Consider the following 144,179-nt stretch of genomic DNA (forward strand, 5'->3'; position numbering starts at 1 on the left):
TCAAAATGGGGCTAAAGTGTGCATTTCCTGGATCCCCGAATGCCGGCTCTACGTCATATTCTCGTGCATGCTTCGTCTTTAGTATCTTTTATGGGTCTTGTGAATTCAAATTACATTGCTGCCAATGGAGGCCTTTCTGAGCCATCAGATTTCAACAAAAATATCTTAATTTGTGTTCCGAAGATGAACAAAGGTCTCACGGGTGTCAAACGACATGAGGATAAGTAATTAATGACAGAATTTTCATTTTTGGGTGAACTAACCCTTAAAGGTTTGGACTATACAGCACTGTTTCATATAGGAACACATTGCAGTACTGAGTGTGTGTAAAAGCTTAACCTTATTTGACACCTACTTCCACATCTTCTGATTGATTGAAAAGAGAGATGTTGGGAGCGTAGCTCCTCTGTGATTGCGATGCATCTTTGTGCTATTAAATTTTGACTTGCTCCTCACACTAAGCTATCGCATGAATTCACAAGACTTGGAATGTAGCACACAGGTCATACAGGCTTGGATATGAGGGTGAGTAAATGATGAAAGAATATTCATTCAAGGTTTAATAATTTCTTTAAATCTGCCTGCCTTCCTTTCCTTCTATTATAGATGGTTTGTCTTTTCATGCACGGGATAAGGTTGATAAGGGATAGTGTCAAGGCAAGATTCAAGACTTGCTGTGAGGCCAAATCTGGCATGACAATCTCATGCCAGAAAGCTTGCACTTGAAACTAGAGCTACTATAATTTCCTAAGAGAGTTTTAAAAGTTTTAGTATATTTTGCATTTCTTTTTGGTTCTCCCTACTAAAGTGCCACATTGCAACACTTTGCTTTGCTTTGTCAGTTTTTATCCCTTTAGGCTTCTCTGTTGAACTCATTGAAATCCATTACCCGTAAGTGACGTTTATCTTTTTCTCCCTCTCTGAGTGGATGTGCTTTTACTGGATTTTAGCATATATAAAACATGATAATCTCATTATACTGTCACACATTAAATCAAACTGAAATATTTCCCTGCTTCATGTGAAAAGAGAAGCCAAAAGTATGTTGCTTAACATCATCTAAAAGCTAATCCTTCAATTTTATGATGAATTTCTCTTTTAACTGTCCCTTTTTCCCAAGAAACAGCACCGATCCAAGTTGGCCCAAATTTAAATAATAAAAAAAAACAGTCTCTTCCTCACACAGAGCTTATATGGCCTCAGGAGACTTAAAATATACATATTTGTAATTATAATACAAAATGTATGTAACTGTTGTGTTGATTTTTTATATTTTGGAGCTTGACGGGCCCAGACCTCATTCCATTTCATTATATTGAAATTAATTCACATTTTGTGTTCCATGGAAAAAATGTGAGGGTGAGTAAATTATGATAACATTTTTGAATAGACTGTCCCTTCAAGAATTGTGTGATCTGAATTGAGCCAGCAAGATATAGGCCTATCTGATTCTATTTATTTATCATTTAAAATCCGAAAATTTTGTGGATGATCAAGTGATATGCAGCGTGCATTGCATTGCTCACGGTTTCATCGTAAACCCTGGTGCTTGCATCAGCATTTACCATTTTAGAGGTCATGGTTAAATAGACAATAATCCTGAACAGTCTTTCCACATGGCTAACCTCTAACCAGAAGAGGTGTGGCCCAAAGAACATATAAATTACATTAACCACAGAACCACCTTCAATTGTCCGGCCATAAATCAGGGGGTCACGTATGCGTGTGCCACCAGCTGTGCATCTCTGCATGTGCATGTTTTATATGTGATTTAATGCTGGAGGTTCATAAATTAAATTGTAATACAAGGACATGCGCCTGTGAGTCTCACATTCCCCTACAGATCAACTTCTTTCATTTCATTTATGACGTGGATGCGTAATAAGATTCCTTATTTAGTGGTCCTTTGCCCTGATGTGTGAAGGTCTGACTGATTACTATATTGATCAGTGGGCGGAACATTCAATTGCTTGAACAATGAATCTATTGATTGAATAATTGATTCCAATAAAGACCATATAGATGTTGGACAGACAAGATTATCTAAACAGCCAGATACGTTAGATCAGTGATTCCCAACCAGGGTGCTGCGTCCATGTAAAAATCCTTCAAACCTTTTTAAATGGCTAAAATGCGTATATAAGCATTTATCATATACTACCAATCTCTGATGTCTCCAGTAATAACAAAAACACACACACACAAATGGATAGTAAAATTGCAAATCATAAGAAAGGTTGGTCTGAATTTCGCTGCAGGATTGCTGGGGTGCGCATCATTTTCATTCCCACGCTCACATCCAAAGCATGCACATAAAGCTGCCTCTCATTCAGTTTGCGAGTGCCAAATGTGTTTAAATGGCTAAATACACCGAAAAATAACGTCACAATGTCCGTCTTGGGGGGGGGGGGGGGGGGAAATCCAACTCTCTCCATTGACTTTGTATTGAATGAAGCGGCCTCCTTGTCATTTCTGTCTTATAGCAAAAAATAGAACAATGTCTAAAAGCTGCTATGTGACAGGGTGTACAGCAAACAAGCTAAAGAAACACAGAAGTAAGTTTTTATAAGCTGTCAACCCAAAAAAATTAGCGTTTAAGGAGAAAAAAGTGGATACAGGCAATAAAACGTGAAGCATTAGCAGGAAGAATGGGTACATTTTGGGATCCTGACACTCAGTGTGTCTCAGTATGCCTACGTGTGCAGTAAACATTTTGTCACTGTTAAGTCAAATATCCAAATGTCAGTTTTATATATTATATTTCCTGTCACTGATTACGTTCCCTTCCAGTGGGCGTAGTTCTCAGTGTAATATAACATGTCGCGCTCTGTCTCAATTGCTTGTATCCACTTGTGTGTCCTTAAACGCTCGTTTTTTTTGGGTCAACAGCTTATAAAAACTTCTAGGTTTTTGGTCCAGTGTTTTTAAGCTTGTTTGCTTGTTTTCCCCCCCGGTGGGCGTGGTCTTCAGATTATGACGCTTGTCGCTCTGTCTGGATCAAGGGGGTAATCCAGAACCCGGAAACCGTACCTTCCATAGGGGCAGCCATTGCTAACCAAGCCATCACCTGCTGTTAGCATTCCATTGACTCCCATTCATTTTGGCGTCACTTTGACAGCAAAACACTTTACATCTGAGGCGTTTAAAGACTCCATTTGACCAGTGTTTATTTCTAAAGAAACACGGTAATGTATAAAAGGCACCATTACCTTGTATCTGACACTATCGCCCCGTAGAAGCTGTTTTTGTAAAAAAATAGGCTAACGATTGCGTCATAACCACACGACTCTGTCGCACAGTAGAGAAATTACCTTATAGACAGGAGGAGAAGCTTGCAGGCAATCTTTTACTGTCTATGAGGCAATGGGGGGGACGTGGAGGCATAAAGTCTGATAAAGTCAAGGGAGAAGCATGGGGAGAAGCCCATAGAGAGCCAAAAGCAACGGGACAAAATATTTCAACGATGTGATTCAGATTTCACTTTGCACAACTTCTAGAGGACTTACAACTGTCAGACAGGTTGCTCACGTCACATCTACATCGTCAAGCTCAGTCTTAGACTGCGCAGTACGCTCAGCCACCAGGAAGTGAGTGCTTCTAATTGACTTCACTTTTTCCCATTGAAGTCTATGGGGTCGCCGTATCCATTTCTTTTACTGTCTATGGTCTGGATACGTGCATCTGGTCTTGAGTGAAAGCAGCTTAATAAACGTGCTGCTCTCTATGTTGTTACTGTTAATCAAACAACAAAAGACAAAGAGAAAATCCTGTGCTGCTCTTGACTGATTAACTTTAGTAACTTTAATTGATTAGTCTGTATTTCATTTTTACGCACCCGAAGTCTGTCATGTAAAACAAGAGCTTATTGATGCAGTTCAGTCTGCCTGCTATTCTATCTGTTAATGTTACTCCTGATTGGAGGCTTCCGTAATTATTGAAAATTTTCAAAGGGTGCCATGACTGAAAAAACGCTGCGTTAGATGAACAGCGGGTTTAGTTTAGGCATTTATGATACTTCAATCAAACTAGAGCAAGTTGAAGGCATTCCTCTGGAACTCAAGACTGTGAGACTGTATGTAATTATATTTTCAAATGTCTAAATAAATTTAAATAATTACAGCATTCACCATTGAGTATCTCCCGAGGATGGAAGGGTGTAATCAACTAATTACTTTCAAGCATTTAAACTAATTTATTTTTCTTCTTGCTCCCACAGGTGACCTCATAAAGATTAAAAAAAAAAAAAAGAATTTACATGAAATGTAAGTAGGCCAATTAGATATTGTTATGGAACCTGCAGCACTCATAAATAAACCCGTTACACTATCAACAGTCTCACATGTCCAGACGTATCACTTCAGAACACTGTTCTGTATATCCCAAATATCCTTCTCTTTTACTCCTTCTATCTTTCAGACACAGCAAGTTCGAGCTGACATGAGGTATCAAAACAATTAGTATCGCTCAGCTGCGGGCAGATGCTGCATTCAGAGAGATTCGGTGGCGAGATCGGCTTTGACATCAAAAGCGTGAGTCTAGCGCTTCCTCTCGACATGAGCACCGTTCCACTGACTCACATAATTGCACACTGACATCAATTAGACCTTAATGAGGGCACCCAGATTAGATCCAAACAGAGAAAATATGAAATGTGACCTTTCATGGACTGATAACACATTTGCCTTTTGCTGATAGAAATAGATTGGACACTAGCCCAATTTGAGTTTTGTGGCCATAATATTTACAGCATAGAAAATAAGAGGCAATTTGGACTCCTTCAGCTAAAACGCTGTCAGCAGCTGTCAGGGTACCGCCCCAGTGACAATTCCCATAATGCAATAACTTTTTCTTGATTCTTTGATTGGACTACCTAGCCTGGATGCCAGCCGAACTTAGCCCACGCCCACAACTGTGAGGTCGGGAAGTTCGGTCTGGACTTGATCCGTTGTGGAGCAACAATGCCCGAACAGGAGCTCTTCGGACCAATTAAATTGTCAGGGCGGGCTTTATATGTTGATGGACAGATGATAAACAGTACGTCATCAAAGAGCGTTTGGGTTGAATTCGTTCTAATCCTAAACGGAGAACTCGTTCGTATATGCATTCACCTTTACTATTTCTCTCAAAAATGATGATCGTGTTGGTAAGTACTCCGTGTATCCTTAAATTCTTTTTTACAACACCAGCAAAAATCGTTCACACTCATCTTCTTCTACTTCTTCAGCATGCGTGCAGTTGAGTTCTGTTGACAACTATGCATCGCTCCATTGCTCTGATTGGTTGTAGGTCTATCCAATTGAGTGCAGAGGCATTTTCTTTCCATGGTTCGTAGTATGACAACGTCAGGCTATGGACTACCAAGAGTTTGAATTAGTAAAATGAATGACAAATGCAATAAGATGGACATAACTCACCGAATTAGCATATAATGTAATATGGACATGTGACAATAACATAGCAACTGAAATCTTTGTATGCCTCATACAATTTTACATGCTATTGTAATACATTCTACTAGAAAGTAAGATACCGTGTATACTGCACAGTATGCTAGTATTCCATTCTGAACATAGCCTAAGTTTTCATTGATGAAACTAAGAAGTCTAATTGATAGACCGCTTCCTGCTCCGAGGGTGTTTTGTTCCCTCATCAGGATCCAATAGCAGGAACTGCATGTTTATGATAGAAACACTTGCCCCAGAGCAGAATACAGCTCCCATGAGGCCACACAATGACATCACTGCTCAGAGTTATTGGCTGCGTCTGAAATTGCATTCTTCCCAACAAAAACAGTATGTGACAAAAGAAGTATGTCCGAATCGATCTACTACTTCCGGCGAGATTCTGAAGTGTGCATACGATGGACACTTTACTATCCCATGAGGCCACTGGAGAGGATTTATGAATAGCAGTGAAGCGACGTAACTGACGCTGGTAGGTCACATGATAATGACAACGTGGCAAATTTAGTAGGGGAGAGCGGGGCACAACCTAACGCTTTTTGACTTTCTCAATTTGTGTAAATCCACTTGGGGTTCAGAGTCTTTATTGTTTCCCACATTAATTGCACACATGTCTAGTACAATTATGTGGTTTTGTTTCATTAATACAGTGCATACTTTTTTCTTGATTTACCCCGAAAGAATGGAAGTGAAATGTGACAACATGCCCCATAGGTGGGGTACATTGTAACAAGTGGTGGGGCACAATGTAACATGACCAAATAACAGCTTAAAATGTTACCTGATATAATCAAAAATATGTACAAAACAACCTAAAATATTTTGTAAACAAAATTTAAACTGGGATTTAAACCGCGACTCGTGTCTTCTGCTGGTTAGATCAGCATTAAAGAACGATCTCAACTGTTAAATAACAGATATAAGATTAAAATAATATCGGATTTGTCTTATTTTAAATAAACACAAAAAACAGAGAAGAAAACAAAACTTAAGTAAGAAATTTCCTTTTGCTATGGTTAAATACATGTTCAGTAATATCTTCCAGAGATTTTTTAATTATGGCGCTATTTTTTCTCTAAATAATGTTGATATGGCAACTGGTAAATACACAAAGTTTCGTCATTCTGGCATGTGTGGAAAGGGTTAAAACATGCGTGTTACAACTAACCCCGCGTTAGGTTGTGCCCCGCGCTCCCCTACCTCCAATTACATTCATATTACACATATTCATACTAGAACATCATTTTTTAGCGGCCTTGAAGTCATTATTCATTCCGAATTTCGGACACAGCCATTGTTTCAGAAAACCAGTTTGGAATTAGTTCATTCAACCCAAGATGGGTAGTTTATTACCCCTTTTCCACCAGAATGAACCGGGTGCTAGTTCAGAGCCAGTGCTAGTCCCAGTTCATAGTTGGTTCGACTGAGGAGCCTTCTAAAAACCGTTTGCTTTTCCACATGCTGAGAGCCACAACAGAGCCAGGTCTTACGTCACTGTATACGTCTCATCTTTCTCAGCAACACTAGCGAGGCAACGGGAAACACAAACACACCAGGCTTGATATCAAAATACAGCATGAGTGAATCAAAAGCATAAGCAGTCATATGCTCTCGTTGGACTCGTTGTCATACGGCGATCAGTCTGCAAAGCACCGCTGCGAACAAGCCTTCCATCAACAATGCAAATGTTGCGTTACTATTGATCCACATGGCTTTACGATCCTACATCGGCATCAAAACACAACGGAAACACAGCGAATCCAACGCATTCATGCAGTTCGCCGTAATTTGTATAGACGAAGATTTGAGCAGCAGGTGTTAGCTCCATTAGCTGCTATTTAAAAAATGGCGGTCACAAGTTTGTGTTCGTCTTGTTGGTCACAGTAACCCCGCTCCAGCACCTGGCGTAATCGGTTCTTACCTTCTAGCCCAGCCAGCAATGTTTTGGTGCTACTTAAGAACCACTTTTCCTGGCTCGGAGCTGGTGCTTTGGGTGTGGAAACACAAAGAACCGATTTGAAACTAGGCTCTGGCTCCGAACTAGCACCAGCACTGACTTGGTGGAAAAGGGGTATATGTGTTCATTAAAACCTGCCCTGGGTGTGTTCATGCCGTAAGCTGCAATGTTATCCTTAAAAATATCCCTAAAATTTAACTTTTCAAAAAAGCTCATACAATTTTAGGTTTACAGTTTGCTCCAAATGAGTTGCTAAACCTGTTTTATCGAAGTAAATGGCTTATTTATAGTGTCTGAACATTAAACTAAGATAGAAGGAAGCATTATTTATACCTGCAAATACTTACTTAAAGTGATTGTTCAACCACAAATGACAATCATTTACTTAAGTTCATGTCATTACAAACTTGTACGGCTTACTTTCGTCTGGTAAACACTGGGGTCCAATCTATATAGGACCCTATTGACTTTCATAAAAATAAAAAAAAATGTAAACCTCAAAAATGTTAAACGTTTTACTAAAGGTAAAACTTTTTACAAGGAAAAAAAATGGAATGCCTCCTTACTACAATGCTTACTACTTCTCAAACCTCCAGAAAGACTGTCCCTTTAATAAAATTGTACTGCAATCTGCTTTAGATGTTCTTGCCAAACACCAGAATATCCACATGCAATTCAGTCTGTCCTAAAATTACCTATAACATTAAGTGTACATGAATATTTAAATTAAGTAGCCAATTTTGTAATTACTTTGTAGCTACTTAAGGTGACTTAAGTCAGATCTTTTCAAACCCACACAGGTGTAGTTCATCACATTTAACTATGAAGATGGTTCGCTAACATTTCACAATCATAAAATATATATCTTGAAGTCAACTTTTAATCATTTAAATCCTAGCAAATAAATTTTTCCTAGTTTATTTATTTGTTTTGCTTGAAAAGTGTATTTGTGCTCTCTTTCTTTGCATAAACGGAGTGTCTATTTATAAGTGCAAATAGCGTGCCTTGTTGGCAAGTGCTATTCGCACTAGCACTGCCTAACAATGCCTGTTGGGGAAAACAACATTAAAAACATAATGGGTCAACATTTTCAGTGTTGCGTTGTCTGTAAAGCATAAGGCTTAAAGATCGAAGTTTTGACGCGATCAACCCGGGTTCGAATCCGCCTTTTGCCGAGCTCGCTTTTCTCTCTTTTCCTATCACATATCACACCGGAACGGCATTTACTTTCAATAAAAATTAAGAAAATGTTCTACAAATGGAAATAAAGTGACTAACAAAATGTTTAATAATAACAAAAGCATTTATTGGGTAGGGTTAGGGATAGGTCTAGGGAGGGTTTTTATTGATTTTAATAAATATAATAATTTACACTCTATGTTATTAACAATACTGAGGGGCAAATAGTATGTATCGGTCAAAATAAAGTATAAATAGCATCTATTATTTACACATATTGCAAAGAACTGCTACTTTTACATGGTGTAAATAGAATATATCACTATTTTCACTTAGTATGCCATTTCAATTATCGCAAAGAAAATATGTTATTTTCACTGAGTGTAAATAGAATCTAGTTGCAATTTACACTTGGTGTAAAATAAATGCCACTTGCTTTGATATGTTGCGGTGACATTCAGATATTTTTATGTGTGGCCACTGCACACCTCAAAACCAGACTTGATCCAATTGAGAGGTAGTTCAATTCAAAGAGGAGATATCCTGGGTGTGTTTGTGTGTATGAAACAGGGGATGATATTGCAGAAACATCTTCCCTCAGGCTGTGTAAATTACCACACACACATTGTGTTGCTGGCCGGCAGGTGTGTCACCAGGGACAGACTGACATGTTGTGACACTCTAAAAGGCACAGACTCCTGGGAGAAAGCAATAACACACACACCAGACACACACACACGACTGTCAAGGGTGGCATAAATGAATAAACATTCTGTTGTTAATAGTGACAGACTCTTTAATTCTAATTGTGGGTTTGGACACACAAAATCACACATACTAGAGAGCCTCTCATAAACACCAATACAGTCTTTTCTACACATTTTACAACAGTAACTTTAACTTACTATCACAACAAGAACAACGTACAGTTTTTAAAAATAGAGAGAGTGAAACAGATACAAGTATAGCCTACAGTTTGTATGTGTTTTAATGGCATAGTTGGCTGTCAATGGCTGCATCCAAAAACCTAGACTCGTTGCCTCGCTGCCTTATCAGACAATGGCTTGTAAGGCAGCGTTTGTGCATGAAGGCACCTCACAAAGCTAATTTCGGACAGACTTCTTAGGCAGTGTAACAGTTTAATTATCTACAGCAAAATAGAGAGAGCTTTGGTGAGAATTAAATAAATATTTAATGAATATTTCTTGCTAGAAATGACATCAGAAGTGGAAAATGTTGGTAAAAAACTTACATTTACACACAAACTGACCAGCAAACGCAACTTTCGGGACGCCATCTTTTTTTTTCAGCTCAACTGTCACAGAATGGAAAGCACAGGATTATGGGATATCAAAGGCAGCGAAGGATACAAATATGCTGCCTTCAAAAATCGATCCGATGAAGGTTTCTCAGGAGACCGGAAGTGAAGCTAACATTAGATTCGGACGTGCCTTGGTGCCTTCCTGCCTTGAAATGTGTCCTACGAAGGCAGCATTTTCCAGGTTTCGGACGCAGCCATTCTATTTCTTGAATATTTGATATTGTTGATTGCACATGCAACTAGATTTGCATTTCCTGAAAGAAAAGATCAGTGCTTGCAAGCTGGTAAAAAAAGGTGTTAGTTTTAGTTTTAATAATAGTTATAGTTATGAACCTACATAAACAGAGAAAGAAAGAGAGAAATGGAGTGTAATATTCAAAAAAATAGACCAAATCACAATTCACTATGAAAATAAAAGTCGGAAGGAGGACTAATCAATTCAGTATGCAAATATTGTGATTATCACTGTTGCATTTCGAATGCTTTTGAATAATTTTTCAATCAAGTACAAAACTGTAACAGTATTACTGTATTTTTTATCTAATAAATGCAGCTTGTTTGAGCATAAGCAACTTCTTTCAAACTCAACATAACCCCCAAACTTGTGAAAGGTAGCGTAGGCCTATATATCAGTATGCCCTTGTTTATATTGTACTTGAGAAAATAAGGTGGACATAAATATTTGAAACATGTTTGTGTGGATATAATTATCTAGTTACACGCCTTAACACCCCCTTTTCCAGCTCACCCACAGCTTTCCATGTAAGAAACATTAATTAGTGCGTTTGGAAGTAAACAAAGAGAGAGGTAAACAATCCACCGTAACTAATGACGGAGTGGCCGTGAGTTAAAGAGCAACATGTTCAGATTGGACACAGCAGAAGCAGCCGCAGGAGACGGCTAATGGCTTTTAAATGACTGACAGATGACAGTGTGTGCGCTTTCCTAATTGAATAGAGAAGGCCATCGGATCCAAAAATAACCTCCATGAATTCATCTCTCCTTTGTGTGTTCTTCATTAAAAATGTGAAGAACGAAAGGGTGATAAAAACAGGACTAATCTGCAAAGCAACCTAATAAATAAATATTGACCCATGAACAACTGGTTAGATCTACACACACCCCACCCCCATCCCCCTATATGACTCTCCACCAAAAAGATGGTTCACATGCAGTGAATGGAGGATTGTTTTTGACTTTCTCATTTCACTTGCAGCACAGTAATATAAATGTACACATACAGTATGTCCATAAGCCGATTCTGACTGAACTTTGTATGCTACAATGAGAAATCTTAAAGTTATAGTTCAACCAAAAATGACCAAATCATGACCAACTTACTTTCGTCTGATGAACACTGGGGTCCAAATTATATTGGAGGACCCCATTGACTTTCATTATATGGGAAAAAAAGACCTTTCTCCACAGATGAAAGTATCAAAATTATAATTTTTCTAAGGGTAAAACTTTTTACAGTGGAGGAAAATACTGAATGCCTCCTTACATTGCTAGCAAGAATAGCACAAGAAAAAGTCCAATGTACTAGATGAAACGCTACAGCTGTGTTAGGGAGACATAAACACATTAACAAACATGAAGCCCAGAACACCTTGACCTCACAAACAGCGGAATAATCGAGACTTCTCTGAATCTTCCATCTGAGAAATGCCTTTCAGTTACAGCTGAGGTTATAAAAAAGGGGAGTAAAATATGAATGCTGAATGTGGCTAATAAATAGATTGGAACAGGGTCTGCCAAATCAACGCAGTCTGGCTGAACACAGACACGGAACGAGGAAAAAGTAATTTACAACAACAAGGTCAGCTAACATTATACAAGATTCATAAATATGCAAAATCCAATAAAAGCCTTTTCATTTGAGATTCATTTATATGTTAAACAGAGGTTTTGGCATGGTAACTGAATTCAGCTGAAATGTGCAAACACAGTACCCACTTCTGCTCTTTAACTTTTTGGGAGTCTTATTAGTAGACCTGACTATATTCACAATATTACTTGCATCAGGAGATCCGAATATAATTTATGAATTCAAGTCTAATTTTCATAAACCATGTATTTGTCCACTGGATTTCTGAAAAAGAAACATTATATGTTGCTTGAGTAATTGACACCAAGGTTCATAAAAAATAACTTTGTAAAGATAAATATGCATGTTTATCCTTTTGATCTTTCATTTAAATGAGCAAAAACCTTTCAATGAAGTAAAATAATTGAAAGTGGGGGAAACGCAACTTCAAAACACATTGGCCATGAGTATTTTACTTTTATGAGTAAAATATCTCTGAAGTCTATTTCTATTTTTTAGCACACCAGGTTGTCTGTCTACGAACATGAAATTTCACAAGAGTAAATATGAGGAAACACATAGGCCAAATGTCCTTAATCATTTATCACAATGAGAAAAACCAAAGAATATAGTTCTGATGTGCAACAAACGATTGTTGAGCTTCACAAAATAGAAAGTAGCTTTAAGAAAATTTGCTAATGCATTGAAAATCCCCATTTCCACCTTCAGGATAATAATTAAGAAGTTACAATCAACTAAAGAAGTTAGCCTACAAATCTGCCTGGAAGAGGACGTGTGTCTAACACCAATGTGTTTAGGAGAAAAGCATTTATTTCATAATGTGATACAGAGACAAAATCCCAATCAACAATTATTTAGAAATGTAACATTTTCCAATAATAATGAAAATATATTTGTTTGTTTGGCTGTGACAGCAATTAACATTTATTTGTAACACTTTATTTTACAGTGTCCTCGTTACATGTTACATGTACTTACTATAGCAACAGTATTGATCCATAATTACATGCAACTAGCCCTTAACCAAACCCTAATCCTACCATAACGCTATAGTAAGTACATGTAGTTACTAAAAATTACCCAGTACTTAATGTATTTATATTTATACACTGTAACAATCAATGACTCCTTAAAATAAAGTGTAACCACTAACAAAAATGAACATGCCTTGCAGAACTCAAGCTGCATGAACTCGATGAAATAATAGGGGAAAAACATGGATCATGTTTTCCAGTAGGAATTAAGCATGATTCAAGGAGCATCTTGCGCTTCAATAGAGGCAACAGCATCTGACCCTTTATAACCAGTAAATGTTTACATTTGACTAGTTACCCAGAAATAGTGCAAAAGCTCAAATATCTCATAACATTCATTTTCTTTCGTTTTCCAAAAAGTTTTATTTTTAAGATTTTGAAAGCCATAACTTCCAGTTCATGAACCTTTAAACACACCCCAATTTAGACACACCCTCTGCTCTGAGCTGCAGATACCCATACTTGACTCCACAGTGCTGCACCTGTAATGTGACTTGACAGCAGCACTGCCGTTTTCTCTCTGGCTGCGCATCTACGCACCACAGAATTTATCTCCCGCATCGTCTCATCCGCAGCTGCACCAAAGCACATCCCCGGAGACTCTGTTCCCAATTCAATTACATGGTCACATATAAGAGGTCAATTCAAACATTTTTTGGAAACGGTCACTGCAAAACCAACCTGCTGTTCTAGACAAAATAAACACAGTGAAATGTAATATAACAGCAGGATTGCTGTTTATGAAGTTCGTCTTTTCATTCATATTCATCTTTGGGTTTGAGTTGAGTTATTCATAAACACACACGCTTACGTTTTTACACTCAGCTTTTTATTACTGTAAAAGATCTAACAAACTTGAAAAAAAGCATCCTTTTTCCATTTATGGATAAACAAACTGAAGTGAATAATATCCACTGAGGCAGAGATCAGAGAAAGGAAAGCATTCACACTCTAAACAAACATATCTCATCAAAACCCATTTAATATCACGTCAAGGCAGTCAGTCGCAAGAAAAACGCTTGTTTTTCAAAATGCAAACCCTGCTAAATACTGTTGGGGGAAAAAAAAGAAGAGCCATGGAAAAAGACGCAAAAGCAAGAAGATGCAGACATGTCTCTGTAGCTTTGAGCAAAACGGAGTATGCCGCTTTCAGTCGTTCAAAAGTCAAGCTTGTCAAAAAAGCCTCAGAGCCCTTCGGTTTGGGGTTTTCTTTTGAGTAAAACCATCCTACAGGTCTACAGGCAACAACACTTAATAGTAATAATAGGAAAAATAGGAAGTCTCTGAATGTGGCAAGACCACAAACATACTGAAAAAAGTAACAGTGCGAGTGTCTTTGCAAATGTGTGATACTCTTGTTTACAACCGTGATACTGCGGTATAATTGGCACCAGAGAATTTTTGTATGTGAATATGGCAGAGGGTTGAATAAAAAGAACAGTGAAAGGGTATAACACTACATCTCTCAGCTCTGGCACGCCGCACAACACCGTTTGAGATAAAGTGTGCAAAGGAGACGAATCGAAACTGGATCCTGTGAAAAACGGGGCACAAGCGAGATACAGAAAGAAGGAATGTTATGCAGACAGACATGATCTCAGAAGTACATGTCTTGGAAGAGATTCTGGCCCATCTCAATGTACGCCTCTTTCTCTTGAGCGCTCATCTGTTCCACCAGGTCGGGTCTCTGGCTCACTTCCCTGTAAGGGAAGGGTCTTCCCCCTACCATAACCACAGGGTCATCCCCGACCTCCTCAAACTCGTCGTCCTCATCCTCGTCCTCATCCATTTGTTTACCTGGCCGCAGAGCTGTAGCGTTGTGCACCATGTGGGTTGGAGCCTGGGGCAAAGACTCCTCATCCGATTCGCTGGTATCGCTGTCAGAGTCGCTGGCGTTAGCCACTGGAGCGGCCGGTCTGGGGACGATGGCACCTCCTGGACCGGCTCCGCTCCTCTTCTCATGAATGAGGAGAGCCTGCATCACCTCCTCATTCTCATCCTGTGCGGCTCCTCTTCCAGCCATGACCTCCTGGGTAACTATAGGGTCCTCGTCAGCTGTTGTGTAAAAAATAAAATTAATTAAATAAATAAATAAATAAATTCAGATGCAATCTTTTTTTTTTTTACTTTCCACTTTTTTTAACCCTAAATGTGCTAATCTTTCTAAATCCAAGTCCTTTCTGAAGCCATACTATGGCTTTGAGTAAGAGACAGGCCATAATTTCAGTTGTTTTTTGATGACAATCTTTCTTTCAAATCCTATAGTTCTCAAACTCCACTCACACTTCCAAACCCATTAATGATTAAAGGTCCCATGGCATGGATTTTTTATTTTATTTTATAATGTATTCTGAGGTGTACTTGTATTGTTAGTATGATTTTTACATCATAAAATGTCATAATTTAGAAATAAAAGGCATTTTTTCAATACTGACGTTTGCCCTGTGGCTGAATGCCCAGTTTCAAGGGGCGTGTCTGCTGTGAGACTTCAGTAAAAATGCCCACTGTTGTGATTGGCTGACATCTTTACATTTGAAATGAGTATTAGATCTTGTAGCGGAGGCATGGTTTAACGAGGTCTATGAGGAACGAGCCTGCCAGAGAGACAAATGGACCTGAGTTCACTTCTCATTAGTACTCTTAGCACATCTCAGTTCAGTGAACTGTTGTAGTTACTAGGATATACTTTAAGGTTATTCGTTTATTTCTAGTCGGAGGGACTGTCACTCATGTCATAAAGTTAGTAACTTTAGTAAATGATGGATCAGCGCTGACTCGAGACGCGAAACGTTTAGAACGATTCAGTCCGATTTGGTGAACTGGTTCGACTGGTTCACTAAAAAAAAACGGTTCGAAAGAACGATTCGTTCGCGAACCGGACATCACTAGTGGACCAGACACGGAGCGATTGCTAACAAAGTTATATTGTAACTACTGAGTTGTGGGAGTGAAGTTTATTTTGTTTGTATCTGAGAGTCCCAGTCACACCGAGCCGTCTTCCTCCTTATTCTACCAACTTTGTAACACATGTAATGTACCATTACAGCTGTCGAGATGAACGAGTTACAAGTAAGTGTTGATTATAGCATTATTTTTAGATTTTTTCTTCTGCTTAATCTCGTGCCGCGTATGGCGCCTCCGCTGTGGGGCGAGATGCAGTACTGGGGGTCGGTGATGTTGAAGACCGACCGGTCAGTGCAGCCCGAGCTTCGGCGTGCGTGAGGTTTATCTCTAAAGACGTGGCTCTGCCGATGTTGAGCAGAAACTCACAACTGTATGCACATTTTAGAACAGATAGACGCAACGAGGACAGACAAAAACACTGACTCACAAGATAGAAAACACGAAAACACCGTTCTGTGTGGGGAGAGAGAGAAGCCGCAGCGTGTGCACAAATAATAAAGTTCTGTGTGAACTTGAATAATTAGCTACACATCAGAAATCACTGATCACAGATCAGAAGGAACTGAAAAAACTTCTGTTTCATTTGTACATCCAAACACTGAGAAACTGCCAGCATTCACTCGTTCACAAGCCATGATCTCTTGAGGACAAACAAATATGGCGCTCGCATGGGCGTGCCAAATTCTCTGGGCGGAGGAAAGGGAGGTAACCGTTCCTTTTATGATGTCATAACAGGAAAATTCAAGATCAGCTCGTCTGGGCTGTCATTTTCTCAAAGGCAGAGAAAGACAGCCAGAACTCGGTTTACACCGATCAAAATTTCTAGCCACTTGGGGACCATATTCAGGCTAAGGGAACTCATATTAATGTTGAAAAACCTCATAAAATGGAAATTTAATGCCATGGGACCTTTACAAATTTGAGAATCATTGAAGTTTACATTGGGTTTCTTTTCTGCCTTCTTTAATGGTGTTGAATATGCAAACTAAAAGTTTTGGACCATATCAAGATTTGAACGGGTGGAAGTCAAGACTTTAAATGTGAATATTTCTCACACAATGTTATTTTATGGCTATTGAAAACTTGACAGTTGCCGCGCAGCAAAAGCTTGAGGCTGTCTACACTGGACGTGACAAAGCGGACTGTTGCAAATCTATTTGCTCTTCATGTCAGAAGTAGCGCAAGCTCTTGGGAGTACATCAGAAATAGAATGGGGCATTAGTTTACTGTCAGTAATTTGTCACGTTCATTGAGCCAGCATCACTGATTATAATGGGTTGTATTTGCTTTTGTCATGTGGCGTTGCAGCACTTGTAGTCTGGACATATTGTAACTATTTCTGGTACTTTTCTGTCCTTTTTGTAGCTTGGCAGTAGCGGTCTGCACTCCCACAAGATTACTGCAGGAACTGTGGGACGCTACACAACAGAGTGTTGCCCAAGATGGTTTTAATGTACAGAATGTTATTTGTGTTTTTTGTTTGAGCAAAAAAAAAGAAGCACAGAGTTGTTGTTGTTTTTTTATTATACATGGCAGCAAGGAAAAGCACCTTCTTTTTGCATTGTCTGTGTGGGGGAAGTGGAAAAATAGACAGAATCTTATGGGCGTCTTATGGGAAAATCCATGCAGACCTATACCTGTGGGCTTTTGCAAGTGGGAACAGGAAAAAGTTGCAGATGGAAAAGGGACAACATTTATTTTTTGCAGAAGTGGGGCAGAATCTTGTGGGAGTGGGACTAAAAAAAATCTATCCCGAGCAGACCCCTATTTGGCAGTCATTGTATTAAAAAAGCAGCTTGGCTATTCAGCTATATATTTCTTGTTGTGTTCCACGTAAAATCAAAGATGTTTGTAGTGACAATAGTGTGAAATAGGGCTGTCACGATATCAGATTTTTCACACCACGGTTATTGTGGCCAAAAAAATTCACGATATCGATATATCGCGATATCTATAGAAACCTTGGGGAGAAAGTTATCAAATTAATTGGTAACACTTTACAATAAGGTTGTATTAGTTGACATTAGTTAATGCATTAGTTAACGAACTAACCATGAACAACCGCTGTTCAGCATTAGTTAATCTTCTTTGTTAATGTTAGTTAATATAGAGCTGTTCATGGTTTGTTCATGTTAGTTCACAGTGCATTTTAGCAAGATTTTAATAATGCATTATTAAATGTTGAAATTAACATTAACAAAGATTAATAAGTGCAGTTCATTATTAGTACATGTTAACTAATGTAGCTAATGTTAATTAAGGAACCTTATTGTAAAGTGTTACCAATACATTTTTACTTTGTTTATTTAGTTTTATTTTTTACCCAACAAACATAATTGGATAATGATAAACAGGGTAATACTCTGTTACTGATAAATTGTCTTTGAAGCTCCCTATGAAATAACAAGAGAGAAAATACTGTCAAGTTCAACAGTATGATGATGAATAAATATTAACATAAATGATATTGGCCATGACTAGATTGCAAAGACAAATACAAGAATAGACATTTTTCATTAATTAAAAGAAACTATGAGACCGCGACCGTCGACTGGCTCTGACTGGTGACTCTGACCGCCGCGTTACTTTAGCGCAGCTGCAAGAGTTAGGCCAGGGGTAGGCAAGTTCGGTCCTAGAGAGCCGCTGTCCTGCAGAGTTTGACTCCAACCCTGAAAAACCCTCACCTGCCTGTAGCTTTAGTAATCCTGAAGACACTGATGAGCTGGTTCAGGTGTGTTTAATTAGGGTTGGAGCTAAACTCTGCAGGACAGCGGCTCTCTAGGACTAAACTTGCCTACCCCTGAGTTAGGCTATGGCCTTTTTACACCTGCTCACTTCAATCGTTTGCTCTGATCATATATCAATCATATTGTGAAGAGATCAGAGTAAATGTATTCCGAAATTCTTTCGAGGCGGATTTAAATCCGATCACTCAGATGATCCACCGCTCCCACCACGCGCTGCGCGCAGGGCACCGAGTGCTGAGGGGGCACTACAAGACGATGCAAGAAAAGACGCAAAGTGAAACTGAAAGTAGCCCAAGGCTCAGAATCAGATGCTCAAAAACACAATAGTCTCCATTAAAACGAATGAGACTAAATGCTCTTACCAGTGCTTAGGTCGCTTGTTCTCCTATTACGGCCTTTGATCTTGAAATGAGCCGATAAATGAAATACAACTCATATCTGTTGCTTTCGTTGTCGTGAACTGAATTTGCATAGCCTATAGAATGGAAATTGAAGATTGGATTTATATTCATTTTGCAGAGAGGTATAAGGTAAGACAATGTATGTTTTTATTTTTATAGTTTAGATTGTGTAGCCAGTTTCGTTTGCAGGCGCCGTTGCGTGCGAGTCTACCTCAGCTTGTCAAAAATGCGTTTTTACTGTGGTGGTGATAGTAAACATTTAAACTTACATTGTGATATGCTTGTTTTATATATATGGATTTTATTATAGGCAAGACAAGTTGAGAGGATAAATTGATCAAACATGCGGTTAACTCACTGTCGGCCGCTGGCCGCTTGGTCATTAGGAAAAAAACTAAAACTTTAATTTAACTAACGAAAATTGCCCCAAACATTTTTTCTAAGTTAACTTAATAAAGAAACGAAACGAAATATAACAAATTTGACATTACAAACAAAGCTGAACTATTTTTATGGCTGCAACAGTGTGTAGGCTAATAGAGAGGGAGGAAAAAACACGGCTATAGTCAGACTCGGGACACCGGAGTATTTACGTGTCATGTTATAATACCAGTCCTGTTCATTTTCAATATTGTGGTTATCGCCAATACCGGTATATTGCCACACCCTAAATTAACACGATGTCGATATTTCGTGCTTTGAATATCACTGTTATCGTCAATACCGGTATATTGCGACACCCCTAGTGTGAAATATCCTTTTCAACCAAATAAAGTCCTCACCCTTATACCTAGTTTGACACTGCATTCAGACCAATGAGTATGAACAATAAATAAGAAGGCAAATCATGAAATACATCAAAACAGTGTTAATATGCAGCCATGACCACAAAGAATGCTTTCATATTGATATAATATTGATATAACAATATAGTTGATGTGACTCACTTTGCTTCAGAGCTTCTGTGTCACTGTACGCCCCCTGTACCGTGCTTTCTGTCAGCCATACGGGCCTCTCTTTGGGGGCTTTGCCCTCAGGGATCTGACCAGGCTGAGACTCCTGGTCTTCCATGCTGATGACCACATTCTGTGTGTAGAGGTCATATGACGAGCCTTTGGTTTTCCATATTTCTCGACCAGCTGCCCCTGCTGCTGCTGCGGACTGGGCGGCCCGTTCCCGACTGTGAAAAATAGCAGAGGTAGATTACTAAAGAGTTATGTTCATATAACATAAACCTGACTAATATTGGGCATCCTTTATCCACTAAAAGTAGAAAAAAATTAAGTCTCTCTATTCAGTTAAAAATAAATGGTCTATTTTGGGATAATGAACTGCCTGAGTGTACAATATCTCTTATGAATGATATTTTACTATTATTTACATATTATAGCTTAAAAGCATCAAATTAGCATAATACTTCAGTAATTTTTTGTGGTGTGTATGCCTAATATTTCTTTTTTTTTTTTGTCGTCATTTTAGTACTTATTTCATCAAGTTCTAATTTTCATTCAATTCATCAAATATTGATATTTCATTTCAGCTTTATTAAAAAAAAAACCATTAAAATAAATTACTTTGCATAGTTTTAGTTAACTATATCAAAAGCCTGTATATAACTGAAGTCTGAGCTGACCTCTGTTTCAGTGCTGGGATTTCTGAGGGTTCGGGCTCCAGAAGGTCATGGGACAAGTTGATGTCCTCCGTCTCTCGTAGCAATACATAGATGGGTTCAATCTGCTCATTAAATCGTGCCACCAGAGTGCGGGCGTCTTTCTTTGGCACAGCCGATTCGTCTTCCTCTACTTCTGTTTGACAGAAGGTACAGCGGAATGTTCCTGTGTTTGAAAGGAGAAGATCTTCAATACAAAATATCAAGTGTTGAAACGGTAACAGTGCTCATCCTCCCTGAGCCTTAACCACTACACCACATCGACCCCATCCACAATGTTTTGGTGCCTCTGGGTCACTCGGTTTGGAAGTAGGAGCCCAGAAAATCTTTGCCTGTCAAGGGGCTCCATATCTCCAGTTCCTTGTTAGCCAGGGGCTCCAAATTCTGGGATCCCATGTACCCTTTCCCACAGACATGGTGCCAATTGCAGAGCTGGAGCCAGCGCCCAATATGGCCCCCATCCTCTGGCGTTTCCAGTTCTGGACCAGAAAATGAGCCTCTGTCTTTCAAACCTGCTGGTCTCAAACCACTCATGTCAGTGGCCAGGGGGGTGAGAAGGTGTCGTCACCATACCAAGTTTTTAAACCAACAACAAATCAGTCTGGCTAAATAAGATCACTCCCATTTTAATTGACTAGCTGTAATTGGTCAATGCTGCACATTGAGTCAAAAATACAATTAATTACTTTACAAATACAATATTGTTCAAAAGTTCGGGGTTGTTAAGATTTTATTTTTATTTTTTTGATGTTTGAAAGCAGTCTCTTATGTCACCAAAGCTGAATTTATTTATTTGAGAAAAACAGAAAAAAACAGTGAGCTAACACTATTTCATTGGTCCACTTTAGACATTCTACTAACTATAAGTAACTTTACAACTACCAGTCAGAGTATTAGTAGAATGTCTGCTTAATATCTACTAACTATTTTGATGGTCCCCCACTAGACATTCTACTAACAATAATTAACTTTGCAAGTGCATTTCAACTTATTCTACTAACCCTAACCCAACAGTCAACTAATACTCTGTATTGAGTAGAGACCATGGCTGCATATAAAACAGCTTCGCTAGTGAATCTCAACATTATATTTCCCAGCAACGAGGGGGTAACATCACTATTTTAGAGAAATTAAACACAGCTTTGTTGTTAATAGAGAGAGACGCTGAACAGATGCACAAATCTCTCTCTCTCTCTCTCTCTCTTGATAATTAATTCAAATAAATGTCCTTCCGGTAAAATATTGCGCTTCAAAATACAATAGCAGCTTTAAATTGTCAAGGCTGGGAAATGACCATGGACCATTATGAGCGGAATAATACACAGCTAGCTGTGCATTAAATTATTTTGTATATTCAAGTAACAGGTTGTGGCCAAGGCCTAATTATTACAGTTACAACTCAACTCCATTCCATCTAGAGGATGGAGCCAAAACCACTGCCGACCATCTAAAATTATTGAAACAGGAAAGAGAAAAAACAATCACAGACACAAGGACAAACATTCACAAGCACACACTTAGCCCTAACATTCACTAGCGGTTCCACAGCAAGTGAAGCTGGTCTGGTTTGCCATCTGCTGCTGAAGTTATTTACAGCCTTCTGACAAGAACACACACAGCAGGGCCCTGTGTATGAGTGTGTGGTGTACACCAGCTACTAGCTGAATATAAAATACACGCCTTAAATATTTTACATATGTGTGTACTTAGCATTTAATGGTCAGTCACAGATGGTGCTGATATTGTGACCTACCTTTAATTGTAGCTTTTTATCTAGAATGTCATTCTACTCATGTACATGTTTTGATATCAAAAACACACACCAGCAGTATGTTTTTTTACGCTGAAATAATCTCATGTTGTTGTGCTGAGTGCATGACGGCTTCCGAGTTTCTGGCCTTGAGGGGAATCAAACGAGTAAACGATTCGCCGCAATTTCCATTTTAAAAGCTTTGCTGGAAAGTTGACAACAAATTCTGTGAAAGCGCTGCTGAAAAACAATCACCTCCAGCTAGGCCTTTTTACTACAGATGTCTTCTCTGCCAATGCAGGAGTGGAGGGCGAAAAAAGAAAACAATTTGACAAGCACAAAGAGAGAGAGAGAGGGGCTGTAAAAAGAAAATAAAAAAAAACATTCAGGTGAAGGGAAGATAAAAAAAAGTCTTCATCACATTTGACACAGCTCCAGAAGAAATATCGACAAGCCCTGTGCGCAGGGAACATTTTACCGCAGCCCTCCTGGTCACACACACACTGTCCTCACACACACATAGAAAAAGCACAAGCGATAAAAAATGCTGAGATAACAGGCTGCATTTTAAAAGGCCTAAATAAAGCAATATCAAGACGCATTTATAAAAACATACAAACATCATGTAGTGAAGAAATAAAGGGCTTAAAACAGCAGATGTATTCGGGGCCATTCACACGATTTGCACAAGATTGACGCGTTTGACCATTGCGCTCGCTTTTTCAGTGTCTTGCACATAAAGGGATTCTAAAAACGCAGTGCACAAGTTAACAGAAGTTCAACTTTTAAGGTGAGTTCACACTAGTTCGGTTCACTTTGTTCGCTTGGTTTGGACGAAAAAAAATAAAAAAATAATAATAATAATTATATATATATATATATATTGTTTTAGTCTTGGTCCGCTTAGCATTCACAATGGCATTTTAACACTCGAACTTAAAGGCATAGGGATATGTTGACAATCTGATATATTTCGCGACAGAACATCCAAAACAATGCTGGGCTAAATGCGCTTTTTGTATGTGCGTACTGCGTAGCCTCCATATGATGGTATTTTGACCAGCTGAGAACTCGTGAAGAGCTTAAAAAATTTGTAAAGGAGTCAAAATAGCAGGCAACACACAAACAAAGATCTGCTGTGAGGAGATGCTGTTCTGATGCTTGTACACCGAACATCGTGACTATGGTAAAAAAAAACAGGTATGCTTGAGCATGCTGTCCTTTGGTCCAAGTTGGGTTCATATTTCATTCGAATCGCACCAGAGCTTGTTTGGAAGCGGGCCGAAACCATCTTTTCAGTGGTCTTGGTCCTCTTGTTTGGTGTGCACCAGGGTTCGAATGGCAGCGTTCACACTTAGTCAAATGAACCGCACTAACAGAGCAATCGCACAAGGGTTTGTTTTAATCAAACCAAACAGTAGGGATGCACAATATATCGGTATCGGCCGTGCTGTTAATTTTACATTTTTAAAAGCTTCCTTTTAATTAAATGAAAGCTCCGGAAACGACTTGTTTCGGATTTTGTCATATTATGATATAATGGTGCGACCAAAAACCACCTCTGCAGAATAAGATCAACCTACTTTCTATATAATCACATCGTTGGCCCCGCCAAAAACTCCTGTTATAATCAATGAAGCTAGCTATCTACAGTGCACAATGAATCTCTTATTCACATCGTGTTTGCACTGTTAGTTATGATGAAAGCATTTTAAATTGAGGAAGACCACTGACCCACAGCTGCACATAAAGGGAATTTATAGTTAAATAATAGTATACAAAATACTAGTATATCAAATAAAAGGTATCTGTTTTTCTTTCCACATGTCATTGGAGGCTCCCCAGTCAAAATAAATCTGTAGATCAAATCCAAAGCTCTGGACACAATTTAGTAATATGGCATATGCACACACTCTGGTTGTCATCTTTGTTTTCAGGCAAAGTGTGCATCAGCGGCACATACACACATTGTAGCAGTGATCTAAAGGAACATGGCGCAGCGCTGTTAGTGTGCAGGCATACATTAAGGCTTCTGTCAGAGAGAAGTGGGCTGGTTCTTTGTGTTGATAGTTTTTGTATTATCTATGAGAAATGAATAGGTCTGGTTTAAATTACATAGCACTCTTGCCAGTGATTCAGAGCTCTTTTGAAAGCAGGACAGTGCTTTGTTCAGTTGTCTACCCCAAAGAACAAAAGGACTTTTGTGATCAGCCCTTAAAAGATGAATACAGCATCATTTCAGCATTTGAGGGAGGATAAAGTTTTTTTTATGAGTCTGTGCAACTGTGACAAATGTACCACATTGATTCCAATTACAGCAGAGCTAAAGCAATAAAAATAATTACAATAAAAACTGATTTTTTTCTTCTTTGAAGGACTGCATATAGATGACTGTATACAGTGGTGGAAAGAGTACTGAAAAAGCATACTCCAGTAAAAGTACTGTTACTTGTCAAAAAATGTAGTGCAAGTAGAGTAAAAGTACCTGTCCTAAATACTACTCAAAGTAGGAGTAAAAAGTAGCCCTTTTAAAAGTACTCAAGAGTAGTGAGTAGTGAGTAGTATGCTATGAATGTTATTCAAACCTTATACCCTGCAAATTAAAACTGTAGCTTACTCTTTTATGGATGATTCTCAGTAAGAACAAAAAAAAACATGAGATCAACAGTTTTTTAATATTTCTCCAAGTTTTATTTTTGACTGCTAGCACTAAAAATACAGCCATGTAATATTTGAGAAAGCAACCAATAATCTGGTAACATTCATCTTGCGGTTAATTAAAAAAGGTTGCAAAGCGTTGTACATTAACAATTTTATGTTAAAAAAGCAGTTCTTTCTTTTCAAGACGCATTCATTGTACTGCTTTAATTTCAATGGATGTTTTCTCTGTTAAAAGAATAGGCTACACTTCAGAAATCAGAATCAAGTAACTCACAATTTTCACCACTGATTATTTTTGCTTGTAATTAAAAACATAAACCTGATTTAAATATAAATCTGATGTTTTATGAAAGTTATTTGCTATATACATGGACTACAATTTTAAAAATCGCCATGAGAACACGTTACATTAAAATATGCACTTGTAATGAGTGTAAAATCAACATTATAATTTTCACTCAAAATGTTTTCTTTATTATTAAAAACTCTGATTCTCTTATTTTGAATATATTTTTTGATTTTCATTGGATTGTCTTTTGATTTAATTATGCTGGTATGTATATTTTTGGAGTTTTATATATGATTTGTAATGAAGTGTATCGCCCCTTTAAGAAACACTTAACTTTGGACGCGTTCTCTCCTCGCTTAGTTGATAAACTACGCTGAGATGAGGATGTATGTTGGCTCACGGAGCAATTTCACGATTTAAGTCATCATACAGTAACCAGCAACAACGCATGGAGACAGGACTTATTATTCGCCTTGGCCAATCACGTTGACAGGACAAAAATAAACATAATGTAGCGACTGCAGGTTTAGGGAAAATAGCGAAGTAAAAGTACCGATACAGCACTTAAAATGTATTCAAGTAAAAGTAAAAGTAGTACACTGTTTTTAAACTACTTAAAGCTACACTGTGTGATATTTTCCCCCATCTAGCGGTGAAAAGGTATATCACCATCCAGTGAATATTAGTTTCTGTTCCTCTCAATTCCGATTTCGTTTTAACTACGGTGGCCGATTTAGTTCAAGATTAACATGGCTTACAGTTCGACCTCGTCCACATTCGACACGGTGCCATCGAGTGTTAAAATGCTAAAGGCGAAGTTTTAATTTACGGGTATGTCCCTCTTTGGCTAATGTACTTTCAAGATGGAGGGGCAACATGGCGAACCCCTCACCCGTATGTATTTTCAATGGCATATTATAAACTTACGAGAATACTTTATTACTTGAAAGAAGTAAATATACATTAATGAGCACATATATTTTTGAAAGAACTAAGTGTTTTAGCTAAGAATAAACAAAAAAAAGTTACACAGTGTAGCTTTAATAAAGTACAATTCCTGAGAAAAACTACTCAATTACAGTAACGAGAGTATTTGTAATTTGTTACTTTACACCACTGACTGTATATGGAGAAATGTTCTGGATCAATACAAGTTAAGCTCTAAAGACAGCACCTAAACCCCATTCAGAAAGGATTGGTTTTCAGGACAGAACAAATGATCATCAGCAATTCGCACTGGGTAAGCAACATCTGTAGTAAATGCCCAGATGGGCGTATCTATAGCATTTACACAAAGCCTTCGGAAATGACTGACCAATCACAAAACTTAAGTATTACCCATGCATGTCCCATTCAAAAGTTTGCACTTGATATGATTTTTTAAAAGATTTTTTTTTTAAACAAGGCTGCATTTTTCTATATCAGTTTTGTGCAATATTATTAAAATTTAAACCATTATATTTGAATATATTTTAAGATGTGATTTAGTCCTGTGATGGTAAAGCTGAATTTTCAGTGTCACATGATCCTTTAGAAATCATTCCGATATGCCACATTCACGTAAATCTTAAGATAAATTCTAAGAAGTTCATAAAAATGTTCCTAAGTGCAATTCTTGAAAAATTCTGAAGTTCTCAAATATTTTCATAAGAACATAACTTTTTTCTTAAGAAAGACTTGTTGAATGAAAAACACCTCAAAGCTTGTCTTGTTGCGCTGCCTTCAGATTGCCATCGTTATCATAAGCGCGCAGACTATTTTCGTCATGACTGGCTTGACAGGAGTTAATCACTCAAGTTTTAATGCGCCGTGTCAAGTTAAAATAGTAATTTTAAAAGAGCCTGTCTCAAGATGCAGCAGCGGATATTCCCATTAATTTGCGCTCCATCTAGAATGAATGCGCCCTGTATCTGTGCACTGCCTTGCAAGTTCTAGCTTGAGTGAACGCATCATGTATACGCACAAATTATCGATCAGTGTCACTTCAGGGCACTCGTCCACATATGGTATTAGTAGTAGGCGAATAATATGCATTATTTACTTATAGCTAGTGTTATGTTGTAATGCTCAATATTTGAAACAACCTAATAAATTCATTAAACTTATTACATTTGTAATAGGTTATCCCAACTTTATTAACTTTAAGAAGTTATTTACGAAAATTGTTAAGAATATTCTTTTTGAGAATATTAATTATTAAGTTTTATATTCTAGTTTTTGGGAATACAAAATATTATTATCTTTTTTTCTTAAGTTAGAAAATAAGAAAACATTGGCAGTTATGAAGAATAGTATTCTTAAGATCGTTTTGTGACTCAGGTCCCTGATTTGGTGTTTAAAAAACAACCCTCTTATCAATGCTGAAACATATGCTGCTTAAAATTTTTGTAAAAAAACATTATTTTTTTCAGGATTATTTGATGAACATAATTGTAAAAAAAAAAAAAAAAAAAAAACGCATTTATTTAAAATCAAAGTGTCCCTTTTACTCATTTCAATGCATCTTTGCTGAATAAAAGAATGTTAAAGCTGCACTATGTAAAAATTTTCAGTAAAATATCCAAAAACCACTAGGCCAGTGTAATATATTTTGTTCTATTGAGTACTTACAATATCCCAAATTTTTCCAACTATTTGTAAATGGTGAGAAAATTGCTATTTCAACCAAGGAACCGGGACGTGTGAGGGAGTCGCCTGTCGATGACATATCTGCGTTACCCTCGGTTTCCGGTTTTATTTTGCAGAAACGCTTTACTCTTACTCCAGTGTGCAACAAGTGTCATAGCAGCCACAGAGCAAATGCACAGAGTAACGTCATAACATAATTTTCAACACACTCAGATGTATCTAATATGATAAACACAGCTGCGTTACCTCATACTCATGCCCAGAAAAGCGGAAGTGGTGCCGGCGACTGTGTCATAATAAAAGTCCCACTGCTCGATGAAGGCGCGTGTTGCCTTCATCTTATTAACAATCGCTCCAGCGGCCTTTCTCAGCTCCACAACACTCGGTCCTGCTCTGCTTCATACTACAGTAACGTTAATAATCACATCCATGAACATGAGTCCTATCCCGATTCTTTTCCACCGGCTGTGAGGTGGAGACACATGTTCCAAGGTTCTGCGCTCAAACGTGGCGTCATCAATCTACGCCTTTGTTTTGAATAGGTCGACCTCTAGCGGACGGAAAAGTCACACAGTGCACCTTTAACAACTTCAAATTAAATTATGCGATTTTGTAGTTTCAATAATTCTAAATAAACTAAATAATCTGTATTAGGTTCAAATTGTATAACATGCATTTTTAAATAAAGTGCTCACTGAAAAAGATCTCCATGTTGTGAAGTGCATCTTTTAATTTCCTGGTCTCCTTCCATTGACCAACATACACTTCAGAACTAAAGAAACAATATTTAAATGACTTCCAGGCTGGACATGAGAGGATCCACCTGCTTTGTGCTTTTACTGATTATTGATAGCATGAAATAGATGCCAAACATAATACTAATCAGAAATTGAAATATCCATATCGTTTAACCTCTAATCTGAAAATTGGGTGGTTACAGCGAAGCCCTGCTACATGCACACGTGCGACTCAGAAGGAAGACAGACTACAGGGAGATAACAGAAATGAGAGCGAGTGAAGACATGCCGAGATAGGATCATCGAGTGACTTATTAATGTGCAAGACTGACCCTGTCAGATTTCCTTATCTCCCCTAACACCTCACCAATCAAAGAGATTTTCATAGATCAATTTGTTTTGCTCAACGAGGGGGGACCTGGATGCACTTGACCAATCAGATCAATACACTCTCGTGTTCTAAGACGCAACTAAGCCACCTAAGCATAAAAAAGCAGCAGCGCAGGGTGAACAGCCATTCCAAAACATCCACATTTAAGCCCACTCGGAGGAGAAACAATACTGTGTATCATGAAACTCATGTTTATAAAATCCTTTCAGGTATACTTGTCCAGGAGAGAACATGGGAAACAAGTATGTGTATAATGGCAAGGTCTACACAGGGTAAGGTGCTATCATTTGGCCGTTCCGTTCTTCTGCTCTATCCTCGCCAATCCTCCTGATGTGTATTCTAGCAACAGCTTTGCCTCCCTGACTGCCAGTTTGCTTTCAGCAGAGGTGAGGGTGAACACGTGCCATGCGGTCTTTACCTGCCTTTCTATTCCTCTAACACTCATCACTTACCTCTGGCACTGCTCTCAGCCCTCCAACTCTCTCTCTCTTATTCCTGTAATCTGTGTTTCCCCTAGAATTTTTTCCAGCAGCGGTGCTGTTACCAAGCCGCGCGTCAGGGGGTCCGGGGGCATGCACCTCCGGAATAAAAAAAAAAAAAAAAACCTTAAACCATGATTTCTGGCAAGTTTTGTGGATAGAAATAGACATTTTGAACATTAAAATCCAAATTAAGCTTTTTATTAGTTTAAAAAGTGACTAGCTTATAGCCTATTTTACTTCAATAACCTGCAGGGATGTGCAAAAAGGGGCAAGGGCTCAAATGTAAGAAAGGGGCAATATATAAAAATAAAAAAGTATTTGGATACTATTTTATGTTTTTGCAAAAAGTCTCATGCTTATCAAGCCTGCATTTATTTAATCAAAAATACCACAAAAAAACATATTGTGAAATTGTATTACATGATGTTGTTTTTTTTACCTTTTTATTAATCAAATTTTATATTATATATATATATATATATATATATATATATATATATATATATATATATATATATATATATATATATATGATTAATAAAAAGGTAAAAAAAAAAAAAAGTAAGGCCATCACATATCATACAAGAGCTGCAAGTAATTTTCTCTTTGCTTTTTGTTGTTTGATTCACATTGGCTCAATCGTCACCAGGTTTATTAGATGCTGCCCCTTTAAGACGCAGATCTAATATCATTCTCCCATTAATTTCTCCCAACTATTTACGCCCATTTAAGCTAAACTGTGTTTAAGTGAATACTCTCCAAGCCTGTCATTTTGAGATATAGGCTATTTTTTGTGTATTTGATGGTTTAGTCGCGCAAACAAAGCACGTGTGCAAATCGGTCCGTTTCGCAGCGTACGTACACACACACACACACACACACACACACACCCGCCTTGAACTTGGAAATAGCGTCTATTGCGCGGATTATTGTGCTTTTCATTTTCATCAAACACGTTCTGCAATTTAGCCAAAGTGGAGAGTGCATTTGACAACAATCACAGATTGTGCTGAATCTGACGTTAAATGCATGTTTGTTGGGGAGAAATGACAGCGCGCGCTGAAGGGAAGGAAGTTGTGCTAGACGATGCGCGAGCATAGTTTATAATAGTTTTACCTCATATCTTCTTTTTATAATACTTGGAAGCGAAAATAAAATAAGATTAATATCACAGCCCAGTGATATTGTGTAGGTGTAAGCAAACTACATTTTTGTTTAGTTCTCTGGCCATCGTCAATCTCTCTCTCTTGTACAGTGTGTAAGTGAATGTGATATTACTGATCATGTGAAGATTTTGCAGTGGCGCTGAAAGCGCCGCCGCTGTGAATACATTGTAGGGGAAACGCTGCTGTTCTTTCCTCTCATGTGTCCATCACTCTCTGAAACGCATGCTTCCTATACAGGAGCTCCTCCTGTCTATCGGGTACAAGACACTTTTCATATCCCCCATGCAATGACATATATACAGTACAAATGCAGGTAGAGCTCGCACATGAAAGGAATGATGAGAGAGACAGAAGAGAAATATAAATTTCATAGTTAAAGGAATATTAAGGGTAAAATGTTCTTTGTACATCATCTGTATGGCTGCCACTAACGACTATTTTTATATCGATTAATCTATCGAATAATTTATTGATTAATCAATTAATCTATCGACTAATTTATCACAATCATTTTCAACAATTTTACTTAAAAACATTTAATTTAACTTGCAAAGTTGGCCTTCAGTAGTGTACTATAAAAAAGTATTAATGTAAACAAGTCCTTGAAACAGTAAAAAACAGTAAAAGTAATTGAATAATATGACAGAACTTACTATTCATTGTTTTAGGTTTAAAAAAACAACTAAACTCCCTTGGCCAGCATGTTCCTGCCCTGCTTCACGCAGAATATTAGGTCCGGCCCTTTAAGAGCTGCACGGACCAAATTCATTGTAACACCCGATTTCTCATTCAACTCTGTATACGTACGTCCACTAAAAGACAAATCCGACTGCGTTTACCCAATTACTCGCCAGGACGTGCACTTTTACTTTTTTTTTTTTCTTTACCATTCAAACCCAATAATCCGCGATACTGGCGTCGCGATCTGTCTGAGGCGTGTGCGAGGTCTGTCCGGCAGCGCGCGCGAGCACGTCCCGGCCGCGCCGCACTTTTCTGCTTCCATTGTTTTGTGAACAGTGGAAGCAGATCTCACACACGTCCTCACTCCTGCTGTCACACATCGACGCACATTAAGAAATACTGCTCTTATTAGAGTGCTGTCAAAGTACCGGTACTAATACAATGTCATATCGTACCCAACTTACCGAGTCGACTAAAAACATTGACATCGACTAATTAACAGCGTCGACGCAGTCGATACAAATCGCGACAGGCCTAATAGCAAGCAGAGTAGTGGCCAACCAATACATGTACTCATTTATTTGGGAATCAGATGAAACATTTTGCTTTGTATGGTTGACACTGAAAATTATCAGCTCATAGAAATCATTGGTTCAGGAGTCAAACTGTACTGGTTGCACAGTATGGTTTTGATTCACTGAAAAAATTAACTCAAGAGTAATTCATTTAGGAATCACCGTTTGTCAAAATTGGACTACACTGATCGGGCTGAAGATTCAGTAATTGCGCTGAATAATACTGAAGGAAACAGTGTTCCGTTTGTTCAATTCCTCGGGACTCCTATTCGTGGCACAAAATACGTAATAATTAAAAATATAGAATAATTTTAGTGCACGTTAAACTGAAAATGACCAGCTAATAAAGTAAACCTAGTTACTTCTGCTTGACAACTGCGTGTGGACTGCGGATACCAGAAAAATACATTTTAACAACCACATAATGCTGGGGATACGTTGCAACATAACCACATAAACCAGAAATTTCTACATATACAAAAAGCAGTCTCTTAAAAGACAATTTACAGCTTTAACTCCTATTACACACATTTTATTACTTAAGAATTGCTTGAATATTTCTTAATAATTGCTGCAGATTTCTGTTAAAGCCCTCTGGTTTTCTTGTCTGCCAGGCTTCCATTGTAAGCCCATTATTACATTTCCTGTTTGTTTATATACACTGAGGTTTAAAATTAACCCAGAATATTCCTTTAATTGATGAAACCACAATTTTTCATTGGGACTAAGTATTCTGAGTCAACTCCCTACAGACACTGCTCAAAAATCTCTTTTCATGGTTTTTAATGGTTTTATAAATGTACACACACGCACGCACACACTTCATGTGCATTAAAAAAAGATGCATTTGAAGAGCATGAAGGCAAGTCCCTGTATGTCAGATGTTATTGAAACCCTGCTGACGAGTCTTTAGTGTTCAGTGGTGTTGAGTCTGTTCAGTGCTTCAGAATCTCTTCTCATATATTTCCCTTCTGAACACAAAGACGGGTTTTATCGATTATACTCAAGACTGCTGGAATGGACCTCAATAAACACACACACACACCAAACGCAGACTTTGGTTTTGCTGGGTTCAGTCCATAATAAAAGCTTAAACAGGGACGACTAGCAGTGCACTTAGCTTCCCAAATACTCCATCTCTGAAACCATTATAACACAAGTCACGTCAAGAGCAGTACTTGTGTGTGTGTACTTCACTAAGTACATAAATCAGCAGCTGTTGAAGTCAGAATTGTAAAACACTAGGCACAGAAGCAGAAAGGCATGATGATGATGTCAATGCGGTGTGCTAATCCTCGCAGCCGCCTCTACGAGATTACAGCCTGTTTATTTTTAAACCTATGAAAATAGTCTCATTTTCTTTTCTGTCTGTTATTACTGTCTACGAACTGATGCAATTCAGCATCAGTCTCCAAGTGAGATTCATTCAAGTGTGTTGAATGCATTATAACTTTTGACCTCTGCTGCCATCATGTGTCTGCATACAGTTCTGCCACAGTGTGGATCGAGCGTCTTAACTGAATTAAGCATGTATTAAAGCTGCTGTCCGTAACTTTTTTTGTGTTCAAGATTTACAAAAATGATATAATGAGAATGTACAACATGAATCCATTTTCTAAACCGTGCTTTTGTCTTACCCTGAATCATTATGGTACACTTATAATAAGTGTTTATATTGGGGCTATTTCAGGCCAGACTGGTAGGAACCGCTGGAGGAGACGAGCACAGTCCCTGCGTGACTCGCCAGTCGCCATAGACATAAACAGAGACACAAAATGTTCTTCCGCAAGACGTATGCAGTTCTGTTTATTAACCGCTAGAGCGCAAAAAGTTACAGACTGCAGCTTTAAGGGAATAATACCACGTAAGTGGGCAAAAAGATATCAGAGATCAAACACAGACCTATATTAGAAACATCATTTCAATTCCTAATGTACGTGGGTTTAGAGTCTCTTACACAAACCCACACATTTGAGATTAGCTAGGTATTAAGATATTCAAGAAGGATTCTTCTTACAAAACCACACTTAAAATGTGCAATTAAAACACCCATTATAAGCTAATAATAATCTTTATTGTCTACATGAAAACTCAAGTGAGCGCAAGTAATACACATCTTGATTGGAGAGCATTTGTTGTTGTTGTTGTTGTTGTTGTACAATAATGACTTTTACACTAACTCCACATTGCTCACTTTCCCATCACCTACAACAACATACAATATTTTTTTCTCCATGAAAATTATAAATAAATAAATTGCTGTTTGGATTTAAATAGGCAAATGCTTAAGAGTCTATGCTTAGAACATTATTGCAGTGATTATTATGTTTCTAGCATGTTATTTGTTTGGCAAGATAAATGTTACTATTTCCATCAAGAGGTGGATACATTTTTGGTCAAGATCTTGTATTGACAATGCAAAAGTCAAGCACTCTGGAAAGTCCAGCATATCCGAAAGACTTTCAATGAATTTAAAGTCTGGACTCAGAGGTGCCAATTCTTGTGTGAGTGTGACAATGATTATTCATGCTCCCTCCCAGCCATTCTTTCACAATTTGAGCCTGATGAATCTTGTCATCCTGGAATATGGCCAAGATGTGTCTTTGGGAACAGGTTGCCAAAAATAACATGCTAGAAACAGAAACAGCAAACTTTTAAGCAGTTGCCTATTTAAATCCAAACAGTGACTTTTTTTGACTGGGCAGTGTGTGTTGTGTGTGTTGTGTGTGTGTGTGTGTGTGTGTGTGTTGTGTGTTGTGTGTTGTGTGTTGTGTGTTGTGTGTTGTGTGTTGTGTGTTGTGTGTGTGTGTGTGTGTGTGTGTGTGTGTGTGTGTGTGTGTGTGTGTGTGTGTGTGTGTGTGTGTATATATGCTCACCAAGGCTGCATTTATTTGATCAAAAATGCAGTTTGTTTGTTAGTTTTTAACACCATGCCAGCTTTTGTGGCTATTTTATTTGCGAGAAAAAATGTAAGATAAAACTATAACAGGTTTTTAAAATGTATTTTTGCTAAAAACTATAACTTATTTTGGTTCAGCTTTGTTAGAAATGTCTTCAGAAGAGTTAACTGAATACAAATTTCTCACAGGGTTAACACCAACACAATCTAATAAAACATGCTTAAATGATTAAGATTTTTGACAGAACATGTTGGTGGATCTTCTAGTATTAAAAACTTGTGTCGTCCTGGAATAGCCTATTCTACAACAGGTATCACAATCTGGTCCCATCAGTTTGAGATTTGATAGAAACCCACAGAAATGGGTCCCCGCGAGGGGGGGGGGGGCAGTATCAAGATGCATGTTGACTAAATTCATGCATTAAAGAGAAAACAGTGTCTTCACTTTTATCTTTTTACACATACATTTCCCACATATAATTGAATGAGGAAAGGAAAAACAAAAGAATAAAAAAGCATGTTGACTACTTGAACATACATTTTGTTCTCCTTTCTTTCTGGCCAGCAAATTTCTCAGTGTCATCTCAGTAGTGTCATGACGTTTGCATTTTTCAGTCAGATATTTGAGGTCTCTTACCCCTGTTCTTGTCAACAAAACTTCAGTACCGACCATTTGAAATAAAAGACAGGGAAAGCATTGCTGGAAAGGGCATCGCTAACAACACATCCAGCCAGCCACCTACGTTTCTCATAACAAGCGCGTGAAGCTCAGAGTGCAGCTTCATCCTCTGTCACGGGCCTGCTGCTGGATTTGTAAATCGCGTTGGTCCAGTTCGGGATCCTTTATCATTTTTTTTCTTCCAACGAACGCCTTGTGAAAGAATTTGGTTTAACTGCTGCCATCTCTACGAAAGTGATCATCCTCCTAACAAGGTTTTGGCGGAGTCGGAGTGACGTTGCCCGCGCACTTTCGCTTTAGTGGCCAAGAGTGTAAAGTTGAATGACAGGTGACGAGAACCAATCAGATTGGACAAAATAACACGCATCCAATTCTGATTCGCCAGGGATGCAGCGACCTGCGTCCGGAGGAGGATCTTTAAGAAATCAAATAGAGACCAGCTTCAGGTCACATGCTGCCCGTATATTTTTGGACTCAGATAGACATCCATTTGTCCGGCGTCCCTCGCCCATGAAACCGCATGAAACATATTGAAGAACATATAAAATAGTTAACCCATCAAAGCCAGTTTTTATTAAATGCTGAGGCTCTTACTAACAGCCAGCACATCGTATGAGTAAACTATTTTATTTTTATTTCACTTTTATATCATTTTTGTATACATGTATATTTCTGGAATTTTGATGCGGGCGGCGCCCCAGCGCCCTCTATTGACCAGCCGCCACTGATTAAGTGCAAACAATAACCATAATCAAAGTACTCAATATTCAAAGTGCAAATAGAGACCAAATTTATCTTCAAGCATGATACAGAGCTAAGAGATGGTTACAACGGGATAGCTTTTATATTGGGAGATATTCGCGTGCCTCAAGGAGCCGCTTTCAAACAGCGATAACGTATTGAAATTGTGTTTGAATGTGCGCTCGCGTTTACTTTCACATTGAATTTCACGATCGAGCGTACTCTGGGAATAGGGAGTGGTGGTGCTGAATGTGCATTTTAAAATATAAACTCACCACGGTCGAGTCCACAAACATGTAGCACACACTCGTACAATGCGAGCGCTTCACTAACACACTCATAACACGCTCAATTTCTTCTCGTCACGTGATCAGTGCTGCGCGCAAGACTCAAACAGCTCGTGTTGGGTGAGCTGATGGAATTGAAGCGACTGTTATCCGCCTGAATTAAATCGTTTTTATTTATATAAAAAGCAAAACTAGAGTGGATGCGTAATGTAAACGTAGTGTAGGCCTATTCTATTCTAACTTCACCCTCACACTCATGACATTATGACATGAGACAGCTTTTCACCTCGATGAGAAACGAGATCTCATCACACCCCAACTCTTTTGCATCAAAAATGCTGTAAAAATGCTAATATTGTGAAATATTAGAATTTCAAATATAAATTTGAAAATCTATTTATTAATTTGGTGGCAAAGCTGAATTTTCAGCTGAATAAAAGCCTTCTGAAGCGAATCGATGTTTTTTTTAAAGAAAAATATCTGTATTTAACACGTTATAAAGTAAAATATCTAGCTTCCAGCGGACTGCCTTCCGTATTAAACTTACGAAGAAAGTGTAGCGCCTCTCTTAGTTCAAAATGCTTACATTACGTCTGATGACGCTGTTGCGCCAGTTACACTTTTTCCGTAAGTTCACTACAGAAGGCAGTCCACTGGAAGCTAGATTTTTTCTTTATAACATGTTAAAGGTCCCATGGCATGAAATTTTCATTTTATGAGGTATTTCAACATTAATATGAGTTCCCCTAGCCTGAATATTGTCCCCAAGTGGATAGAAATGTTGATCGGTGTAAACCCGAGTTCTGGCTGTCTCTCTCTGCCTTTGAGAAAATGACAGGCCAGACTAGCCAATCCTGAAGCCTCCTGGTTTGACGTCCAAGCAGGAACGGTTTCCTCCCTTTCCCCCGCCCAGAGAATCTGGCACGCCCATGCAAACACTCGAGATCATTAACGTTACTTGTGAACGAGTGAACTGGCAGTTTCTCAGTGTTTGGATGTACAAATGAAAACAGAAGTCTTTCTTCAGTTCCTTCTGATCTGTGATCATTGATTTCTGATGTGTAGCTAATTATTTATTATTCGTGCACACGCTGCGGCTTCTCTCTCTCCCGACAGAACGGTGTTTTCGTGTTTTCTATCTTGTGAGTCAGTGTTTTGTACGTCCTCGTCGCGTCTATCTGTTCTAAAATGTGCATACAGTCTTTTCTGTTTAACATCAGCAGTAACATCTTTAGAGATAAACCTCACACACGCCGAAGCTCGGCCTTCAACATCCCCGACCCCCAGTACTGCATCTGGCCCACAGCGGAGGCACCAAACGCGGCGTGAGATTAAGCAGAAGGGGGGTAAGCGTGAGGGTATCTGGGCTAGCCAGCTTTCCCCACAATAAACTGGATTACATTCGATTACTGCTGTTGTGTCTTTGTTTGCGCTGTGTAAGTTACTCAATGCGCATCACTGACGCTATTCATACGATTGGAACATATCTAGAAATAATGCTTTAATCAAACTTACTAACTCGTTCATCTCGCTGTAATGGTACATTGCATGTGTTACAAAGTTGGTAGAATAATGATGAAGAGGACTCGGTGTGACTGGGACTCGTGTTTATTCAGAACTCTCAGATACAAACACAATAAACTCGCGCTGACAGACAACGCTCTCATAACTCAGTAGTTACTATAAATAACTTTGTTAGCAATCGCTCCGTCTCCGTGATGTCCTGTTCGCGAACGAATCATTCTTTTGAATCGGTTCTTTTTAGTGAACCGAACCAGTTCACCAAATCGGACTGAATCGTTCTAAACGGTTCGCGTCTTGAGTCAGCGCTGATCCATAATTTACTAACTTTCTGACATGAGTGACAGCCCCTCTGACTAGAAATAAACTAATAACCTGAAGTATATTCTAGTAACTACAACAGTTCACCCTGAACTGAGACATGCTGAGAGAACTGATGTGAAGTGAACACAGGTCCATCTGTCTCTGGCAGACTCGTGCCTGCTCGTGCCTCGTTAAACCACGCCCCCTCCGCTCATTTAAAATGCAAAGATGTCAGCCAATCACAACAGTGGGCGTTTTTCCTGAAGTCTCACAGCAGACACGCCTCTTGGAGCAGGGCAGTCAGCCACAGGGCAAACAGCAGTATAGAAAAAATGCCTTTTATTTCTACATTATGACATTTTATGATGTAAAAATCATACTAACAATATAAGTACACCTCAGGAAACACTATAAAATAATAGAAAAATGCCATGCCATGGGACCTTTAAATATGGATATTTTTCCTATACAAACCCATCGATTCACTTCAGAAGGCCTTTATTAACCCCCCGGAGCCGTGTTGATTACTTATATAATGGATGGATGCACTTTTTTGAGCTTCAAATTTTGGGCTGCCATTCAATGCCATTATAAAGCTTGGAAGAGCCAGGACATTTTACATTTTTTTTTATATAACTCAGATTGTATTCGTCTGAAAGAAGAATGTCATATACACCTATGATGGCTTGAGGGCGAGTACATCATGGGATAATTTTCATTTTTGGGTGAACTATCCCTTTAATATCTTTGTGGAAACCATTACATTTTTTAGGGGATTTTGTGATGAATAGAAGACTGTTAAAATAACAGCAGTTATTTAAAACATAAATCTCTTAAAAAACATTAAAAATGTCTTTACTGGCACTTTTGATGGCTCTAACATAATTTGTCCTTAAATAAAAAACATTAATTTCTTTAAAAAATGTATCGTACTGAACCCAAACTTTAGAATGGTACTAATATATGCAAAAAAAGTAACACAGTTCTGCCTACTAATATAACTATCTTTTCCTATACCGTATAGCTATGTACCATCATAAACTCCCACCATAATGTCAAATTAATTAAGTCTTCTCATCACTGAAGGACAGCTTCGGCATGCATGTTTACAACATTCAAGCAACAGGAAAAGCAGAAATAAATACAATAGTTCTGCTAATTTCCCACTTCCCAACTCTGTCCCACAGTTTCCCTCTTATACTCACCAGTCATGGGGTCAAACAGCTGATTGGCCTCAAGGTCAGTGAACGTGTTCGTGCAGCAGGGGCAGCGGAAGGAGGCTCTGTTGGTTGAGTCCCGTTCATCCGTCTCAATGCGTCTGCGCATGTGGTCCAGCTTGTACTTCACCACATTAACCAGCAGCCGGTAGTTAATGAAGTAGTAATTGTGCCTCGTTGTCTTGCCGTCAGGCGCCGTCTCCACGCGCATACGGCATTTGACAAACTTGTCTGCCTTGAGAGTGTTCAAAACTGAGCGCAGCTGCTTGCGGTCGAACTTGAGGAGCTCCAGCATGTCCTCTTCCCGTACACAAGGATGTCTGATCAGCACGTCCAGCGCAAGAGCGTGCTCAATGCCGTAGAAACCCCGGACAACTTGCTTCGCCAGACGTTTAAGAGAGGCAGGGACCTCTGTGAGAAGCTCTGGCTCAGTCATGATGGAGGGGAGGGAATGATGGAGAGACAGCAAAAGCAGGAGAGGTGGAGGTATTTCAAGACAAAGAATGCGTACTTAGGAATAACGGGAGTGGATTATCATAGGAAGGGTCAGCTCTGCTGGTATGCGAGACAGTGATCAGGTGGATGCCAGGTGGAGGAAGGTCTGTTGAAAGTGGAAGAACAGGGAAAAAAAGAGAGATCAGCTATACACATATGATGCAAAAAGTGTATAATTGCATCCAAATGTCAACAGTCTTATTGTTAGAGAAAATGGTTGCAAAAACTGACACTTTACAGATATTAACTTGCCCAGCCACAAATCTGATAAATAGCTTCTAGCCTAGATATTTTTTTAATTATTTGTCAGAAAAAAAATATTAATGCTTACTTTTTATTTTCATGTAACCTCAAGACAGCTATGAATTCATAAGCACATTTTATTCTGTAACAATTACATCATTAATGCAATAAATTACTGATTTATTAATACGGTAATATTCAAGTCTGGGAGACCGTTCGTTTGTTGCTGGTCCAACATGCCATGCTGCACCAAGATGATCGTCTGACTAACAATACAGAAAGCCAAAAACCATAAATTACCAGTTTGGCCAAGCTAGAAACCATTAAAACAATCAGAAGCTGGTTTTAGCTGCGTTTTCATATAACAACAGTGAATCATGTTAAAAGATAGCTTATATACAAATGTAAGGGAGCTCATTTTAAGATTCAAATCTTTACCCAGTTTCAGCCACTGTAACTTAGTTTAAGAAAGAAGAGACAGTTATTATTTGTTAGTCACAGATTTAACGTTATCTACAAGTGCATAATAAGTGAATGTATAAAATAAATACTGAATCTAACTAAAACAATCTGACAGTGTAAGTTAGCTCACTAACTTACAGTTTAATATTAGAATATCGGGACTCAGCATATGGAGATATGCCATTATATTTATACCTACAGTAAAACAAATAACATAAAAAGCTGAACGACAGTGAAAAAACCTGCTCAAACCTTACATTTTCCTCCTGTTTAGAACAGAACAAGTTTGTTTAGTTTAACATCATGCTAACGGTCAACGGAAATGACGCAGGGGATGTTGCTGAAAAGTCCAGAGACAAAAATATTTTATAACAATTGCATAAAATGTTATTATTATGTATTAATTATTGAAATAATTTAATGTGTTAAATATGTCAAGTAAATGTTGAAATTTGATCTTGAAAAATATTTTCATAAATACATTGAAATAAAAAACAAGAACAGATATGTGTTAAATACGTCTCAGTAACGTTACCACTGTTTAGTATACCGACCAGGGGAATGCATGCAAACTATACAGGTTTATATATTTGACTTGAAATTATTTTGCATTATGTGAGGTTACATTTGAAACACTTTTGTTACGCGCACCCCCTTCCGCTGTGGAGCTTCCTTGTTGTTTCCACGGTGAGACTTCCACGTGTGTTCAGAGAGATGCCAATACACAGCAAAAGAGACCAAGGAAAAGATTCTGCTGTGAGTTTGCCGGTGTTTATATTTCGCTGGGTTTCATTTAAACATGATCAGCTCAGATCCGTGAACTTTAAAGGTCAAATATGGCAATGAAAATGTTATACCACTAACAAAAAATGCCAATAAAATGGCATGTCATGTTTTTTGGTCATGTAACGTTACTATAGTGCCTTGAAGTATGTAATAAAAAAAATAAATAAAAGACTTTTATGAACTTAAAGATATATATTATCACCCAAAAAGGACAATCCTGTCATTATTGCTCCAAACTCCCATGACTTCATTCTATTTTCTTTATTCAATTTATTCTATGACTTTATTCTCAGGTGCAGGGGACCAATGACAGCAGTGTGGTCAGTAAGGTGTCAGCAGCGGCACAGGGCTACTTCCACGATGACTTCCTCAAGCATTTTGTGTGCAAGGTGTCAAGAAGAGCTCCACTGATTAATAGGTAAATGTTTAGGAGACAGTTATTGCTCTTTCAGTGATAATATTCTCATACAATAGATGTGTTCTTTTCCAGAGGTTATTATGTGCGCTGGAAAGCAGTGGATCATTGTATGAAACAGTTTTTCCATGCTACAAAATCCTGCTCGAGGAGACAGGTGGGATGAAATATCTTTGTTTTGTGTGTATGTGTACCTGTGGAAAAAAGAATGCCTTGATCATATCATTCTCTTAATCTCAGATTCTGTCACTAGGAGCAGGGTTTGACTCCCTTTTTTTCCGGCTGCATGCCGAGGGTTCCCTTGGAGGTGTCACGGTTTTTGAGGTTGACTTTCCAGAAGTTGCCCGACGCAAGGCTGACTTGATCAATAGCAATGCTTGTCTGAAGGATGCATTGCCAGATTGGGAGACTGTCTCAAATCAGCAGACTAGTAGGACATTCACTGTATTCATAACAAAACATACAACCACTTGCATATAAACTGTGTTATCATAGAGATATGAGCAAATCTTCCAAGTGAACTTCTGCAACTCAAGTTTAGTTAGGACTTGTTTCTTGCCCATGTGTAGATGATGTGTTCATCAGAAGTGGTCATTATAATCTGATTGGTGTGGATGTGAGGAAGGAGCAGAAGGTGGAGGCAGCTCTAAGCGGAGCTGGGCTGCAGTGGGACGCTCCCACACTCGTCTTGTCAGAGGTGGTGCTGACTTATATGGAAACACAATGGTGAGGATGTGAATTCAACGTAGTGCAACAATTCCGTAGATGCAGGTTCGAGTCCCAACTGCAACATGTCCTGATCTCAATGCTTTTCTGTCTCTCTAATAGTTTCCTTATATTTTTTTTGTAATCTACCTGTTTAAAAAAAAAGGCCATATTAACTTTTGCGCAAACTGGTTGGCGCATTTTTAACTTGCAGTTGTCTTTATTTTGGTGATTTTCTATAGGTCAGATGCTGTGATTGGCTGGACTGCCAAACTTCTCCCACAGTCTATGTTTGTGATGTATGAACAGATCCACCCAGATGACCCATTTGGCAGGGTCATGCAGAACCACTTCCTGAAGCTCAACTCTACCATACATGCTCTCAAACAATATCCAAACGCTGTTGCTCAGACACAGAGATTCAAACAGAAGGTATACCTCAAATTAATGTTCCATGCCGATTTATTTATTTATGTATTTTAATATCTAGCCATGTAATAAGCAGGATAATATCACCAGTTATTATTTAGCATAAACATCTTCAGAGTGAGTAAGACCTGACCTGAAGTATCAGGTGTATTTTATGATAATGACTGGCTCACTGTATATAATAACTTTATAGATATTTTTAAATACATTTTGTAAACAAAAATGAAATTATTTTAATTAGCTTTTGTTTATTTTAAAGGTTGTATTGGTTGAAGAGATACAAAGAAAGATAGATCCTACATACACTACTGTTAAAAAAGATAGGTGTCAGTGTTTTTTTAAAATTAATAATTCAATTAATATTTTTATTCAGCAAAGATGCGCTAAATTGATCAAAAATAAAATTAAATAAATGTTTTAATATATAAACAAATCTATTTTAAATAGTAAACACATTTTTAATATTCTAAAACAATTATATTTCCAAATAAATGCTGTTTAAATCTTTCCATTCATCAAGGAATTCCCCAGAAATATTAATAATAATAAGAAATGTTTCTAGAGCAGCAAATCTGCATATTAGAATAATTTCTGAGGCATCGTTTGACACTGAATACTGGAGTAATGGCTGCTGAAAATTCAGCTTTTCTATCAGATGAATAAGTTACTTTTTTATTAGAGATATTTATTTATTAAGATATTTTAAATTAAATTGTAATCACAATATTGCTGTTTTTAGTGTATTTTTGATCAAATAAATGCAGCCTTGGTGAGCATAAAAGACTTCAATAACAATTTATTTTACAGTGTCCTTGTTACATGCTACATGTAGTTACTATAGTAATAACAGTAAATTATGCATAATTACATGCAACTAACCCTAAAACACAGCCTAATCCTAACCATAACTCTATAGTAAGTATGTTGTTAATATTACTCAGTACTTAAATGTATAAATACACTGTAACAAGGACACCTTTATTTCAAAAACATGAAAAAATCTGACCAACTTTTAAACAGTAGTGTGGGTATATCACACTTGATTTTCAGTAAGACAAGTAACTGATCTTTATTCGCCACAGGGCTGGGAAAAATGTGTTTGTCTGGATATGAACCAGTTCTACTTTGACCTTCTTCCTGAAGATGAGAGGCAGAGAGTCGAGGGACTGGAGCCTTTTGATGAGTTTGAGGTGAGGAAACGGACCCATTTCCAGCAAAGACTTTTGAATGATCCCAATATGACCACTGAATCTGATCAAATGCCTAATCCCAGACCTGTGTTTATCTTCATAATATCAGGAATGGCACCAGAAATGTTCTCATTACTTCATCCTTTCAGCCTCCAACGGCTCTGTAACTGACCAAGCCCTTCTAATGCTACCGAAGTGTAAGTATTGGTGAGATATTATTATTATTATTTGTATCACTAGGGGAGGTGTTGTGAAGCAGAGATGCATGTGTTCTTTTCACTTTTAGTGCCCTCCATCCCAAACATGACTCCTCAATGGGCTGAGCGTCCTCCTCTGGTCATTCAGCCCATGTGTGGGTCTCCGTGTATAGAAGCTGTCGGTATGGCCTCTGCCGTACTGGCCCCTGGAAACATCCTTCTCACCGGAGGCTATGGGAGAAGCGGAAGAGACACCGTAGCAAGGGTTCTGATCAAAGAGCAGAGTGGCTGGAAATGTGCCTGTGTGGAGGCTCATGGAGACAGAGGTGAGTGCTAATGGTTTTCTTAAACAAACTGTTTGTTTTGCAGATTAGTAAACAACTCATTTTGTCAGGTCAAGTCAATTTTATTTGTATAGTGCTTTTCATAAACACATTGTGTTTCAAAGTAGCTTTACAGAAATTCACAATGTTAATGTTTATAATACCTTATTGGACAGATATAGCAGTTTATAGCTGGGGAACAGGATGGTTTACATATGGTGATGATGATACAAACAATCAAACAGTTGATATTAGCTTTGCTATATAGTATGTATCGCTTTATGTGAGTGCACTGTATTTATGCGGATAGCACTGGACATATTTATAGTAGTTTCTAGTTGCTTTTATTAATACATTGTGAGGTTTATTAATACATATGGAAATCTGTAAGGTTCGAAAAGCATGTTCAATTTATAACAGTCTGGTGTAGTATGTATGTATGTATGTACGCATATCTTTGTTTCATATTTCCTCTCCTTAGTGGTGAGTCTTTATCAGACGTTGACTTCTATCCCTGGTGGTGGAGTGGTCCTCTTTGGCGGCAGAACTTCTCCACTCAATCCAACAGGCAGCATTGTGTGGGTGACCTTTGACCTCAGTGATCAGCAAAGTGCTGTACAGCTGTCATTTAAGAACATGGTTTGTACCGGCACTGGTCCAAAGCCACGATGGAGACACACATCGAACTTAATATGCTATAATGGTGAGTTTATTTAGTTTTTCATTTGCATTGTAAGGAGCAAAAAATTAACTTCTTATTATCGTATCATTCCAGATAAGACATTTCTATTCGTGTTTGGAGGACGTACAGAGAAGGATCCGGTTCTAGGTGACGCACATTTCCTGTGTTTGGAGGACAAGCACTGGACTGAGGCATGTATTAATGAAAACATACATACAATTGGACGATGAGTCTGGTGTTCACAATACACTAAGCAAAACAATAAATAACACAATTGGGTGAAATTGTACATTTGTAATTGTAATATTAGCAGTACTTTGTAGTGTTGAAAATTGTCAACACTTTATTCCATTCATTACATTTTTTACTGAGCAGTGCATACAGGGATTGCCCCATCTGTGAAAGGGTACTGGTGTTTTTATGTTTGAATGTTAAATGTTTGAATTACGATAAAGGTATGAATTATGTTGTTTATTCTGTTCTCACCATGAAAATAGCCTTGTTGCTGACATGGCATAAAGAAAGAAAGAAATAATAATCTAATTTATTAATCTTAATTTAAGTCTTATGCTCACTAAGTATACATTTATTTGATCAAAAATACAGTAAAACCAGTTATTATCCAGTAATTCCTCACCTCAGTAATTAACCAGTAATTCTATTTTAATATTTTTTTCAGCAGCCTTAACTCATCTTCAATGTCACACATCCTTCAAATTATTCTTATATACATAAAATATGCTGAATTTGTGATCAAGAAACATTTCTTATTATTATCAATGTTTAACCGTTGTGCTGCTTAAAATTCTGTTGGAAACCATGATCATTTTTGTCATGATTCTTTGACGAATAAGAAGAACAAAATTGCTGTCCAAAAGATAATTTATTTGAAGCAGAAATCTTTTGAAACATTACAGATGTCTTTACTGTCACCTTTGTCCAGTTTAATGCATCTTTGCTGAAAATTATTAATTTCTTTCTTTAAAAAAAACTTACCTCAAAACTTTGAATGGTAGTGTAAATTCCCTGCCTATATTTTAGCTAAGTTATCTTGTAATAGCAGCAGCATAATATTCCTGCCTATGTTTTGAAATAGCCTTCACGTCTGCAGGGTGATTGTTAGAGAATCTTTTGTGTGTTTCAATTAGATTACAGTTGTTGGGACCGCACCGGAAGCCCGTCATTCCCATTCAGCTTGTCCCTATGGAGGGGGGCTTGTAATGTTTGGAGGTTTAGGGAAAGGAGGAAGACCTCTTGGTGATGCTTTTTACCTGAGACCCACATCATCAGGTTTCTGCTGGGAGACAAAGAATTTACATCCACCTCCAGTGCCCAGGTTCTTTCTTTTTTTCTTTCTTTCTTTCTTTCAATATATAATTATTCTTATGCATTCCTAGGAAGACCAAATTCACTCCCAGATTTTTTTTTAATGTTTAAAATGTACTTCCCAAAGTTCTGTAATGGATATGGCAATGTTAATGTATTTGTTCTTGGTGAAATAGATCTGCTACACTGCTGCAGAGCAAGTAAAAAGACTTGCTACTGCCAATACATTTACAGACATTGCTGTGAGCATGTAAGACATGCCGCTTCTGCAGCACATGTAACATACATGAAATAACCCCCGTAACAGATTTATAGAGGTGGAGCTGTGGAAGGTGGAGGGTTTTTGAAATCACACTGCTAATAGCAACACTACCGGTGTTTGTTTGAAAGTTGAGCCGCAGCTCATTGGCCGCTGATGCAATAGCAACCAATCAGCTGTGCTATGTAGATGACGATGCGATCGCTACCGAATGAGTTAAGGATCAGTCTGCGCCATCTAGTGTTTCATACCAGAACTTGGTATTTATTTGTAGCAAACTCAATTAGTGCTTTTTTTTGTTGCTGTCCAGACTAAGACACCTTTTTGGGGTTTGAGAAATGTAAAGAATGTGTCATAAGAATGATATATGCCACTTCTCTGATCGAAATCACAGTCTTGGCCTCTACTTTCAGATATTCCCACTCAGCACATGTAATTAATGAGAAGTTGGTTGTAGTTGGTGGAGTTTGGCTTCAGGCTGATGGAGTACCAGGAGTTGCTGTAATAGATCTGAACACTGGGGGTTGTGTGGAGATCCAGCTGGAAACCGTAAGTTACTCTCTCTCTAGCGGTGGTTAATGGCTTATAATAAAATGGACAATTTGGGCTCTAAAATGTAATTGGATGAGCCACTCAATAGGCATAATAAAACAGATATTTTCGACTAAATTCTGATTGTTCTCTACTGATTGAACACATATGCACAAATTTTGTTATAATGCAGGATGTTGCTATGTTATCCACACCAATAGACAATAGCATTGTTTATTCTAAGATTGAGCTGCAGTTGTGTTCGCATGTTTTCAAGCTGGATGAATTTTGATTGGCTGTTGAATGATTTTATCATTCATCAGCTGGAAGGAAAATGCTCTGAAAGTGATCTCAACCATATTGTTGCTCTGTGTCATCATCTTTATAATTGTTGTGTGGACTTTTTACGATTCACGATTTTTAAATCTTTATGGTTATCAGGCCTTTAGACTTATGAACTATATTACTTGATGAATGAATTGTTTGATTAATTCATATGAATAAATTAAATTAAAAATAAACTGCTGTCATTGCGGTTTTATAAAGGGTCTCCGTGGTCATGGAAAACCTGGAAATAATAGGGAATTTTAAATGTGTGATTTCCAGGCCTAGAAAAGTCAAGGAGATCATTCAATTCTTAAAGTCAGAAAATATGTCTGGATTTTTACTTGTATGTAAGCCACCTGAAGACATAAATATTGTATTGTTGTAATTCCTGTAGCTGACTAATTAATTTAAAAGTAATTTTAATGATCCCCAGTTTTCCTTTTTTTTTAAATAAACTAATACACATTGGGAAACCCATAGTTTTAAAATGCATAGCGATTTTCATTAACCTCCATAAATATATGTCATGATTTATCAATGTTTCTTGTTTTATATTTCAGTCGTCTGTGCCTTGGCCTCTTATGCTGCATTCATTCTGCTCGGAGCTGCTGGACTCGGAGGGGACTGAGATTGTGCTCATTGGTGGAGGAGGAAACTGTTTCTCATTTGGAACTCACCTCAATCTCCACCCTGTAACTCTGGATCTAAGACCAATACTTTACTATTCAAAATAGTCAGAACACAATTAGTGGGTCTCCAGCCAAACTTTATTTTAGCCGGAACCGATTTGTGTCACAGCCAAATAGCCGAAGTATTGTGACATAGGAACATCACTCCGTGAAGCGACGGAAAGACTGTATGGTGGGACAGACTGCACCCCAGTCCACTGGTTTGCGGTAGTTGCCCTTCTCCAGGAAGTACTGGTGGCCACGATAGTTGGGATGCTCGTAGAAGATCCAGTAACCGTCCAGAACTTTGCAGGAATTGACCTCTCTCAGACGGAACCTCTCCACCACAGATGGACAGTCTTCAATGGACTCTATGGCCTGGCCAGTGAAGTCGGGCTTGTCGTACAGCTGAACCTTGTACTGCATTCCACTCGTCTGCATGGGTTAGGTGGGTTTGGGAATATTTGTGTACAAGGGTTGGGGTTAGGATAAATTACACCAGTTTTGTGAATGTCAATAAACAACATATAAAACTTGAAGACCTTCATAAGCAGGTTTTGTAGATGAACGTACATTTTATTTTGTTTGCCTAATCTGACCTTTCTTTAGTATCCACTGATTTGCTATGGAGAATTTAATATATATATATTCAAATATTTTATAGTGTTTATGCCTATGAGATATTCATACAGGCCTTCGTGGCAGAAACTGTTCTGCTATTTTATGGATTCAGCTTTTTTATATGGAGTTGTGTTGGAGAAGATGGCCTGTAATGTCAAAACAAACTAAATTAAAGACAATTATATTGACCTGAAATGTAATTTAGTCCTGTGTGTGGTCCATTGATTAAAACAAGCCTAACGTTTGCTTACGTTACACATACAAGTGTGGTCTTTTAACAAAAATGTAATCAAATACAGCAGGCCATTGGGAAATTGATCTATTGGCAAAAGCCTTGTGGCCTAATTAGATAACAGGACGTAGCAGTCAGAAAAGGTCTATCTATGTATGACCTTCCACTACTCGTAGCCACTGTCCCATGGCTTTATTGTGCTTTAACCCAGTAAATTGAAATAAATTCTAACACAGCATTGTGAAACGGCTTGATTATCATGCCCAGTTTAAAAACAGCATCATATCTGTCCCACTCTGTATAAACGCTTTAAGTATTTGAAAAAGCTTAATGTCAGTAATGCACACTGCTGGATGCAGTATTAGTTGAACTTACAAAGCGGATAATCTTGCAGGAACTGAGACAGTCATTGAGGCCCACCCAGCCCAGGTACTCAGGATACTCCCCCCTGGTTAGCAGATACCGGTTACCCGTGTAGTTGGGCCGCTCGTAAACCACCCAGGCACCGCTATCCACACGAATAGAGTTGCAGCGACTAAGGTAGGTATGGAAGTCGGAGCAGTCGCTGTCACACTCGTAACGGCGGCCCTGAAAGTTCTTGTCTTCAAAAAACACAATCTGAGAGACATTAAGATGATGTTGAAGGGTATTGTTGTACTTGAACAGCCAACCTTGCATCCTTTAAAAATGGTTATGTTTATGTTTTTGGCCATGTTCATACTGGTTTTGGCTGGTTGCCTAACATGCAGGCCCGGTTTCACAAACAGGGTTTAGGGTAGGATTAGGCATTAGTTAAATTTGGACTTATAAGGAACTTTTATGAACATGTGCTAGAAAAAAAACAATAGCACTGACATATTTTAAGATATATCAGTACAAGTTTCTTTCAGTTAAAACAACTCAAACATGCATTTTAGTCTAGGACTAGCTAAAGCCTTGTCTGTGGCAATGTACACCCAATATTACATCTTGTTTACCCAATTTCTGGTATCCACTGATGTGCTCTGGAGAATATTCAAGATATCTATATTAAAATATGTTATAGTATTGATCAGCTGGTCTACCTTGCAACAAGTTTAACCAACTAATAATCTGGTGTGCCAGCAACAAACCAATATTACCCATCTAAAACCACCAACAATCATCTTAGAATTTAACTAATTCAAAATGGTCTGTAATTAAAGAAAATGAAAGCTGTTATAAAAAACTTTACTAAAGAATAAAACAATTTAAAAAATGTAGGCAGTTTCATAAACGTAACCTAGTTAAACCTAACTGACTGCAAACCAAGACAAGGGGATTTCCTATCAAAATAGTTTTAAAAGTCAGTGTCATCATTTAGGCATCACATTCAAGTAGAAAAAATTACACATTTGAATTCCTGATGATGTCATGAGGTATTAACAATATAGCAGCATCACTATTTGCTAGGTACTTTTATTAATGAATATATAATATATATTTTGTGAATGTAGAAATTTAATGGAACTATCATATCCTTATATAGCATATCCATAAATGTGCTGCACAACTTAAAATCTGCCATTAAGGCTGAGAATTTTTTTTAATAAATGCACAAAAAAGGTGACATTCTAAATAAATAAATATTATTTAATTATGCTATATTTCAGCCTCTTTTCCATTAAATTCAAGTGATTTCCTACTCACCCTGCCCATCTTGAATATTGTTTTAACGCTTGTCGGGGAAGTCGTCTGAAGTCCAGAGTGAATGTTTATGGGGCTGTTTAAATATGCAGCTCCCAACGTCAAAATGAGGTGGAGGGGAGGGCCAGATATTCACTTTGTCATGAAAATGAGATCCAAAAATCGAGTCAGTGATTCTAGCACTATTCAGGGTTTTTTCCAGAAAAGCAAATGGGGATTAAAGGATAATGACTAGCCTGGCACGGGTATTCATTCACCCTGGAACACCACTGCATCCCACAACTGGACCAACCTGAACCACAACAAATGCAGCACACTGGCCAGCACCTGATGCCAAGAGCACTGCCAAATAAAGAGCCCAGACTCATTGGATTTTCATGCCATGCTGAATGGCACCCATTACCCTGGCTCAGCTCTTTTCAACAGCACAGCCACCACAACTAACTAAACTAAATCTGGAGTGGTTTGCATCTAGACTCATGAACACGCAGTGATCATTTAGGTTTTAAATGACAAATCTACAGTGAAATATTGTTTTAATAAATTAACCTATGGTAAACACACACTGTATCAGAATATGCACACTTCCCTACAACAAAATAACCAACAAGCATTATGTGTGATGAGTAAAATGTATAAATACTCAGTATTCATGATAAAGTTGTGAACACCACCCAGTTGTATTTGGTAAGATTCTGAAGTGTGCAGCCATTTATAATGTAACGCAGAGAGTAATACGGAGTCATCAAACTCAAAACATTTTGAGCACTGTGATCAGCTCTTTTGAAATGTAAATGCCATAAATACTAAAACCGTTGTTACATTGTGCTTGCTTAAAGGGATAGTTAACCCAAAAAACGAAATTTGTATGTTTATCTGCTTACCTCCAGGGCATCCAAGATGTAGGTGTCTTTGTTTCTGCGAGAAACCGAACAGTATTTATGTTGGTTTTTTTACCTCTTATCAGACGAATGTCATCTAGTATTCCCAGCGCCATAACCATAACTTCCGGCGAATAAGGTCAAAATATTGCCGCGCCTCATTCGACCGATCCGCACAGGCACTGATGAGGAATCTATGTATATATCTATGATTGCGTCGGTATTTTGCATGTATTTTGACCTTAATCGCCAGAAGTGATGGCGCAGGGCCGGCTGATGCAGAGCCATAGAAAAAAATGAAATACATTTTTAAATATGGATATTTTTCTTACACAAACGCATCGATTTGCTTCAGAAGGCCTTTATTAAAGGATTAGTTCACTTTTAAATAAACTTTTGCTGATAATTTACTCACCCCCATGTCATCCAATATGTCCATGTCTTTCTTTCTGCAGTCGAAAAGAAATTAAGGTTTTGGATGAAAACAGTCCAGGGTTTTTCTCCATATAATGGACTGGGACCCAAACGGTTCAAGGTCCAAATGACAGTTTCAGTGCAGCTTCAAAGGGCTTTAAATGATACCAGACGATGAATAAGGGTATTGAATAACGATGAATAAGGGTCTTATCTAGCGAAACGATCAGTTTCTGCGAGAAACCGAGCAGTATTTATGCTATTATTTTACCTCTTAACAGAGGAACGCGATAGTCTCTGAGCTCCACCATTACTTCCGGAGAGTAAGGTCAAATTAGATCGTGGTTATAGATATATCGATAGTAGATGCCTCATTCTACTGATCTGTGCAGTCGCTAATGAGGCATATACGTATACATCTATGACCACGGTCAAATTTGACCTTACTTGCCGGAAGAAATGGCGGAGCTCAGAGACGATCGCGTTCCTCAATGCTAGATTTGTTTGTTTAATTATGGCACAAAATTCATTCCATACCGAAGGCCCGTGTGGTCCATTCAAACAGACTAGCTACTGTACCTGAAATTGCTCAATATGTTAATGCTGGTTCTGATAGAAAGGTTTCAGGGGGGACTTGAACTCGGGTCGCCCGAATTCGCTATATGTCAGCGTGCCTACAAGGCTATCGGCACGAGACAGCCAGCATCAGTTTTATAAATATTAGATTAGAACCTCCAAGTGTAAGAAACTTTAGGGGCTCCAACAGAACAGAATCCAATGGCTACAATCCAGCTGTTGGAATCCGTTACCCCACCCCCATGTTGAGAGATGTGGATGTAATGGCTTAAAAGATGCTGATATTATAATTTATGTGTATGGAGCTTAACCAGCATCAGTTTGATAATTAGAACCTCCATATGCAAGAAACATGGGGGGAACAGAATTCTATATATATTCTATATATATATATATATATATATATATATATATATATATATATATATATATATATATATATATATATATATATATATATATATATATATATATATATATATATATATATATATATAATACTAAAATAGCACTGCTGCATAGAGAATGTACTTTATCAATGCTTGTTACAATTCGGAACTATTAAAGAACTTGACTGCACACTACCATAATTGGAGGAAATATGAAAAATAATGATTTAACAAATTTCACAAATATTTCATTCAGAAAGCCAAAGCCAAAAGTCTACTGGAGTCTACTGTTCAGCTGAAACTGAATATAAAAATAGGGCTTTTTTTATTAAACACCCAAACCATTTCATCTTTGATAAACTGACTTACCAGTACAAATAAAATGCTCAAACAAACATTTAAAATGTTCACGTATGACATGAATACCTCCAAGAGACATTTTAAGTGACAGTGTTGTTGTAATCTGTATTGCGAACATACAGTAATAGTGCAATTACAGGCATTGTGAACATACATACAGCAAAAGAGAAAAATACACATTCATACTGGCCGTGAGATTTCAGGAGACAATAACTCTTCAGTGAATGTATGTGTTACACCATGTACCAGTTGAGCATATGACGTATTTGTCAATAATTACAGTACACAACGATTCTCATTCCCTGTTCCCTCTAAATTCATACAAGGACAGTATTCGTTCCCTTTTCCGATTTAAATTAAATAACGACTCTTATGGTGACATTTTATACATATCAAGCTCTGGAATAACTGGCGTCTTATAACGGAAAGTAACATAATGCTTAAACTATCAGACGCCTGCAGCAATAATACACACTACAGCCACTCTACAAACTAATCCAGCATAGATTTCTCTAGACTTCAACAGTATGACAGGACACAATGTCCTTTTCAAATACAGCATTGTTTCTATACATGGATTGTTTTTGACAGCCTTCGAAGAGCACTAATTTTTGAGAAACAGTTTTTGGAAAGAGAGGGTTTTGATTGTTAAGCTGTTCTCTTAGCAAACTGTTGGCGCTTGTCCCATTCCTTGTTCAGGTGGTTGATCTTTCAGTACATTTAGTCCAAAGTTGGAAGTGTGGCTTGAAGGCCAGTGGTCCACAGAGGTGGAGGGGGTGAGGGCAGCAGGGAGGAGACTGTCAAGCTCTTGTCTTTGTCCAGTCTCGAGCAACCACTCATGAAACTTCTGCTCCACTAAGGCCTGAAACTGCCGCCTCTGAACCCTTTAAAACAACAAAGACACATTACATCACTACTGAATGTCTCAAAAGAACAAACTTATTGCCCAGGTTATTGGAGTTGCATTACAATTTCATGTCCGATTTAAAAATGCGAATAATGCTTGGACTTATCTTGAACTATCATTAATCTTTGTAAAAAATATTTAAAAAATCATTAATAACTAATATATACAGTGAGGAAAATAAGTATTTGAACACCCTGCTATTTTGCAAGTTCTCCCACTTATAAATCATGGAGGGGTCTGAAATGGTAATAGTAGGTAGGTGCATGTCCACTGTGAGAGACATAATCTAAAAAAAAAAAGTCCAGAAATCACAATGTATGATTTTTTTACTATTTATTTGTACGATACAGCTGCAAATAAGTATTTGAACACCTGTCTATCAGCCAGAATTCTGACCCTCAAAGACCTGTTAGTCTGCCTTTAAAATGTCCACCTCCACTCCATTTATTATCCTAAATTAGATGCACCTGTTTGAGGTTGTTAGCTGCATAAAGACAACTGTCCCACCCCATACAATCAGTAAGAATCCAACTACTAACATGGCCAAGACCAAAGAGCTGTCCAAAGACACTAGAGACAAAATTGTACACCTCCACAAGGCTGGAACGGGCTACGGGGAAATTGCCAAGCAGCTTGGTGAAAAAAGGTCCACTGTTGGAGCAATCATTAGAAAATGGAAGAAGCTAAACATGACTGTCAATCTCCCTCGGACTGGGGCTCCATGCAAGATCTCACCTCGTGGGCTCTCAAAATCAGCCCAGAACTACACGGGAGGAGCTGGTCAATGACTTGAAAAGAGCTGGGACCACCATTTCCAAGGTTACTGTTGGTAATACACTAAGACGTCATGGTTTGAAATCATGCATGGCACGGAAGGTTCCCCTGCTTAAACCAGCACATGTCCAGGCCCGTCTTAAGTTTGCCAATGACCATTTGGATGATCCAGAGGAGTCATGGGAGAAAGTCATGTGGTCAGATGAGACAAAAATATAACTTTTTGGTCATAATTCCACTAAACGTGTTTGGAGGAAGAAGAATGATGAGTACCATCCCAAGAACACCATCCCTACTGTGAAGCATGGGGGTGGTAGCATCATGCTTTGGGGGTGTTTTTCTGCACATGGGACAGGGCGACAGTACCGTATTAAGGAGAGGATGACCGGGGCCATGTATTGCGAGATTTTGGGGAACAACCTCCTTCTCTCAGTTAGAGCATTGAAGATGGGTCAAGGCTGGGTCTTCCAACATGACAATGACCCGAAGCACACAGCCAGGATAACCAAGGAGTGGCTCTGTAAGAAGCATATCACGGTTCTGGCGTGGCCTAGCCAGTCTCCAGACCTAAATCCAATAGAGAATCTTTGGAGGGAGCTCAAACTCCGTGTTTCTCAGCGACAGGCCAGAAACCTGACTGATCTAGAGAAGATCTGTGTGTCCTGCAGTGTGTGCAAACCTGGTGAAAAACTACAGGAAACATTTGACCTCTGTAACTGCAAACAAAGGCTACTGTACCAAATATTAACATTGGTTTTCTCAGGTGTTCAAATACTTATTTGCAGCTGTATCATACAAATAAATATTTAAAAAATCATACATTGTGATTTCTGGATTTTTTTTTTAGATTATGTCTCTCACAGTGGACATGGACCTACGATGACAATTTCAGACCCCTCCATGATTTCTAAGTTGGAGAACTTGCAAAATAGCAGGGTGTTCAAATACTTATTTTCCCTCACTGTATGTATGTATATGTATATATATGCCTGCTGCATTTGCAGAAAATGTGTGTTTAGTATAATCCCAAATAGCATGCATCTGTCTGTCTGTCTGTCTAAGCGAAAATAAATATAAAATAATTTTATTGTAAAATTATAATGAATATTAATATAATTTATAAAAATAAATATTGACTAGCGTGATGCCACAGATCTAGAATTCATTAAAATGGACAAATCTGTTTACATTGCACGTACCACAATGTCTGTTTCTGCCCCAAATTTGGGTTTATCACAAAGCCTATGCCCAAGTGTACTCTACTTTTAGCCTTAAAAGGAACAGAAAACTGCACTCACTTGTTCAAGTGTGCTTCCTTCACAGTCTTCTGCCATTCCTCTATCGCCTTCTCTCTGCCCTCCACAGCCTTCTGGTAGTCTGAGGGGAGGTCCCAAGGGAACTCACAGTTATCCCCCTCCATTTGGAAGGGTATCACCAGCGGATAAAACTCAGAGGGAGGCTGAATGCGGTAGCAGCCCGTGTCTGAAGTGGAACCCTCTGCTCCAAACAGCAGTGGCTGGTCCCATAGATTGGGAACCACAGCTAGGCCCACACTAGCCATGTGGTCCTCTAAAGTGGGGTAATGTGTATGGAAGGGACCCAGAGTGAGAGACACATTTCCAGGAAGAAGAAGGGGTCGAGTGGGGGTGAGGGCATGGATTGTGCAGTGAAAGGAGCCACCTATAGTCAGACGGCCGGCCACACACACCACACGAACATTCTCACAGCTCTGAATGTGGACGCTGGTCCCCACGGGGCCGAGCACCACTGTACTGTTCCTGCACTTATCCAAGGTCACAGACCTGCAAGATAAAGACTTGGTTTTTGCACGGATGTTGACAATACTAAACAAACACAACAAAAATGACTAATTGACGTCAGACTCTGATCAGCTTTTCTTTTTGACTGTAAGTCCTGGTAAGGTAAGGATTTTTATCCAATGCTGCCTTTATTAGAAATGTGACGGGACGTTTGACTAGTCGTCCAACAAACGATTTTTTGATTAGTGTGGTGCACATTGACAAGTGCATTTATTTTACTTTTTTATTTAGATGTTTTATTCCATGTCAGCATCTAAGGCCAGATATTTTTGTGGCCAGTACAGGGTTAAAGCAGTTTAAAATTATCTAAATAAACAAATAAATAACCATATTTAAAAGGAGATATAAGATACTTCAAATGGTCTGCAAAACGTATTACCCAGGTGTTTATTAAGAAGTTACATTAAAAATTAAAATCCAAATTAATAATGCTAGACTTGGACTCTCTTAAAAAAACACACACAAAAAAAACAATAATACCAATATAATACCCAATAATACCTTGATACCCAATAGACCAAAAAAGTGCATTTATTTTATTATTTTGAATAAAGTGATTCCTCACCGCAGAGGAGAGAGAAGGTAGATGAAAGCCTCACTGCAGCGGTGGAGTTTGATGTTGGCATCATTCAGCTTTTCAGAGTCTTTGGCCAGCGTCTGTTTGCAAATGTGCGACATGAGCACCAGTCGACTTCCTAGAGGAGCCATATGGGTGTTTCTGAATATTTTGGCTTTCTTCAAGGTGCCCTCTACTGTTAAACAAAATATGAAGAGTTAGTGATGCTACTAATTAGGTTAATTGATGTTACCAATTCATCAATTCAAGCTTAAGTCATAATATACATTTCCTCCCACGAGGATCACTTATAATATTAGTCAATTTTTTTGCAGCTAAAACGAATGTACCATTTTTCACTCTCCCTCAAGTCATTTTAGTAAACAGACTGTATTTGATTTGTTTTGTTTTTTGCTACTGTGCCTTTTAACATTTCTGTGTCAAGGACATCTTCCAGTTTACCTTGCATGGCCCATGCCAGCTTCTTGCCTGACTGTGAGAAAGTGGAGATGCCGAAGGGGTTGAGGCAGAGAGCATGATGAAGAAACCCCTGGAACTGCTGCAGAGAGTAGGAGCGGCTGAGTTTGGAGAATCCCGTCTGGGACTGCAGCGCTGAGCGGCTGAGGAGCTTGTGTATTGGATGCACAGTACCGCTGTTGCTCACAGAACCTTCCAGCAGCAGACTGAGGCTCTCTATGGCCTCTGAAGTGAGCTGGCTGTCACGCAGAACCTGGCCTGAACTGCTCAGCTGCCCTGGCTCCACTAGCAACTCCAAGAGCTCAGCCAAGTGTGTCTGGATGAAAGTAAGATGAGCCTGGTCGTCCCAGTTCTGATAAAACAGAATGAATAAATGAAAAATTACCATAATACACCAACATTTTTTTTTAAAGATAAATTTATTAAGGAAATGTTGGAAAGAAAGATACTGGAAGCCGTTCAGAACAAAAAGGAGAAAGAGAAATAAAGCACATAACATTACAAAAATGGGCCGTTATTCTGGAAGCAACAGGTGTGCTATACTATTTAAAAATATGTATTATATAGCCTATTGTTTAAATTATAAAAAAAATAAACAAAGCAGCTGTATGCTTACATCATGTAAATAAGAGGCTGTATTAAAATATTCCTGATAATATACCCATTTGACTATCAATTTGAGAAAAAAAAAAAGCAAGACAGAAAACCATTTCAACTATAGCGTGTCTATCTTCCTATTTTTAAACAGGAGGTTTAATAATCAAATAGGGCTTATGGTATCGTTGTTGAAGAGTAATTAGCTGGTGAAGTGAACTTACTTATTACCGAATTAACAAAAGTTATCATGATGAGCATGTAATGTTTTAAACAGATGTCTTAACAAATGTCAGTAGGCCGGAAAGATTTTAAAACGAGCAGTTCATTCATAAATACTGTGGAAATACAAATTGGAAGACAGAAGACAACGTTAAAAGATTTTATGTTTATTGAAAAAAATCGAACACTTATTTCATATAACATTGTCTTCCAATAATTCAAGCACTTTAAGTGCCTTTTCAGGAATATTGCTATTTTTAAGGGTTTTCCAGGCCTTAAATTTCAAAAAGTCAAATTCAAGCACCTTGTACAATATACTTATACAGTATATTCAGGTGAAGTAAATAACACTGATTATCTCTTCTTCACGACACCTGTTAGTGGGTGGGATATATTAAGCAGCAAGTGAACATTTTGTCCTCAAGTTGATGTGTTAGAAGCAGGAAAAATGGGCAAGCGTAAGGATTTGAGCGAGTTTGACAAGGGCCAAATTGTTATGGCTAGATAACTGGGTCAGAGCATCTCCAAAACTGCAGCTCTTGAGCTCTTGTGGGGTGTTCCCGGTCTGCAGTGGTCAGTATCTATCAAAAGTGGTCCAAGGAAGGAACAGTGGTGAACCGGCGACAGGGTCATGAGTGGCCAAGGCCCATTGTTACACATGGGGAGCGAAGGCTGGCCTGTGTAGTCCGATCAAACCGACGAGCTACTGTAGCTCAAACTGCTCAAGTTAATGCTGGTTCTGATGGCCGAGTGCATGTGCGTCGTTTACCTGGGGAACACATGGCACCAGGATGCACTGTGGGAAGAAGGCAAGTCGGCGGAGGCAGTGTGATGCTTTGGGCAATGTTCTGCTGGGAAACCTTGGGTCCTGCCATCCATGTGGATGTTACTTTGACACGTACCACCTATCTAAGCATTGTTGCGGACCATGTACACCCTTTCATGGAAACAGTATTCCCTGGTGGCTGTGGCCTCTTTCAGCAGGATAATGCGCCCTGCCACAAAGCACAAATGGTTCAGGAATGGTTTGAGGAGCAAAACAAAGAATTTGAGGTGTTGACTTGGCCTCAATCCAATTAAGCATCTGTGGGATGTGCTGAACAAACAAGTGCGATCTATGGAGGTCCCACCTCGCAACTTACAGGACTTAAAGGATCTGATGCTAACATCTTGGTGCCAGATCCCACAGGACACCTTCAGTCCATGCCTCGACGGGTCAGGGGTGTTTTAGCAGCAAAAGGGGGGACCAACACAATACTTGGAGAATATTTTTAAATAAAAATATTTTGTAAAAACAAAAAATATTTTGATTTATGGTGAAATATGACTCATGTTTTCATACAATTCACCCACACACCTTATTTTGGGAGCTTATTTTAGTCTCTCTCTCAGAAGAGGAAGAGGGAGATCGTGATCTGGGACTTGGCCACTCTTCCCCGATCAGTGACGTGCGGAGAGAGATTCGGTTCAGTTGCTGTAGATACAGGAAGAGTAGAAACTGCAGAGTGTCTACTGACAGCTAAAGAAAGACAAAGAGAAAAGCATTAGGTACAGCAAATCTGCAATAATGTCTAACAGCACTACAACATTTTGTTCTTACCTTACAACGCTGTCTGTCAAGTTCCTTAGGACTGTGGCATTGAGATAGAGCTTCTGCCCACTCTAATCTCTGCTCTGCAGAGCGAGGCATCAACAGATCAAAAGTTTCAAAATACAGCCAAGCAAGCTCCTCTGCCAGCTGCAGTTTGCCACAAGCGATGTGTCGCCACATGTGCCAGCCGAGCCTGGGGAAACAGCCATCCCGTGTCCGGACATAACTGGCCATCTTGCGCAGATAATGCATGCTGAATTTGCTTGGCGGTGTGGCGGGAAGCACCCCGATCATGAAGGGCTCCAGACGTGGCCATACACAAGCTGTGTATTTGTCCATTGCTATAGAAGAAAACTGGCAAATTGCATAATATGTTAATGGCAATAATAATCCGAATGTTAAGAGATGATCAAAGTTGTTTAGAGTTGGTAACAATACAACTTATTAGTCATGGTAGGAACGTCACCATATATCTAACCACTCTGAGAGAGATCTATAGAAGGTAAAAAAAAGGTTTTTGTATTTGATTACAATATTGTAGAATCTAATCACTTTTTTACATTAGTTTACCATTGTGTAAACCATTACAATACAGCTTAAAATATTGTAAAGTGGAAAATATTTGGTTTAAGAGTAATGTCCTTTTATTTTATGAATGGGAAACTTGCTCATTATTAACATTAACAATTGTAATAAGATATGCCTTATCTTTTATCAATTCTATTGTGATTGAAGTGTATTATTATATCAAATCCACTTAGCTGTAAAGCACAAATGATAATTTATACAATGGAAAAAAAACGTTCCCTTACCCCAGAAATCAATAATTAGTCTAAAACGTTGCAGTACATGTACAAATATCAATACAAAAATATTTAAAATAATATAAACTTTACTCTTTGTGTCAATATTCGGATCAATCAGCCAACTTTAAGACAAGTTTAGCAACCCCTTTTTCAAAACTACACCAACACAGTGATAATGGACTTGGCTTTCACTCTCTTTACCTGACCATTGGACGTTTTACGGCTTCAAAAGGTGGTCATCTTTGTTTCAACGGTTAAACATAAACATATCTAAATCTATATTTAAACTGAAATGCTTTCAGATGCTGTCCACACTGTCGCGCGCGTGACCCGATACCAAACGGAGGAGCCTCGCGAACGCGCGCTGCTGTGCCGCTCAAAACTTAATTGTTTTCATCTTTTTATTTACTCCACCATTATTAGATGTCTAGACGATCACCAACCCGTCATTTTAGAATAATACATTAGTTCAAGCCTAATGAACATGTAACGTCTCTACAGCAATATTATCTAAGAAAAACAAACAACGATAAAACAGAACAACTGTTCCTGAGCGGTTGCCATGTCTGCGTCACAACGTGACGTAACACAAATCGTTCTGTTTGGAGCCCGGCTTCATTTCAATATAAAAGTCATATGATGTCTTAAAAAAAATATTTCTTTTTGCTAGCAACGCGCAAGGGTTTTAAAATATAATTTCTTGGTATTATTGATAACGATAATCAAATAATATCGAGTGTTATTTATTAATCTTGAATTATTGGTTAATAATCTGAAAAAATTCCGAACAAAGTTCAAAGTAAGCATCCAGATTTCAAAATAAAAGTTAATCAATTTAGTTTAATGCAAGAGAGACATTACACTATTTATCTTATTTGTTTTAGGTACGTAACCTAATTTATTTTTTATATTTCAAAATAAACTGTAAATGCCTAAGAACTATATAAGACAATATGGAATTTCATACAATTTTACATCAAGCTTAGTCATTGCAAACGAGAAACAATATTAACTTTATATTAAGATTGCCTATACATTATTACTTATACACACACTAGGAATTCAAACAGAAATATATCCCTCCAGAATCTATTATTTGTATGGCTCACTGCGCATGCGCAGATGTGCAGGAAGTGCTCGCAGTCCGATAACCAGCTGATAGATCAACAACCGAACAGCCACCTCTAAAACAGCCGCGACTGGCAACAACAGGTAAATATAACTAATGTCGGTAATTTTATATCACTCTATATGTCTAAAAGAGATGTGATTATTTTGGAAACTGGTGTTCATGGCCTCTCTTGGCCCGCTTCGCCTGGATCGAGACGAGTCACGTTAATGGTCAGAGTCTATACTGCGCCTCTGCATCACATCAGACACATTCACCTGACAGTCAGAGTTATGGATCAGATCACGTACACATACACCTATTATTACAGTTACCCATTAGATCAGTAGACATACACCTGATTATTACAGTTATGCGTTAGATCAGTAGACATGCACCAGATTATTAGAGTTTAAATCAGGTCAATTTGATGTTTAGAGTTAATAATCAGATCAATAGACATAGGCATATACATAGGCCTGACTATTAATGTTATTAATCAGATCAATAGACATACACCTGCTTATTAGATTTATTAAATAAAAAGTTCACCCCAAAATGAAAATGATCCCATAATTTAATCAACCTCAAGCCATCCTAATGTTTATGACTGTCTTCTTTCAGCTGAATAATCAGAGTTATTTTAGGCTTACATAATATCCTAAATAATATCTTGGAACCCAACTCTCTTGTGTACGGATGTTGCCAAAGCCAGTGATTATAGTTTTAAATCTAGATATTTATCTCACAAAACCCCATTGCTTCGCTTCAGAAGACATTTATTAACCCACTGGAGTTGTATGGATTACTTTTATGATGGAGGATGTGCTTTTTGGAGCTTCAAAAAGGCACTATTCAATGCCATTAAAAAGCTGGGAAGAGCCAGGATACTATTTAATATAAATCAGATTGTTTTCAGTTGAAAGAAGATAGTCATATAAACCTAGTATAGCTTGAGTGTGAATAAATTATGGGATAATTTTCATTTTTGAATGAACTATTCTTTTAATCAGATCAATAGACGCACAACCATTTATTAGAATTATTAATTCACAATACCTGATTATTAGTTCATTGTACATGTGCACTAAATCACATGCAGTATACATTGACATGCTGGTAAGCGTTATCAATTAGAGATGTTAGAAAAATATAGGTTCTGGTGGACAGTTAAACGTTTTGCATCAAGTGCTGTATCATGCAAAATCCATCTGTGCATAAATGTTAGTGCAAATGATGGTAACTTTTTATGTTACAATTAAGTTCATGTAAAGTATATGTAAATGCAATTCATTACAAAAGCATTATCAATATAGCTGTGTAATTACAATCAGCTCATCAAAGAGGATGCATATAAGTGCACATTGACCACAGCTGACACTTTATTTAATGCCTTTATATTGCTGTATAACAGTGGTATTCAAATGGCGGACCCGACTTGGTTCCATCCGGACCGTGGGACATATTTGTGATATACCGATCCTACAGTTAAAAATGTGAGTAGCACGTCAAAACAACGGAGCAGTTCACACCACAAGCGTTAAAGGAACACGCCAACTTTTTGAGACTTTAGCTTATTCACCGTATCCCCCAGAGTTAGATAAGTCCATACATACCATTCTCATCTCCGTGCGTGCCATAACTCTGTCTGACGCACCCACCGCTAGCCTAGCTTAGCACAAAGACTGGAGGTAAACGGCTCCAGCTAGCCTACTGCTCAATAAGTGACAAAATAACGCCAACATTTTCCTTTTTACATGTTGTGATGTGTATAGTTACATCGTGTAACAAGACCGACGGAAAATGAAAAGTTTCGATTTTCTGGACCGATATGTTTAGGAACTATTCTCTCATTCCTGTGTAGTAATCATGGAACTTTGCTGCCTTTGCTTTGCCTATTTTCAGGCCCTGTGTAATAACGGCAGCAAAGTACCATGGGTGCAGCGGTGCAATGATAGTACACAGCGCCTGAAAATTGGCAAACTTCCGTCAACATAACCAATGTGACAACCTGCTTGCACAGAGAGCATGCTGGGAACTATTTTCAGTAGTCCTCAGCACTACCCCAGCACGCTGCACCCATGGTATGGCAGCAAAGTCCCATGATTACTACGCAGGATTGAGAGAATAGTTCCTAACTATATCGGCCTAGAAAATCGCAACTTTTCATTTTCCGCCAGTCTTAGCACACGATGTAACTACACATCACAACATGTAATAGGAAAATGTTGGTGTTATTTTGTCACTTATTGAGCAGTAGGCTAGCTGGAGCCGTTTACCTCCAGTCTTTGTGCTAAGCTAGGCTAGCGGTGTGTGCGTCAGACCAAGTTATGACACGCACGGAGATGATACTGGTATGTATGGACTTATCTAACTCTGGGGGATAGGGTGAATAAGCTAAAGTCCCAAAAAGTCGGACTGTTCCTTTAAAGGTCGTTTATTGTAATGATAATGGGGCGCTACATCCTCTAATATTTTTATCTAGAGCCAAACGTGCTGCTTCATTCAAGCCCTTTCCGCTCCATGCTCGTTGCTTCTCTCTCCCGAATCCTAAAGATTTAAAGCACAGCATTAAAGGGTTAGTTCACCCAAAAATAAAAATGATCCCATGATTTACTCTCTCCCTCAAGCCATCTTAGGTGTATTTCTTCTTTCAGACGAATACAATCTGAGATATTTTAAATAATGTCCTGGGTCTTTCAAGCTTTATAATGGCAGTGAATAGAGGATTTGATTTGAAGCCCAAAAAAAGTGTGTGCATCCATCCATCATAAAAGATATCCACACAGCTCCGGGGGGTTAATAAAGATAGGCTACTTTTGCTAAATCGCTGGACAAAATTAGAAAGCAGCAAATACAGTTATTTTTATCTGTCATTTTTATCTGTCACTCTGACCGTTTAACTTAACAAGGTTTGTGGCATGTTGGCACCTTTTAGACATTTGTTTGTTTTCCTACATTTAGCATTATTATCAGCATGTTAAGAGCATTTCGTAATAAACAATGTTAGAATTTGGAAAATTATTAAGAGATTGAGATTACAGTTAACTTTTTTGTGCTCATGATGAGAGTTTTGATTATTAGATTTTAGTTTGTTTTTAGTAGTTTATTACTTAGAGCTGTAAAAATGGTCCATACTTTTCTTAAGAGGTAAACCCTGCACCTGTTTGTTTTCTCAGTCACAAGGCCTTATATGTGCCATACACGTAGATGTCTAAATGTAAAAAAAAAAAAAAAACATTAATAATAATAGCCTGATAAAACATCTGATTTTACTGTTTTATATTCATATCCAGTTGGGAAAAATATAAATACTTTTTTTTTGGTATTGGTAAAAAGACTTAGATATCACTGCTTTGGCTCTTGGGGCCCAATATTCTCATCTTTGATGACCATTTTGAGTGTTTAGGATTTTTTATTTATTTTACAAAGTACTATGGCTGCCCCGATGGAAATGTATAACTGTTCCAAAAAATATTGTCCGGACCTCCGCTGGGGAGGAAATATAGAGACTGGACCTCTTGTAACTTTAATTGAATACGCCTGCTGTATGAGATGACTTCTTCTTCAACCTATATATTTAAACTGTTAAGCTATAAATATTTGCACTCCAAAGTGATACTGATGCAAACTCAGAGAGCAGGAAAAGCGCAAGACCAAGAAACCACAAAGAGGTGACAGTTTCTGGTGGTTTCCTACCTGCTCAACATCTAGATCATTGATCATTGCTTATGTCGACATCCATTACAAGAGAGATGTGCAACAATAAAATTCATACTTGGGGCAAAACGCTGGATTTGGAATGTATCAGAGACTATATTTCAATAAACAGAAATGTTCACTCAGATGATAAAATAAGAGTGCGGTTAAAGTTTATTTACTTCCTGTGGCCCATCAAGGTAATCTTGAAGTTCAATCGTGAGGTTAGATACACATTTAGACATAGTTAAGATGTTGAACTAGAAATATTATGTACGGCTCTTGCCATGACTATGTTTAGCAATGCAGTATTAAGAAATGTTATTGTGTTGCTTTACTCATCAGCTTCCCTATTTCTGACGAGAACTGATTCACCACTCATGTCTGTAGAGCATCTGTGGTCCTCCTGACTGCGGACTTAAAAGTTGTTATCTGGTTGTGTTTGGAAGGAGACAAAACCTGTAGTCACCTGTAGGCCATACTATGAAATGGAAGTTGCGATAGTCTTTTTTTTTTACTTATTGTAATGGCTTCTTGAACAAGAAAACATGTAAGGTGGGGCTTGATTTTGTTATTTGGGAAATGATTGGATCGTTAGATGGTTTTGGTTTGATATTGCTATGATCTCAAGTGAGTGACAGTTTGCCCCACCCTCACACCAGTAAACATGTCATCGCTGCAAGGGGAGGGAATATATATATATATATATATATATATATATATATATATATATATATATATATATATATATATATATATATATATATATATATATATATATATATATATAATATAAATGATGTTCATGGATAAATAATTTATAATAAATATTGTAATAGTCCTTAAAACAATCTAGTGGTGACTTTAAAGGGACAGTACACCCAACATTTTTTATTCTGTCATCATTACTCTCATTTCTTTCTAAACCTGTCAAATAAAACACAAAAGAAAATATTTATAAAATCTCTCAGTATATATTTTTTGCAATGACAAAAAAACCCCTTTCATTTTCAGTTAACTAACCAGAGCATTTAGTTGTAAGTTACTTCCTCTTCCACTACCCGACCTTCCAGTTACGTTCTGTTGTTTGTTTTTTAGCATCACAGTCTGACTGCTGCCCTCACTGCCTAAAAAGAAGTCTCCAGTACTTCAAAAAACTGAGTCCACTGCTTTGAGTTGCTGCTTTCAGAGACGCCATCAGGGAGGACGGCCACCCTTCCTACATCATGAGCACCCGCGGGACCGGCAGGACCAATGGGAGCCTACCGCAGACCAAGATCTGTCAGTTCAAACTGGTGCTGCTGGGAGATATGGCCGTCGGCAAGTCCAGCCTAGTGTTGCGCTTTGTTAAGGGCCAGTTTGATGAGTTTCAGGAGACCACCATTGGAGGTGAGGCATAGGGGATGATGGAGAGAAAAATTGGGTTTGTTTAAGCGGTTTATTGCATTTACATTCCTACATACACTACCATTAAGGTTTGTTGTCTTTTTTTCTATTGAAAGAAATGAATACTTTTATTTAGCAAGGACATTAAATTGATCAAAAGTGACAGCAGAGACTTTTGCTTTGTTACAAATATAATTAGATTTCATAAATGTTTTCAACATTAATAATAACAATAAGAAATCGTATTTTTATGATTTCTGAATGATTATGTGACACTGAAGACTGGAGTAATGGCTACTGAAAATTACTGAAAACGTTGCCATCACAGGAATAAATTGCATTTTAAAATATATTAAAATAATATTTCACAGTATTACTGTTTCCACCGGGTGTGTAGCAACTCATAATGTGATAACTGCACATAATGTAAAAACTGCACATTGTTATAAGTATTACATTATTTTTGTAATTAGGGGTGTTACGGTACACAAAACTGACGGTTCGGTACGTACCTCGGTTTTGAAGTCACAGTTCGGTACGAGTTCGGTACAGCAGTTTTACAAAATTGCTTTTCATTTATTTTTATTAAACAGTGGTTTACTGTCCTTGAATGAATTAAATTATAACTAAAAGTTTATTGAAGATATTTCTGTAAATGATATAGGGAGCCCTTACTTGCACATTAATATTAAAGGTTAACAATAGCCCAAACTATTAGCCTAAATTCAGTTGCTATTTATTTTTAGGTATAATAATCAACACTCAAATAACACATTGTATGCAAACATGTAAAATTCACATTAGGCAGTTTTTGCAATAACTTCTAAATCTAATTATAAAATAGTTGTTTCTCCAATTCATTGTTGAAATAAAATAATTTATACACAGTGTCTGTCAGTTTCATGGCAGGTTTATTTAACATGCATGAAATAATCAAGACATCCCTAACAGGTTAAGTAGAATATAATGAATATATAGGTTAATATAGTGCATATATTTAGTGAAAGAGCTGATTTCTCTAGTGAATAAAATTCTGTGGACACTGAATGACTGCCTGAGGTAAATGTGATGCTACATGACATTGTTTAGTTTACAAGCAGTTATATTGACGTCTTTCCGCCGTTGAAACACTGATTTAGCGATTACACCACATATGATACATGACAGTAAGTTGTAATGTATCCTCAGCATACCTTCAGATGGTCATTCATGTTTATTCTTTAGGAAGAGATGATCGCGTTCACGCGTGTGCGCGTCGCGCGGCCGCTTGAACTGTGTTCAGTGATCAGTCACGCCACATAGAGCGTCAAAACGGCATTTATCGTTTGAATAAATACATTTTTAACTCGGATTGAAGTGTGTTCCGCGCTTAAAACATGCCGACTGTTAACTGTTAAAGATTGCACACGTGCACCGAACCGAAAGCCCTGTACCGAAACGGTTCGGTATATGTGTACCGTTACACCCCTAATTGTAATAGATTGTTCATAATGTAATAATTTTCTCAAAACGTAATAAAATCTTGAGCTTATAATGTAATAATTTTTACATTATGAGAAATGTATTACATTATAAACTCACCATAACATCATACCCTACGGTATTTTCATTATTGTAATAGCTTTTAAAACATTAAAAATATAAGTATTCCCTCACAGTAAATAAAAAAAATCTAGAAAACAGATTTAAATATTCATGCTATTATTATTATTATTATTATTAATAAACAAAGCATCGTCATTCCTTTACAGTACATTTTAAAAATCTAAATCCAGTCTTAACCTGCCAACCAAATCCACCAGATTACTACTACTATTTAGTAGTAATAGTAGATTAAAGGTGCAGTTATTACAATATTTGCTTAAGAGTGGGAAAATACCAGGAAAAGTCTGGTAAATCTAAAGTCTCATTGGGTGTGAGCAGTACAGTCAACAGTGCCAAGAGCACAATTGTGGATCCATTATAGTGATCTGTAACCCTGTGTTAATTTGACTGAGCTAATTTTGTTCTTAGTCATAGCAGTAGATGTCAGTAGATAAAAGATATCATCACATGGGAGAATGATGACAAACTCAGTTCACTATCTCTGCGTATAATCTCCACACTAGAATTTGCAAACATTGTTATAGACTTTGGCTTCCAAGTCAGAGACAGGCAGATAGCGTAAAAATTGGACGTAACACTAATATTATACTGGAGTTCCTGTTAAAGAAATAAAACACTTGAGGTCATGCATTACAGTGATTTTGCAATGGTTAAGGGGTATTTTAAGTCATGAAGTAGAGGTCTTGAGTGGTGTATTGCTTTTTATAGAACTGTAGCAACAGCAATATTATTAAAGACTCCAATGTTTAATGAATAATTAAAATAAAATGAAAAAAAAAAAAACCCTTGCTAAAGTTATGTATAGAATTTATTGACCTCAATTTTGTTCATGCATCAAACTAAATTTGGGTATTCTATTCTATTCTATTCTATTCTATTCTATTCTAAAGCATTATTATTTTGGTATTATTTATAAACTAATAGTATTTATTATTATAGAATTAACTTTATTTTCTATATTTTATAATTTTTTCTTAGTTTTAGTGTTAATTTTTATAGTAATTAAAAAAGTGTTTTAGTATTTTTATGCACTTTTTTAAAATTAGTTTTATATTTAAAAGTTATATTTACCTTTAACTTATTTCAATTAGTTTTCTAATATTCGTATTATATTTGAGCTGTATTTCAGTTAAGTGATTTTTAGTTTTAACGGTGGCAACTTTGATTCAAAGAACCAAAAATATTGCACGTCACAACGGATCAGTATTATTAATACTTGAATCTCTGGCTTAGATTATTCATCTTTTTTTGTCTGTTGCTCACCATCAGCTGCGTTCTTGGCACAGTCTGTTTGTCTGGACGACACTACAGTGAAGTTTGAGATTTGGGACACGGCTGGACAGGAGCGCTACCACAGCTTGGCCCCCATGTACTACCGTGGAGCCCAGGCGGCCATTGTAGTGTTTGACATCACCAAGCCTGTAAGTTAACAGTACACACTTTATGCAAAGGATACAAACTTTCATTTGGTAAAACAGTAGATTTGTTGCTTAGTCTTTAGCCATCTGTTTATAGGAAACATTTGAGCGAGCAAAGGCGTGGGTGAAAGAGCTGCAGCGGCAGGCCAGTCCCAACATCGTCATTGCACTTGCAGGAAACAAGGCCGACCTAGCAGACAAGAGACTTGTGGAGTATGAGGTCATATCTTTCTCTCGTTTATTTCTAGACATGGGGGGTGTTAGAGTTGTTTCTCTCAGTGAAGTGGCAAAAATGTTGAAATAATCTAATTTAAAAGAAGTCTCGTATGCTCACCAAGGCTGCTTTTATTTGATCAGAAATGATAAAAACAGCAATATTTTTTAAATATAATTACAATAACTAACAACATTTAAATATTAAAAATTTTATTTATTCCTGTGATGTTACTCAAGTCTTCATTGTCACATGATCCTTCAGAAATCATTCTAATATGCTGATTTGCTGCTGAAGAAACATTTCTTATTATTATCAATGTTGAAAAACAGTTGATACTCCTTTTTCAGGATTCTTTGATGAAAATTGAGAACGTTCAAAATGAACGAAAAGCATTTAATTGAAAACTTTTGTAATATTATTAATCTCTTTGATCAATTTATATATATATATATATATAAATATTACTGACCTCATTTGAATGGTATTACTCTACATGTAAAGTGTGGTAATTACATTTTTTACACATTTATATAATATAATTATTTGAACTGTTAGTTATTTTTGTCTTGTGTGCAGCAACTCAGACTTTCATTTTACATTTCTGTACAGGAAGCCCAGACATATGCAGAAGACACAGGCTTGCTTTTCATGGAAACTTCTGCCAAGACTGCAATGAATGTAAATGAGTTGTTCCTGGCCATTGGTAAGTATTAAAGTCTTCTTACTAGTGTATTCTCTTCTGCACACTGTTATTGTTACTACAATAGTTACTACAATACTTCGGAAAAGGTGGTATTATCTACAAGTGTCATAAAATAAGGAATAGAAATGTCAGGTTGTGACAAAGATTTATTTTTTATTTTATTTTAGTAACGAAAATACATTTACTGTGGTATTTTAAGGAAAACTATGGTAACCGGGTGTTTGTAAGGGACTACAAACTTTAGATTTTAATTAATTCAAGAACATCAGTGCACATTCTTAATATTGTTTGTATTTTCTTTACACGCAGAATTAAAAGTCTCCTGGTATAGTGGGGACTTAGATCTTTTCATTGGTTGTTAATTGGATTGATGCTATATGATTGGATAAGTCCGGCATATGTCACCAGAAATAAGTCTGTTGTTTCTGTTGATGAACTGTTTGCAATGAAATCAATAACATCATTTAGAAAATAGTGAATTTTAATTTCCTACCAACTTTAAAGCTACACTGTGTAACTTTTTTAGTTTATTCTTAGCTAAAAACACTTAGTTCTTTCAAAAATATATGTGCTCATTAATGTGTATTTACTTCTTTCAAGTAATAAAGTATTCTCGTAAGTTTATAATATTCCATTGAAAATACATACGGGTGAGGGGTTCGCCATGTTGCCCCTCCATCTTGAAAGTACATTAGCCAAAGAGGGACATGCCCGTAAATTCAAGCTTCGCCTTTCGCGTTTTAACACTCGATGGCACCGTGTCGAATGTGGACGAGGTCGAACTGGAAGCCATATTAATCTTGGACTAAATCGGCCACCGTAGGAGTTAAAACGAAATCGGAATTGAGAGGAAGAGAAACTAATATTCACTGGATGGTCATATACCTTTTAACCGCTAGATGGCGGAAAATATCACACAGTGTAGCTTTAAACAAAAAGATTAACAATATTAACAGTTTTCAGGCTCTTCATTTTTTTCCATTAAACTCTTCTTTATTTATCAATAGCAAAAAAGATGCCAAAAACAGACACCCAAAACCCCACGCATGCTGCCCGACACAGGGGGGTAAACCTACAGGACCCAGATGCACAGTCCACTCGAAGCTGCTGTGGGAACTAAAGGCCTGTCAACACTCCATAACGGGAGACCACCGACACCTTCTCCTTCCCAAAATCCCACCCTTCACCCTTTCACCTCCCGAGACGGATATGGAAAGAGATAGAAAGAGAGAGGAATAACAGGAAGAGAGATTGAGGGAAATCCCTCTGATGCTATAAAGAGATTTGTCAAGGAAGACTTCTGATGGACTGGGCAGAGAGTGAACGGACGATGGGCTCTGTCATATCTGGCAGTATATATGGATTCTGTGTTATTTTAAGTCAACAATAATTTCAGCCTTTTTTTTAATTTTCATTATGCCAGCAAGCACTAAGGTGTCCCCCAAAGAGAAAGAGGAACACCGAAGAAACAGGATGAACAGAAGAATTATTTCACCAACAAATCTTCCCATTCCGAGTCCTGAAATGAAGCGAGATGGTCCATAATGCCCCCTGAAAACATCCGGAAGTCTTCAAGCGAAATCTACAAAGTATCCGTATGCTCTGGGCTCCCCCATTCTGATCCCAACTCTAACACTGGAAGGAAGTCAGCACCTTAACCTGCAACTAACCCTTACAATTCTTCAACCATGAGCCGCATCTACTAAATTTTTTAAACTGCGAATGGAACACTGAAGCAGAAATTATTCATTCACCCTGAGCTGTTTTTTTTTTCAGCCTCCAGCTTTATTTATTTCCTTTGTTTGAACTGGTCTCCCTTACATAGCTCATCATTCATCTTAGACCCAAAAAGTATTGAAGAACATCATTGTTGTCTTCCCTATCCCATTTCCTTCTCCCGACCGCATTGATCTTGAAGTTCAGTGTTGAAGTTCACTAAACAACAGCAAGCTCTACGATGCCTTCTCTACGTTCTCGTCGCTTTGTGTAAACTACTGTTTGAGAAACGATCGACAAATCATTCACAACGTATTGGCACCAACCAGATGACTGGTCGAAAAGCATTTCGCTTCACGAGCAATTGCAGAATATGGAAGTCATGAAATACCAGGCCAATGTCTCAGTATGTTATGAAAAAGCAACAAAAATATTCAAGCACTCACAAATCAACAACGTAAATGATTTAGCAACTGATGCTGTGCAATACAGTGGGATGGAAAATAGCAGCAAGGGAAATGTTTGCCCACAAAGCCCCTGAAAAAGTGGAAAAAAACAGAAGTGCCTACTCCGTTTTTTCCGTGTTCTTTGTTTTGGGCTTGTTTGAGGTCGACAGACCACCAGAAAAGTAGCGTTTTGGAGATGTTGGCCCAAAGTGTACAGACAATAACCTGTAAAAATAATCAGTTGAGCTTGTTAGTAACAGAGGAGTCATTTATGAAGTTTTGTTTTATGGATGCCGTTTGTTGATGTGTATAAAAATGAGTTTTATTTAAAATTGATTTTAGTCAGTAATTTAATTATTGGTTACCAATACATTTATATGGTCATTTAGGGAATGAATTAGGTATCATGATAAGATGTCACAGCTAGAAGTCATTTGTCATGTGTCTTCAGGTCCACCTTTTTTGTGGAATAGATCTGATCTCCTGTTAACACCTCTGTGAACTGAAATGTTAAATAAAGCTGTGCTGTTCTGCTATGAATGAAATGTGACTTTGGTTTCTGTGGCTTTTTGACTAGCCTTGATCTAAACCTCCGTTCACAGTCCTTTATGAGGAAACGGCATTCAACAGTGGTCCGGCTGCACCCATGTAACATGTCGCTGCGATATTTATTCTTAAAGGTACGGTGTCAAATTTGAAATAGACTAGCACCAAATAAAATTGCTAAAATAATGACCAAGCAAATTTTCCCAAACACTTCTAGTGCTGTATGCAAATTATTAGCTCTTTAAGGTATATTGTGCTGCGCTCCAGACTCTTTGAAATTCTCCTTGCTCCTACTTGAAAATAGCTGAAATTGTACTTAAGGTCAGATATCTAACTTGAAAAGTCATTAACAAGTGTCGTTAGATAGTTTTCAAGATCCATGACTAAAGTGGCAGGCCATGAGTTATTTTCAACGAGATAGGAGAACTCAAGATTTGTGTGGAGCGCAGCATGACTAATCATTTGCGATCAGAATTGGGAAATTTAAATTTAGAGTTCTGCAGGAATGAGTCCAAAACCCAGAAATGTGTGAGCATATTTGCACTTCCGGTTCCATTGTCCTGAAGTCAATGGGTTTTTGGTTAAATGCATGAAATAAGGTCTGTCGTTAACACAAACTCGAGATATTTCAACATTATTTCTATGGCATAAAGGTCTGGTTTCACAGACAGGACTTCGATTAAGCCAAGATTAGACGAGTTCAAACATGCCTTAAAAAAAACATTACTGGTGTGCATCTTGAGACAAAATAATTGCACTGACATATTTTAAGATGTGTTAATACAAGTTGCTTTCAGTTGATACAGCTCAAACATGAATTTAGTCTGGGACTCAAGTCTTCTCTGTGAAACTGGGAGAAAATACATTGGTAATAAACCACTTTCTGATTTCTTTAGCTCTTGTGTCTTGGAAAAAGGCGGTTGCTAACAAGTGGTTAAATGGAACTACAGAGGCTGTCAGGGACATTAAAGGGATAGTTCACCCCAAAATGAAAATTCTGTCATATACTCACTTTTAAGTTGTTCCAAACCTGTATGAATCTTTTTCTTCTGTTGAAGAAGAAAATATATTTTGAAGAATGTTGGAAGAAAGAAACTCATACAGGTTTGGAACAACTTGAGGGTGAGTAAATGACAATTTTCATTTTTGGGCAAATCTACTTTAAGCATCATGTCGAACATGGAAACTCACCTGCTTGCAAGTCTGCTTTTACAGCCTTGTCATGTTTATACTAAATTTGTTGTCCATTTATAGCCTAACTTTAGCTTTTTTTTTTTTTACTTCTGGCAATTGTTAAGTTTCAAAATTCTTCAAACTGTTGTTTTCACAACTATTTTTTCCCCCACAAATTAAGATTAATTTGATTATCTTGATAACCCCAAAATCATTTTGTATTATGTACATTTTAATTGTATTTTGGAGAGGAAACCAGGGTGATGCTAACTTTTGGGATGGCCAACACAAATGTCATCCTTGCAGCATTCTATCCCCACCTCCAACATTACCTTTAGTGTTGCATTAGGAAGAAAACAGCGCTCAGTGACACTGGTCAGCAAAAAAGAAAGTTGTTTCAGACATGGAGAAAGTTGATGCATTTTCATGAAAGAATAAATATTTCAGAACGCAATAAATGAGGATCACTTAATATTTGAACTTTGATGTATTTACAATAGAATGGTAAAGCCAACTCAACCACACAACTAATAAAATAACAGCCAAGACAGAGATCAAACAATTGAGTGTGATGCGATATATTTGGTTAAAAAATTGAAGGGAACCGATCATTAAAACCCATCATAAATGACAAATACAAGATAAAAATGTATAAATGGCTGTGGCATTACTTTATACACATAAAAAAAATTATAATAAAAATAAAAAAAAGAGACAGCAAACTATCTGGCCGATCATTATTGGTATATGTAATTTGCTGATCTAAAAATGTAATTTCATTAATCTAGCCCTCACTTTCTTCATCCTCTACTGCAGCGTAGATACTCTGGTTTCTCCGTTTTATTTGAGGTGTTCCGCCCGTGTGACTCGCGGACCCCTGTGCCGTCTCACCACTGGTGCGTTTGGGGACCCTGGCTGATGTGAAGCCCCCCTCCTCTTCTGAGCTGCCCTGAGAGAGGGATGCTGAAGGAGGGGGAAGAGAAAGAGGCAGTGAGAACCGTAGTGGAGCCTCTGTCTCTGGTGCAGCACATGGGGGAGGTAAGATCAGTCTATTAGCTGTCTCTCGCTGGGGGCTGCTGTCTCTATCGCTGTCCTGGCTCCCCATCTGCCCTTCTGGAACCACTGCGTCTGTTCCTTTCTCCTCAGCACATCCTACTCCATTGTCCTCTTCCTCCTCCCATTCGTCCTCGATGGTGATTTCATCAGGGTTGTAGGAGCTGGAGAGGCCAGAGGTGTCGGTGGGGTATTCACTGGGTTCGTCTACACTCCCAGTGCTGTCCTCATCCTCCTCCTCTTCTGTTGCACCTGTGGCGCCCTCTTCCCCATAAGCCCGCCCATTTTGCCCAGCCAGGATGTAGATGTCCGTCAGGCCGAGGGTGGCACACAGCTCTGTTGTTTGGGGGTTGGTGGAGTAGGCTGGATGGGAATTGGGTTGAGGGCGGCTGGGGTCGTAGGCGGGCACCGTCAGGCTAAAATTTTCAGGGATGCAGAGGTCGCCGCTCAAATCGCTCACAACCTTCATCATAGCTTCCTCTGACGCACTGAAATCCCACCTGAAAGCAGAATAAAAAAATGTATTAATTTGCACCAAATTCCGATTAATACTGGAATTATTCTGATTACATAAGCATGTGATGTAAATGTGTTAACCCATTTTTCATAAACCAGCTAAGCCAAGTTTTCAAAATGGTATATGGCTATATTAACTCCAATACACTAAACTGACACACCAAAAGTTTGGGGTCAGTACTCATATATATACATGTATATATTACTTTCATTTAGCAAAGATGCATTTAATTGGACAAAAGTGACAGTGAAGACATTTATGATGTTATAAAGGATTTCCTTAAAAAAAATACTGTTAATTTTAACTTTCATTTCATCAAAGAATCTTGAAAAAGGATCATGAAAAAAAAAAAAAAAAAAATGTAAGGATAATTTGACCCTAGCTGCGTTTTCATTACCCTTCAAATTGCACAAATTGAAAATACGCCCAATGGAAACGCGTCATTTTTACAAAAACTCATCGTAAAAAACGTTTACACTTGCATGAGGTGGCAATTTTCAGGCAATTCAAAAAAGGAATATTTAGAAAAACTGCAATGGAATTTACAGGTCACGTGGCATAGGTAAAAGTCACATGATCATTCTGAATCCACAGTTTCTCTGTGAAATTGCGTAGAAACACCTCATATGCGGCTCCCAAGTATAAAGGGGCTTTCCTTACCCATAATGCTTGGATAACATGCTTAACGTCTCCTTCCATTAAAAATAATGGCTAGTGTGGTGACTGTGGTATACGTTAACCTAACAACATCCGTCCCCATGATTTTTGGAATGACTTATCGCCAGGGAAAAAAAAAATTTGCTTTAGTTTTTTTATCAACATTTAGAAAATATTTGTAAAGTATGTAATGGAAAGCAGGCTACTGAAGACTGAAGTAATGATGCTTTGCCATTACAGGAATAGATTACATTTTGAATTGTATTAAAATAGAAAAGAGTTATTTTAAATCGTAATAATATTTTCCTGTACTTTTGAAAAATGCATCCTTGGTGAGCGTAAGAGACGCCTTTCAAAAACATTGATTCTGTCTTGTAAACACCTTTTTATTTGGAATATTAAATTACACATTCAAACTAAATTAACTATGAGAACTATAGGGGACACGGGCAGCTCTAACAATTAAACCTATCAAAGGGCATCTCCAGATTTTCCTCAGGAGACTAGTGGGGAAAGATCAGAATTTATTTTGGAATATGCGGATTACTGGAATATGCAAAAAGAATGAAGGCTTCACAAGTAATCAAATAATGACGTGCATGTAAATGTGGTTATTATTGTAATGTGGACTGTACCGGGTGTGTAATCCGTTGTCTTGCGGGGGGTTCCAAAAATTGTTGGATGGTTTCTGAAGTCTGTCTGTCGCTTTCAAAATGGCCAGCCACTCTGGGTCATACTCGAGGTGCTCAGAAGAGCCCGGTCTGTCTGCTACCTCCACAATCTGCAATATCAAAACCTTTATTCACTCACAAAGATCTACTTCTTAGTCTACTACTAGATCTACTACTTGGATATTTGGTCAAAGCGGATCTTAAAATATGCTTGTTGATGGAAACCGCAGGATCATTACCTGAAGGAAGTCTCGATGTGGAAGACACTTGTCTAGTGAGAGAAACTTGGTGATCTTTGGGGCAGCATTGTTCTTAGCCTGATGTGACAAATAGCTTGTTAAGTACTTTTCAATAAATAATGAACTCTGATAGCTACATCTTATCTTAGGCCTGCTCATGTCTGTAGCATGTGACTGCAACTGAATAAAATAGAGATATTCCAGAAGATATTCTTTTCATAAGACAAGTTGAATTTGTTGTCATAAATTAAAAATACATACAAATTAATATATATAAAAAAGATTTCTCTAAATATGAATATCTAGTGGATTGAATACAAATCACATTAACATATTCTAGATATTCAAGCTTTTATTCATTTTACATTGCCAGCAAACAATGTTAATATATTAGTAAAATATGTGAAGGAGGCTTAAATCTAGAGTATCTGCAATAGCGTAATCTCTACAATGGTAACAGAAAGCTTGTATCTGTCAAAACCACTGACCCACCTCATGCTGCATCAGTGCAGCAAACTTCACGTGCAGGTGAGCGGAGAACCAGTAGCTGGGCTGCAGGTGGTCTAGAAGCTCTGCAGCAGCAGGGCTGCCCAGAGTACCGCTCTCAACTTCCTGTCTGAGGAACTTCTTCTTGCGCAGAAGCTGATTTGTGTTGCCGTAGTGATAAATGCCTCTCGGCCAATCATGCGTCATGAAGACGTCTACGGGCATCTTGATCTTGAGGTTAGAAATTATACATGGAAATAGTATTTTGCTAATAATTCATTTTCAGATTTTTCTTGAATTGAAAAAATTCAGTTTTTTTTCCCCTGAATCTGCATCCTTTTTATTGAACGTGTAAGATGTCTATTGATGCATTTCACATGACAAGGATTTACCTGTTTAAGCTTGAAGATGTCAACGTTTCGTATGTGGTACACGCTGCGTAAGGTATCTGGGTTGTATGGAGGGAACTCAAAGTGTCCTGAAATTGTATAAAAATAGTTCAAAATGTGGGTCTTATAACACAATTGATTTGGAATTGTTAAAACTCACCTTTCTTGTAATCGTGGGATTTAAATATTCCAGAAAGACCGCCAATCCTTACACCTCTAAAGCGTACGATGCCAGCATAACCTGAGTAATGAGGAACAATAAATCTATTGAGAACTGCTACTGCACTATCAAGAAAACTGAAACCCAAATGTATACCAGTCTTAATCTAAATACATATTAAAGGGGACACATCATGAAATTCTGACTTTTTCCTTGTTTAAGTGCTATAATCGGGTCCCCGGTGCATCTACCAACTCAGAAAACGTGAAAAAGGGCAACCCAGTAACATGTGGAGCATGTGGAAAAACAAGTCATCCTTCTGACATAGGAAGGGGATCTTATTATAATATTACCGTCCCTTAAACTGCCGCTATTTTGTTTTCGCGAGCGACAACGGTGAACAAGACCCTTGTGTGTATTTGACAGTTTAAACATAACAAAAAATGTGAAAGAGAAGTTACTCAAGAGACTTAACGTCTGACATCCAATTGTCTGTGTGCTTCAGATAAGTGCGCTCAGAAAACTATCAATTAGAAGTTTAAACTAATATAGCTCTAAAACGTGTGGAAATAATAAACTTTTAATGATGAAAGAAGAACTATGCTATCCGTGAGAGTGATCACAATATAGATGATAATCAAAACCAAGCAGATGTCTAGTTCGTATTTGTCAGAGAATCTGATTGAGGAAGGAAATGTGTGGAGAGGGGGCTGCACACTAGCCTGGTCCTACCAGACTCTCGTACATTTCATTTGTACAGAGAGTCTGGCAACTCTCCAATGACAAGCATTAACTTCCTTGAAGGCAGGTACTCTGTTGAAGTTTAAAACTATTGGATCTGCCATAACCAATAGCTAAATGTTTAGCTTAAAAGGTGTCATGAATTGAGAAATCAACTTTTCATTTATGGGAGTAAAAATTTTGTTTTATATGTGATAGTATTGCATTGTTACAAATCGTTTAATATCTATTGATTATGTGTACGTGTCTAACTGAACATAACTTAGCACGCTGTCAAAAGCTGAAGAATCCTTTATTTGAGGTGTTGTTGGTTCATTGTGCTGCGATTCGTGATCAGACTCGGACATGTATGGGCCAGGGCTCGCAAAGCCCAACGTCCCAGGGATATTTGTTTTCCAGACGGGCTACCAAAACGTAAATAGTCTCTTAAATAGTGAAATAACATTGCTTTCTTGATGTGCGTCATTCACTCTCTTGACTTGATATTTGAAGGAAAAATACAACCGCAGAAGTTTTGATCATGCTGATTTGTCTGACTCTGCAGTGAGGCTTATGTGTGTGTGTGTGTGTTAGTGATGCACAGTTCGCGGTTATATCCACCGATCGGGCAGGCCAAGTAATACAAAATAACATTCCAATTAATTGAGGGTGGATGAGAGATATATCATTGTGTTTGTTTGATAAAGACATTTTGTGAGGCCTCTGGGCCAATTTTTCCAGTTGCCGTTTTCCCACATGCTTTCAAAACAATTCTTCACATGTACTCACGGGGGAGCAGAAGCTCATTATAATATGCAAAGCTTATCCAATCATAGCAGTGGGCGTTTACTTCCAAGTCTTCAGTGTGGCACGCCCATAAAAACAGAGCGTTCCATGCAAGCCTGCAGCAGTCCTCTCAGAAACTGAAGCCTAGCCTACGCGCCTCGATCGGTGGCTGGTCCCAGTATAGCTCATAAACCCCACCTCTCCATGTATTACAATGGACGCGAGACAAACGAAACAATTCAATTAACCTTCAAATAATTGTTTCCTAAATATGGTTTCTGTCATTTTAGGCAGTTTTTAATCACAATGATTTCATTTCAAGTGTTCGTTTTTTTAAATAAGTTTCGTTTTAGTTAGTTATTTGATGCTATAAAAACGGAGTTGTCACTGAGGCACTAACAGAATTTTTTCAGGATTTTTGAAAAAAAAAATTGCATACATTTTCATAACGGTTTATTTCACACCAACATAATGAATTGTTCTTCATCTGCGAGAGTGTGGGTGGGCTTTTGATAATCGCGCCTCTACTTCCTGCTCTCTACTGCGCATCTCCGGTCCCGAGGTCACTACTGCGCTGACTCGGTCCCAAATCTGCGCAAGATGTCAGCGCCGTGTGCGGGCCTCCGAAAGCTTCAACTCTCGTCAGCGGAAGTCAATGAAGTCGCGTCGTCCATATTTTTTTACGGCCTATGGTTCCATGACAGAGGCTCAAAACCAGGGTAGAAAATAGCCTATTACTTATTAATTATGATGTTTTTGAATGTAAAAACCACGAGAACATCATAAGTTGACTTCAGACAACAGTATAAAAAGCCAGTTCATGACCCCTTTAAATTACATCTTGTAAAAATGGGCATAATAAGTCCCCTTTAACAATGTATATGCATTTGTGAGTATGAGCCAAAGATCTCACCCAGGTAATAGATGTTGGGAGCCACCCAGCCTCCGTACGGAAGCTCCTGCAGATGGTTTGATGCTTCATGGTTTCCACCAATGAAAATCGTCAGGACAGGAGCCTTCTTCTCACCAGAGTAGTACCTTGGAAAACCCATTGTCATGACATGAGAAACAATGGTCGACCAATATCACCAACACAATATTTACTTATAATCAACTCAAAAATATTTTATTCATCATATAATCCATAAATATGCAGTCTCTGTGTATACTGTGTCTCTGTAGTACACTCAATTATTCCCATTGAACTGATTGGTTAATATCTATCAACCTGTTTATCTAGAAGATTTTCAGTTGTATCCTTACTTGTAAAAAGTTTGCATTTGTCTGTATTTGGCAGGCACCGCCATGCACTTCATGTCTCCTTCATTTCTGACAGCCTGGAAGTCTCCGCAGCACAGAAGCAGGTCCACCTTCACACCTTCTTTATTCTCCAGGTAACTGATGCTCTCGTATATCTTATCCAGCTCTCCATGACAACAGCCTTCAACTGCCACCTTCATCTTTATTTCTCTAATCCACAGCGTTACACTCAAAGACGACAGAACGCGTTACCCCTCGGTCACCCTGTACATTTTAGTAGTTTGACATGATTCTTCCAGCAGCGGCTTTGCCTCCCTGCACACACATGCTACTCTGCTCATGCGTAGAACGATCATGTGACCAGCACACTAAATGCATTTTTATTCTTCATCCACACTTTCCGTGATTTTTATATTCGTTCTTCGTTATATATAAAACCTTTAAAAGCTTGGTTGCAAGGACATTAGGTTGCACGTTAACAAGTAAATTATTTAAAATATATGTGGAACATTGATATAAAATGTACAATAATTTTGTTTGTATAAGAATGAACCAATAATAATATTAATTTTAGTTTAAGGGTTTAGGGTAGAACGCTGGTAATATATATATATATATATATATATATATATATATATATATATATATATATATATATATATATATATATATATATATATATATATATATATATATATATATATATATATATATATATATATATATATATATATAAAAAAAATTAACTCCACCAGACATACAGCTGATATAACTGACTAAAAGACTGCTACTATCATCTGTTGCTTAATGTTTTTTACATTTTTATTTTTGTATTATTATTCATACTAATATGTTTTTTGTTGTTGTGTGTGTTTATTCGGCTAATCATTTTATGCCACTGAAGAATTTGATACTGAAATGATAATGTGGAAAGTGCAGGCAGGGCACTTTGTGGCATGCTTTGTCACATGGTATATGTTACTTTTCATAGCCATGTGCAATGTGGACTAATCAAATCCACTTGTGTTTCATAAACAAACGATTTCTTTAATCATTTCAAATTATACTGCTGGATGTAATCCATGGTCTTTTAATTTTAACCAAAATTTGGAATTAATCAACAGGAAAATATACTTTTTGTGCACAAAAATTCGCCCAACACGCTCAAATAAGGATTCAACTGGGAACCACATTTTTAAACATTTAATGAATCAATTTAAATGTAACTATTAATAGTTGAGCAATGAATAATAGTTTGAATAATGAACAAATGTTAATATTTAAATTATATAATTGTCTTTTAATTATTTACATTCCTTGATTTTTAAACATTTCTTATTTTGTATTTATATATTTTTTTAATTAACCCAGTGGCGTGGAAAGTGCTGGACTGTATGTTCTGCTGATTTAAATTTGGGGAGAAAGTGCTGCTGTAAATATTCCGGTGATTGAGCTGTGTTTTTGTCGAAAGTGCCGCTGTGAATGTTCCGCTGAGTGAATGATGGCGTGCCTGCTGGAGGCCCCTTTACGCATCAGCGTGTTATCCGTGAGTCTCTTTGATTATACCAATTAAAACCTCACGTTTTCACTTCAGGATCACTCAGATGTACACTAGACACATTAGATAGACTTTAGCGAGTGATCTTAAATTAAACGATGTGTTTTTTTGTAACTGCTTGTGTGTTTATGTGGCTAACAGCAGATCTGGATGTGCTCAGAGCTGTCAAATCAAAGTTATATTTAGTTTACAGTCTATATTTAGATCTGGGGCTCCAAAAACAAAAACAAACCTGCTTTATATTCTCGGGTTTAGTGGTTAAATGATGATCTGATGGGCAAATGTGGTGGTAACGCCCCCCTTTTGACAGCCCTGTAGTTCTGTATGTTTTGACACATGTTGATCTTCCCTCATCGTGGTGGTACCCAAGCACAGTATTAGATGTTAATACACTGGTGATGTGAAGGATAGCATGTTACTGAGTCTCATCTGCCCCGGTATTTACATTGATATGTGAATGGTAATGTGCCCCTCTGATCTAATCAAACCAGTAGTGTGATATTGTTAAAGCTGTAACCCTTTGTTATATTATAAAGTTAACTGTTAATGTATGAACACTGTTTCTGTTTAGAATTTAAATTTGATCATCAAATGTATTGCATTCATTCATGTTTTTCACCTGTGGTCTCAGAGACCCCAAACAAAAGTATTTTTTAAAGTTTTCTTTATCATTATGAGACGTAAAAGGGGCTTGAGGTCTTTCAGACCCCAAACTGAACATGAGGACTAAGGATTTAAAGATGTTTAAAAATATCTAAATTATAATTTCTCATACAAATCTCATGTCCCTTTTAATATGTATGTGATTGTAGCTGTGCTTCTCTACAAGCTTGTATCTGTTAGTATATTAAAGGCACCATATGTACAATGTTTGGATTAAGAACCACTAGAACAATGTAATATATTTTGTTGTGTACTTACATTATCCCAGATGTCCAACAATGTTTAAATCCTAGCTATTTTAACCAGTGTCATTGCGTCGCCTGTCAATGTCGTCATAGTTTACTGCAAAGTGCAACAAGTAGAGGGACGTTATAACAACTTTCAACATACTCAAACATATTTAAGTGTGATTGTTTTGACCAAGTTTCATAAAGTGACTCGTATGAGTAGTAATTCAGCACTTGCGGGTTTCATTTAGAATAAAAAAAAATCATTAGATTTTAAGAGATCAAAAAGTAACTGTAACAAAACTCAAGTTAAGGGAAGAAGGAGGCGAACTGGCAAATGTTTACGTGTGTTGCGCAGGTGTATCTCATTAGCATTCGCTCCCACGTTCCGCTCCCACGGCTCTCGGCTGCGCCCTGCTTCCTGTCACAGTAACGTTAATAAATACATTAGCTCATCCATTAATATGATTTCTGCCTAAGATTTCTTTCCATCGGCTGTGGAGGTGAAGACGACAACTCCCATGATTATATGCTCATTCACGGCGTCATCTTTGTTATTGTTTTGAATAAGTGACCTCTAGCTGTGAAACTTACATACTGTGCCTTTAACTTTCCTGCATCATAGTGAGAATCACCAATGAAACAAGACGAGTTTAGCACTGCAGATCTTATTTCGGTAAATGTCTAATAAATGAATTATTTGAGATTTGCCACTTTATTTGTTTATTAAAGGGTTACTTCAGCGATTTAGCATTAAGCTTTGTGTCAGTAGAAACCAGGTAGTATATTCGAATTATGGTACTTTCCCCCCTCATGTCCCCCTGAGACGAGAGAATTATGCATTTTATTTCTGGAAAAAAAAACCCTCAGATGACGCAAATATCGTCATTTTGCGTCATCGGAGGATTTTTTGGCCAGAGGCTAGAGACTACAGCCAGTAGAAGGAGCTGTCCCGCATGTTATCAACCCGCCCACAGGGGAGGCATCTCACTCACAGAATGTAAATGCGCACGGCTGCTCAGCTCGGGCATTCATAACGGGGCGGTGCGGAGCAAAGTGAGTGTTTCAACTTTTCAATGAATTCCTATGAAAGTTAAGCTTCCATAGGCATGATCATTCACGCGCCGAGAATGACTGCCGCGCTTACCTCAGCTCTTCACTCTCGTGAGGAATGAAATCTGACTCCTGCTGCGTCTGTGCCGTGATTTTCGTTCGGCTCACTCACACTTTATTGAAAAGACACGTTCAGTTTTTAATTGTAGTGTCTGTTCTCTAACTGAACGAAATGATTTTATTACTATGAATATCAAAACAACGGTGGGGAGGTGTCATGGTGGGAAAGTGTAACCAGTAGCCGTGGCTTTGGGAGTGGCCTCGTAGGGCAGCGAAGCAAGTGCATTCTGGGAGTTGTTGTCTTTCATCCACATGAGACAAAAATAAATTTTCTGTCTTTTCTCAGTCTAGAAGGCAAAAATAATTTCACATTTCTACTACATAAATGACCCAGTTTAAATACACATTCATCTTCCCAGCGCTGAAGTGCCCCTTTAAGTAATGACCTCTAGAATGACAGCTACATAATTAGGACGGGATCTCAAATCATTTGAAATTCATTTGTTTTGGAACAGGTTATAAACAGTGAATCACTTTATTATGCTGCAGGTCAGTTTAGCCAATTACATTTTTTAAGTTGTCAGAAATATTGGTTAACCTATGATGTCTTTCTTGAAAATGTTCCTGACTTTTTACGGTCATAAAAATCCCTTCAAAATATCAACACTCTGATGTGTTGTGAAATGTGTGTACAACATTTATATTAAGATTATGATCTTTGCAGGTCATTTTGACCTGCATATTTAATTGTTCGAGGCCGCTGTGCAAACCATATATATATACCTATTACCCTCTGAGGGTATTTACATTTGGCACTGCATTGAAGTCATACAGTACATATTTATAATTTCATGCATTTTCATTTTGCTTTAAATCTAACCCATTATCTTGGCGTTGTTAGTGACATGCTCTACTGTTTGAGCTTCAGGAAAGCATGTAATGTCTGAGAAATATTAATGTTCAATATTTTCTGTGTAATTTTTTTTGTATTGAATCCAATTCGGGTCAAATTGACATTCTCCATAAAAAACGTTTTCCGATTTTGAACATAATACAGTGGTTGAATTCAATGTGAAATTCTGTGTATCTGATGTTTTGAAGCGTGAAGTGACATTTATAGCAGTGCAAGCTGATTGCATAGATTCTTTGGTGTGTTTGGGGTGACCATCATTCCCACAGAGCATCATTCCCACTTTTCTCTGGCCTGAAATTGCCGTCTCTACACGAGAGAGCTGTGGTGTGTGAAGAGGCGGCAAGCAGGTCTCTGCTCTCCTTCTAGAGACTTCCACCAACAGCCGGTGACTGTAAGGATAAACAGACTGAAGTATTGTGACCCTGTGAGCCGGAGAGGTGGCTATGGGGCGAGAATGAGGGTGTTGTGATGCCTCAGACGGGATAAGTTTGCTGAATCATCTTTGTGCTGTCATTTTTCACTATGCAGGAAGTCACAGCCACGAGTCGCCACTATGTTGACCGGCTTTTCGACCCTGACCCACAGAACGTGCTGCAGGGAGTCATGTGAGTAAACAACCATATGTCCTTCCTGTGCGCGAGCAATCTGCTCTGTTACACTTCACCATACTCACTTTTCTGAGTGCTAAAGATGAGGCTGTCCCCATAGGAGGTTGTTTTTAGTCCTTAGAGAGCAAAAGTTTTTTGGGTTGTTTCATGTAAGACGTTGGGAAGTGCGTGTTTATGTGAGTGCGTCTGGGTAGCTGCAGCTCGGGTCTCTTCATCTTTATTTTTAACTCAAGCTCTGGTTACTGTTAGGTTGATGTTTCTCAACTGCCATCGCCGTACTCAACACAAATCCTCCATCAGAGCAAACATCAACCAAGACACTGATTCTTATAGAGTTATTACATTAATGCTGCTGAACTTTATGAATGTACAGAGATGCACTACTACTACTAATAATTCTCTTGGAGCAATGACTTTCCCAGTTGGAGATGTGTCAATTAAAGAATTAAGGCAGATTTAAGATAGAAGAATTAAAATGATTAATGTTGTGTTCAAATCCTCCTGGGGAGTTCCTATTTACGAATTTCAAAGATTATATTTACAACATAATGTGCATTCAATAGATTTTTTATCTGAAGAAAATAGTTTTGCTGATTATTTTAGTATTATTTACATACTATTATAGTATTATATTATAGCTTTTATTTTTATATTTTCAATTTCAATTTTCGTTTACATTTTAGTCATTTTGTTATATGCTTTTGTCATGGTTATGACAAGTTATAATACGTTTTTTATTACTCTAGCTTTCATTTATTTTTATTTCAGTTTATTAATTAAAGTTGCCTTGGAAACCAACTGAAATAAGTTTTTCATCTAATATTATATTTCAGCTTCATTTCAATTAACGAAAATGATTTTTAAGTTTTAGTTTTAGTTAACAAAGGAACAATATGGTTTAATTTGTTAACATTAGTTAATGTATTAACTAGCATGAACTAACCATGAGCAATGCATTTGTTACTCTTTTGTTTGTTAATCTTTGTTAACCTAAAAAAAATCCAGCTGTTCATTATTTGTTCTTGTTACTTTACAGTGCATTAACTAATGTTAACAAATACAACTTTTGCTTTTAATAATGTATTAGTAAATGTTGAAACAATGATTAATAAATGCTGTAAAAGAGCAGTTCATTATTAGTTCATGTTAACTAATGATACCTTATTGTAAAGTGTTACCATTAGCAATAATAAAATTGCAATTTCACATTTGTTTCTCCCTTTTTCATTTCCTGACAAAAGCAGGAAGCTATTTAGTGATAATGCAACAAAATAAAGAGCAAATTATGCACATTAGGTTTGTAGTTGGTGCTTTTGTATCTATTATGGCATTATGGTGCCATTCATGTGCACTCAACCTGACTTCAACACTGCATACATTTACTTTGACTGCGGTTACAATTGTAAAAAGTTCTGTTGATGAAGACTAGCACTAATCCTTGCCAAAAATGCACTAATTTTATCAGTTTTTTTTCTATTAAGGAGCAGGCTTGTGTGATCAATCCTCCCATCATTCTTGGTGACAGAATGATATTGATAAAATGCATCGATAATGTGCATATCATTGCCATCCATTTTAGTGCAAAAACAAATATGAAATTTCACTTCATCTCAATTTTTATTCAGACCAGAAATGCGTTGTGTCACAATTACATTGCCCATACTAAGTTGAAACGTCACTGGAGAACTTGTGAATATGAATGTGTCTACATTACCTGTACATGCTGTAAGTGAGCTGAAGGAGACATGAGATCTATGCTGAGAAGGTGTTACTGTTTGCTCTATCATTATCAGCCTCTGTAATCCTCAGATCATTCAAATACACGCTAACTGTATATGGGCATCATGTCCAACAAAGACGTCAGTGTCCTCTACTGCAACATAATATGTTAAGCAACATACTTCTGATTCTTGTGTAATTATTATACATGCAGTTTCCATAGTAATTGAAATAAATTATAAAAATATTTGTCTCACAGCGAAACTATTTAAGTGAACTGCAAAAAGGCGATTCTTGTTTTAAAAAAAAACAATGAGCACTAAAATATCCATTTTATTTATACACTACCGTTGAGTAGTTTGGGGTCTGTAAGATTTTTTAATTTAATGAAAGAAGTTTCTAATTCTCTTCCAAAGCTGCAAATGTGTAGCCTAGAAATCTAGACGCACCCTAGCGACAGCAAATCTAATTCGCTGCCAGGGTTGTCTAGCAACTGTCCGTTGGCTTGGGAGCTGGAAAAACCAAACTCTGGTCAGGCCAATCACATCGTGTATAGAGTCGGTGGGCAGGCTTAACATAATGACGGCAGGGTTGCGGCAGTTCCACATGCTACTTGTAAACAAAGAAGCTGGCTAACGGCTGTCTTTCGAATCGTTTTTGGCCTTTGCGGAAAGAACAAAGAACGGCATTGAAGTCATTCTTAAGAAAGGAAGATGTGTTCTGAGTTTTGCTAACCGGATACGGCGACAATTTACTCTATCAACTTGCTCCGCTTCACCTTCTGCGTTGCTCTGGTTGGTTGTAGCACTATCCTATTGCGTGGAGAGGGAATTTGAAAGACAACCGTTTATCCCGCCCCTCGGATTGAGCCCTGCCAACGGCGTGTTCCCAGACCCAACATCTTGATGTGGGTCTGGCTTGTCAGGCTAGCAAATTTGATCAAAATCAGCAATTTGTGTTTTTACAATTTAAATAACTATTTTCTATAAAAAACATATCTTATTATTATCAATTTCGAAAACCGTTGCTTAATGTTTTCGTGGAAACCATGATATATTTTTTAACAGCATTTTTTTTGTAAATGTAACTTTACTGTCACTTTTGATCAATTTAATCTATCCTTGCAGAATAAAAGTATTAATTTCTTTAAAAAAATCTTATTCACCCTAAACTTTTGAACAGTAGTATATATATATTTTCAACTAAAAGTTTGGTGTCAGCACCCCCAATGCAGCATTTATTCCCTAACTTGTGGTTCATTTGAGCAACAGCACCCTCAAACTATTGAGAAATAGTTTTCTGATTAGTCAGTTTTTTTGTTATGCCAGATCAAAAGTATGTGTGTTGTGCATTTCTGTATTGACAGTGACATGAAGAATGCTGTCATTGGAAACAACAAACAGAAGGCCAATCTGATTGTGCTGGGAGCCGTGCCAAGGTAGGTCTGCTCACTTCAACTTTTCTACCAATAGCACTACCTTTTTGACACGTCCAATGAAATCGAAGCTTCATATCTAATTTATCCATTTACTCCAGATATAGCTGAAAATTACAGTGTGGTCCAAAAGTCTGAGGTTATATTCAAAATCTGAGGTTAAAGTCTTGTGTAAACCTGTAAATAAAGTTTTATGATTTTGAGACATTTCAAGTCACTTTTTTTTTCAAAGTAATTCTTTTTTATGGACTATTGCATTATTTATTATAAATGATTTATCTGTGCACATATTATTTCATTATTATTTTATCCAATGATGTGCATGGATGATTTTTTTAAAATAATAAATACGGCAATATTCCATAAACACAAATTGTCAATGTTGATTTGGTGACTAAGATGATGATTTTTTTTACTTCTGATGTTTTATATGCTAATCGCTGATTTTAATAGTGTTGATGATGATGATGATGATGATGATGATGACAATGAATTTGTGTGTGTGTGTAGACTCCTGTACCTTCTCCAGCAGAGCTCCTCCAGTCTGGAGCTGAGGACTGAATGTGCGGTCGTGTTGGGCAGTCTGGCCATGGGCACAGAGAACAACATCAAGTCCCTGGTGGACTGTCACATCATCCCAGCCCTGCTGCAAGGTTCTTGCTCTTTCACCCCTCTCTATTTTTCTCTCTTCAAATCAATGCTGATTTCTGCCATTATATTTTTATTTGAAAAGTGCTCAAGTGTTTTTGTTTCTGTAGGTCTCTTGTGTTCTGATCTAATCTTCATTGAGGCATGTCTGCGCTGCTTAAGAACCGTTTTCATCAGTCCAGTCACACCAGTGCAGCTGCTCTACACAGTAAGACATCTCACTCACATGTGCCCCGTTCTGAAATGACATATGCACATGCATAAACAAAAGTGAACATGTTTTTATTTGGATCAGGACCCTACTGTGATCCCCCACCTCATGTCCTTGCTGAGTCGGTCACAGCACACGCAGGAATACATCACGCAAATCTTCGCCCACTGCTGCAAGGTAACACACACAACTCTGTGCATCACACAGTAAATATGCATTTATTCAGATTTATAAAGCAAATAGTTCTAGCTCTACATTGCCATAAACACCTGTGGCCACACGTTAAACTGTAAAGTAGTTGCAGTATTTTAGCCAAGAAGCCTAAACTGCCAAGAAAAAATCCTAAAACGTTGAATAATGTTTTCAGACTCCAGAACATCAGACGGTGTTGTTCAACCATGGTGCCATCCAGAACATCGCTCCACTGCTCATCTCTCCCTCCTATAAGGTACAGAAAGGAACAGAATGGCTTTTTATTTTTTATTGTTGGTGTAATCATAAGGGATAATCAATGGCTAGCTGTGCATTAAACAATTTTAATGCCCAACGTGGAGACAAAGAACCAACTGACGCAAAGACGAGGGTGGTTGCCTTCGCAGAGTGCATTCAAATCGTTTAATGTACAGCTAGCCTTGGATTATCCTGGTTATACCATGGTCTAGGGATGTCACAATTACCGGTGCTTCGGTACCATTTCTGTAGTACCGGTAGTACCGACTCCCGAGTATATTCGGTACCCGCAGCTGCGTTCAGTGGCTTCCGTGTTTATCTAAGCGCAGGGTTCCAGATTGTAGCCGAATATATACTAGTGTCTGTGAATATTAAACTGCAAAATACTATTTAAATATTACTCCTGCATGTTCTGCGTCTCTGTGTGAATGACGGGGCGCAGAGGCGCGGGCGGGCGCGCGTGACACTCGCTCGCTGTCTTTGTAGTCTCTGCCGTCATGTGTCACTATATGAACTAAACTAAACCGTCATATCATGAACAGACACTCAAAGCTCTTCACGGCAACCCGTCAAAATAAAAGTTTGGTTTAAAAACATTTAAATTGACAGAATATATCAGGCGACTGTTGTAGCCTACAGTAGATTTAGCTATATGTAATAATAATACGTTTCTACTAATAATACAAATGATGCCTAGATGGTTGATTATTTTTCACTTGATCTTTTTTTATAAACAATGTTTACTTTTAAACAGCATACAGCCTTTAAATGTTTGTATTATTTACTTATGATTATCATCATAAATAATAAACGTAATACATTTAATACGTTTTTTTTTTTTAAATAGTTAAATAAGATTAAAAAAAACATTTTGCTGTGGTACCGAAATTGGTACCGAGTACTGTAAAATTTTTATGGTATTGGTACCGACTACTAGAATTTTGGTACCGTGACATCCCTACCATGGTCATTGGACAGCTTTGACAAGTTAAAGGTGTCATTGATGTTTGCCGTGCTAAATTTGACTGGAAAGGTTAAATGAGGGTTATTTTTGTCAGCTACCACTTGTTAGATCTAGTATTCTGTCCTCTTTGAATCAGACACAGAGATAAAGTAGTGTGGTCTGGTAAGCTTACATTTATTTAATTGAATTATAACATTTATTTGAATGTCCTTTTCCTAGTCTATCGAGAGAGAAAGATGTGTGTAAATGACCTGCCTCTGCATCATTTCTCTACTAGCAATGAAGTTGTGAGTTAAATTGCTTCAAAAACAGTGACATTACAACCTTTTTGCTGAGTAATATAATGTAATGATTCAGTAGAGAACTTAATTTATTAATAAAAGTCGTGGGACAGTGTTGACAACACGTTTATGTGCTCCTGTTTCTGTACGCGTGCAGTGCAATCTCAGATCTCTGTGTGTGCTTTAATGAAAGCAGCACATTAATTACAGAATGTTGATTAACTGACTTGGAACTACCTGTGTATTAAGCGGTTTTATTGCACAGCTTCCACCATCAGAATCAAATATTCAGACAGATAATGGTATGATGATTAATAATGTTTTAATCTCTCCGCAGGTACGGATGCAGGCGTTAAAGTGTTTCTCAGTCTTGGCCTATGAGAACGCTCAGGTCTCCATGACGCTGGTGAATGGTGAGCATGGCCCTTCTCCTCTGTCTGTCATCATTTGATCACCTCTTACTTTGTCCTCCTGGCTGTAGTGTTTTCTCATAAGAAAATACATGAAAAAGGCTGATATGACATTATTTGCTATGCTTCATTTTTTTCTTTGAATCAGATGTGATTAAGTTTGGTTCAGGGCTTCCTGTATGTTTATAGAAAAAAAAATCATAAAATCATATTCATTTGTTGCGTGTTTCTCAGTGCTTGTAGATGGTGAGCAGCTCTCTCAGGTTTTTGTTAGAATGATGCAAAGGGACAAACCCATCGAAATGCAGCTTACAGCTGCCAAATGGTGAGTAAATCTCACCCTGCAAGTTATTTGTGAGAACACACATGTAATCCCCTCAGCTTTTACACACTTGTGCTCTTTTTCTCTCAGTTTAACATACATGTGTCGAGCAGGAGCCATCAGGACAGATGACAGCTGTATTGTACTAAAGGTACCTCCAGAAAAAACACCTTTATGTGATGAATGCAGAAGTGTAACCATTGAGAGTGCATGGGAACTAGTTGTGTGTGTGTTTTCGACAGACTCTGCCGTGCCTGGTCCGAATGTGCAGTAAAGAGCGGTTACTGGAGGAGAGGGTGGAGGGGGCCGAAACACTGGCCTACCTGATGGAGCCGGACATAGAACTACAGCGGATTGCTAGCGTCACTGACCACCTAGTGTCCATGTTGGCTGATTACTTTAAATACCCAAGCTCTGTCAGCGCCATCACTGATATTAAGAGGGTAAATTCACATACACGGATACAGATAGACACGCATTTAATAAGCTTTTAAATGAGGACATACCAGAGACTTGTTTTGTTTTTTTATAAAGCTAAGTATAAAGATTCCAATAGCAGGTGTATTTAGATTTTCAGATGAAAAATATAGACTCAGTTTAACTGATCGTCTGTCTTCCTGTAGTTGGACCATGACTTGAAACATGCACATGAGCTCCGACAAGCAGCTTTTAAACTCTATGCTTCACTGGGCTCTAATGACGAGGACATCAGGAAAAAGGTGAGAATACCTGAGGGGCTTCTCGTCATGGATGCATTACCAAAATGTATTGTATTGTATTGTATAATATAATATAATAATTTCCCCATTAATTTCCCACTACAGATTACAGAGACGGAAAACATGATGGACAGGATCGTTAGCGGCCTATCAGAATCTAGTATCAAAGTACGGTTAGCAGCAGTCAGGTATGATGCACCTTTTCTCTTAATTGTTGTCTATCTAAAAAAAAATGTATGAACCAAAGCGCCATTGTACACTACTACTCATAAGTTTGGGGTCGGTAAGATTAATTTTCTATTCAAAGAATGCTGAATTTTTTTTAATCATGATTTACACACAAATATTTAGCAGCACTACTGTTTTCAACATTGATAATGATAAATAAGAAGCACCAAATGAGCATATTAGATGTTTTCTTTATATGTAAGGGGTGGGGGCTTCAAGGACAAAAGGGGCTTTCGCACTAGGTAGTTCTAGGAACTTAGTTGTAGGAACTAACAACCAGGGTGGTTCCCAGAGAACTTAAAGTTCCCCTAGGGTCATTTTCTTGGTTGCATTCGCACCCCAAGAAGGAACTCAGAAGTGACGTAGGCCGTGGTTGTTATTTTGATGGCGATGAGAACACCAGAGCCTGAGTACACAGCTCTCCCTTTCTCCGTATTCATTTTTTTATGATCTATTTAACAGTGCTGTCTAATATGTTATACAGTATATGAAAAAGTATTAGCATTTGCCGTGTGGTTGATGTTCAGTGTTATAGCTGAGCAGAAATACATACATATATGTTTCACTTGGTCCCCTCAAAGTTGCGTTAAAATTTTCTCTTTAGCGTAAAGGTTGAGAGGTCCATCTATCACTATTTTCCATGTTCGTAGAGTTAGTTTGTGGAGTAAATATATAGGCTATAATCTGTGTGTGTAGACGGCTTTTCTAAAAATGGCAGTTGCTGGTGTTTCATGTGCGTTCGGCCAATTCACTGGTAATTCTTATTGTGCTGGGTTAGTTCTAAATTAGCTAAATTAGTTCCCCCAAAAGGAGTTCCTAGAACTGAAATCGTTCCTCGTGGTGCGAACATGACAAAATCCGGGTACTTCTGGCAATAGTTCTAGGAACTATGAAAAGCCCCTTAAAAGGCTTCAAAAACACTTTAAAGCTACACTGTGTGATATTTTCCCCCATCTAGTGGTGGAAAGGTATATGACCATCCAGTGAATATTAGTTTCTGTTCCTCTCAATTCCGATTTCGTTTTAATTCCTACGGTGGCCGATTTAGTTCAAGATTAATATGGCTTCCAGTTCGACCTCGTCCACATTCGACACTGTGCCATCGAGTGTTAAAACGCGAAAGGCGAAGTTTGAATTTTTATGGGTATGTCCCTCTTTGGCTAATGTACTTTCAAGATGAAGGGGCAACATGGCGACCCGCATTCGAACCCCTTACCCGTATGTATTTTCAATGGCATATTATAAACTTACGAGAATACTTTATTACTTAAAAGAAGTAAATATACATTAATGAGCACATATATTTTTTGAAAGAACTAAGTGTTTTTAGCTAAGAATAAACTAAAAAAGTTACACAGTGTAGCCTTAAAAATTCTTACCGACCCCAAACTTTTGAACAGTTGTGTGAATGTGAAATGTGATTGTTTGAAGGGCACAACAACTGTATATATAAAGAATTCAAAGAATAAAATGAAGAGGTTTTGTTCGCTCTTTTATTTCAATGTATTTATTTTAAATTTCATCTAGATGTTTGCACAGTTTATCACGATCTGTACAACAGCTAAGGACGAGTTTCCATGATCATGCAGTATGGAAGCCACTAATGAAGGTATGATATTCAGATGTTGTTGAGTTATGACTGAATACTAATCAAACCCTAACTGAATGCACATTTGTTTTTGAGCGTAGTTATTACAGAACGCACCAGACGAGGTGCTGGTCATGGCCTCTTCAACACTATGCAACCTGCTGCTGGAGTTTTCACCCAGCAAAGAGGTAAAGTACACACACTGTGTTGGGCTAAGCATTTATTAGCATTGCTTGCTAAAGATTTCAAAAACAACAGCAACCATATCGAATAGGTCTAAAAAAAAAAAAAGGATGGTTTTTTGGATCCAAAATAGGTCATTTGTGTGATTTTTGTAGGTGTGATGTTTTTTTTTTTGTTTTTTTTAAATTGAGGGTGGTTTGGATCACTTTTAAAATGCGATTGACAATGCAACACGGGCAAACTATCTTCCTAAATTTGTAAAGGACCCTTTTCACATTCTGGGATTACGTGTTTCCAGAGTTATCAGCATCGCAAATCTAGTAAAGTTCTTCATATTTTATTTCCATATACATTTATAACACTGTATAATTTGTATTACATTGGCAGTAAAATACAACAAAACAGACTGCTGCGAGAGTGTTTCTAATACAAGGGAGTGATGGAAATTTGACTATGGAAATCTTTCTCTCTTCTGACCCTCTTTTAGAAAGTCATGGAAACGCTATCATGGATTTTTTTATTTATTTTGCTATTGGAGCAAATGGGAATACAAAAATTATATTTGCTGTCATCTCTCGTTCACCGCTATAGAAGTTTACCCAACTATGATGACTTCCGCTTCTGAGAACCCAGGAAATGGGTCCATGAGAATTATTTATAAATCTGTTGTCAAAAAAAGAAGCTTTAAGATCTCTTTGCGGTTTTTCACCACAATAAAAGTTACATGATTTAATGCTTGAAGGCAAACAAATTAAGACAACCATGAGTATTTTAATTTGACTGGTTTTCTGTGAGTATTTATTATTATTATTAAAATGCTATTTTTTTTACAGTACAATAATGTTATTACTAAAGTAATATATTTCTTTATTGGTTCGTTTCTTTTTATAATTTAATTAAAGAAAAAATATTCTAGCCACTCACCAGTCACATTTTCTCTGCATTTAAGATAATTATTATTATCAGCAGAAAGTAGAAAAAACATTGTTGCTAATACTATTTGGTTTCTTTGTCATAATTTAAAGCTTTTTTTTCTTTCAATAAATGGAATGAGAAGGTTATGCAAGGTGCTACTGAGTTTTGAGTGTGACTGTGGATGTGTTTGTTCACAGCCTATCTTAGAGTCTGGGGTTATTGAGTTACTATGCAGCCTGACACAAAGTGACAGTCCAGCTCTGAGGGTCAACGGCATCTGGGCTCTCATGGTAAGACCAGCTGACTTTGGTCCTCACCAAAGCTTCAGTATGAGAACACTCAATGTCATCAGAAACTGTAATGTGTGTTTGTGCAGAACATGGCCTTCCAGGCAGATCAGAAAGTGAAGGTGGAGATAGTTCGAGTTCTGGGCACAGAACAGCTCTTTAGACTCCTGTCTGATCCTGATGCCAATGTGCTCATGAAAACATTGGGGCTGCTTCGAAACCTGCTCTCCACCCGGCCGGTAACACTCATATACAGTATATAAATATGCATACTTGGTCTGTTATATTTCCTTAGGATCTAACAAGATTATGGGCTTTCTGTAGCACTCACACTAATTGTCTTTCCCTGTCTTTGGTAGCACATAGACCAGATCATGAGCTCACATGGGAAGCAGATAATGCAAGCAGTCACGCTTATCCTGGAGGGAGAACACAGCATAGAGGTCAAAGAGCAGGTGAGCTACACAAACACGCTAAAGCTGGGTGCACGGTGTACAATTTATAATAATACGACTATTGCTCAGTTGTCAATAAGATACATTAAAAACGTGCAAACGCAAGAAGATTCGTCCGGAGTTTTACTACATCAATTCGTGACACGTTCAGTGAGGTGAGCTGCATTTATATGCGTAATAAATGGTGGCTAGCAAACAAAAACATCTCTAGTGTTAGTTTTTTTCCCAGTTTCCTTTTCAAAAGAAGCAAATGATCAAAATTAAGATGGTGTGTGTGTGTGGAGCAAGTAGTGGTTTGTTGTCTTACTATTGTGTCGTCAGGTTTGGTGCTCCTTTTGAATTTTGATTTGATGGTTGTTGTAGGAGAAGTCACACTACAGGACTGTCCCCCGTCGGAGGTTACATTTGATTGAAATGTTCATTAATCACCTGTCGGTGAAGTAACAATCAAAGAATTCAGATTTTGGCTTAGGATCTGAGGAATCTTTTAGGTTTCATGGCTAAAATCGTACAGTGTGAACCCATCTTAAAATGAGAGCGATTAGACACTGAGATGACAGTGTTCTCACTGGGTCTTACAGAATCAGACTAGTAAGTCTTCTCAAGCAAGTATTGTCTTTCAAGGAACACTCCACTTTTTTAAAAAAAATAGGCTCATTTTCCAACTCCCCTAGAGTTAAACAGTTGAGTTTTACCGTTTTTGAATCCATTCAGCTGATCTCTGTATCTGGCGGTAGCACTATTAGCATAGCTTAGCATAGATCATTGAATCTGATTAGACCTTTAGCATCTCGCTCAAAAATGACCAAAGACTTTCAATATTTTTCCTATTTAAAACTTGACTCTTCTGTAGTTACATCGTGTACTAAGACCAAGCCTGCAGCGCTCCTGTCAGAAATTGAAGCTTCCGCGCCTCGATCGCCCCCCGGTGGCTGGTCCCAGTATAGCTCCTAAACCCCACCCCTCCATGTATTTGAATGGACGCGAGACACACTAAACAATTCAATTACACTTCAAATAATTGTTTCCTAAAGATGGTTTCTGTCATTTTAGGCAGTTTTTATTACGATAATTTCATTTCAAGTGTTAGTTTTTTAAATAAGTTTAGTTTTAGTGAGTTATTTGATGCTATAAAAACGGGGGGTGTGACGTCATGATTGACAGCTGAGATTGACGGCTTCTCTGAGTGAAGTTGTCACTGAGCACTAACTGACTTTTTTTCGGGATTTTTGGGAGGAGATTGGAGCTTTAGCTTTAATTTCTACATTTCCATAACTGTTTATTTCACACCAACATAATTAATTGTTCTGCATCTGCGGTCCCAAGATGTCAGCGCCGTGAGCGGGCCTATGAAAGCTTCAACTATGGTCAGCGGAAGTCAATGAAGTCGCGTCGTCCATATTTTTTTACGGTCTATGACTAAGACCAACAGAAAAAGAAAAGTTGGAATTTTTTACTAATATGGCTAGGAACTATTCTCTCATTCCTGCTTAATAATCAAGGAACTGTGCTGACGTACCATGAGTGCAGTGGCGCCTGAAAATAGGTTACCTTTCATCAACATAACCAACGTGACAACCTGCTTGCACAGGGAGCGTAAAAAACAGTAAAACTCAACTGTTTACCTCTAATGTACTTGGAAAATGAGCCTATTTTCCAAAAAAGTGGTGTGTTCCTTTCAGGCATTGTTAAAGGAATGTTCCTGGTTGTATACAAGTTGAAGGCACAGTATGTAAGTTTCGCCGCTAGAGGTCACTTATTCAAGCGTGGAATCATGGGAGTTGTCGTCTTCACCTCCACAGCCGATGGAAAGCAATCTGACGGCACTCAGGCAGAAATCATGTTCATAGGTGAACTAATGTATTAAAGTATTATTAACGTTACTGTGTTATGAAGCTGGTCGGGGCCGAGTGCCTGGGACATTTTATGTTGCTTCATGCTAATAAAACAGCCACAGGAGCTGAATTACTACTCATACAGGTCAATTTATCTGACAAATTAAAATTGTGGGGTAACGCAGCATTGTTTTACTTGGTCAAAACAATCATACTAAAATACATTTGAGTGTGTTGAAAGTAAGGTTACTCTGTGCGTTCACTCTGTGGCTGGTATGAGACATTTGTTGCCCATTGCAGTAAGCTAGATCGATATTAGCATATCATATTAATAAAAGCTTCATGACTTGTGTTGCTAAATATCATACAGTTAATTAAAAAATGTATTGTATGGTGGAGAAAATGCTGTGTTTCTGTTACTACAAATAAAGCTCTTTCTGACATCATTGATAGGCGACGCAATGACACAGGCAGTTACACTGGTTAAAATAGCAGATTTCTCTGGATTTAAGCATTGTTGGAAACATTTGGGATAATGCAAGTACACAAGTCAACAAAATATATTGAAAAAAAATTCTAGTGGGTTTTGGATCTAAAAAAAATCTTACATATTGTGCCTTTTTTTAGGTTTATGTTTATACAGGATGTCTGAAAAAATCCTTATTAGTCTTAAATGTAACGCTATTCATATCTTAAATTCCATAGAAACAGTCTTTAGCTCTGCTGTGTTTTTGTTGTTTTGAGTGTGATTTACACGGTGGTGCATTAAAATATGTGTAAATATTCTGAAAGCATTTTACATGAATTTGAATGTTTTATTGTATGTGCAGATAAATATTGCTGTTTATTAACATATTAATATAATGTTACATATACACTACTGCTTTTATTTTGTTTTTTAATGAATACTTTTATTCATCAAGGATGCATTAAATTGATCAAAAGTAGCAGTAAAGACATTTACAATGTCACAAAAGATTTCTATTCCAAATAAATGCGGTTTATTTGAACTTTCTATTCATCAAATAATCCTGGAGAAAAAAATGTATCATGGTTTTCCCAAAAATATTAGGCAGCACAACTGTTGTCAACATTGATAAGTGTTATTGATGGAATTAATATAAAATATATATATTTTTTAAACCGGCATCACCTAACCATAATCAGTGTTCATACAGTTGAATGTTTCTTTCGTTTTCTATTTTATTTAATTCTCTTTTGTTTAGGAGCATTGCTTTTTAGATAGAGAAGTCTAAAGGTGATTTATTAAATCTCCAAAGTTGATGCTTAACAATGCCTTTGGCATCTTTTGCAGACATTGTGCATATTGGCCAACATTGCTGACGGAAGCACTGCCAAGGAACTCATTATGACCAATGACGACATGCTCCAAAAAATTAAATATTACATGGTCAGTGTATTGTCATTAGCTTAACTGGTACAGTCGTGGTCTTTGTTTTCAATACTTCTTTGTCACACTACTGTTTTTCTGCTCTCTGTAGCATTTTTTGCCTTGCCTTAGTCTCCTTGTACTGTTGTTTGTTTCCCCCTTGTCACTGTCTTTTGTTCCTGCCCCTTCTTTTCTTTCTCCTACTGAATGATTATTTTGCTTCTCTTCTCTATGATTCAGGGTCACTCCAACGTGAAACTGCAGCTGGCTGCCACCTTCTGCATCTCTAACCTTATCTGGAATGAGGAGGATGGTGAGGAGCTCATGACGCGTGGGTTTGTGGAGGTGTAGAAGGATCAGATATGAGCACGAGTTTTGTCATTGAATTTGGACGGTTGGACAGTATAACTGTTGTGCTCTCAGTTTGTCTGAATTTGCGGTATAAATAACATGCAATTAGGGCTGTCAATGAATTAAAATATTATTCACGATTCATTTTTGGGGGGTTTAAAACATTATTTAATGTCATATTTTTAAATTTGCATCTAAATACACTATATTGCCAAAAGTACTGGGACACCCCTCCAAATCATTGAATTCTGGTGTTCCAATCACTTCCATGGCCACAGGTGTATAAAATCAAGCACCTAGGCATGCAGACGTTTCTACAAACATTTGTGAAAGAATGCGTCGCTCTCAGTGAATTCTAGCGTGGTACTGTGATAGGTTGCAACCTGTGCAGTAAGTCCAATTGTGAAATTTCCTCACTACTAAATATTCCACGGTCAACTGTTAGTCCTATTATAATAAAGTGGAAGCAATTGGGAACAAAAGCAACTCAGCCACGAAGTGGTAGGCCACGTAAAATCACAGAGCGGGGTCAGCGCATGCTCAGGCGCACAGTGCGCAGAAGTAGACAACTTTCTGCAATAGAGTCAATAGTTACAGACCTCCAAACTTCATGTGGCCTTCAGATTAGCTCAAGTGCGTAGAGAGCTTCATGGAATGGGTTTCCATGGCCGAGCAGCTCCATCCAAGCCTTACATCACCAAGTGCAATGCAAAGCATCGGATGCAGTGGTGTAAAGCACACCACCACTGGACTCTAGAGACTCACTGGAGTGTAGATGTGTTCTCTGGAGTGATGAATCACGCTTCTCTGTCTGGCAATCTGAAAGACGAGTCTGGGTTTGGCGGTTGCCAGGAGAACGGTACTTGCCGGACTGCATTGTGCCATGTGTAAAGTTTGGTGGAGGGGGGGTTATGGTGTGGGGTTATTTTTCAGGGGTTCGGTCCAGTGAAAGGAACTCTTAATGCTTCAGCATACCAAGACATTTTGGACAATTTCATACTCATTCAATTTAATTTAAGTTTATGTGCATGTAAAGGCAGACGTCCCAAAACTTTTGCAATATATGTTTTCAAATTGCACATTCAATGTTAATGCATTCAATCCCCTAAAGATAGAAATAACAATAAAATGAAACAATATTATTGTTATTAGCTATTGTTAAAGGGATAGTTCACCCAAAAAATGAAAATTCTGTCACCATTTACTCACCAGCAGCCCCCCATTGACTACCATAGTAGGGGGGAAAAATACTATGGTAGTCAATGGCTGCCGAGATCTGCTTGGTTACAAACATTCTTACAAATATCTTCTGTTGTGTTCAGCAGAAAAATAAATGTATACAGGTTTGGAACAACTCGAGGAAGAGTATATGGTGACAGAACAAAAATTTTTGGGTGAACTATCCCTTTAATATTAGTGTTATTTAAATGACAATGACAAGAGATTTATAAAATAATAACATCTTAACGTTAACTTTGTCCTAAATATTTCCTGTTTGGAGGTATTTGTTATTATTATTCCCCTAAACAATTTGTTCAGGCGTCCAAACCTTTTTAAGCGAATGACAACAGTGCAGCATCGGAAATAAATGTGACGATTTACTTCCGATATCTGATGGTGTGACCTTGAGATAAATAAATAGTATTCTTTGTGTATTGTCAACAATACAAGTTTCTGTTTTTCCTCTTCCTCCAGGCTCACAAGAGAGACAAGACAAGCTAAGAGAGATGGGCTTTGTTGATATCTTACACAAACTCACCCAGGCGTCAGATCCCAACCTCTGTGACAGGTGATGGACAGACTGGCATTCATCTGCTGTATGGTTTGTTGCCACAGTAATGAAGTGACAGTTCACATCTCCCTTTTTCTCTCAGGGCAAAAACGGCGATGCAGCAGTATCTGGCATGACCTCGAAGGAAGGCGAGCTACGGCCTCACTAACAATCTCTAGGAGGATCACATCTCCTGTGTTTTTGTTTTAGATTCAAGATTTTTCTTTTTTTTTTTTTTTTGCTCTTCCTTTTTGTTTTGTTGCACAAGACACCTTTTGTTGTGGAGACCCCGAACAGCTTCGTAAATCAGAGACACAGTTGCCTGGGGGCCACAGCACATTTTGGGCTTTCAGCTACGTTGGCTTATGGTTTCTGCTGAACTCTTGGAACTATTTTTTGTTTGTTTGTTTTTGGACTTAATGTGAAGGAAAAAGTTCCTCAAAGTGTGTTGCAGCGCCACCTAGTGGATTGAGGCGTTGATGCTTTGGACTCCCTTTGGAGAAAGCTGAATGACCTCTCAGTGCTACGCTTCTAGGATCTTAGTCTCCTCATTTTGGTTTGCTGATTTACTATTGATGATATTATAACAATTATTATTATTATTATTTTAATTGGGACTTTGACACAAAGTTTAAAAAGACTGCTTGTTTTTGTTCTTTTTTTTTGTGGATACATACCTCGTAAATATATATAAATATAAATATATAAATATATTTTTTGGATTTTTAATTTACCCTTTCAGGTTGTTTTTTCCCTTTGTATTTTCCTCTCTGTAATATAGGCTAATGTGGGTATATCTGGAGAGGCAGCATGTTGGGTCATATACCGAGACATTTCGTAGAAACCATCCAACCCCAAAGAGAAGGTGAAACTTTGTTTGATCTTTCCACAGATTCTTCGTTTGCTCATTTTCACTCCCTTTACGCAAATCAGTCGTCTCATAACTCCCTCTTTTTGAAGCTCTCTAGTGAATGTTTCCACTCAAATATATGCAGGCCTCTGCCATGGAGCAGCCCACTGGTTTGTGTGTTTTTTCCGGGGTCGGGAAGGGCTTTTTAGCACAGAAGATGAGGACTAGCAGTTATCACATGCTTCAGAAATGTGGGACCTTGGTGCTCATATGGGAAAACACAGTTTGGAACCTGACTGCGACCCTTGTTTTCTAAAAAAACCCTAGAAAAATAGTCATATCTACTTTTCCAGCCTAAAAAATGTAGGAGAAAACTCAAAAATAAAAATAACTTCAAATAACAAACCAAAGTCATTCTTTGGTTGATTTGAAATCACTTTCTTATATTAGTACTCAACTATTTAAAGATAAAAATTCAATTTCTGTCATTAAGTACTCACCCTCATGTTGTTCCAAACCCATAAGACGGTTCGTTCATCTTCTGAACACAAATGAAGATATTTTTGATGAAATCTGAGAGCTCTCCGACTCCCTCGTAGACTGCAAACGAAATCGTTAAAATAGTCCTATTTTAATTTTTTTGAAAATAGGCTCATTTTCCAACTCCCCTAGAGTTAAACAGTTGAGTTTTACCGTTTTCTAATCCATTCAGCCGATCTCCGGATCTGGCGGTAGCACTTTTAGCATAGCTTAGCCTAATATCATTGCGCCTGCTGCACCCATGGTACGGCAGCAAAGTTCCTTGATGATTACGCAGGAATGAGAGTATAGTTCCTAGCCATATCGGCTTAGAAAATCGCAACTTTTTATTTTCCGTCGGTCTTAGTACATGATGTAACTACAGAAGAGTCAAGTTTTAAATAGGAAAAATATCTCAACTCTTTGGTCATTTGAGCGAGATGCTAACGGTCTAATCAGATTCAATGATCTATGCTAAGCTATGCTAAAAGTTCTACCGCCAGATCCGGAGATCGGCTGAATGGATTAGAAAACGGTAAAACTCAACTGTTTGACTCTAGGGGAGTTAGAAGATGAGCCTATTTTCAAAAAAAGTGGAGTGTTCCTTTAATGTTATGAAGCGACAAGAATACTTAGTGTGAAAAACCATAACAAAAATACTGACTTTATTAAACAATTTCTTCTCTTCAGTGTCAGTCTCTGACGCTGTTCATGTTGTAAACACAGTGCAGCGCTTCCGGGTTCTACTTTAGTTCTATTTTAGTTCTCTTTATTGGCCGGCTCCGGCGTCAACACCATACGCATGCATCGTGGTGCTCATGTGAACAGCGTCAGGGACTGACCAAGCGGCAACCTCCCGCAGTTTCTCTTGAAGCCAATACGGAAGTGACTTAAACTGCAATTTATCGACTGGCCACTAGAGACAGGCTCCAGAAGGGAGCAGAATCTCATTGAGCCCCATGTTAAAATGCCCAACTTTACAGCAGAAAAAACATGTTTACAGCCTGGTACAAATTGTGGTTTTGGTCTATACGGCTAATTTTGCCCTTCATGACAACTGTGAGAGGGGTGAATTTTTTTTTATAACTCATTCGTTTACATTATATAAAGCATTAAAGTTCTGCATAATTAAGGGTGTGGCCAGTTTGAGTGACAGGTGGATAGCCATTTATCTGCTGTCTGTTAGTCATCGCGTCACTTCAGCTCTGCCCACGTCCTGCCTTTTTGCCCATTTTCTGTTATCCGGGAGTGACACTCGATAACGCTTTGCCAAGATGGCAACGGCAGCTCGTCCATACTTTACACTTCAAAACAACTCATCAGAATCCTATGGGTGACATCACGGACACTACGTCCATATTTTTTTTACAGTCTATGGGACTGACACGGAAGAGAAGAAATAGTTGAATAAAGTCATTATTTTTGTTTAGTTTTTTTGCGCGCACAAAAGTATTCTCATCGCTTCATAAAATCAAGGTCGAAACATTGTAGTCACACGGACTATTTGAACGCTCTCTTTACTACCTTTCTGGGCCTTGAAAGTGTTAATGTTGCAGTCTATGGGGGGCTTGTGTGAATTGAATTGTGTGAATTCTTTTAAGAAAGTACTTTTTAAAGGAGCACAGAAGTCTTTATTCTTAAAAAACATCACCTTTTGTTTTATTATCCTGGTAAGTATCTCTTGTAAAGCTCGTTACAGTTAATAAAATACATCTGGACTCCCGTTTGCCTTGGGCGTGCAGCCCATCCCGTCCCCCCCAATATATGCAGGCACATTCCTCATGCAAATTAACTGGACATGCAGGTAACCCCATACCCCAAAGTTCATCAAAGCTCCTACTATCCATATTCAGACCCCCTGACTTAGGTACAGAAAATAGAAACCAAAGTATCCTATTGTGTTCTAAACAACGTGACCCTTCCCTATTCAAGCAAGTACACGTTAGTCAGGATGGACAGATGGCGCCCGCACATGCCATGGGTCCTCGGCAAACTGATAAAAACGAGACGATGTCCATCTGGTTCCACGAGATGTGCCAAACTGTACAGGAACTAGTGGAAAGAAATAACACTGGCTCCTCGGTTTAAGCCAGTCTGTTGCTGGTAATCAGCTATCAGAGACGCTGAAGTGATCTTCATTACTGAAATCCATAATCACACGGCGGTGAGAAACTAATTCACTTTGCGGTGTTTCTGCTTCCATGGGCAACAGCTGCAAGAATCATCTGTGAGGTACCTCACGGGAGTCTGTTCTTATCAGGATAGCAGGTAGATAAATACATACATACATAAAATCATTAAACAAATAGATAAGTGAAATGAAAGTGCAGTGCTTTCTACTGTGATACGACCAATAGCTTTTGATAAGTATTGTGAACACTGAAAAACGGGGAGTGCTGTAGGATTTTTTTGTATGTTTATATATTACGAGAAGGCACGCTGGCAGGATGGCTAAAGCTGTGTTTATGTTTATTTCAGTTCATTGGGTGACATGCCAAGCTCTCATGACCCTGCATGGGCTGCCCAGCGTATGGCATGCCATCCCCTGTCGTAGTCTGACCGCTAAATAGAATTTCGCATGTTACAATGACGCAGTTTCACCTTTTTTTCATGTTTGTGGTATTACGATGACTCTTGTGTATGCCTGTTTAGATTTTTATATATATTTTTAAATGAGATGGGAGTAACTTGGGCAATAGAACATGACTTGTTAGGCTACTACATGCTACAGCGCTTGGCATGTCATGCATGGTTGTTAGCTGGGTCAAACGAACACTTGCCAAGTGCAAATGTAAGCAAACTGGCTTTGGCAAGTTAATGAAAGGACCAGATGGCTGGTAATTCTTATAGCAATTTGAACATCTTTCTTTTACAACAAGCAACTTGAACAAATCCAATTGCTAGTGAGAAAATGAACCTTTAACTAAATGGGAAATATACCATCAAAAGTTGTATTTATTTATTTTTTATTGTCATAGCTCCAGAAATGAGGTGGCACATTTGTGACATTTATACCACTGAAATGAAACCATATTAACAAAGTCAAGATGTTTTTTTGTTTGTTTGTTTGTTTGGGTTTTTTTTTTTTTTTTTTTGAGAGGATGTGTGGTGTTTCGCTTGAGTTTGGCATAATTGTGACTTAATGTCCTGTGCCGAGTGCTCCAACTATTCAAGGGACAAATGGCTAAATAAATCCATTGTGATAGGGAAAATATATATAAATATATCACTTTTAAGTAAATAATGTAAAATATAGTTTCATGGCTGGTAAAAAAAATATTTATAGCATGAATCAATTACCACATGAATTGACCCAATTCATATATGCAGATGTTGCAAAAATAATTTTGGACACTGGCTGTATATGTGCGCGTTACATTTTCTGCTTACTCCAATTCATACTTGTTTTGACTGAATATAATGAAGTAATTTAACAAATTTTATCATTTTCCAGAAATGGATTTCCCATGGTCTCCATAATTCTGACTAAATATGCAACTCGTGATTCTGGCTAGTGAATGTGTTAACTGGCCAAGAACAATCAGGAGGAAACAAATGAATTAAGAAGGAAAGTGTGACAGCTTCATTCATTTACCAAGTATGAAAATTCAAATATGAACTTGATTCATAAGGTGGGTAATTCATAGAGTAAAAACATTGTTTTGGTAATACAGAGATAAGAAACACCACCTGACAATTCTTGTAATCTGTGCATGATTAGTGCAACAGCCATGCAAGTTTATCAGTGCACTTTCACTTATGTTATATTGAATTCCCACAGCGAGGTTTCGTTTCTGTGACCGCAGTTTGGGTCACCATGCTCTGTGATGACTATGATGCCTGTGAAGGCTCTATAAAGCCTTTAGAAGAGAAACTTCATGAAGTTGTGCTCAGAAGAGAGTGACTGGCTGGTATCAAGTACTGAGGTGCTCACAAGTGGTGAGTGGCTCTGTTTCAAATCATAGTGAGCTGCCTCACTGTATTCTGACATTTTTCATGGATAGCATCTCTCCTTGCTGAAAAACGTCTCGTCTCTTAGCCTGACCATCTAACCGCACTTTGACGTTATCATATTGCTAAGCTAATGCTAATTGCTGACAGTTCAAGCGCCAAAAAACAAACATTGTACACAGTATTAGGCTAAACATTTTGAATATATAATTAGATTTACGAAAATGAACCATGGTTTTTTAGTAAAACCATGGTAACCACAAATTAACCATGGTTTTGCAACTCTAACCATAGTTTAACCATGGTATTTGTGGTAAAACTGTGGTTACATAAATGGTAATTAATTAGCCAAAAACCATGGTTACCACATTTTTACTACAATAAAACCATGGTTAATTTTCGTAAGGGTGGAATCTGTTAGCATTAGCTTAGCAGCATGTTAAAATTGGACCGTATTGGGAGTCAACTGTGAATAAATATGCCATGTATGAATTACCATAATTATGGGATGTCTACATATATAAAGCGCTCACGTCCTCAGGCCTGATAATTGCAAAATTTGTGGAATTTTCTGAGAGCTCCAACTTGTACCACCTGACCGCAGCAATGTCATGCAGAAACGGTCAAAATGCCTGCGGCTTCAGCAGTAAAATGTAGTTATGCAGTTATTTCGTAATATTTTTTAATAATAATGCAAAAAAGTCTTAATACCTCAAGAATAATCTGAAAATAAACAAAAGGCATACAATAGTTTAGTGTAACTATCCCTAAAGTCCTGCTAAACTTTAAGCAATTACATAATGACTGTTATTTGTAGTTTGGTCGACTGATTACTTAAAGGCCCACTGAAGTGCCTTGAAACGCGCAGCATTATTCAATGTGTTGACGTAATTTCCCCTGAAACGGCTCCAGCTGTTAGCAGCTCCTCCCCTTTTTTGAAACAGCCAATAGCGTTTCGTTAATACCACAGTTTGACTAGAGCCTTTCTGTTTCTGTTTGGTAAAGCCAGAGTTTCCTCCTAATCTCTAACCGTTTCTCATCATAATCTCCATATCGCTTTGAAATAAAGCATTCTGTGTAGCATTTAAATGAGTCCGATATGTTTTGTTGTATGCGCCGACTCGCGCATATGATCCGCGCTGAGCTCTCGCATCTCTAGTTAACGGCTCTGGTCTAGACTATGTGTGTGCGCTGCTGCGGTGCACGTGAAACTAGACTTCATTCGCCTCAACTGAAAGCATATTTACACTTTCTGAATCGTTTCCTATCGCATACATAGTGCGCTACATAGATATCCATAATAAAGGCTAGATGTCTTACGCCGGAGTCTCTAACGTCATCGACGGCGGCCATCTTGTCACAGGCAGGGCTCTGTGGTACCTGATGTAAGGCGAGTGATCTGCATGAACACAAATACTCTTATCTCACTGAAATCTTGACGGATTTACAAATGGTTTGGTTTCTTACAAACATTATTAACGGGGCTATAATTATGGATGCTTGAACAAATCATGAATAATTTCTCATAAGTATGCAGTGTCATAACTAGCCTACATCTCTGACGTTTATAACAAACCAAACAGCTTGAAAATCGGTAGAAAATTGAGCAAGTTATGGTTATTTAAAAAGTGCAAGCACCCATGAAAACAATGTTACGAGTGAGCGAGCTGCCTGTGACAAGATGGCCGCCAGGTGCGGACGTCGACCTCCATTGGCCAGCAGTGCGGATGAGACATCTAGCCTTTATTATGGATATCTATGTTGCGCTATGTGCCTTTCACCATGTAGAAATGAGTACATTTGTGAACAACTGATCCGATTTCAGACGCAGTTTCAGGGTCTATTTATAGTGTAGGGGGCGGGCGCTTCAGATTCTAAAGGCCATTTGATTGGGCAGAAGATTTGATGAGAAGGTGAAGTGTGCGAGGATGTCATCAAAATCTGTGATACATTTTAGCGGAAGTGAGAGACTGTAAGTTTTGAATGCTTATATCTCCTAAATGCAAATTGTGTCATTGTTTTGGAACACACCAGCTTATTCTTAACCTTAAGGCTAACATAATCATACTAAAAGCTAAAAAAACTAAAATTTTGATTTCAGTGGGCCTTTAAATCGCACATTTATTTTGGCATTAACAATATTGCTGTAGAAATACATCATTTAGAGTCTGAGGACATGAATAGCTCGGTTGTCATCTCACAAGTATGGTATTTACACCATGACATGAATGTTTTGATGTAACAAGTTCACTGAATGCATTCTGAGATGCCTTATCTATGCAATGCAATTGTGACCAATAATCTTACAAGTCAGCAGCAGTCTACTCTTTGGAAAAGGTATTGGTATCAAGCCTATGATGCCTAAAATCGCTGTCTAGCTAGGCAGCTCACTATGGTTTGGAACAGATCCACAATTTGTCCAATTACAAGTGTCGTCCTGAAGGAACAGCAATCAGTTTTGCCTGTTATTCAGAATGTAGGTGTGTTGGGGTGTTGCTGTTGTCCCAGTTCATCCCTCCATTATTTGCTAAGTCAACTAGTTGTAGTATTCATCTTTCAGTCACTCACAGTGGCGGTCCCTCTTCATCTATGAAGCTGATATGCTCTGTGGAAGGCCTCCCTCCTGCTGCCCACTCTTGCATCTCAAACTCTAACTGAGGAGGTCCCGACCTGGGGTTCTGCGGGGACCAGGAAGTGCCAAAAGAGGCCTGGGTTTCTGGCAGGGAGTCCAGGGAGCAGGGCAAGGGTGGAGAGGTGTGCAGGCAAGAAGGAGGTGTGCATGACTGTGGCTGGATCCGAGGAGCAGTGTCAGCGGAGGAAGGGGACGAGGGAAATGGGTTGATCCCCAGCCTGTTGTCGCCAGGGGAGTTATTGATAGAGGGTGGTGCAGAGCAATGAGAGGGTGGAGGTGGGGTGTCCTGTGATGGGGGTCTAGGTAGCAAACCTCTGCTGTGACTGGCAGGTCGATGAGGCCCCTGGCAGGGAGAGCAGGAAGTAGATTGGGAGCGGAAAGAAGGAAGCGAGGAAGAAAAGGTTAGAGATGGAGATGGGGGGTGATTGGTCTGCTGTGGCTGGGTCGGAGCTGCCTGGCCGCCTGGCCCCTCCGTTTGGGCTGTCGCTGGAGAAAGGAGAACTGGCAGGGAAGGTCCCCTCAAACAGCCTGCCGGAGACATCTGAGCATGTGCTTGGTGTCTCTGCGGTGGGCTGGTGGGCATGAGGCAGCTGGGCAAGCCAATGCTTCCAGTTTCTGCGCTGTCCAATAGTAAGCATGTAGGCCTGAGGTGTGCGGACAGTGGGGCTGTGGGCGAAGGAGCTGGTGGTGTGGATATTGTTAGACCACTGCTACTGCTGGGAGACGGAGGTATTGTTGGACTGATGGCTGTTAGGAGGGGTTGAGATCCAATGACGAGCAAGGGCCGGAGGAGACGTGTCATTTCCTGTAGCTCTTTGCTCAGCTGAGAGACTTGCTGGGATAGACTTGTCATCTGTGAATGAGATCAATGGAATGTTAACTATAGAACAGATAGTTCTGGCTACAAAATCTGAAAGGATGTTCTTTATTCAAAGCTATTCCCGCACATCACCTACAGATAGAATAAACTAGATTTAACAACAGCGTGATCCAGATTGGTCAATCACAACACAATAAACCGTTGTCCCAGGCAACAATTTCCGTATAGATATGCTAGCTGCATGAGACTCTGCTGTCTCAAAATGAATCATTCAGGCTTTATTCAGGTCTCTGACACAAACTCAACCTACTCAGGCCTAGACTCTGATTTGAATGAGCTGTTCTCCGCTAGCTGTGCCAACATGTTTAAAAAATGTTTATATTTATGTTGAATATAATTTGATTTATTATGATTCAATGTGCTTGATTCAATTACCTCCTCGCTCAGTTTGGTGATGCTCTGCTTGGTCTCCAGCTGCTCCTGGTTCACTGCACACAAAACGGGGTAAGTTTAGATTTTTTCACATCTTGAGTTTGTTGTAGAGATTAAGCATATTTTAAGGTGAGAGGGACCGTTCCCTGACCATCTCACGAATACGACACTCAAAAACTGGCAAGAGCTGCAGTCTGATTGGTTGACTTTATGTAATTTCTCTAAGGCCCTGTTTACACCTGGTATTAAGATGGTCGATCAAATCACAAGTGGACGATGCTTTGAGCTTGTCCATTTTTGACCACTTCCACAGGTAGTTAAACGCATTCGATCTGATTGCTTTCATAGTGTAGATGCTCATGTGGTCGAATGTGTTTGAACTGCCACAAAAGACCACCTACTTTCCACACACTGACCTAACATGTAAACATTATGGGAAGCACGCTAGGCAGATGGGATTTAAACTTTGAAAGACAAAAAAATTTACCTAGCAAAATATTCTCTCATCATTCTTGATTTCTAACAAGCACTAACTAGCCCCTTTCACACAGAGATTCCGGAAAATACCCTGATAATGTGTTTGATTTTGGTTCATTCACACTGCCAGTGATTTTCCGGAATCTGTGCAAGTGTTCACGCACATCCCGTAAAGACACGTGACATCGATGTGACGTGTAATGTTTCCACAGTGTCTTAAGTTTGCTAATGATCTGCAACCACACTCGTGCATTTTTTTTTCTGATTCGATCATAAACTAACACATCACATACAGTTTCCCAACCTGGCAAATTATTTCAGCTTCAGCGTCATCACTCAGCAAACCCCTTATGTCATTGATTCTAGAACTTATTCCGGCAATGTTATTAGGCCCCCATTCCGGGATCGATCCTGGAATCAATCCCAGGAAGTGTTTGCATTCACACAGAAGGCACTCTGGCAATTTTATAGCAATTTTCCGGGACCAACGCGCTGTGTGAAAGGGGCTACATGTAATCCCCTGGAGAAATCAGGACAGAAGTGGTTGAACGTGGACAAAAGCGACGGATTAAAATGCCAGGTGTAAACGGGTATGTGTCTGTCTTGTCTACCTGTGATCTGAACGACCAAAATGCATCTTAATACCAGGTGTAAACAGGACCTGAGCCAGGGTGCACCAGAATTAAAGTTATGTTTCTAAATTTCCCATAGGGTTACAATGGATTCTGAGGAAGTACTAATGGCAAATATATATCCCTGTGCAACAAAATATATTTTTTTGCTTTGTTTTGAGGATTATATCCAATTTCAGATGTACCACCCCTGTGGATGTGTTAAAAAAATAGTTGGCAGCTTTACATATTGGTCAGATGGTCCCTTCCTGTCTAAGTGGGCGGTTCTTGGCCAGAATAAGCTGCAGAATAAGTCTGACTGTGCAAGACAGTCTATTTTTGGAAATATCACATCATAATATTTCCTTCCAGAAATCAAATTCTGTCTTGTTGTTGTGTTTGTACCTGGAGAAGGGGACGGGGGAGCGCTCTGAGGTAGGCTGGGACCGAACTCAAACCTTTGTGTTGAGCTGGAATTGCTTTCTGTCTCAATGCCATCCACAAACCTGCAGAGACATGAGAAAAAAAATCACTGTTGTTCATATGCAGCAGATCAAGGACTGGTAAGAGAGTTAAGCAGTTTGGTTAAATGCATTATCATATCAATGTCTATATATAAAATGGAATATAAAATGCCTAGATAGAGATGGATTCCTTTGGTTTCAGCTCACTAAATGGCAGCTTTAGGTAAGCTTTGATTTCTTAGTGTGAAATTGAAGAGCCAATCACTAGAGCAAGCAACGATTTCATCCAAACTGGTTGCCATGGTAGCTGGATACTTCTACTAAATTATGAATATATAAGTTCTTATAAAAGCCACCAGAGGGCAACGGCTCCTTGAGGATGTGATGTGAGATGTGTATGTGTACCTGGGGCTGAGTTCTGGAGGGGCGCTGCTGAAACTGACCACAGGGATCTGGAGGGTGGCGGGTCGCGTGTGGTCTGATGGAGGGCGGAAGGGGCGAGGGGGGAGGAGTGGCGATCGCAGTGGGGAGTTGAGACCCCGTGTCAGGCGAAGGGGAGACCGTGGGGCTCTTGACACCGAGTTCTGCTCTTCATCATTCTCCTCGTCCTCACGGATAGCAGGAAGTTTCTTCACCAGACCGCCGTTGCTTTCCCAGTCCAACTGAGAGAGAGAGCAGGATTAATTATGTTATTGTCTATATGAAATGAAGTGGATACACATGTTTTTGACCAGCAGAAGTGCGTATGATTAGAGCTTGGGTGATAATACTTTACTATAGTATTTGTGAGGTAATGTTATAAAAAGTTGATGTTTCAAATAATTGCAAATCAGCAAATTAGAATGATTTCTGAAGGATCATGTGACACAGAAGAATGGAGTAATGCCATCACAAGAATAAATAATACACATAAATGAAAGGAATTTTAAAATATATTAAAACAGTTTTATTGTAATATTTCACGCTATTGCTACTATGCAGCCTCGGTGAGCATAAGAGATTTCTTTCAAAAACGGTAGTGTATGTATATCACAGTTTGAAAATCTTCCATTCTTAGTCTTGCATTAACAATGTAAAACACTCTCACTGTAATATTTTCATACTGATTAGTGATTGGCCTGCTCTCCTGCAGATTTTTGCATACTAAACTGTGATCTTACGATCTATTTAGCCATATATAATCACTTTTACACTGCCATGATGCTGTGCCACTGTCGAACCTAAGGTTACACTATTCTACTGCTGCTTTGCAAGCACTAATATTTCCATTTGAAAGTCCAAATCTAGTTATTAAAGAACAATGTGATTTTATAAAACAAGTCTTGGTTCTCCTTAGCATATAATTATAAAAATTATTTTCAAATGGGTAGTAAAGGGTCATGACCAGTGCGTGGCAGACTGACACAGCCTGTTGATTTTTGTCCTTCTCTCCCTCTATTACATGTTTCTTCACCTCTAGCTCAACTCTGCATATTTTTCCATTGTACTCGATTAAGGAACCTTGATTGGTTTTCCCCTAGAAAAAACACTTCTTTATAGAAGCTGAAATTGATTTCGATTTCTTCGTTGTTAAACTCTCTCAGCACTGTGTGTTCTTACCATGTCATAAAAAGGATGACTGCAAGCAGCGTTATCCTGCGGCAGCGCAAAAGAGGTTGCAGAGACGAGAGGTGGCACTGTTTATTTCTGTTTTGTCAAAATACATAAAAGATTGTGTCAATCACGAGCCGTCGCTTTAGGATGGCAACGCACACAGTCCTCATCCCTGTATTGCTCCATCACATAACCAGGGAGGAAAAAGACTGAAAAATAACAAACTCAAGCTTATCTTAATTCAAATTAACATGGTTCCATTTGTCTCCCCCATCCCTTTCTTCCCATCCCTCTGTTTGATCTCCCCAATTCACTGAAATCTCTCCATCTTTATCCGCAACCCCCCTCCCGTTCTCCACACCCTGCATCTCTCTTTCTTCGCATCTTATTTTTTTCCCCGTTCCTCTCATGATCTCCACCCCCACGCTCCGTCTGCAGTCCCACACCCCACCTAAAGCAGAATTTATTTTTAGCCATCTCGTTCCAATCTTAGTAACACAGACCCCAGTGGCACGAGGGGAGTGTGCGTGCGCATGTGTGTAAGATGCTTCAATTGGTGTTTCTACAGAAGTTTTCACTTTCTTTCACTTCCCTTCCTCCAGAGAGAGAGGGAGAAGGAGGTGTTTATTCAGGCATTTCCATGTCCCTCGAGTCACCAAATTCAGTCAATCACGGATAAGTATACAAGAGAGGAAAGAATGCATTACCTTTCTCCTCTAAAGCCCTACTGCAAACACACTTGTATATGTGATTTACAGGGTTATACTGTAAAAACTATATTCAATCCCCTTACACTAAACTGAATTTCAAAAAACACCATTTAGTTTAAAAAAAACAAAGCCATTTGGTGTACGAGGACACCATGTTAAGTTGTAATGACCATGTCATGATGATACACGTTTGTAAACCATATATAAAAGAACATACACACACACACATACACACACACAAATATTAAAAGGGATGCTTCCCCAATAATCACACTTCTATCCTCACCAGCTCTGTAATTGTGCAAATGTATGTGTGTTCATTGGTATTCTCTATGCGTTTTGGGGTTGCACACATGTAAAAATGAGCATTGATGCTGATCCGTTATGTCTCATGGCACAAACAAACTCGATTTCTACATTTTCTGAAGGAAATGAAGTGCTTGCATATGCGAAAGTCGCTGCCAATATGATAAGCTATTGTCGCTGGTTGCCGGGGCATTTTTATGCGGTTGCTAAGGTGTTCTGAGAGGCATTTATCGCATTGCTATGCAGCTGCTAGGGTGTTCTCTGTGGCCTTTCAGGTCAAACAAGTCCCTTGATATTGCTAGGTGAAAACTGTATATCTGACTGAACACCTATTGTCAACAACCCACACGATTTGAGTCTCTTGAGATCTCTCCTCAGACACAGTGATATCTTTCTCCAGGTGGAGTGAAATCTACATGTGACACCTTGCAGTAGCAGCACTGCAGGAAAAAGTAAAAAAAAAAAAAACAGGGAGAAATGAGGCACCTCTCTCTCCCCGTGCCTCTCGCTTCAGTGCTATTTTTATCTGCCAGGATCCAATCTTAGCTCGAGGCGTGGGGGACCCAGCCAGCACGGAGTCCCCGCCTTCCCTCTGTGCTATTCTTAGTATCAGCACACACTCCAAACCGCAGCCTGCTGCTATTCCTGTCCTTGCAAGTTACACTCAAGGCTGGGAGAACGTGTACGTGTGTGTGTGTGTGTGTGTGTGTGTGTGTGTGCATGTGTGCGAACATGAGCGGGTCTCGTGCACAGGCATATATGCGCATCCTGAAGATGAGGGGGGTTGCAGCTTTATCTAAGTCAGGGAAAGGACATGGATTTAGAGAACGTGCGAGAAGGAAGGAAAGATGCCAAAGACAGCAGATGGGGATCCATTTTGTATTCTGCTGGTTGTGGATGTGGGTAATGCAGCATTACACACGCATACCTCAAGTCTGTAGGTCATGGCTCATGAATTCATCGAGTAACTCGGCACTCTACATGCACAAATTCACTATTTTGTGGGGGGGGTTATGTTTTTTCATAAGCGACTTGTTCACACCGACAGAAATGTTCTGCCTGAAAATTCAGTCTGATTTTCGCTTGAGATTTGTATGGAAGCTTGTTTCTGCTAGCCTAGAAATGTAGACGCACCCTAGCGGCAACAAATGTAATTTGCAGCCAGGGTCGTCTAGCAAATCTCTGTTGGCTTGAGAGCTTGAAAAACCAAACTCTAGTCAGGCCAAACACAGCGTGTATAGAGTTGGTGGGCGGGCTTAACATACTGATGGCAGAGTTGCGACGTTTCACGCGAATTCCCTGCTACTTCCCTGCAAACAAAGAACGGCACTGAAGTCATTCTTAAAAAAAGAAGATGTGTTCGGAGTTTTGCTGACCGGATACGGCTAAAGTTTAAAATATCAACTAGTTCTGCTGGCGGGAAAACGCTTGGGACTCAGCCACAACCCGCTTGTGATTGTTGTCTCACCACGATAGCGCTCTGGTTGTAGCACTATCCTATTGCGTGCAGAGGGAATTTGAAAGACAACAGTTTATCCCACCCCTCGGATTGAGCCCTGCCAATTGTGTTTTTATCTTTCAATTCTGACTTTTTTTCTCACAATTCAGATTTTTTCCCCCCTCAGAATTGATAGTTAGAATTGTGTTAGAATTGCGAAAAAAGGCAAAATTACAAGAAAAAAGTCAGAATCGCAAGATATAAACTCAAAATTGTGAGAGAGTCAGTTATAAACTCGCAATTCTGACTTTTTTATTCTTGCAATGTCGAGTTTATATCTGACTTTATAACTCGCAGTTGCGACTTTATATCACACAATTCTTCTGTCACACAAGTCAGAATTGTGAGAAGAATTATGTAAATTCGCAATTTTGAGAAAAAAGTTACATAAAAAGTCAAATTTTTATTAATTTGTGGAAATAAGCTTCCATAGATTTGTCTGTTCAGACCAATGCATAAAAAATAGCAGGCAGCCTGAATGAGCATGCTAATTTACTCTCTGATAGTAGGTGATGCTTATAGACAAGCAGAAATACAGTGGTTACCCCGGTTACTATGGTACACAAAGCGACGTTGCGCAACGTTCTCTTTCTAATTTGTTTGTCATGGAGAAGCAAGTCAGTATTTACAATGCTTTGAAACACATTGAGGTTTTTGCATTCACTATCGTGTTTATCAAACACCAAATACAGGCGCACAAAGACTAGAGAGAGTGTTCTGGATTTTTCCTCTGCAAATCACTGTCATTTAGCTCAATTGTCTGTTCATGAGCACCACCTTTTTAATATCTATTTTTTACTCTTTCTCAGCAATGGGATTATATTCTTAAATGGTCCTTTAAGACCAGTATATCTGAGATATACCATCCAAATGAAAAGGATAGTTAACCCCCCAAATTTTTTTTTTTATGATCCTTTACTCACCCTCATGTCATTCCAAACCTGTATGAGAGAACACAATTTTGATAAATATCGGTAACCAAACAGTTATGGTTACCATTGATTTCCATTGTATGGACAAACAAAGTCATACAGGTTTGGAACAACATGAGGGTGAGTAAATGATGACAATTATTAATTTAAACGTTCCCTGTTTATAGCTCTGTACTCTTACTGTATATAACATGCTTTTATATCTAGTAAAGTATTTTATGAGAAAAATCTGCAAAATTGATACAGCAGAGAATATGAACCATAATACATGTTCATAAAGGTGACTGTATTATGTTTGTCTATTTGAATGATGCACTATTTATAGAATTCATATCCGCTCCACAGCACAACCGTACAATATTGATAACCCAATCCGAGGCGATTGTATTGACTCCTGACCTGTACATTCGTGGTAATTGCCTCAGTCCCTCATGCACATGATTCGGGCTAAAAAAAGCACAACTGTATGCACACACTCCTTGACCTTAACAGCATCTATCTAGAATCAAAGAATCGTCGCCCTTTGCCCTGAATACCGCCATGTGCTTGCAAGCATCACTCACGTCAGCTCCACTGCCCTCCCGCAGGTTATAGGTGAGATCGTGCTGAATTTCGCTGACAAATTTCTGGGCATATTCAGGATAGAGGCGCAGCACCTCTCGCAGTCCTTTCAGGCTGATGTACTGCAGGTCGCAATATGTCAGAGCTTTCACGTTTGCGTTGGTCTTGATCACCTGCTCTTTCGTCAGCGAGTCCGAGCCGATCAGGTCCCCTTTTCCTATTTGAGAAAAGCATATATAAAGTTCATTTGTTAGTCTATTTAATGTTAGTTAACATAAACTTATCCTTTGGATTAGAATATATTGTGACCATATCTGTATTGGCCAAAATTATAATTTTTTTAATAATCATCTCGTCTATATTGTTTTCAATAGGCCAATATTGAAATAATATATTTTTTACCACTTTGAACAGTAAAAATTTCTAGGTTTTTAAATGGCTAAAATGCTAAATGGATATTTTGCAGCTCTTGCAGTTACAAATATAGTGTGGGTATATATTTAATATATATATAAGTATATATTAAGGTTGTGATGTGGTTTAAACAGGCATTGTCATGCAGTATTCATAAGTACGCAATCAAAGTTGCACATGCATCTTTCCAATATTTTGTGTAAATGTGTTTAGACAAGTAAACAAGAGCAACGAATGTCAATCAAATTTAGACACTAAAATTACAAGCAAAAAGGTTCTGTTATAGGTTGGAAAAAGAGACTCAGGAGGGGCACAAAAGGCAGCATAGAGGCTAAAAATATGTTCTGGTTTGGTGCAAAGGGAGTATGAAAGCAGTGACAAATTCTGAAGAGTGCTGAAGTGTCAAAGAGTGCAAAAAGTGGCACACATTGGAGGCAACTGAGTTCAGCAGCACTGGGAGAGAGATGGGTGGTGGACCATATGTGCATCCTTCATCAAGTAAGCAGGTGTGGTAATTATGCATGTGCCATGTGTGTGTCTTTTGCACGTTTGTACTGTCACGTTTACACAAGCTCAACATATCTGGTCTCTAAGATAACATGTCAGAGCACAATTACTGCAGTTTTACTTTTGTTTTCCTTCGGCTGGCCAAAGCACTTTTCTCTATCATTCTCTGTGCTCTTTTACCTCTTGTTCTCTTGACATCCTTTCAAAAGAAGCAATGTATTTTGGCAAATTTGTATTTATAAGCTACATATTAATCAAAAGTACATACAGTGTATACATATACATATATATATATATATATATATATATATATATATATATATATATATATATATATATATATATATATATATATATATATATATATATATATATATATATATATATATATATATATATATATATATATATATATATATATATATATATATATATATATATATATATATATATATATATATATATATATATATATATATATATACAGTGAGGAAAATAAGTATTTGAACACCCTGCTATTTTGCAAATTCTCCCACTTAGAAATCATGGAGGGGCCTGAAATTGTCATCATAGGTGCATGTCCACTGTGAGAGACATAATCTAAAAAAAAAAATCCAGAAATCACAATGTATGATTTTTTAACTATTTATTTGTATGATACAGCTGCAAATAAGTATTTGAACACCTGTCTATCAGCTAGAATTCTGACCCTCAAAGACCTGTTAGTCTGCCTTTAAAATGTCCACCTCCCCTCCATTTATTATCCTAAATTAGATGCACCTGTTTGAGGTTGTAAGCTGCATAAAGACACCTGTCCACCCCATACAATCAGTAAGAATCCAACTACTAACATGGCCAAGACCAAAGAGCTGTCCAAAGACACTAGAGACAAAATTGTACACCTCCACAAGGCTGGAAAGGGCTACGGGGAAATTGCCAAGCAGCTTGGTGAAAAAAGGTCCACTGTTGGAGCAATCATTAGAAAATGGAAGAAGCTAAACATGACTGTCAATCTCCCTCGGACTGGGGCTCCATGCAAGAGTATCTCCACTGGTATCTGCTATCGCACCAGATAACACGTCACAGCGTCTTACGTCAGCAGCGTCACTGTGGCGTCGTGAACGCGGATTCAAACAAAACCGGAAGAGAAGACAATGCTTAATAAAGTCTTAGTTTTTGTTATTTTTGGACCAAAATGTATTGTTGACGCTTCAAAAAAGTCTAACTAACCAAATTATGTCACATATGGACTACTTTGATGATGTTTTCATTACCTTTCTGGACGTGGACAGCAAAGTATGCATACACTTACATTCAAAGGACTGAAAGCCCTCGGATTAAATCTAAAATATCTTAAACTGTGTTCCGAGGATGAACGGAGGTCTTACGGGTGTGGAACAACATTGGGGTGAGTCATTAATGGAAGAAATTTCATTTTTGGGTGAACTAACCCTTTAATAGTGAGAATTGAACCCTAAACTAAAGTGATGTGTTACCATTAGGGATGAAACGATTACCGGTTTCACGATAAACCACGATAAAATTTAGTGACGGTTAGTAATATTGTATAAAATTTAATTATCATTAAAACCGCGTGTGATTATCACGATTGTGAAAACTCGCGGTAAATCTTGTCCAGTCAGCGTCAGTCTGGCGCAGGTGCTGCGCGCAAAGCTGTTTTTTGAATGAGAACAGATGGTAGAAGGCAGTGACAGCACTCGGGGGATTGTTCAGAATTCTAAAAGGATCAAATCTGACGTGTGGTCATATTTTGGCTTTTACAAAAGTCTTGAGGGAAACTTAATCGAAGATGGTCACCCTGTCTGCAGAACATGCCTGAAGAAAGTCGCTGTAATAGGGGGAACACTTCAAAACTACGAACGCAAGGCAAGTGGACTTTGACCTCAATACCAAAACTATGTCTGGGAAATAATAACGTGAAGCGAACAAACAAATTCAGACAAGACTAGGGTGACATTTAAGGGATAATAATCAGGGCTTGACATTAACAACCGCCATTTGCGAGTGTAACGTTATTTCGGCTGCACACTAGTCACTCTGGCTGTTGAACTTATTATAGTCTTCTCAAAAGCCATCTGTTATAATTGCGTTGCGCATTATAACCACTCACACGTGTTTCTATTGAGTTTATGAATGCAATGTCTCAAAATCAGAGGCGTTCAGATTAGCCGGAGTTATGTTCAGAGCGCGCACCGCTTTCACTCGCTGAAATCTGCACTCAACGCAGAGATTAACGTGCGATGTATGCAGGAGATTCATTCATCATACTGTTGTTGACTGGTTTTGTTCTATTTCAGCAGCGAAAATGGTTTAAAAAAAACACAGCAGAACCACAGCGCATCTGATATGACTGGCATAACGCTGGCGAATTTAGGGACCGTCTCTAAAGTTACATACAACATTGGTAACGTTATACACGTTTCAAACTTCAATAGCATTTGAAGAGAATGACAGTAATAAAACTGACTGTAAAGTGATCATTTAGGTGTCAGGTATGATGCACACATTTTGATATTTAATAAAATAAACTGTCAAATCATATGGAAATATGGATATGCATTATTTCACTAGGATACTGTTTGGACTCTAACACAAAATATGCTAGATTTAAATGCATCATTGCTGAACACTGATGAGAATATTGCTTGAGAATATATTTACAGAGATAATATTAGAGATTATATTTATGACAAATTATTATTATTTATGCGTTACGCGTTGTTATTGACGTCGGCCATTAAGGAAGGAAATCCCACAGAATCTAGCTTAAAAAAGTGCATAGAGCTGCTTTAGTTATTTGTTGTTTGTTGAATTTCAAATATAAAAGTTGTTGAAATGTTTTAAGTGTGTGCATCTGTTCCTTTTGAACACTTTCATCTCGTTTGAACAAAACCGTGATAATATTGATAACCGTGATAATTTGGGTCACTATAATCGTGATTTTAAATTTCCATACCGTTTCATCCCTAGTTACCATATACATGAATGAAAAGAGGCATTCAAGATCTATACTATAAATATTTCTGGTTGCTTTACTCTCTAGAAGACATCATTAGAGAGCTAAAAGCATGAATCACAGGACCTGTCACTGACGTAATTATTGACTGTGTTTCAAAAGGTCATTTGGAAATGGGGTCAAAGTTGAAATAGTTTGAACTTTTGAGCTTCATGTTATAGAGCTTGACTAGCATTGAAGTGCGTTGCAGCACTGACTCTTCAATCCATATAGATTTCAATGAATCAGGCAACATTGACGTGATTCGCTCTCTCCATCTTTTTGCTTCCTCCTTTCCTTGTCTTTATCTGCTTTCTATTCTCTTTCTCTCTGAATCAGTCTCTCGTTCTCCTCACAGCCCCGACAGACTTTAGCTCTACAGTGCAAAAACGAGTGTAATCTCATTGCGAGGTGACATGAGTCTAGGTGGAGGAAGCCATTTCATATCACAGCTTTAATTAAGACAATCACTCCCACTCCAACCGCAGCTCAGAGACGTCTGTGTGTGTGTATATATTGGTCTGGTTCTGAGAATAAGTGTTTATTGCTGTCTGTCTTGACTAATCATTCGCTTACATTTCATGCTTTCATTATTTATCAGTCATTGCCAATTTCCTCTGTCTCTCTCTCTCTCTATCTCTCTCTCTATCTCTCTCTCTCTCTCTCTCTCTCTCTCTCTCTCTCTCTCTCCTGCTTTCTCTCTGTTTTCCTGGCTGTCTGTCTCTTTTTCTCCCTCTCTCCAGTATTCTCCAGAGCCTCCTGTGGATCCTCGGGTCAAGCTGTCAGATCGATAACGCCACAGGAAAGTGCCATTACTTTGCGTGTGTGCAGGTGGTGTGTTTTCAACATCAAACGCATATCCTCCAAACAGTCTCTTGGTGACATTGAGTGGACGTGCATTCATGTGTGCATTCATTCACAGCACTGCATTTCCTCTTCCTTTGAAGACAATAGTCCAATTTTACACTCAAAATAATATTTAGGCATACGTTTAAGATTCATAAATTTGAATTGCATATAAAAATTTCCATCCATTTGGATTACACAGTTTTATCATAAACGAATTAACTTCAACTGACGCTTATTTTTCAGTCATACGTAAATGAAACAAGATTTTTGTAATAGTGCTAATAAACAATATGTTTTAATTACACATTTATCACTAATAAATCTAAAAATGTTCTATCTCATCCATTTTGACTCTTGTAAAATAGCTTGTTCCAAAGCTAGCCATATTTTAACCAAATTGTTTTTAAATTAATACATTCAATTGTTTTCACAATGAACTGATTTGAATAAATGGATTTTGAAAATATGATTATTTAAATAAAATCGTTAATAATAAACTATGCCATGATTTTTTGAGAGCAGAAGTCTTACCTGACTTGCTTGATTCATGACTGACAAATATATCAACATAAAGCTTATTGGTTAGTTTGTGTTAAAACTGTGTAAATCAAATGGATGGAAATTTTATATGCAATTAAAAACACATTTATTCCCCCCTTACTGCATGGCCCTTTTCTCATTCCTTGATTCAGTCGCTCCTACATTATTTTCTATGTGTGTTGAGATCTATGGCTCTAGCCTTCATGTGTCAGCCTGTATTAATAGTCAAAGTACATTAATAATGCATTAACCATCAATTATTAAGTGTGTGAGAGAGGTGGATGTGGCCTTGCAGCACGCCAATACTTGATTTGATCAGAGCAATAGGGTACAGGCATTTGGAGATAAAGGAAGCCACACACACACACACAGGAACCTTTAGCTCGGCGAGAGCTCGGCTCATCGTTTACTGTGACCTTTTGAGAGCCTTTATTTCCAGATTAACTGTAGGCACTGTACAAGAGGGGGTTTGGATATGCAAATAGTTTATTTATGATGGGAAAGCTGTAAACATCTCATTTGTTTTTTTGCCCATTGGTGGTTTGAGGCAGCATTTAAGGCCCCATGTAAATAAATGGTCTATATCTTATATGGTATATATGTCTTCTAGGTATCTAGCACAAATCATTATTCTTATTCCACCTAACAAAAAAATTTGTTGAGCAGCTGGTCCATGCCCAGATAAAAGGAGAAAAACACAGTAAAAGTTTCATCGCCCATCTATGGTCACAGCTGCTGTCTTCCAGTTTTCAAAAAACAGGAGGCACAAACAAAAAGAAAAGGCTATAGCAAAGAGGGTCCTAGGTGACTTAACTAAAAGAACAAATGGGCAGAGAGACTACAGAAAGGATGTGTTCATTGAAATCCAGTTCTAATACCCTCAAAGGCATACAGACGATGGCTGAGACAGTGCTGCATTGATGATACATCTAAAACAGGACAGAAATTGTCTATTACATTGGCCCCTATGGTCTGGTGCATCACATACAATTTTTTTTAACATGACATGCAGGAAAAAATAAGTACATCGTGGAGACAAATTAACAATTCGTTCTAACGACTTAATACATCAGCACGTTTTACTAATTTGTCTCCTCAAGTAAATCGTGCGCATAAAATAATTCTTTGTTTCCTCGTTTTAGTAAATCGAGGCCACGTTGTAATAATTCATCCCCTTGTTTAAGTTAAATCAAAACAAGGGAACAAATTAGTTCAACGTGGCCATGATTTACTAAAACAAAGTTGTGGGAGCAAATTCTTAATTCATGGCAATGATTTAACTATAAACGAGTAAACGAATTCTTAATTTATGGCCATGATATACTGTATATATTTTTGTCCTCATGTCCGCTTTGTAGGAATGACATGAGAGTAAGTATATAATGACAACATTTATTTTTGGCTGAATTATTTTCTTGAAACAATGCAAAGTAAGAAACTGCATATGTAAATATATTTTAGCTATCATTCAAATTAATGCCGTATAACATAGTATGACTCGGTTCGGCGCGTCTCGGTTTGCTTTTCCACTGCAGTTAGTACCGCTTCAAAATGAGTGGGATTATAGAATGATCATTATTGTGCTGCCTCTACTTCTCGGCTTGTGGATGTTTTTAACTGCAAGACGAAGAAGTTTGTTTGAGGGCAGCAAAACAAAAAACTGCTAAAAACAAAAGAGTCTGGGAACATCACTTGGTTTGCTCGACGGCACAAGAGGGTAAGCTAATCTTGCATTTAGCAATGTGTTTAGGATCTCAATCGATTCTCTCTGACCAATCAGTGATCTGCAGTGTTTACACAACACATTTTAGTATCGTTGCGGCACACTTGCAACCTCAAGCCGTACCGAGGCGTACCATGTAGTGGAAAAGCGCCAAAAAGTGAGCTGTACCGAGCTGTTTCATGCAGTGGAAAAGCGGCGGTTAGGAGCTTATTATGAAAATTTCTACTGCTATTGGCCGAAGGCAGTTTCGCTTGCCGTTATCATGCATTTAGCAGCTTCCCAGCACGTTTTTTGAAGGGCCTTTAAGCTATGTACATTTCACATGAATACTTCCAGGTCAAGCAGAAAGGTGAGCACTTTTTATTAAATTACCCATAAACAGAATCTGTTTATGACAATGATTTCTATTTCACACAAGCTTCTTTTTTCCCAATTTGCTTCTGTTGACATGTTTTTCTTTTCTATTATTCCTGTTATGTATGTGCTTATTATTATGTTTTTATCTGTTGGACTGAAGCGAATTGATTAGATCTGCATGACATTGAAAGGTCTTATGTAAATTCAGCTCATAATTACAACCATTAGGGATAGCAGCAAAGGATTTTATCACTAATGTATGCAAGGGTGTAGAATTGAGTAGGGTCGCTAGGGACATGCCCCTACCAATATCAAGCAACTACTGAATTGTCCCTAGAAATAATTTTGATCAAACAATGACATTACCTGTGAAGCTAAAGTAAATACACTAGTAAACTGCGTGCATTTCAAAACATGCATTTAATGCATGGATGAAGTAAGAACATAAGGTAACATACTGTATGCTTAGAACATACAATATGCACACATTTCAGTTCAACATTCAACCTAATGTTGTTAAACTTGATGTAAGAAGCAAACTGTTCGCTGAAATAAGCAGAAGAGTGTGCAGTTTATCTGTCAGTGAGATTGTTACTACAGCAAACGTAGTTAGGGAGCGTTTTCATTGGTCTAATTCATGTTTAATATTAAAATATAGTGATGTACAGCGTCATTAAGAATTCAATTTATGAATGTATGCTTGTTTAGATATTGCATCATGAAGTATAACCTGAAACTGCAGTCAAACATCTATAATGCTGATTTTATGTCCCCACCAATGTCAAAATCAAACCCAATGCCCTTGAATTTACTCTGTATGTTGTGACTATTTTCAGAACCATATTTTGCATGTTTTCAATTAAGATGTTATTTCTCAATTTTAGCAATATGTTACATTTATGAAACATGAGGCACAGATTTTCTGTTGAAATCATGAAATAAGACAATTTTAATATAGACTAGCGCTAGTTGTCAAAAGAATATCATGGCATAAATGCTTTTCTCTAGCAGGCATTATCTATGTTGGCTTCAAATATCTATTTAACACAACCACAATCTCAAAACAACATCTCTTATGACATGCGCACCGGGAAGAGGACTGGGCAATAAAGGTGTCCGACGGCCAGACGAGTTCCAATCCCTCCCATCCAGCAACCTGTCACTCACATGCAGCAACCAGTAGGTTAAGTGCCTCACTCAAGTACACAATAGTTCACAAAATCATGAATCCTCATGAACACTATTGGGTTTCACATATGGGCTGCCTGCCCAGCTCATTAAGCACTACAATACCATAAAAAGCACTGACCTTTTCTAGTGCAGTGTATGGAGTGATATTCACACATTTTCTATAATTTAAACAGAAAATATCTCTGTGTTAACTCATGTTTGACTCGAATCCGATTGGTTATACTAGATCTTCCAGGAGATATGCATGTTATGCAACTATATGTGTATGTTTGTGTGTCAACAACGACTGGAGAAAATGTTAGTAATGTGAATGTACGTGGAGGAACTACAGATGCTGAACGGAATAGCAATCACAGGCTCAAGTACATGTGAGCTGGATTGCTAATGACTCTTATGGCATGAAAGCACAAGGTAACATCAGGATGCAGGCTTCATATTTCAACCAGCTATGATCGAAAGATGTTCTTAGGTCAGTCAATTGCTCAAAAGCAACATATGGGTATTAGATGCTGTTATGAAAGCTGCCAACAGAGAAATAATTGTCTTTGATATTGATAATGTAGGTCTATCTCTTGTGATGTTTCATTTAAGTTAGAATGTCACCTTAAAGTGTGCTCACATTAAAATGTGAAAATTTCTGTGTAATTTTGTGGCAAAAAGGTCCATTATCAATAGTTTGGCAATGCATGAACACAGAAGTCACATTCAAATCAAGCATCTTTCTGTTGGTCAACATGGCAAATTCGCTTGACCGCCTTGGATACGGGCCAAATCTGCATGTGGAACTTTTTGTCCTTACTAGAAACTCCTGATTATGTGGATTCTTATTGAAATTCCACCTGTGAAAATTCACTGAATAGCGGTAAATGTGACCGCACCTTTAGAAGGTATTGCTTAGACAGGAAGGTCTCTAGGTTTTGGAACTGAGCTTATATGTTTTGGCATGTCTTGTATTGGCAAGCACATTGACCCTCTGGGGTCGACAAACGGCGGCACGTTTTGGTGAATTTTTTTCACGTACAGCGGCAGCAAAATCAACTTTAAATACTAGGTCATTTATGGTCATACAGAAACGGTAAAGATTTCTAAACGAAACATGTTGGTTTTTTAAAATAAAGAAAAAAATTTGGGTGCGTTTCTGGAGCGCGTCACAAAAATGAAACAAAACGTGAATACTTGTCAAAAAAAAACAATTGTCCTCACATTCTTTCTTGTAGTTCCCTCTCAGGGGTCTTTGTCTCCTCATATCATTATTCATGATAATTCACGCCTCCTCGCATATGGCCTTTCTCAACAAAAAGTGTCTTAAATTTAAATCAATATTTTGTTTTATGTGAATGAGTAGGCACTGGGCAGGATGATTTTCACATCATTTTGAAAAAATTCTACAAAATCCAGTACTCAAGTCTCCAGAACAAATGTTTTGTAAGTGTTGTATGGCCTTATTTCAGTGACTTAAAGGGTTACTTCAGTGATTTAGCATTAAGCTTTGTATTTAAACTGGGTCATTTATGTAGTAGAAATGTGAAATTATTTTTGAATTTGGTGCCTTCTAGACTGAGAAAAAACAGAAAATGCATTTTTGTCTCATGTGGATGAAAGACAACAACTCCCAGAATGCACTTGCTTCGCTGCCCTATGAGGCCACTCCCTACATCACCCCCACATCGTTTCAATCTTCATAATAATACAATAATTTCGTTCAGTTAGAGAATAAACACTACAATTAAAAACTGAACGTGTCTTTTCAATAAAGTGTGAGCAAGCCGAACGAAAGTCACGGCACAGACGCAGCAGTGTCAGATTTCATTCATCACAAAGAGCAGAACTTGGTAACGTTAAGCGCCAGTCTGGCACGTTTTCAGATCGCATATGGAAGCTAAACTATCACAGGAATTCATTGAAAAGTTGAAACACTCACTTTGCTCTGCATCGATCCGTTATGAATGTCCGTGCGGCCGTCTGTGTCTTACATTCTGTGTGTGAGATCTCTCCCCTAAGGGCGGGTTGATAACATGCGGAACAGCTCCAACTAGTGGCTGTAGTCTTTAGCCTCTGGCCAAAAAATCCTCAGATGATGCAAAATGATGATATTTGCGTCATCAGAGGATTTTTTCCAGAAATAAAATGCATAATTATCTCGTCTCAGGGGGATATGAGAGGGGAAAGTACCATCATTTGAATATACTACCGGGTTTCTACTGATACAAAGCCTAATGCTAAATCACTGAAGTTACCCTTTCATTTTTTTGTTTTTTCAACAACAACATATAAACGCTATTTTATCAAAATTACAAACATGTATATACATGTTGCTCACATATTATTGTAGCCAGTTTGTGCTGAATAGAGTGGAATTAGATTTAAGCCAATAATATGTTTATGAGCAACTGAAAAAAGCACAAATGTCAGGGCATGTCAAAAATACTCCAGGGCCCAAAAACACCTCAGACACCGGAGGGTTAAAGAAACCGTACGTATCCTCATCATCAACAGTAGATGAATCTCACAGATAATGTATGCATTAATATGCATAACAAAGGTTATGAGAAAGACAGTTAATGAGAAAATGAAGCCAATGCGCTGATTGTGCCTGTGTTAAGGGGGGAGGGGATAGTTACTGTTCAGTAGACTTGAAAATTATATGGGAATCCTCCCTCGAAACAATAGGGACTACAGATAGTGGGAGGATGAGATCCGCTGAGCAAGTGAGAGTGTGTGTGTGTGATGCGGTGCTTTAAAAGAGTCATAATAAAGCTCATTTATAATGTCTGAGTTGTGTCATAAATTATATAATGATATAAATGGATGGTATGTGTGTGTGGGGGCAGTTTTTATTGTATTGGCCTGTCTCAATCTCACACAGGAAGCACAATTAATAGTGACAGGTAGAAGGAATTTAAATGGCTTTGAAATTGCTGTGAAATTGTAATATAGGAGCCGATGAATAAGCCAGCTTGACTGACACACAGAATTACCTTTGCACTGTAGTGTTACAAATGACATCGAGTCTGAATGTAATTGTTTTGTTTTCACTTTTTCACAGTTAACACAGCAGCAAATATTTTACCAGGTTACCTCCAGCTATTTTTTAAGGTGTGTAAAAAGTGTGCGTATTTTAAGTGCCACCAAAAGGAACTGCAATCTGTTTGTTTGCGCAAGCCGCATGGTAGTGTTTGAAACTTGTTTAAAATGCATTCTACATTTCTTGTTAAACAGTTTAAGTTCAAAAGAACATTTGGGGCATTATTTATTAAAAACAAGCATTTCTTTAACACAACCAGAACAAATTTCACATGTAAATTGTCACACTGGTCATTTTTCACAAATAAATAATTCTGCTCGAGTCATCATTGAGGCCGATTGTGTGTGTATATATACTGTTTGTGTGTAATCTTACCCAGTATAGCCAGCACAGTGTTATCCTTGAGCACTTCCATGGAGCCCGAGCAGACAAAGTATATGGCCTGCAGAGCGTCACCCTGGCGAATTAGGAACTCCCCTGGAGCACAGAAAGAGGTTTTGATGATGAGCGACAGAGAACGCAGACACCCTCGACTGGCCGATTCAAACAGAGGCAACTGCAGCAGCTCTTTATTCAGGTGCATGGCAATGTCAGCCCGTAGTTCATCTGGGAAGTCCTTCAGAAGCTGGAAAAGGACAGAGATATTTTAATTGAAGTACTTTAAGAGTACCCTTCTCATTGTTGAAAAGCTTTTTCTTTTTATTTATGTTTGATTATCAAGGAACCAAATGCAGCAAATAAACTATAGATCAGTCTTCTACTTGGACTTTAATGGGATATTACATTGGATATCAAAGCAGAGAGAGCTGATTATGAGTTATGTAACGAGTGCTTTGAATTGGGCTCATTAAATACATTGTGAGCGTAAGATGGAATCTCTTGTTTATGAGCACGACAGAGATACGGATGAGATAGTGAATGAGAGGCAGGTGGAAAGAGAAAATAAAGCAAATGATAAAAGATAGAGATGAGGGATTGTGAAACGGAATGAAAGATAGAAAGAGAGCATGGTGATTTGAAAAAGTAATAGAAAAGGATAATATGCTCTAATCTTAGAAAGATGCATCAAATCACATCATTGATATCAAGAAGCCCAATAATGAGCAATGCGGATAACTGTTGCATAGAAAAGCTAAAAATGGCATAAAATATAAGACTATGAGCATGATATTTAATTCCAAGTGTTTATTGGATTTCATATATTTTTAATGGCTACAGGTCAACGGGAGATCCAGCATTCCTTATTAAGATAACATTCACATAGAGAAATGTTATAAAAATGTCCTGCTGGAAGTCATGGAATATTGAATATAGGGATGCCCAATATTATCAGCACAACCAATATTATCAGCACAACTCGCATCTGCAATAACTCACGTGTGCACTTATGTTATAAATCACAAGCATGATACTTGTAAATTAAATAATTAAAACAATTTATTAATATGTAATTATCAAATGGATGATGAAAATAACTTGGATTTATTTGAAGTAAATTTGAAATGGGACTGACATTATTATAGTTATTTTGTGAGCTTTTAATGTACTCTTATTATAAAAAGAACTTTATTAACATTTATTTATCTTTAAAGACTAACCTTTCGGCAAAAATACTTCAGAACTCTGAAACCAGAATGAAAAAATATGTTTTTGCTCAATTCTATATCTGAAATGAAAAGTAATGCATTTATAATTATTGCCGTTGTTTCCAAACACAGGAAAAAAATAAATGTATATTGGTACCGGCCTCGGCTATCTGTAAAAATTAGTTGAAAAATATCGGCAAAAATCCAATATCGTGCATCCCTAATTGAATTGTGCCAGAGAAGCCAAGTTAATAAGAGATTTAAAATAATGTGTTACTCAAACAAGTCAAACATTCAGTTAGATCTTTAATTGAATATTATTTATTTTTGCCATGAAAATAGGTACTTATTGTACCTTGAAATAAGTGCACTTCGGAAGAGGCACATTCTGCAAATATAGTATAGTATAATACTATATAAATATAGTATATTTCGGTGTCATATAAGGTCAACATTCCTTAGAAATCCATTTGAATATTTAATACATTTTATATATTTCTTATAATTTCTAGAAAATTGCACACAAAATTTGAAATAAAAATTGTCAACTCATGAGGTTGAAGATCATCAAAAATGTCTAAATGTTAGGCAACTCTTTCACTGAACACTGAAGCGGAAAAAGAAAGAATGTACACTATTTGTGACAAGTTTCAAAGCTACTCGTACTCTTGGCATCCAGAAACCAAGAAAACCCAACAAGTGTTCAATGAGTAGATAAGAACATCAGCTCTCATACAGCTACATCTTCAAATATAACACATACATGACTGCACACACTGTCCACACTCAAAGTAAAATTATTTATAAATTGTGAACTTATTTTGATAATTTATTTATGTGTGCACACAGAGAAAGTTCTTTTAAAGTCCTACCTCGCTGACATCGATGCCGTTGTTGACAGACCACGTCGTCTGAAAGCACTCTAGCATGCGCTGCGCGAGAGCCTTGGGCAGTCGATGCACGCGGATGAAGTCTTTGAGGTCTTTGGTACGAGTGTGATAGAGCGAGCGGCGTGAGTACATCCGCTGGATAATGGCCGTCACGTTACCGAAGACCGCGGCATGCATGAGTGCTGGTGGGAGACACAACAAACAAACATTTCAGGTGATTATATAATGAATTTTAACAATGACATTGTTTTGTGACATTATTTATCAATTAAATCCAACAAAATTAGATTAAAATTCACAAAAAATTTATGATATTAATGTTAGTTCATATTAATAATCAGGAAATTCACTTCTTTCACCAAGGTCCATAAAATGAAAGAATATTGTCAATAGATTTAATTTTGATGAAACTGACTTACTGTTAAATTTAAGTACACAATTAGATACCAATTGGTGATCACCAATTACCAAGCAATGCTTAATTTTGTTCGGTCTGTGGTGTAAAAGGTCGCATTAGCAATTCAAGAAAAAACACTTAAGCAAAACATGGTCAGGTCAAAGTGTCTGAATAATTTTGATCCCAAATTTTTTTTTAATCAATTTTACTGGTAGTCCACTGTATGAAGAATTTTTGGGTATAATATGTCACAGTTTACTCTGTAATATGTTTACAGTTTGCTATCCTCACATAAATGAACTAGTGTCCTGCACCCACTAGTAAAAAATGATATCTGGTGTCTGAATTATTTTTGGTTACTTGATAATAAATGTATCTTCAGTTTAAATTAATGGTGTAATGATTTATATTCTGCAGGAAAACTTATCAGAGGACTAATCAGTTCTGATCGTACATGGTCAGCCATTTACAGTGAGAAATAGAGGGTATGCACGACAATGATGTACAAAAAATAGAAAACTTTTTCCTTTGCGCTTTTTGCATACAGGCGTTTTTGTAGTTTACATGGAGACGATAATGCTAGTTTTCAAAAGTTTGTGTTTTCATGCCCTTGCCATGTAAATGAATGGCCAAAGTGCATAAAAAGTTTCCCTTTTATAGTTGAAATCGGTGTTGTGTAAATGGCCCCAGAGACAGATTGCCATTTACACGTTTAAAACTATTGTTCCATTGCAATTATGCAAACATTTAGTCATATAGTGAGAAAGTTTTTGCATCTTGCTCCAGCCTGTTTTCTTTCTATTGTTTGATCTCATTGTCAGTGAACAGCTCAATCTGTTTTTATCTATTCAGTTTACTTTACTTTTTCCTCTGCATATATTCTGTTCAAAGTAACTATTTTCACTCCACACACAAACTCTGTATCATCTATTTATTTAACATTGTGAACTTTGCCAACATGAGTGTAAACAATCAAGAAGGACTAGAGAGTACTCATGGAGTGCTAATTGAAGTCTACATAAATTGTTGTGGAAATTGCATGCTGCTCTTCTGTTCGAGAGCTGCGTTCAGAGTAAGTGGCTGCACCTGGGTTATGTGCCTTTTGAGTGCTTGAAAGAGGTTTGTGCTGAAATCTATGAAAATCTGCAAATAGGGGCAAATAGGGCTACAAAATGAATTTGAGCCATTAAAACCTGTTTCATTCACATGATTCCTGTAGCAAGTACAAATGATTTATCTTGCTGAATTGCTTCTCCAATACAGCATTGAGATTATATCAATACTTTTTATTTATTCTTGAGTTTCAATTTATTCTTGAATTTCAATTTATTCTTCATTCTTGAGTCTCAAACTGTGCAGGCATGAAATCAAACATACTCAAACAAGTGGTATCCACATAAATTGTATCGCACTACTCTAACTAATATCGTTCTATTTTTATTTCTCCAAATGCGTTTTAGGAGAAACAGCTTAAAGGGATAGTTCATATTAAAAATAAACATTTTATCATAATTTACTCACCCTCAAGGTGTTCCAAACCATGGCTGCGTTTCCCAAAAGCATCGTAAGCTTAAAGGGATAGTTCACCCAAAAATTAAAATTAGCCCATGATTTACTCACCCTCAAGTCATCCAAAGGGTATATGATATTCTTTTTTCAGACGAATACAATAGGAGTTATATTAAAAAGTCCTGGCTAATCCAAGCTGTATAATAGCAGCAATTGTTGCTCTGTTTTTGAAGTCCATAAAAAATGCATTTGTCCGTCAAATAACGTGCTCCACACGGCTCCGGGGGGTTAATAAAGGCCTTCTGAAGCGAATCGATGCGTTTGTGTAAGAAAATTATCCATATTTAAAACTTTATTAAGCAAAGTTCACCTTTCGTCTTTATTACCCCCCAGAGCCGTGTGGAGCACGTTATTTGACGGACAGATGCATTTTTTATGGACTTCAAAAACAGAGCAATAATTACTGCTATTATACAGCTTGGTTTAGCCAGGATTTTTTTAATATAACTCCGTCTGAAAGAAGAATTTCATATACACCAAGGATGACTTGAGGGTGAGTAAATCATGGGCTAGTTTTCATTTTTGGGTAAACTATCCCTTTAAGTTGATCATAAAACAATTGCTAACAATGGTCTCTACGATCAACTTACGATTCTTTTGGGAAACGCAGCCCTGTATGACTTTCTATATTCTGTGGAACATTATATAAGATATTTGTATGTGTGTATTTTTTCTTCTCCATTCAGTGAAAGTCAGTTGGATTCATAACTTTTGTCCCTATTAAATTTCATTGTATGGACCAATTAATTTATTTTTTATAATAATAACAATGTGCACGGATAAATCATTTGTACTAAATACAGCAATATTCTATAAAAAAAACTATAATTGTCTATTTTGATTTCATGGTGACTAAGTCAAAGGTAAGAAAGCTAAACTAAGAAAGCTTTAGCTAAGAAAGTGCAACCTCTGAGAAATGTTTCCTCTGGGTTGTGTGGTGGACATCATATTGTTGTCTGGTTAATATAATGCCGTCGTTTGACGTAATTATGGTAATTTTTAGTCTAAGGCATATCAGTGTTCCCCAAATACCCTCTGTGTGTGGGTAGGAGCCCAGCTGTCAGCTGGCTGGGACAGTAATGGCCCTTAGTGGTAGGATTTGGTGACAGATTGATTCAGTGTGCATGTATGTAAGTGTGCATGGATTCAGCCAGTCTTATTTGCCCCTTAAGTGCAATGAAGCCTGAGTTTCTCTCTTCATGGCCCAGAGGACATGCCTTAAAATTCAGTCCACTGTCACAACATCTCCCTCAAAACCACACGGGGCACATGCAACCCAAAAACCATTACAGCTGTCCCAGTAGATAACAAGTAGCTCCATTTCTGTGGCAGTCGAATCCTGGTTATCCTGGTAATCCTAGTTAGCATAAGCTAAGCTAAGCGTAAGATGCCTTTTTATAAAAGTCCACACAAATATGCCAACACTAAAGGTCTGAACCATACAAACAAATACAGATGGAATCAAATCATTTGTTTTGCAAAGAAACAATAAATGCAACATGCAGTGAAACATTCAGAATGTTGGCCATTGACATAAATAGGTAAATGCAGGACTACTGTACAAATACTGTATGTACTCAACGTCATGTTTCTTTAATTATGTGTGAAGATTCTGAGGTAGTTAAACGATGGTCAGTGCTGGGTAGTAACTGATTATATGCAATCTGGATTACGTAATTCCAAACAGATTCCAAAACTTAAATACTTTTAATTAGATTATATTACATGAAAAAAAAAAAATACTCATAATCAGAATACAGTCACTTTTTATTGATCATATGATTACTTAATATTCACAAAATGGAAGTAAATTATTCATAATTCATTGGTTCTGCCTAAATCTTCTTTTTTATATATCTTATCATTTAATCTTTTAATTAATTAATTAAGCTTTTCATAAATTTATGAACAGTAAATTATGAAATGACTGTCATTTTTATTTCTCTTTGTATTTTTTATCAATATGGTACAAGATTATTTCTATTCAAATCAATGTTAAAGTCAAAGGTAATCAAAAGGTAGTCAGATTATATTACCTAAATTGTATAATATAAAAGATACTTTAACTACAATTTTCATCATGTAATTTGTATTCAGTAATGGGTTATAATTTGTAACTACAAAAGTAATCCACCCAGCGCTAACTATGGTCAATAAACCATATACCACTGGGGAAATTTGTTGAAGACCGAGATAATCAATAAGTAGCTAAGCTTAATGAATAACATGGTCAAAGGAAATGTTGGTGCCCTAAAAATGGACCCCGGTGGGAAATGTAGTTTAAAAGTAAATGAGGTCAGATGGATACACAAACTTAATAGTCACTGATGGTTTACTAAAGACTCAAATAACACAAATGAACCTCTGTGTCTTGTCTTATAAACAATGCAGTCCTTTGGGAAATCCAGGAAGTCTATAGGAAGTTTAGACCTTGGGGAAAATGCAGTCATTAGCAAAGTTGACGTGGACTAGTGGTCTTGTAGCCTTCGTTTGCATGTGTATGTGAAATGTCCCAGCTGTAATTTTAGTCTCATGAGCCCCTATTCCACACCCTTTTGTCAGTGTATTATTCAACCAACCATGCAACATATAGATCAAAAAATAGATATAAGATAAGATATAATAGGTTTAACGCTGATCATAATCTTTTTCAGTGTCTGAAATATTTAGAAAGGAGATAATATTTTGTTGTATCTTAAAAAAATTCATTTTATTCATTATTTTATGCATTTGACAATGCTGTTTAAATACTGCATATGTTAATTTAACTGAAACATTTAATTTAGATGATGGTCTAAAATAATATAGATTTTATTTCTCCTTTTTTTTATAGATTATGATCTGTTATTTCGAGTTTTTAATTTAATAATTAAAAAAGATAAGTGACTTGCCAATGACCTGACATTTTTGATAGTGTTGGTATTGTATAAAAAACATATTAGCTGATTAATGCCTTTCAGTGCGCAATATTGCATATAAACAAACACACCAATTTGTATTGTGGGATCATCATGATCTCTTGAACATTTTAACATTCATCATCACTGCTTGATGAGACTAAATCATTTCTCTCAATATTGATGTCTGGTGGGGGTGGAAAAGATAACAGAGGGAACATTTGGATCCCCCCCAAGCTATAAGAGAAGTTATTAAGCCACGTCTTACACAGCGATTAGGGAACGGAGAGCAGGATTCTACCAGAGGGGCACAAGTATATACTTGTCCCAGATACATGATAATCACATAGCAGACAGAAATCATCTTCAACCTTCAACACATGGTTTTTGATTTGGTAAGTATAGACATTCCTGTTAGTGCCATAATTCTATGAGCTTCTCAGTAGCTGATTATCAAAACTGTTTCCCAAAATACTTGGACTAGTGTCTTGAGATCTTTTCTATTGTTGTTGCTCTTGTCTTATATTTAGGTTGTACTTTCTTTTTATCATGAATGTAAAGTTTATAGAACAAATTAAGTTTAGGACTTTTGTAAAAATGAATGTTCATTTACAATTCATTTTATAATATTCTGCCAGATATTTTAAGATGATCAAGGGAAAAAAAAAGAACACTTAATTTCAAGTATCAAAAGATTCAATTATCAATATTTGGAAATATCTCTATTGTGAAACATTATAAATCCAAACCTCACAATCACTGTGTTCTCTTGCACTTACCTCCAATCAGCATGGTGCAGATAGAGAAGATCTTCTCTGAGTCAGTATTGGCTGAGACATTGCCAAAACCCACGCTGGTCAGACTGCTTAAAGCGAAGTACAGCGACGTCACATATGAACTCCGAATCGAGGGCCCGCCTCCCAATACAGCTGCAGTCTGTCCGGCGTTTGAAGTGCTCACCGGCCCCGTTCCTGTTGTGTTCCATTGGCTCGAGTTCCACACAGACTCATGTCCCACCAAATCAGTGCCGTTCAACTGGCTTGAATTGACCACCAATCCATCCAAGATGGTGGGGCGCAGTGAATCAGGAATGAGGGATGCAAGAGGGGACAGGAAGTAGGGGGTGCCCAGACGTTTACCCAGCTCATGCAACCAGCCTATGAGAAAGAGGAAGAAAAAAACCCAAGACACTTTTACATTTACTATTTTGCAGACTCAATTGTTTTGACCAGTGATATTCCCTATAATCCTCATAGTATTATAGTTTTGGAAATTGTGTAATAATCTATTTATAATCTATAACTACCCAAAATTCAATTGGGTTGGCACTTTTATAACTTTTTAAGTGGGTACATGGCCACTGTCCATTGTTCTTAGCTCACTCTCAGAACTGAGCAGATATAGAGCAGCTGTCCCTGTCCATGGTGCTGAACCTGAAGCCTTTTGAATATCAGTTGGTTTGCAGTAGGCTGAACCTTCTTTTGAAGACTCTACTTTTGTTCCCTGTGGGACTGATTCTGTACTATTTTCTCTCTCTCTCTCTCTCTCTCTCTCTCTCTCTCTCTCTCTCTCTCTCTCCATGTTTGTTTGTCTGTAAGCAATAAAAAAATAAAAAAACTTCCCAAATACATGACTTTTCTCATGTACACATACACCAGAAACCTTGGTCATTCCTTTCCTGACATATAACATCCAACGTCTACCTTTTGTCGTCTGTAATACATCTTCATGTGCTAATAGGCAGAAGTGTCCTTCATATGTCCATGGCCAAGATATTTGCTTATATATTGGTTATATATCATATTTGTATATAAAACCTTGACTACTACTAATAATATGCATTAGTAGTCCCATTAAAATATTTACATTAGGAATGATGTGATGATAATATGAATTGATTTTGAATTTTGAATTACACTAATTGTATTTCAAAGGTACCCACTGTATCTCAAATGAGAGCTCACCTCAAAGTAATATAATTGCTTTAATACTTAATAATATTACATATAATAGTTACATTTTGTATATGGTACTAATGGTTTTAGCTGGCAGTATAATGTGCTTTTAAAGCAGGATCTACATTGTGAATTTAAATAACTAGATTTTCAGCTATTTCATTTTAATGAAATAATGTTCCTCACATATTTTCAAGATTACATTTTTAAATTTGTATTTCATAATTACTGTTAAAATTGGCCCAGACTCACAACCATGATTAAATCATGTATAGCAGCTGCATTCATATTAACTTGTAAATAAACAACGTAGAGATAAAGCAGATATTATTTTACATCCAAAGATATCAAAACTTGTTTGAAATCGAGTGTGTGTGGTCCTGGTAAACCCTATGTTATAGGAACAAAATGTCCCCACAAAGAGGGCAATATCTAAAATCCTTGTCCCTGTGGGGACATTGTTGGTCCCCATGAGGAAAACAGCTTATAAATCATACAAAATTATGTTTTTTGAAAATGTAAAAATGTGATGGGTAGGTTAAGGGGTAGGGTTAAGGAATATAATTTACAGTTTGTACAGTATATAAACAATTATGTCTATGGAAAGTCTTCATAAAACATGAAAACCCAACGTGTGTGTGGGTGTGTGTAAGCTGTGGATGTCTGGGCTGACTGGGTGAAGCTGGTGTGTGTTAGTAAGAGAGGTTCCAGACACCACAGAGATTTATGCCAGCTTTCCTGTCAAATTATTTGTATTATTTGAGTTTTTGACAATTCATTTGCACTTGATGACAGTAAAAAAAAAAATTTGTAAAACAAAAAAACAAACAGCCATCAACCAGTGCTTGACATACATACAGCCTCTAGAATGAAAAGCGCAAATGTATTCATGCAAACAGCATTGCCAAAGATTATTTATACCATTAATGCCTGTGATGGAACAGCCTGTAAAGCTATACTAGGGCAACTGAATCAGTGTCGGTTGAGGAAGGTGAGGGAGACTGATGTGCAAGAAGAGGATATTAAAATGCTTGTAATAACAAGACTGAAAGGATAATATATTTTTAATAGTGGGCAATATATGTTCTCTTCCAAACCACTTGAGAAAGAATCAAGAAGTTTGACTGATTTGACACTGGAATTTTTGGAGCCAATCCTCTCTAGTCTCTCAAGGTCTCTCTGCTGGGAAGCTAGCCATTAAAAAGAACAGTGTTCTGCTGAGGTGAGGGCAGTGAAGTGAGTGATATGGAGAAAAAAAGACAGAGCGGGAGGCAGAGAGCAACACGAGTTCAATCAGTTCCTGGAGGAACAGTTCCTGGAGGAACCTTTGATCATTGATACAGCAGAACTCCAATCCATTTTTTTTATTTCCCCATTTCCAACAAAGATAGAAGAAAAAAAGCACTACTCAAAACTACTTCAAATGTTCATTATTATCAATAACACTATCTCAATTTTGCACAAAGGCAAATAATAATAGCTGTCAAGAGCCTATCTGAAACTGGTACACACCAGATATAATAAAACAGCTTTTTGTAAATCTAGTACATTTACAATATTCTACATTCACTATTTGAAAGCCGAACTGTTGAACATTTGAGTCTCATTACACATTGGATGTGTCTTGTATTTCGGTGCTAAATATTCCATCTGATGTGCAGAATGCTACAAACGTTAATTTCCACTAGCAAAACTAAATGTGTCAAGACAGCCTCATGTGCTTAATATTTAATGGTTGGGCAATGTAAAAGTGGGCGAGAGGGAATGGTGGGGTGACATTGCTGGCACACCAGCAGAGACTGGATATTGGAGCAGTATCCTTGCATTTCAGTGGAACATGTGGATAAAATTTAAACCGTTGGCCAGTAGCCAGTGTGGTATAGTGGTCAGTTAGGGCTCAGATGTGCCTGAGGTTACTACTGATGCTGAGGCTAATCAAAATCCCTTTCATTAAACATGACAGATGGTGTTAGACTTTGGGCATATTGCAGGCGATTTTCTACGAATAAATTCTCAAACATTGTGTGTGAATAGGTTGGACACAACCACATTTTAAGGAGGCTTTTGTGTATGATAACAACACCAAATGTTATCCAATGCCACTTATGGATCTCACCAAGTATCAGGAATTTAATTAATTTATATATTATTTTCATTTAATACAGTTGTGGCCAAAATTATTAGAACACTTGGCATCTTGGAGTCATCTTATTGGGCCTGAATTTATTTTCCTATTAACTATTGCCAGAACTACCTGCGATGGAAGGAATCTGCTGGAACATTGAACATGATGTACAGGCCCCCTCAAAGTCCAGACCTACACCCCATCGAGCACATTTGGGGCAAGTAGGAAAATAAACTGGACAGATCTATTGGGATAACATTAGTTTTGAATTTCTTAGAGAAAATATATTGACACTATGCCAGAGAGATGCTGCTGTAATTGCTCCAAAAGGTGGACATACCAAATAATAAAGTTAAAAGTGGATAACAATGACTCACTTCATCTGATATTTGATGGTCAGAGTAACCATCTGCATGTTTCATGAACATTATGAAATAAAATCATATTTTATCTGTCAGGTGTTCTAATAATTTTGGCCACCACTGTATATATCAATTTATATTTATATATGGGTGTGTATCTTTGAAACAATTCACAAATCGGTTTCTGTCAATTCAATTTAAAAATTGGTTTCTATCGATTCAATTTAATTAAACACTGAACACGATTCGATTCAGTGACTGAGCAATATCACACAGGCATTAGTACTGTTGTAAGTAACTGGATCAACAGTACAATTATGAGTGTGATATTGTTTATGAAACGGCTGAGTAAAAGCATTTCTTATTAATGAGTGTCTCAGGGCAACACACAGCAGTGATGTTCCAGTTAAATGAATGATACAATGACTCCATGATAAAGACAGTCACGTCTACTACCGCCTCATGTGCTTAATATTTAATGGCTGTGTAATGTACAGTAGTAACTACTGTAACTACGTATCCTACAGAAATAGTCAGTACAAAGTCAAATCAAAATGGAGGACCATAACTAAATGTTGTATCAAATTAATTTATAAGACTCCTTACATACTTTCCCTAGTTTATCGTAGCCACGGAAAAAAGAGGATTAACCTTTAATAAATCCGGTCCTATGAGATTCATGCTGTCTAGATCAAATCAATGTCATCATGCACTCTTCTCTGCACTACAGCCATTTATTTTACCCTTGGTCTTTTTTTCTCTTTCATGTGGAGAGCAGCACATGGAAGA

General features: G+C 37.8%; 8 protein-coding genes across 15 annotated transcripts in view; 3 read left to right on the forward strand and 5 right to left on the reverse strand.

Moving 5' to 3' along the window:
- Nucleotides 1-12,542: 12,542 nt before the first annotated feature.
- Nucleotides 12,543-41,038, reverse strand: gtf2e1 (general transcription factor IIE, polypeptide 1, alpha). The gene is made up of 5 exons (XM_079821464.1): nucleotides 40,967-41,038; nucleotides 39,498-40,110; nucleotides 20,467-20,668; nucleotides 19,781-20,013; nucleotides 12,543-14,836 (listed from the first exon to the last, which is right to left on the reverse strand). Exons 2-5 carry the CDS (start codon nucleotides 39,943-39,945, stop codon nucleotides 14,379-14,381), a joined length of 1,341 nt encoding a protein of 446 aa, XP_079677590.1. The 5' UTR covers nucleotides 39,946-40,110; nucleotides 40,967-41,038; the 3' UTR covers nucleotides 12,543-14,378.
- A 300-nt stretch (nucleotides 41,039-41,338) lies between these two features.
- lcmt2 (leucine carboxyl methyltransferase 2) lies at nucleotides 41,339-49,366 on the forward strand. The gene is made up of 14 exons (XM_079821751.1): nucleotides 41,339-41,465; nucleotides 41,789-41,913; nucleotides 41,986-42,067; nucleotides 42,151-42,340; nucleotides 42,480-42,636; nucleotides 42,858-43,047; nucleotides 44,127-44,234; nucleotides 44,344-44,431; nucleotides 44,521-44,757; nucleotides 45,236-45,457; nucleotides 45,530-45,627; nucleotides 46,585-46,772; nucleotides 47,435-47,570; nucleotides 48,440-49,366. The coding sequence occupies exons 1-14, from the start codon at nucleotides 41,424-41,426 to the stop codon at nucleotides 48,611-48,613; spliced, it is 2,037 nt and encodes a 678-aa protein (XP_079677877.1). The 5' UTR covers nucleotides 41,339-41,423; the 3' UTR covers nucleotides 48,614-49,366.
- On the reverse strand, nucleotides 48,710-51,077 carry crygs2 (crystallin, gamma S2; the record flags this gene model as incomplete). The annotated part of the gene is made up of 3 exons (XM_079820699.1): nucleotides 48,710-48,982; nucleotides 49,776-50,018; nucleotides 51,069-51,077. 3 exons carry the CDS (start codon nucleotides 51,075-51,077, stop codon nucleotides 48,710-48,712), a joined length of 525 nt encoding a protein of 174 aa, XP_079676825.1.
- Nucleotides 51,078-53,763: 2,686 nt separating this feature from the next.
- On the reverse strand, nucleotides 53,764-62,017 carry tbccd1 (TBCC domain containing 1). 2 transcript variants are annotated; one of them, XM_079821752.1, is made up of 7 exons: nucleotides 61,634-62,017; nucleotides 60,636-60,980; nucleotides 60,393-60,554; nucleotides 58,205-58,571; nucleotides 57,752-57,938; nucleotides 56,665-57,168; nucleotides 53,764-54,569 (listed from the first exon to the last, which is right to left on the reverse strand). In XM_079821752.1, exons 2-7 carry the CDS (start codon nucleotides 60,963-60,965, stop codon nucleotides 54,347-54,349), a joined length of 1,773 nt encoding a protein of 590 aa, XP_079677878.1. In that variant the 5' UTR covers nucleotides 60,966-60,980; nucleotides 61,634-62,017; the 3' UTR covers nucleotides 53,764-54,346. The 2 variants fall into 2 exon arrangements, with proteins under 2 accessions (XP_079677878.1, XP_079677879.1); XM_079821753.1 differs by having other exon boundaries at nucleotides 57,752-57,935; nucleotides 61,634-62,007.
- Nucleotides 62,018-62,534: 517 nt separating this feature from the next.
- On the forward strand, nucleotides 62,535-74,279 carry rab5b (RAB5B, member RAS oncogene family). Of its 2 annotated transcripts, XM_079822359.1 has the most exons (7): nucleotides 62,540-62,644; nucleotides 63,955-64,036; nucleotides 67,338-67,628; nucleotides 70,500-70,651; nucleotides 70,746-70,868; nucleotides 71,475-71,568; nucleotides 72,576-74,279. In XM_079822359.1, exons 3-7 carry the CDS (start codon nucleotides 67,466-67,468, stop codon nucleotides 72,686-72,688), a joined length of 645 nt encoding a protein of 214 aa, XP_079678485.1. In that variant the 5' UTR covers nucleotides 62,540-62,644; nucleotides 63,955-64,036; nucleotides 67,338-67,465; the 3' UTR covers nucleotides 72,689-74,279. The 2 variants fall into 2 exon arrangements, with proteins under 2 accessions (XP_079678484.1, XP_079678485.1); XM_079822358.1 differs by lacking the exon at nucleotides 63,955-64,036 and having other exon boundaries at nucleotides 62,535-62,644.
- A 1,276-nt stretch (nucleotides 74,280-75,555) lies between these two features.
- Nucleotides 75,556-82,757, reverse strand: dbr1 (debranching RNA lariats 1). Its single transcript, XM_079822360.1, has 8 exons — nucleotides 82,391-82,757; nucleotides 82,041-82,165; nucleotides 79,622-79,702; nucleotides 79,465-79,550; nucleotides 79,079-79,303; nucleotides 78,587-78,664; nucleotides 78,312-78,457; nucleotides 75,556-77,002 (listed from the first exon to the last, which is right to left on the reverse strand). The coding sequence occupies exons 1-8, from the start codon at nucleotides 82,585-82,587 to the stop codon at nucleotides 76,234-76,236; spliced, it is 1,707 nt and encodes a 568-aa protein (XP_079678486.1). The 5' UTR covers nucleotides 82,588-82,757; the 3' UTR covers nucleotides 75,556-76,233.
- A 1,076-nt stretch (nucleotides 82,758-83,833) lies between these two features.
- Nucleotides 83,834-104,323, forward strand: armc8 (armadillo repeat containing 8). Of its 6 annotated transcripts, XM_079821619.1 has the most exons (23): nucleotides 83,877-83,933; nucleotides 87,128-87,252; nucleotides 87,390-87,466; nucleotides 90,555-90,626; nucleotides 91,134-91,276; nucleotides 91,382-91,479; nucleotides 91,567-91,659; nucleotides 91,850-91,930; nucleotides 93,515-93,590; nucleotides 93,822-93,912; nucleotides 94,000-94,060; nucleotides 94,152-94,352; nucleotides 94,533-94,628; nucleotides 94,734-94,816; nucleotides 96,384-96,465; nucleotides 96,546-96,632; nucleotides 97,740-97,832; nucleotides 97,919-98,068; nucleotides 98,189-98,284; nucleotides 101,435-101,530; nucleotides 101,750-101,840; nucleotides 103,556-103,649; nucleotides 103,735-103,903. In XM_079821619.1, the coding sequence occupies exons 4-23, from the start codon at nucleotides 90,559-90,561 to the stop codon at nucleotides 103,766-103,768; spliced, it is 1,914 nt and encodes a 637-aa protein (XP_079677745.1). In that variant the 5' UTR covers nucleotides 83,877-83,933; nucleotides 87,128-87,252; nucleotides 87,390-87,466; nucleotides 90,555-90,558; the 3' UTR covers nucleotides 103,769-103,903. The 6 variants fall into 6 exon arrangements, with proteins under 6 accessions (XP_079677742.1, XP_079677743.1, XP_079677745.1 ...); XM_079821616.1 differs by lacking the exon at nucleotides 87,128-87,252 and having other exon boundaries at nucleotides 83,834-83,933; XM_079821617.1 differs by lacking the exon at nucleotides 87,128-87,252 and having other exon boundaries at nucleotides 83,872-83,933; nucleotides 101,750-101,822; nucleotides 103,735-104,323.
- A 7,192-nt stretch (nucleotides 104,324-111,515) lies between these two features.
- kcnh3 (potassium voltage-gated channel, subfamily H (eag-related), member 3) overlaps nucleotides 111,516-144,179 on the reverse strand; it is a gene marked incomplete at its 3' end in the record, with an annotated part of 131,821 nt that continues 99,157 nt past the window's right edge. Inside the window, exons 8-15 of the mRNA XM_079821500.1 lie at nucleotides 139,728-140,105; nucleotides 134,068-134,267; nucleotides 131,985-132,234; nucleotides 119,990-120,204; nucleotides 114,793-115,049; nucleotides 114,329-114,429; nucleotides 112,839-112,891; nucleotides 111,516-112,436 (exon numbers count right to left, since the gene is read on the reverse strand). Of these exons, the coding sequence (XP_079677626.1) occupies nucleotides 111,516-112,436; nucleotides 112,839-112,891; nucleotides 114,329-114,429; nucleotides 114,793-115,049; nucleotides 119,990-120,204; nucleotides 131,985-132,234; nucleotides 134,068-134,267; nucleotides 139,728-140,105 (2,375 nt within the window). The remainder of the gene's footprint in view (nucleotides 112,437-112,838; nucleotides 112,892-114,328; nucleotides 114,430-114,792; nucleotides 115,050-119,989; nucleotides 120,205-131,984; nucleotides 132,235-134,067; nucleotides 134,268-139,727; nucleotides 140,106-144,179) is intronic.

Source organism: Gobio gobio (assembly GCF_949357685.1).
Source record: "Gobio gobio genome assembly, chromosome: 7".
NCBI lineage: Eukaryota > Metazoa > Chordata > Actinopteri > Cypriniformes > Gobionidae > Gobio > Gobio gobio.

Coding starts and splice junctions, on each gene's coding strand:
- gtf2e1 (XM_079821464.1), bottom strand. CDS start 39,945: ATGACTGAGCCAGAGCTTCTCACAGAGGTCCCTGCCTCTCTTAAACGT. Junction 20,669..39,497: donor GCTGTTTGACCCCATGACTG/GTGAGTATAAGA, acceptor TTTCAAACACAG/GAACATTCCGCTGTACCTTC. Junction 20,014..20,466: donor ATCCCAGCACTGAAACAGAG/GTCAGCTCAGAC, acceptor TATTTTTCACAG/TCGGGAACGGGCCGCCCAGT.
- lcmt2 (XM_079821751.1), top strand. CDS start 41,424: ATGCCAATACACAGCAAAAGAGACCAAGGAAAAGATTCTGCT. Junction 42,637..42,857: donor ACTTATATGGAAACACAATG/GTGAGGATGTGA, acceptor GATTTTCTATAG/GTCAGATGCTGTGATTGGCT. Junction 46,773..47,434: donor CATCCACCTCCAGTGCCCAG/GTTCTTTCTTTT, acceptor CTCTACTTTCAG/ATATTCCCACTCAGCACATG.
- tbccd1 (XM_079821752.1), bottom strand. CDS start 60,965: ATGGACAAATACACAGCTTGTGTATGGCCACGTCTGGAGCCCTTCATG. Junction 57,939..58,204: donor GCTGGCATGGGCCATGCAAG/GTAAACTGGAAG, acceptor TTTGTTTAACAG/TAGAGGGCACCTTGAAGAAA. Junction 54,570..56,664: donor AAGGAAGCACACTTGAACAA/GTGAGTGCAGTT, acceptor GTTGTTTTAAAG/GGTTCAGAGGCGGCAGTTTC.
- rab5b (XM_079822358.1), top strand. CDS start 67,466: ATGAGCACCCGCGGGACCGGCAGGACCAATGGGAGCCTACCGCAGACC. Junction 70,869..71,474: donor AGAGACTTGTGGAGTATGAG/GTCATATCTTTC, acceptor ATTTCTGTACAG/GAAGCCCAGACATATGCAGA. Junction 71,569..72,575: donor TGAGTTGTTCCTGGCCATTG/GTAAGTATTAAA, acceptor ATTTATCAATAG/CAAAAAAGATGCCAAAAACA.
- dbr1 (XM_079822360.1), bottom strand. CDS start 82,587: ATGAAGGTGGCAGTTGAAGGCTGTTGTCATGGAGAGCTGGATAAGATA. Junction 78,665..79,078: donor CTGCACTGATGCAGCATGAG/GTGGGTCAGTGG, acceptor TTGTCACATCAG/GCTAAGAACAATGCTGCCCC. Junction 77,003..78,311: donor GACAACGGATTACACACCCG/GTACAGTCCACA, acceptor TTCTGCTTTCAG/GTGGGATTTCAGTGCGTCAG.
- armc8 (XM_079821616.1), top strand. CDS start 83,886: ATGATGGCGTGCCTGCTGGAGGCCCCTTTACGCATCAGCGTGTTATCC. Junction 90,627..91,133: donor GTGCTGGGAGCCGTGCCAAG/GTAGGTCTGCTC, acceptor GTGTGTGTGTAG/ACTCCTGTACCTTCTCCAGC. Junction 97,833..97,918: donor ACGGCATCTGGGCTCTCATG/GTAAGACCAGCT, acceptor GTGTTTGTGCAG/AACATGGCCTTCCAGGCAGA.